Source organism: Styela clava, chromosome 8 (genome assembly GCF_964204865.1).
Source record: "Styela clava chromosome 8, kaStyClav1.hap1.2, whole genome shotgun sequence".
In the NCBI taxonomy this organism is placed as follows: domain Eukaryota; kingdom Metazoa; phylum Chordata; class Ascidiacea; order Stolidobranchia; family Styelidae; genus Styela; species Styela clava.
The window spans coordinates 16,677,798-16,821,976 of NC_135257.1; the positions used below are offsets into that span (position 1 = coordinate 16,677,798).

Sequence of the window (144,179 nt, forward strand, 5' to 3'; positions counted from 1 at the left end):
AATTTTTGGAGCAACTGTTGCAACAGCTCGTTAAATCAAGAAATTTAAATTTTCCCTAGAAAATTCGGCATTTCATCAGCTTCTGGAATGACTAATGTAAAACGCAGGCTTTAAACGTTCGACATGGTGTGACTCTGGACAGGTATCACAATACCAGTTCAAAAAATACCTGTTTTGAACGTATGCTTTAGGTTAATGACGTTTCACACTTGCGTGGGTAAGCGGTATGTGTTTTTCATAAGGAACGCAGAGCCGCTACGTTGCAACGTAATTGCGTAACGAAGTAATTAGGGAACGTCGCTGTTTAACTCAAGCTGGCGCAGCGGACATGTGACGAATTGGAGGACATTGAATAAAATAGCTTATGCTATTTTACTGGTGCACGATAAATTCAATCTAATAGTACCATTCGAAAGCTATCTTTAACCTCTACAAATGTGCCGATATCATATTAGGTTAAAACAAGAACACATCGAAGTTTTTGTTATTTAATTCAAAAGCTATTCAAAAAAATTTCACGCGTTTCAGTTTTGCTGATTTTTTTAGGATAATCGCGACATTTTATCTCCATCTCATAATTTTAATTAGTCTCCTAGATTGTCTCTCAAACAATATCATCATTGCACTCGGTATCTCCACTAGGTTTATATAAACTTTTTGATAGCACAGAGATATACGATATATTTCCAGTTCAGGGGTTTAGAGTCACTTTGGTCTTTGCTATGCTGTTCGTTGCCCATGGTTACCCCTCTCGTACTTGACGGTGCCCGGAGTCTCTTTTATGTAACAAATTTGGTTTTTAGATTTTAATATTTAATATAATAATTGATATATTGTTCGTCTTATTTCTATTAAACTTGTATCAAAGTTAGATTCTTATCACAGATGTCGCTGCTCGATAACCAACTTTGGTTTTTCGCGTCACCCTTCACCGTGAAATGTCATTTTCAGCTTTTTTAAAATTCATGTTCCCAGTAAGTGCATTTTCATTTTAGTGAAAAATAAACTACTAACTGACTGTTATTGAAACAGAAGGCTCAAGTGTTGGGCAAAATTATAATCTTGCACCGTGTCGGATTTAGTGGTCATTGGTGAGATCAATAGCGGTTTCAAAAAGATACGAGGGTACGATAGACTGGGCTTAAATTACTTGCCGGTGCTTTTAAATTGTAATACCGTATTTTGAAACAAAGTTGATTGTTTACATTGTAAACTTTACAACATGTACATCAGGTCATGAACGCCAAACCAGCACAAAATAACAAAAATAATCTTGTAATGGTGAAGGACGTTCCTGATTGGACTGTTCTGGATCATCTTCCGTGAGTCGTTAATCCACGCTACAGACAGACGGGGCGCACCCCATTTTAGAAGTGCGCCATCCAAGAATTACATGTCAAGTTTCGCCCAAATCGGCCCGCTAAGACGTAATGTTAATTTTTTTGACGCACAAAACGTAATCTTAAATATAAATAAGAATCGCATATTTCAGAAAGAAGGTTGTTTGGTTTAATGGTATATTTGTGGTAGAAACATTCATTCGCCAGCGTTTTGTTGAATTTGCCTTTTTTAAATTCATCCAAGTAGCTAGTTATTCATTTCAGTTTGGTTTGTTTGTCAGACATTTAAGCCTGTTGACTTATGGTTGGAAAATGTTCAACAAGACCTTAAAATAACAACAAAGATGGCAGGGGTTCTACTTTTGTTGATAAAAACAAACGAATTCCAAATAACTCCAACAATGATGTTTTTGCTCGAATTACTAACCGTAGTTCAGTTGTTGAGGTTATGAACTATTTTTCGGGTAATTTACTTGGAGACAGCAATAGTTCACACCAGTTAAATTCAAAGAGAATTAATAAAATGCTAATTTTATTACATTTAGACAATTTGTTTTTCAATTTCGCTTTAAATGTGTGAACTTTAGTTTCATTGGTTTCCGCTCAAAGTTAATGTAAAGGGTGCATAGACACGATTCCTGGTAAATAAAATAAAATTGTTCAACCTTGCACTTAAATTTTGCTTTTCTCGCCGAACTACTGCAAAACTAACAGCGAAAGGATGTCTAGCCAGATTCATATTCAAAATATTTCGAAGAAAGTTTTTATTTTGTGCAAATAAAAACGGTTGACGAACAGTTGGCAAGTGTGACATTGTGAACCAAAATACATAATGATTCGAGCTTTAATTTCTTGATTCTAAGTTTAATTCTTAATTTTTGTTTTGAATAAATTGCAATTATTGAAGACCCCTTACACTCCAGTAAAACTTGAGAATGATGCTGAAAATTGCAGAAAGTAACAGGTTTTGAATTTTTTCAACAACACGAAATTGCGACATGGAAGTAATATCAATACATGCATGTGGCAGCAAATTATTAGCAAAGGCTCAAGAATTTTATAATCAAATTTATTCCTTAATTTTAATAAGTACTGCTTGGAATATCGGTGACGTCAACGAAAATATAGTGGCATCGCATCCAAGACCATCGATTTTGCTAAATTTAAGGAGTTTTTTTTTTCATTTCAAAGTGATATCACCAACTATTTGATGCGATTTTACTACATCTATCCAAAATATATCATTAAATTTATTTTCAAATTACCATTAGCACAAACTTTGCATCAAGAGACAGGCTAGGATCATACGTTGAATAAGAAACATTTCAATAGTGGTAATACAACTAACTCATCAAGAACAGTTTTATAGAAAAAATACAGCATAATATATAACTCGAGCAAAATGAAAGATCATTTTTTAATGTGCACTAATTTTATTTGCTAGAGCAACTAAGCCCGGACTATCGACAGTGATGGGAAAACTCTTTTCAACATAATTGGCGTTGGCCGTTGCATTGATGTTTTAAATTGGACTATTTTATGGTTAGTACATATCTGTGTCTGGAAAACTCACCGCAGGAAATTTTGCGTAGGAAATCTCGCCGCATGACAATTAGCCGCATAAAAAATCGCCGAAGAGCATTTTGCTGTAAAAAAAGTATTTGTGATAGCATGGAAAATCGACGCAAGAGCGTTTTGCTGTAAAACAAGTGTTTGTGATAAAAACAGTTAGGTTCATAGGGTTAGGGTATATGCTCTTAAATAACGAATCTTTTTTGAATAAAAAGGTGCTTCGAAAACCTAACTGTTTTTATCACAAATACTTGTCTTTATCCCAAAATGCTTCTACGACGAAATTTTCCTAGAACCGTACATATCAAATGTCGTGTAAACTTACTAGCAAAGATTTACAGAACGAACAGCAGTTAATTTAATAGTTTTTAATTATTTTCTAATAAAGATCACGATCATCATAATCATGTCAACAACAGTTCTTTATTTGCGTTTTGGTAAGACTCATGTGAAGAGGAGAGGGTATCGTCATACTTCAAAACCAAAAACATCTAATTTTTCGAATTTTATTTTTTATTTTTACTGATTACAAACGGTCGGCCACAAGAATTTATTAAGATAAACAACTGAGCGATTCTAAAATCTGCGTTATTTAAACAGAGCCGAAAACACATTTAAACTGCTTGAATTTTTAATATTGACTCAACCTTTTTTAAAGATTGTGAGACAGACGAGAATTGCGCCATATTGGGTTCCGTATGCCATATAGGTGCTTGTTTGTGGACTTCTCATGATTGAGGCCACTGGTAAGTCGAACTGAGTTTTTTTTCCAGCCAGTAAAAAAAAATTGATCCTACACAAACACGCAAAAAAAGATCTCTTCTTGACGAGAAGAAAACTTCGTTTGGACTCATAATTATGGGACATTATGCTAACTTTTAATCGGATTCATTTCTCCGCGTACAGTTAAAATCAGATCTCTACAGGACTACAATGTTTAACAACTAGGTTACAAGGGAGTTGGATTTGAAATGAAACCATTCGAGAGAAACTCAGTCAGACCGATTTCTAGGATATAAATAACCTAAACATTACTACTATCCTAAACAGTTTGCAAGGTGTAGAAACCTTGATGCTTGCTAACCAAATGACACAAGACTCGATTTGACACGCGACTATTAACATTTTCAATCATTTGGCAAGGGTGCTACGTTAGCCACATTAGGTGGCGCTAATTCAATTTCATCACAATTGCATAAAAATACCTTTTTGTTCTGGCTGCCGACAGGATTTGATCACGCGGCCAACGCATGGAACTATCACTTCGTACCGTAGCTTGGGCTTTTCTTAGAAAGATTTTTAAAATGAAAAAAAAAGATTCATTTTTTCTTCGAGTTTGGAGCATAAATACAGCATTTACATGGCTTGTCTTCACTTTACTGTCGGACACTCTTCGAAGTAAAATCGATCGTCTTGCTGAACAAGATATCTCGGAAATTTGGATGAAAATGGCGAAGCATTCACTTTATGCATGTGCCGTGGTGTCTTCTGTTCTACTTGTTTCGGTGTCGGCCTTCGGTAAGATGAGATTTTGTAATATTTTCTAGCTATAAAAACTTATGCCGAAAAAATATATGAGGATTAGAGGCAATTTATGAGCTTTGGTAAAATACTGAAGTGAAAGGAAAAAGGGTTCAATTGCGATATTGATAATGGAAATTTAAATTATATGTGCAATAAGGAACATAAAAGATATATTTTAATATGTAAAAAGATCTGGAAAAAAGTATCATAGATATTACCAACGCTTTCCGCGTTGCTAGTGTATTAATCTTTTACTAGGCAGTAGAAAACACAAATATTCTATAAAAATGCTGACGTACGTGTTGATAATATTACTCGTCGCGTGATATCGTATTTCTTTCCTATTTTGTTGATTAGAGAAAATTGTTGTATATTCAGCTTGTTACAATTTATATGCAATACGAATATTGTTTAATTTATTTTATATTTCGACTTCACACATCTGATTATATTGTTTTAGATCCCTCTTTACACGTGCCTGAAATCATATTCGGTGCATCCGCACTCGTGGAACATGGATTTCTGAGGGAAGCCAAATCTCTCGTTGGTCATGAGATTGATTCATTGAGTCAGCCTCAATTTCCATCATTCGAAGCCTCAATCCAAAGGTTCATCGTCAGCAGCCGCTCCCCTGAGCACAAGATTGTTGGTCTATACATGATGTACCAATTAGCTCCGAAAAAATATCCACCGCCGATTGAAAATCACATTATTGCGAATGAAATAAATAAAGTGGCTTATATTAGTCGGAATAATTGGAAATCGTTTATAGCTCCACCTTACTTTTATTAATGAAGTCGAAATCAGAAGCTTGTTTTCCTAAAATTTTTATCTTTTTATTATTCAACAATATAAATTCATGACACTCATTTTAAATACGCTTTGATTTTATTTTTGATTTAACGTATATTTTCTCAAATTATGGATATTTGTTTAAAATATGAGGCATGAGATTGTTATTAAAATCGAATTGTTTAATATCGCGCCCCAGTTATAAAATAAACGATCGACTAAATCAGTGCTTTCTACCTGGGTTACGCGGCACTCTCCGCACTATAGTCCAGGGGCACCGAAAGCTTACTTTCAAATCCGAGAGTCTATAATCAAATACCTGTTACGTTTGGAACTTTTATTAAACTTGTTACACTTTAACGATCATTTTGTTTTGCCAGTATTGGATACAAATGTATAGTCAATAGAATATTATTACAAGCGTACAAGTTTGCACAGACTTCCTCGATCCTCCGCAATGTTTAAATTGGATTCATCTCCACCAAAAACGCTAAAACCAATGGATCAGATACTAACATGAAAGCTGTAAATATTTCGAACAAGATTTGTCGTTTTATATTCAACTTTTGCTTTTTATTTCAGATTCGACTTTTCCAATTTCATCTAAGTTTTAAATTTTAGGAAAACTTGCTTCGTGATTCAATAAGTTCTGCTGCATTGTCTTGCTGGTTATTCTCGCTTCGCGAATTTTAAATGGAGTTAGGATTTGAAAAAGAAAACATTGCTTCCAGATGCGTAACCGCATATTTCTTCAAACCTGTTTCCCAAATATCACCTTTTTTGAGCTCATTTTATGTCATTATTACGACAGATTTGAGTGACCTGTTATTTACATCAGTTTTCGTATTTTACAACTAAATGAATGAAAATAACGATGCAAAATGAGCTGAAATACATTTATTCTAATAGTGCAGAAACGGAAATATATGCATGATGCAGCTATAATTTTGTGTTTATTTGTAGTCAGATGTAATTTTATCAGGTTTTTACTTGAAGCCTAAACTTATCATCGACAGAGCTATTCTGACTTGACATTACAATGTTTGAACCAATATATATGAAACATCTCTAGTGAGTTCAGTATGTATGTTTTATGAATTCGCTGTCTCGAAAACTGTTAAATTAAGTCAGTTCGATCCTCCAGATAGATTGGATAATTATGACATGATCCTGGAATTGTCTACAAGTTGAACGTGTTGAACCGATTGCCGTTAACTCTTTGAACTCTGACGGCTCTGAGCGAAGTTACTCGCTCACCCTGAAGGTTCGCGGCGCCGTATTCGTAGAACAATAAAATAAGTCTAAATACTGGCTATTTGGCACGCTTGTAACTTTTTACCAATTATAGGTAGCACGTTGTGAGACATTTCAATCGAAAGGAAATTTTATCGTGCATTCAGAATGTATTTTCCATTTTGAAATACATTTTGTCAAAATTAATAAAATTGACCCTAATCTAACAGTCATTTTTCTGCATGTATGTGAGTTTTGGCTTGAAATTTTGTTAGTTTGGTACAAAATATACTGCCAATATTTGATGTTCATAAAGAGTTTTTTATAAGCTTTTTGTTGATATTCGAATTACTATTGTGGCTGCCATATAACCAATTTTATATTTAAATATTTAATTGTGTATCATTGTGTCGGGTGAACAACATCGATAAGCGGCCATGACGCACTGATTACGCAGCTACGCAAAAGCCGATCACGTGACTACCGTCATGAAGATGTTGATAAGTACGTTCGAAACGTATTGCGTGGCAAAATGCGCAAGATAACTTTCACGACGACGTTCTCAGCGGAACATCGGTCGCCGAGTTTCGATATGATATTAACCCTGTATGGATTGAAGTACCGACGTCGAGTAATGCGTGCAGTAATAGCGAAGTGAAGTTAATATCGTCATATAAAATTTCACGTGGAAAATGTTTTATTCGCCCATGAGTATTTGTTCAAATATCAACCAAAATAAGTTCTTGCCTGCTCTGCAGATCAAAATATCTGATTTTACGAATGTTAGGCGAAGCAAGTGGATGGAATAATATCTGAGAGCACTAATAATGCAGAAAGAGCAACTCTTATTCCAACAAGATCATATGCGTCGCCAGAACTAGATACCCTACCGCAAAACGCCAGTTCTAATAATAGATGCGTCGTATGCAGCAAAATTTACATTATTGCCAAAAAACCAATCCAGCTGCTAAAGACAAAGCGTTGCTGAAACGATGCGAGACAGTATTTAGTACAAATACTGTAATGAGTACCTATGTATAGGTAACGAAACCAACAACCATTGGTATAACTGGCACAACAAAGTGCAATATTGGATTTAGTCTGCCTAATATTTTCATGTTCTTCATTGTTCCGGGCACAACGAAGCGCAATATTCAATTTAAATTTTTTAGCAAGCAGTCTTTTATGTACATACATTTTTCATGGTCTTTATTGTCCCGTTATCCGCTAATAAAATCACAATCTTGTTCATATTGCGTATACGTAACCACAACTTAATGGGGCTTGAGCGGGCAGTCAAAGTCAAATCGTAGTGCGAATTTTGAATGCGTAGCATCGGGTTAATTAATTACTTCCTGCGGACATTTAAATAATAACATCTCGGCGTAACGTTATTGCGGATATTGTCACGTTTGGTTGCATTTGCGTAATATGCGTAAAGTTGTGCGTGACGAGACGTTGCCTCTCTTCAATGAGAACATCAATTTGACGCAGCGTCGCTGTTAAATCTACAGATAATCTAATATATTTGGTCATAAAATTTGAATGGCTCATCGTAAAATCGTTTTGGATACGTATATAAAAAGCTATTCAAATTCTCCACATATATTGCCGATTGAATATGTGGCTATTTAGGCAAAAAGTCGAAATTCTTTATATTAAATATTTGTTATCATACAATAATTTCATACGCACTTTCAAATTGCCAATTTTACTGAAACATCGTATATTAGAGCACCGATCATCACAATATAATTAGTCCCAATAACAAGCTTTCATGCAATATAAAATTTATTTAAATACTCATTGTGGTTCTTGAGATACGAGATCATAAAGTTGATTCCCTCCGACACGAAAAACAAGCCGGTAAACCGGCTTGCCGGGGCACAGAGCGTACTCAAACAAGCCGGTAAACCGGCTTGCCGGGTTCAAGCGGTTAACAGATTGCTACATGGTGGATTGTCTTTTCACGTCCACGCTGTGAACAAGGCTGTAGACCAGTGGTTCTCGAACTTTTTTAGTCCCAGAGCCGAATTTAAAACCTCAAAGTTGTGAAGAGCCCCACACAAACAACGCGAGTTGAAAAAGCAACAAAACTTAAGCACGTATTTAAAATACCAAGCCATCGTAACAACAACACATGTAACAACTAGGGCTGAGCAAAATGTTCGAATAACGAATCGAATAAAAAAATATTTGAATGGCATTTTATTATTCGATTATCCGGTACCACGTGACCCGCGCCGCTTAGCTTGGACACCGAACTCGTGCGTCTCAAACTCAATCGTGCATCGCGCGAGATTTCCCCGCTAGCTACCGGAAAAAAAGCAACAACTTTGAAAAGTCGTTGTCTTTGCGTTTTGGTGTTATATGCTTTTTTGCACTTAACGTATCGTTTCATGTCTTTGCGTTCTGGTGTTATATGCTTTTCTTTGCACTTTACTTATTGTTTCAATTCTATATTTTGCAAAAACGTACCGACCGTTACGTAAATTTAGAAACGTCAAACCAGATTAAATATATAAAAATATAAAATTTCCCAGATTTTAAACTCCATGTCATTAGCCATTTCTTGCATGATCCGAACATAAATTTGATTAAAATCAAATGTTAAAATGAGTTTTGGCGTTTCATTGTGAAAAGGGCGATTCTAGGTCGTCAGAAAATTTGATTTATATAAACAGCATGGATTTAAAAATGACCAGTCAAAGTTTTTCCAAAAGCCGGTATGAGTTACTTGTATGAAGAACACTCAGTAAGTTGTAACCAGATAAGAAATTTCATGTAAAATCAATCGTGAATTTCGTTGTAACAATGCACACTGACTCGTTTTATAATTGTTGCGCCTATTATCATCGCAAATGATTACAATTGTTAAATTTTGAAGCAATTAGATTAATAATTGCATCTCGGTTACCGTTCACTCTACAGGCACGGTTAATTTACAAGCTGTGATAAGTAAGGCAAAGGATAAAACTCAGAATAAAATCCATTTGGTTTTGAAATCAGTCCTTAATGTCTTCAACAGCTGTCGATGATGTGAACGCACGGGTATACAAGAAATAGGAAACTTCGTAATTCGGCTACCCCTTATACTTCCAAAAAACGAGAAAGGGCGGGAATATAGATCACCAACTTTAGAATATCGCCGCCGAAACAATCGCGGTGACAAAGGCAATCAGCGATTATGATGAAATTATAATTACCCAGTAAAATAACGCTTTATTGCCGACTTTTCAACGTTTTTATCAATTTCCAAAGGGGGTATCGACCTCCGACGTTCTGGATCCCTGTTGTATATAAAAATATTTAGTATTCGACCATTCGGTATTCGTTAAAAATATTCGGCGGTCCGAAAGTATGTGCACCAAGATGGCGCATAGCCTGAACCCTAACCTGGTGCACATACTTTGTTCAGGTTGTCTCTTAAAGGCTGTATAAATAAATCAATAAACTCATTTTACCATCCTGTGGTGTTTACTTTCTGTTACGTAGTCCTTTCCTTTAGATATATACACTACTTTCTGCAATTTCGCGAGCTGCAGTTTATTTATCTGTTGAACCGAGTTTAGTGAACATGAGTGATTTTTTCACGAACAAAAAGTTGGGGGAACCGATGGTATACAGCACTGTCGTCCAACCCGTGGCCGGCAGAAGAGTTCCGAGTGGCCCGCGCAGTATTTTTCGAAATTAAATAAACTTAACCCAATGTCGTCCTTAAATTTGAGCCACAATTGACACCTCCCATAAAAAATTAAGTAAATCATTATTAAAAAAATTATACCTCGTCGTTTAAACGCGCGAGAGAAACGACTAAATGATTTTTTTCGAGACGGCTGCAGTGAGCACTGATATGGACGATTTGTCTATTTCAACATGTTGTATTCAACATTCCTTTAGTTTACAACGAGCCGTGAATTTTATGTAGGGCGTGATTTTGGTTTGTTTGTTCCAGCCATGTACATCCCAATATCGATTCTCCTTATCACACGTGTACCAAATCTTGCGCTCTGGCCGACATCGATGTTTTTTTATTTCTCGAAGGACCACGCATTTTGCTCAGCAAAATCGAAAGCTATTATTCGATCATTGGCCGAGAAAAATTATAGGAATAAATTTGCAACTCAGTTTCCAAATTTAATTCATTATGTTATTATCTTTAATGTAGACTTTAATCTTCCGTATCGCCACCGTAAAGTAAAGAGTGTACTACTGTACAATATCTTATCTTTGCTACTGGCTTTTTGACTTTTTTTGCGTTAAATAAAACTCCTGAAATTTAGCGACTGCGTAAAAATGCATGCATATTGTGTTCAGAAATTCGCAATAGCTCTGTGCAATCCAAGCGTTTTTTTCAGCGGCGCGCAAATTCTATCGTAAATCGGAACTTGTATATATATATATATATTTAAGTTTGTGGCCCGCGGCACTGAAAAGGTTGGACATGCCTGGTATACAGCCTTGATCGCAGCGTGGACGTGAAAAGACAACCCACCATGTAGCAATCTGTTAACGGCAATTGGTTCAACAGTTTGAACTTGTAGACAATTCCAGGATCATGTCATATTTATCCAATCTATCTGGAGGATGGAACTGGTCAAGACTTTTCGAGACAGCGAATTCATAACACAGGCATACTGAACTCACTAGAGATTTTTCATATTGGTTCAAACATTGTAATGTCAAGTCAAGATTGCTCTAGCGATGATAAGTTCAATCTTTCAATAAAAACCTGATTAAACTTCATCTGGCTAAAAATAAACACAAAACTATAGCTGCATCAAGCATATATTTCCGTTTCTGCACTATTAGAATAAATGTATTTCAGCTCAATTTGCATCCTTATTTTCATTCATTTAGTTGTGAAATACGAAAACTGAGATGTAAATAACAGGTCACGAGCTGAAAAAGGGGTGACATTTGGGAAACAGGTTTGAAGAAATAAGCGGTTACGCATCTGGAACCAATGTTTTCTTTTTCAAATCCTAACTCCATTTAAATTTCGCAAAGCGAGAATAACCAGCAATACAATGCAGCAGAACTTGTTGAATCACGAAGCAAGTTTTCCTAAAATTTAAAACTTAGATAAAATTCGAAGTCGAATCTGAAAAAAAAAGCAAAAGTTAAATATAAAACGACAAATCTGGTTCGAAATATTTACAGCTTTCATTTTAGTGGTTTTCATTGTTCTTGGCGGAGAGGAACCGCTATGAAACATTTTGAAGGATCGAAGAAGGCTGTGCAAACTTGTACGCCTGTAATAGTATTCTATTGACTATACATTTGTACAAAACTAAACCCAATACTGGCAAAACAAAATGATCGTTAAAGTGTAACAAATTTAATAAAAGTTCCAAACGTAACAGGTATTTGATTATAGACTATCGGTTTGAAAGCTTTCGGTCCCCCTGGACTATAGTGCGGAAAGTGCCGCGTAACCCAGGTAGAAAGCACTGATTTAGTCGATCGTTTATTTTATAACTGGGGCGCGATATTAAGAAATTCAATTTTAAACACAATCTCATGCCTCATATTTTAAACAAACATCAATAATTTGAGAAAATATACGTTAAATCAAAGCGTATTTAAAATGAGTGTCATGAATTTATATTGTTGAATAATAAAAAGATGAAAAAATTCAGGAAAACAAGCTTCTGATTTCGACTTCATTAATAAATGTAAGAAAGTAAGGTAGAGCTATAAACGATTTCCAATTATTCCGATTAAAATAAGCCACTTTATTCATTTCATTTGCAATAATGTGAATTTCAATAGGCGGCGGATATTGTTTTGGAGCCGATGGGTACATCACGTATACTTGTGCATCACCAACAATCTTGTGCTCAGGGGCTGCTGACGATGAAACTATGGATTGAGGCTTCGAATGATGGAAATTGAGACTGACTCAATGAATCAGTTTGATCATGGCCAATGAGTGATTTGGCTTCCCTCAGAAATCCATGTTCCACGAGTGCGGAGGCACTTAATTAGAACCTCGTTCATTTTTACCCGGAACGAATGACTGTCGAGCTTACATTCCTCACTCCAACGCTGAATTTTCGACAATCCGCCGGCGGTCTCGATAACAGTTGCCAGATTTGCCTTCTGTACGCGTCGCGATATAGTCAGGAAATAATAGGCTAAATTTTAACTGGCTGAAAAAACGAACAACAGTTTGATTGCTCGATTACTTGGCGATGGGTATTCGTTATCATCTAAAATTGGGATAAGTAATTCTTTTTTAATCTGGAATTTAAAGTAGAATCGCCATTTTAATCAAGCCTTTTCTTTTTCATTGGGTTCATCATATTAATCCCTCCGCAGTTGATCGACGCCTCAAACGAAATGAATTTGCATTACAATGACAAAATTGTCGATAACTTGGCAACAGGCTCAAAACTACTGGGTCTGAAAAAGACCTCTGCGACCCATGCTTTTTTGCGCGTCTCGTGGCCACCTGTGGGGTCGCAACATGTTCATATCTTACTGGAATATTATACTGTTCTTGACTGTTTTCAGGTTTAAACAAGGAGATATGCATTACGTTTCATATGGATGGTCATATTAATCAGGAAAAGCACGCAGAACAGAAAAAGCACGCGTGCCGATTTTTAGGCTTCTTAATTTTGCGAGATTTGATGGAGCGCATTCGCGATGAATCGGAGCCGAAAAAGCGAGAAGTGTAAATGATCGGCGCCAAGATGTCGCGAAAGACGTCGCAATATTTCGGAGGAAGAGAATTGCGTAATTAGCCAACCAACGTTGTCTACGGTAAAGCGATTGAGATGGCATAAAAACAACAAAACATCGAAATTTATCGCGAACCGGCAAAAAAGCTTCGCGGACCGGCACCGGTCCGCGGACCGGCGGTTAGGAACCACTGGGCTAAAACAGTGGTTCTCAATCTTTTTCAGTTCGCGGACCTGTAAAATTTCAAACCAAAATTTGCGGACCGGTGGACCTTTAAAATTAACCAAAAATATCATGAACACAATACATAATCAAAAGAATGCAAGTACGTCAAAAGTAGGCGGTGCAAAAGAGGACAATCCAAGATAATGAGAAATTTGCTGCAACTTTTTAATATTATACGTGTTAAACGCGGTTCTAATGAAGTTTCTGCAAAGCAAAGTAGAACGTGGTTTCCCACACGATTTTCTTGTTGGTTTTAATGAGAGTTAACGTTGAAAAGCTTTTCTCACAAAGATAAGTTGTACAAAAAACCAGCAGTAATTTAATGGGTCTGTCACCGAGCTCGGGATATTCGTTTGCAAGAGAAATTTTAGTGTTTAGTGACATAATCATCAAATGATTCATCTAGTCTCTGGTCGCATGTATAAAAAACATGTCTTTCATATGCAACATTTCTAGTAGTTTCGAAGTGTTTATCTAAAGCGCCCAATATAGATTTGACACTTTATCTATCTTCTTCAGAAATGTCAAGATGTTGGTATATTCTGTAGCAATCTTTACCCATTACCCCAAGTAATGTGGCGACACGAATTCTATCAGACTTTTCTTCTAAGCCAGTTGCTATTTCATAATTCTCCCATGGCGATCGGGAGAAAGACCAATTGGCTGCTGCATTTTTGTCTATTTCCACAGCCAAGGGTGCGGGGATACTATTTGTGGCCATTGAACAGGAAATATGAACGTAACCTTGTCGAAGTAAGACTTACTAGTACACTTCATTCCATATGTGTCACAGCTTCTTAATCGAGTCCAGCGCTTATTGTTGATCCGTCACCGCTTCTGACACCATGATTCGTTCTCCTTCTAGCGTTACGGGTTCTCAACACATGACTCGACGTTATCAGCTTATATTAACAGGAAACATAGAAAACACCGCATAGTAGAACAGTTAAAATTGAGACTGACACGTTTTACAAGGATAACCAAGGACATGTAACATGGGTGGCGCTTTAGGGTATATTTCGTCATTTCGTATCAAGTTTCCCGGTGGAGAACGCAGTGTGTGGTCAGTATATCTTTGTTTGCCGCTTCTCTAATTTCCGTAGTTACACCCCAGATAGCACAACTACGTTGGGCCAACGTTATAATCCGCCGGCAACCGTTGTACGCGGTTTTACAACCATTTACCATGGTAAGGCCATGATTGGCCTTCAACGAAACACGCCATTATGCGAACAAATGGGCGCGCGATTCGAATATAGCACATGAGGTCGCCATTCATTTTGGCGGTACTCGTAATCGATAGCCTGTTACGAGGTTTTTGCCGTGTATGGCATAGGTTCTCAAAGTGCTCCATACGGAGCCCCAGGGCTCCGCGAGAGAAACCCAGGGGCTCCGCGAGCTATTCGATTACTTTTCAAATACTGACTCAAAATTTTGTAACTGTTCAAAGAAGCGATAACAGCTCAGATAAAATCTGACAACAATATAGCCCCGAAATATGGTAAAGAGGCGAAATTAAATAAATGACATTATTTATAATCAGGAGTGTAGCCAGGATTTTTAAGAGGGAAATGGTTCAAAATTGGAATCGGAAATTTCCGCGCAACATTCTTTGCGATTAAAAAAACGGATAACGAGATTTCTGTAGCGTAAAATATTCAATTCATGACCGATGCGAGCATTTAACGTGTCTCGTCGTTATAATGTAATTGTGCTCATCGTTACTCACACTGTCGGTGCAAAACACGAACAATTGAAATTTATTTTATTGCATTCGGCTCTGTCGCTAGTTTCAGATTGAAAAAAGGTACATCGCGGATCACGTGCACAATTGACTGCGTGCGGCTCCGTCGGTAGTTTCAGAATGGGAAAAAAGGTACATCGCGCGCACAATTGACTGTGTTTCGATTTCGCAGTTACTACGATGAAAACCTAACATAACACCAAATTTTGTAATTTACAATGTCTATAAAAACGTTTTCTATCTGAGATGAGTCTGCTGAAAACCAAACTTGTGATCTTCTCTTCTAAGTTTCAGTTTTAATATTTTAGAATGCCGTTTTTCAATCAAGAAATTTGAGTTGCGGATTTACCTCTTTATTAATTATTATTTTTAGCATTTCATCGCCGATGGCTATAATATGGTAACATAATTTTCACATTGAACTCATAATTCCCCACGAGAACAAAAAAGCAATTAACGTCGTCAATGTGTAACAATACATGTATATATATGCCGAGGGAAATTTTTGATTCACGGAGAATAAACACCGGCGGTAAAGATGTTTAAAGGTTCAAAGATACGCCATGCTGACGAAAAAAAAAGGCAATCGAACAAAATGCAATCGCGCACGTTATTAGCGGCCTTTTAGGTCTTCCAAAAATGTCAATTTATTAATGTTTGTCAAGTGTGAAATTTACAGCTTCAGTATATATATAATTTATGTTTGAAATTTAAATTTATGTATGACTTGTATTAACCCTAAGGTTCAGCATTTAAATTAAGTAAAGTACTTTTAACTTGCTCAGGAATATTAATCTGAAAGTAACAATTTTAACATTTATTTTTTGGGGCTCCGTGAATAATAGTAAACCTTTTCAAGGGCTCCGCAACACCAAAAGTTTGAGAACCCCTGCTCTAGACGACTACCTTGTTGGTTCGGATTTCGGCGGAGTTGACAGACGGCTTAGAATGCTTCCCGCTTCCTCCCATTTCGACCAGTTGCTTATTTCCTTCAGGTCATTTGATTCGGTGGAGGAGGAAAACTCGTGTATATCCGAGACGAAGTTATTCCCCAACGTTTCCTAGTACCATGACGTTTTATTGCAACTTTGAACAAGTTATTACCAAATATAACTACAATTTTATGAATCATGCAGATTGGACACAGCGATTCCTTGCGCCTGTGCGCAACAACACGTCTGCAGAAACTACCATAATTTCTTTAAAAACGTGCTGAGGCGCTACTTTATATACGTAGTAGGTTGCAAAGCAATTTACGGTGCAATTGATTCGAGTGCTTTAAACTGTTTGCATGGATTCCAATGACACATCAAACGCGGCAAGTGCATTTGAATATATTAAATATCAATTTCTTATATTCTGGAAGATCATCTGTTCATCAACCGGAAATAATGATTTGTCAGTCCATTACAATCAAGATGATAACTAAATATTATCGGAATATCAGTATATATCAGAAAATCGGCTTTTTGAAAACCGGCGTGTCGTTATCGGATTAGTATTGGACAAGTGTGACACGACATTTTAGAGACACCCGACGATTTGGGAATTTTATTTTTTACGGATCAGAATTTTCCCAGTCTCGGATCAGTGTCTGAAAGACACGTCGTTTCCGAGTCATATCGGTACTAACGCATCGTAGTCATGTCGCGGGGTGAGCAACAGTTATACATACTTGCGGCTTTCGTATTTGCTATGCATTGGAAGACAGAGGCTTCGTTCCCGAGCATGCGTGCATGCTATGTGCCAAATAGCATGACGTCTGCCCAGGGCTTCCGCCAATGCCATGCATAGCTCAACTTCAACCACCCCGGCTTCCGTACCCACTGTGTGAATACGTGTAAACACGCACACAGCATGACATCCACTGCAAAGCTTCCGATTCATCATTTTCGTGTGGGTTTGAAGATGGTATTATCTGGTTTATGCTCCCTTTTATGGGGAATGAGAGCGAAGCTTCATTTATAAATGGTTGATAAAGGTATTTGCAAGGGTCTTGTCACGTTTTTGAAAATCCGCTGAGAATGGTTTTCCAGTTTTGCGGTAGGCCGAGAAATTGTAGATTTGTAAATTTTTGTTTCAAGGTTACTACAAATTCTGCAAATAGTTCAATTGTTTTGTGTATTATATTGTCATCGATGTGGGCCAAATATTTATTTTGAATGTCGAGTTTGATTTTTATTTCGATTATGTTCTTTTTCAGGATGACAAAACATTTAGTAACTAGTACTTGGTGCGGCCCGTCATAGCTGTAATAAAAAATCTGCTCTCTTGTGATGTTTATAGGGGATTGGAGTACGTTGCTGAGCAGATTCACAGATTCCGTAATGTAGGTCTCAGTTTTGTTATAGTCTAGAGACTCTAGAACAAGATGTTTCGTATTGTCTGACGGGGCTTTACAGAATTTGCAGTTCAGGATTTTTGTTCGCCATGTTCTTTAGCTCCAGATAGAGGTCTTTATGCCTTGCTGTTGTCCATGCGTCATGGAAGAAGTTGATTTTGCGGTAGAGATCCAGCATATACCTCCATGTTGTGGGAGTTGATAAACTGTGTGGCATTGAATTACTGTACAGGTTTGAGTTAATTTCTCTGATTTTTGACCCGAGTGCGTATAGGCTTTCAAAATGCCAGAATTGGTTGAGGTTTTCATCTCTCACCAAGGATTTTATTCTTTCAACCTGGCAGGCCTCTACTTTTGATCTGACATCTATCATTGCGATGCCTCCGTTTTTCTACCAATCGCCTCTATTTTTGAGGGATACCATAGAAATTTATATATTAGGCTTTCGATTTGTTTAATCGTATTCAGAGCCAAAGTTTTGGTACGTGCATGAAACGTAATGATGGACATTATCAGAGAGTTTATGACGGTCAGTTTTTCATACCAGGTTAAGTATCTTGGTTTTATTGAATTCAGGGTCCGAGCTAGCAAACTTATGATGTCGTCCTACATTTTATGCAAGGGTTTCTGTCCAAAATGTAAACCTAGTATTGTGACATCTGACTTTCTGACCTCTGACTTAATGTATTGCTTATAAGAGGAATTGAAGATCGAATTATATGCGGTTTTATTTATACAGAGAATTTGAGTTTTATCTTCATTAATTTTTTGTCCGGCTGCCTGTTGAAAATTGTCCAGTTCTCGAAAAATTTCTCTAATTGATATTTGGTCCTTAGCGGCAAAGGTAATATCATCCGCATATTGGTCGATCTTATAATGATATGCGCCTATTTTTATACCTCGTATGTCCGAGTTTGCCTTGATGGATCTCGCAAGGGGTTCAACGGTTATACTGTACAACAACATACTTACGGGACACCCCTGTCGTATGCCGCGTCTAAGAGCGATTGAGTTTGTTAACCTCCCATTAACATCTATTCTGCTCTTAATGTCAAGGTACATATGTCTTATCACTTTTAGAGTCTTGCAACCCAGTCCTATGTGATGCAAGACATTAAAAAATAAATCGTGGCTCACGTTATCAAAAACTTTAAGATTGTCAATCAATATTAAGGATCCCGGTATGCTGTTCATTCTACAGTGCCTTATTATAGCGTCGATGTTGTTTGTAATGGATGTCGGCCATATTTCTTTGATCGAGAGAGAACTTTTCCGAGGGACTTATGATATTATTCATGACCGGTACGAGGCGATTTACAATAATTTTTGACAGAATTTTATAGTCCATATTGATGGTTGTTATAGGGCGCCAGTTCTTTAGATTGGATTCGTCATTCTTATTGTACAGTAATTTGACCTTAGCTATGGATGAAGACCTTTGTAGCGGACCGAAAAAATAGATATATATTATTTAATAATTGTGTGAACTGAATTTTAATACAGACAGGTCCCAAAAAGTCAAGTAGAATTCTTTACTTAGCCCATCCAATCCAGGTGATTTGTTATTGTGCAGCTGTTTTATGGCATTGAGGATTTCTTCGCTTTTATGTAATGCCCCATGTCAAGATTTTCCTGTTCCGATGTTTGCGTCGCGCTCATCAATGACAGGTAGCGCTGTTGGCAAAAGTTGTTTGTATCATGCTCTTTCCCCCATAGATTACTGTAGAAGTCTTCGACTAGTGACATGATCTCTTCTTCATTGGTGGTGATGCCATTGTATCGAGTCTCTAGACTAGTGATTGTGGTTTGCTTGGCTCGTTTTTTTGTAGGTTTTTCATTTCCTTCTAGATGTTGCATATTTGCCATGAGAATATCAAGTTCGTTGCGCTTGTCCTGTAAAGTTTTCAGCTGCAGTTTCATGTTTTGGATTTGAAATATGCTCTTTTTGCCCCCTCGATTTATGAGTTGATCCAGCTTCCCTCGTAGTTGTGATATATTGGTTCCTTTTCTTTTTGCGATGTTTTTTGAGTATGCCACAGTGTCCTTCTTTATTCTCCGTTTCATGCTGTCCCACCAGTTTTGTATTGACTCGAAGTATTCTAATTCAACGAGGGCGGATTTGTACGTGTTTTTAATTACTTCGATATATCTCGGATCGCTATACAGTGATAGGTTATTGCGCCATGTTCCCTTATCCCAACGTATCTTCTTAGTTTTTGCAAGTTCGAGAACAGGACACAACAGATGGTCGGAAACCGAATTTATCGTGAAGGCAATCGTTTTGATCAGGTGGTCTAGATTTTTAGAATTATAGATGTTATCTATTCTACGCCCATGCAAGCCGGAGTAAAACGTGAAAACTTGCCTATTTGGATATTTTTTCTCTGAAGGTGTCCAAAATATTGTTATCCTGTATAAATTTATTGAATATTTTTTCTGGGGGACGCATTTTAAAACTATGGGGGTTTGAAGTGTCTAAGTGATCCAGAATCAGAATGAAATCGCCTACTATTAAAAATTCGTGGGTGTCACAATATATCGCCAGTAGCTTTGTTAGAGTTTTGAAGAACTCCGTCTTTGCAGGCCCGTTTATTGATGGGGCGTGGACGTTAAAAATTTTGACAATGTGTTCATCAACTCGGATTTCTATACTGTCGAGTCGGTCCTTAATATGGATCATATACGTTGACGGTGTTATTGCGTTCTCGATTTTAACTAATATAACGGTTCCTTGCTTGAAGTTTGTATAGTACCTTTCCGATTTATCCAGAGTGTTATAGTACACGTTAAACCCCAAATTGTTTGCCCAGCGAGTTACTAAGTTTTTGTCTACTCTATGTGCTTCTTGCACACATAGGATGTTCGGATCGACACATTCAATAAAAGTTTTAAGTTCTCGTTGACGGTGCTGAAAGCCATTGGCGTTCAGAGACACCATTTTCATTCTATCCATTTTTCAATAAGTAGAAGTTGGGAAAAGCTTACGTTTGTGGTACCCAGAGAAGATTACAATATTATGGTTTAAAAAGTTATACGTCAGGAGACGTAATATGAGGCGATTTAAAATCAGTGTAAGGTCTCACTCACGTTTTTTCTTTTTACCTGTCACTTTCTCTTCTGAGGTTGAAAAAGATGAGTCAGATGACGTAGTTTTTCTGTTTCTTTTGCTATTGTAATCCGAATTGTCCATGTTTGAGTTAGTTAGATCCACAATGGTAGCTGTATTATTTTCCAGATTTGCAGGCGCTGACAAGACGTGTTGAAGAGAATCACTGAACAACGACGGTGTTGAGTCGTGTTTTTCGTAGTTGTGAACAAGAACTTTCACGTATGCAATTCCCTTCGAAGGTGGTCGAAAAGGAGTATTTTCAATTGTTGAGCTTTGTTTCAGTTTTCTGGATTGGTCTTGTTGTTTTGGTGTTCTCTTAGGTTGTGCGTCATTTTTCATTCGCTCTGATTGTGCGTCTTTTTGTGGTCTCTCGGGTTGTGCGTCATTTTGTGTCCGATCAGGTTGTGCGTCGTTTGAGGCACAGTCTGGTTGTGCATCCTTCTTTGGTGTCATTAGTGGGCTTTTGGCGCTAGCGCCATCCTCACACTCAGACCAGTCGCTAATCTCTCTTAGTTCCGAAGCTGACGAAGAGAATTCGCAGACTGTATTTTCGTTGGTTTCATCTGCAGTTTGCACGTCAACTTTTTCAGCCAGTTGTTGTGTTCTCTCTGGAACTTCAGTCCGATTTTGAACTGTGGTTTCTGTTTTGGGCACGGACCATGTGTTGGTCATGCTTCTCAATGTGGGAAACTCCTTTTCCCTCTGCTCGCAGCTTCTTTGAAGGTGGCCAGTTTGCTTGCAGTGCCTGCAGACTGCCTCATTCACGCATTCTGCGTAAATGTGGCCAGATTGTAAGCATTTGTTGCATTTTGGAACAAATAGTTCCCGAGGCAGTCCTTCGATGTTAATGTAATTCGGCAATAGTTCTTCCTTAAAATCCTCTATAAAGAATGCAGTATATCCATTATAGATTTGGGTCCCTTTATAGTAATTCCAATATGCATTTTTGATAATTCCGCATCCTGTGCCGTTGATTTTAGCCGCAGCTTTTGAGAATGGTGTTTCATAGAGGATTCCACAAATAGATATGCGAGTCGGTGGCTTGTTTGGCAGGGTCACTTCTATTGTGACGACTCCTGCTCTGATTTCTTCACCGGTGCTCTTGAGGAACTCTTTTTTGCAGCATTTACCACTGCTGTAAGCGGCAAAAGAGATTATCCCGTTGTTTCGGCCAATTTCGTACAACCCTCTTATTTGGCCGCAAAAATCTCGTGTTGTGGTGTTGTCGCTTAATATTTCCATGAGTCCGGCGAAGTCCATATCTCGGTTGGCCTTCAGGTAGAGCGAGAGCGGCTGCCTTGTTGTCTGCGAGGTTTCCGTGGCCGTTTGAGGTGTTGCAGTGGCAGGTTCTCCAGTAGCAGGTCTTCTTGATGCGGCAGCGGCGGCTTAGTCCATCGTTTTCCTCTCCGTCGTCATGGAGTTTGTCTTGTGGCTGGTTTGATCTAGCGCTGGCGGATGAATTGGGACAAAAACGATGTTGCGAAAACAGATCATCGCACATATCGTAGGCCGCGTCAGTGATTATGAAGAGCTCTAATCATGACGGACAATAGCACACAACGGTATAGGCAATATTCCTACATTAAAACAAAATTTGTGCATTTCAGGTGCTCTTCTATAATGCATTTATATTGAGTAGGCGGGTAGATGCAAAGAGTTAAAACATGATAATGCAGGTTGATTATGAAGTAACAAATTACTGCTTACGTTCTGGAAGCACCGCCCAGAACATCAATCAACGTACGAGACAAAGCTAAAATAAATAGAAGAAAGGGAGAAAAGAGTGCTGGTTTCAAGTGTTTTAATATTTTTAAATTAAATATCAACCGTTAAAATGTATTTATTGATCCAATACGCTTCGCTTCTCTTTTTCAATGAATTTATGAGGTACATACCTAGATTTAATTGTTTGGAGGTTCTGCATCAAAAATTCAATTTCTTAATGTTTCGTTTGATCAAAGTCGGTTGCATTGAATAATTTACTTCATAATATTTGCCAGAAACCAAAAACTTTACATTACATACTTTTGTCTAGGAAGTGATGTCACGTCGGGGAATGCAATATGTTATGCTGTCGGATTCGAACAAAATGAAAACAGCTTGGGACGCAACAGACTTCCTGAAATGAGACGCCGGTCTACCAACGAAAGTTTGAATAAACGCATATATTCGTTTTTTCATAATATTTGAGCCACACACTACTTGTTTATTTTTAAAGCAGTCTCAAGCAGAGATACTACAGCTAGAATAAATTGGGTTGAGAGTTCGTTAATGAAAATCAAGTGAAACTAGAAAAGTTACCGGGAATATATATTCCTGTCACAAGTGACGATGGCAATACAGTTGATAATTGTCTTAAAATGGAACATTTTTGTTTTAAAATGTGTGCTGTTTTTACAAAAATCTAAATCTTATTTGATTCCAACGTTCGGTCGGGATTCTAGTTTAGCCATGACAAAGTTGAAATGAACGATATACTACGCCATATAATACCATGCAGAGTAGGAGTGTTTTCCTGGGCCAGGGTACTCATAGCTAACGACATGAGTTCTATCAACGATTCCAATTTAATTTCAGATACAGTACAGACAAATTGATAGATTTGCATTTATTCGAAAACTGTGTTGTCGGGTATTATTATTGTTTTTCCATACCTCCCTGATTTCCTTATCGAATTAGCGTGCTCACACAATTATGCAAAAACGTTCTCTAATCACGGCCAGATATACAAATCGCAATTGTACAATAGTGGACTTTCTGTTCTTTGATTAAGATTCCATATCGTCTGAATTACTCAGTAATTAATTATTGATTCGCAACAAGCATTAAGGCGATATCACAAGGCTTTGAATAGGTATGTGGAAAAGTAAGAAGAGGATGTAGCTGCTATACATTGTAGCATGTTACCGACAGTCTTGAATATAATTGAGGTGACTATGTGTCAAGCAGGTCAAATTATATTAAACACAGTTTTGTGTATTGCATTCACAATAGTATTCAAGTTTATTTCCGAAACCACAGAGAAAAGATAGATTAAGATTTGTCAAAAAATGGAAATTGAAACGTGCTGATTATATCAGAATCGGTTTGCTAAATATTTGCATTGTATCATCACGATGAAAACAGGAAGTTGGTAATGATAGTGTATGTGTAATCACAGAAAACGGAAATCAAAGTTGAACTTTGAAAACGCTGTGAACATTATTAAAGCAAGGTAGACCGTAGAGGGGGAGTGATAAAATACAAGAGCAAGACAAACGTCTAACCGGGAAGATGTATTAAACTAGTATATCATCAAAGTCAACCAAGGAGCAAAGGCTCTGCATACAGAATTTGAATTGAGCGCCTAGTTAGGGACCGAGTAGGAAACCTAGTATCGAGTATTTTGAATTCAATAACCTCATCCATGAGGGTCGCAAATTTTACCAAAAATTATTAACAAACTATGCTGTGACTCAAATAGAGTTAAAGATTCGTGTGGTCTTGATTATAGTTCGATCTACTTTAGCCCAATCTATATGCCGATGTTTAGTAAAAAGAGTTTATGTTATATAACAATTAAATGAGGCTTGTTAGGTATCATTGAATACATAGGTGGTAGATAGGGAAACAGGATAATTGCAGAACGGATGCAGCACAATATGTTCATTTACATACTTGAATTCGAGGACTTCTTTTCGTTCAATCTTTGCTTTGCTAATGTGGCATAATTTACTATATTTTGTCGTCATTTGTAATACTTTTAGTGTATATATATATACATATATATATTTATAGTATTTCAACCGTTGGAAATATTGTCTGCAGTTTATACAATGGACGTTCAAGAAAAAGCAAAATTTAAAACTGACCATGCAGAACAAAGCAGGAAGTCATCCAGGTACAGTAGAAAAACACAATATTAAGTTTGTATGTTTTATAATTTGAGCTCTTAATTTTGGAATATCTCAATGGCGAAAACCGATATACCCTTGATTTTTGAACATTCGAACAAAATATGTTTCCTTCGACGCAATTAGTCCACCATTTCCACGCACAACGTTCAAAAACTCATTGAAAATAAAAAGCAGAATAAAATTATCAAAAAAGAGCTGAAAAATCAAATTATAACGATATAAAATATATCAAAACGGTTGACAACGCTAAACTTGCATATAAATATATAATAGTTAGTATAAGCGTCCAGGAAATAACCGCCGCTTGATACAGCCCATCGGTTTGAATTCCTAAGATAACAAATGTGTGAAATAATTGTTAAAACTTGTCAATCATTATGACTGCTTTTGCCAACCAAATCGTCTGTGCATCTGAAATTACTACTTTGTCATTTATCGGCGCTCCCGAAGTATGCGAACCAAGATGGCGGACATCGGAACGTAACATGGGTAACAGGTTAGGGTTAGGCGATAATTTTTTTTCCAATTTTCCCTATTTTAGTCCTATTATCAGTTCGAAGACTAGCCAAGAGCCTCCCGTAGTATTTATACCTAAAATTATGGCCTAACCCTAACTTAGTACACATATTACATTCCGATGTCCGCCATCTTGGTTCGCATACTTCGGGAGCCCCCATTTATCTGCAATCACTATGAGTTCACCTCCTAGAGATTAAAATGAAAATCTCTCTACTGCCCTCATTTTACGGCATTTCAAACAGGCTTTTGCCTAATCTAAATAACTAAATTGGACTACTGTTATTTTTGGTGTTTATCGAACATTGGTAATTGGAGACGAGATTGGGGCTAGCCCAAAAAATATTTTCCAATGTTTGTTCCGAGCGTAATGGAATATAACAAATAGCATCACCCTTTTTTATTTTAAAGGGCTCATCCTGACAGCCCATCCTAGTCGATGTTTTTTTTTATTCTTGTTTTCATTTGTTGAGAAAATGAAAATGGAAAAAAAAACCAAAATATATAAATAAAATGAAAGGTGTCGCTGTCGTGTAAAGGTGTCGTAGACTGGATGACTCTTTGAGTCTTCCGCGACGCGACGCCGCGTCTACTGAAACATGCCGATATCCGTTTTTGTAATTTTTTATATGCCTTTTATTCATTTTTTCATATCGTTTATAAATTGGTTTTGCATGACGAAAATAAATATCTGTATCTGAAACAATGAAGCCAGCCAAAAAAGTCAAAAAAATTTCAATAAATAATTCTTACATAAATACAATATATATTAAAAAATCAAACGTTCTGTTGAAATTGAAAAAAATGAGTCGCGGACTTTTTTTTGTAATTTCCATATGTTGTAGCAAACCGTGAAATATTGCAACCGTTAATGGATATGTGTGGAATGTATATTGTGGTATAGATATGTTGTTAACTCTATATTTTGATTTTTCCAGAATAACCTGGAACAACAAATTTGAATTTTTATTCAACGTCGTAGGCTTTAATGTTGGATTAGGAAATATTTGGAGATTTACATATTTGTGTTTCAAGAATGGCGGGGGTGAGAACTGTTTTTGGTGATATGTTTTGGATATGACTTGATTGATATTTAATATCGATAGGAACGCGAAAACAGTATTTAGTTTTAGTGTATTTTTGAACCTCCACGGAATATATAAAAATAAGATAAATCTCCAAATAATAAATATACTGTCTTATTTCATCAATCCGAGTTATATTATATGTGGACAAACCCAAAGCAACGTCAAAGCATATGCAGATTTCTAAATCAATTCATTATCGTGCTTTTTGCTGAAAATGCTAAAGCAATTTTGTCATTGATTTTAAGCTAAAACTTTTACACGCAGGCGGCATTTTCCCATGAACAGCACAGTTAGACAGGTGAATAAAACCTTCTATTATCTATAGTATACCATGACTCCAAGGTATTTATAATGTTATAGACATACAGAAATTGTATAATATTCAGGTGCATTTCTTATTCCCTATTTAATTGTTGCTGTATTTTGCGGAGTACCGTTGATGTTTATGGAAGTTGCAATTGGACAAATGACAAAACGAGGCTGCGTTGCCGGAATGGACAATTTGGTACCATTGATGAGGGTAAATATTTTAATGCAATCCCATACTTCTAAATACGGTGGGGGAACAGAACCCATAAATTTTTTCATTAATTCATAAAAATAAAATTATTTAACACTTAAACTTCTTGTGTATGATTGTCAGCTTGCCTATTCAGCAGTTTTTCATAAAGTATTCGGAACTAATCGTCATAGACAAATCATGAGTTTTAAATTTTTTTTTCTCAGGGCGTCGGATATTCATCGATACTATTGACAAGCTATTATCTTGTTTATATTGCATTGGTTATTGCCTGGTGTTTCATATATTTGTTCGGATCATTTACTTTGGGAATATTACCGTGGGCAACATGTGGTAAGCAGACAATATATACCAATTACGAATGTTAGATTAAAAATGCAGAATTTACGGTACTCCCGTAGTATATGTACCAGGTTAAGGTTAGGCCATAATTTTATTCCGATTTTCATTATTTCAGTTCTATTACAATTTCGGGGACTGTCAGTGTTAGCCAAGTGAATATACCCCCTGCCCATAGGTTTCATTCCCTTTAACAACTTGATGTAGAGTCGGCGAACAAAATTATATACCTCCATGCCGAATTTACAAATAAAAAAGATAGCCAATACAAAAATATTATACTGAAGCACCATTGTCAATACTTCGGTTTTGATTATCTAAATCTTATTCTTTTGGAGTACGCAGTCGTAAAATTGCTTGTTGGCATATTACCAAACTTTCTCAATATGCATAAATGATATTACTAAACATTAGGAAATAGTTTGGGCCAAACTGAACTAAGGAAATACTCTTATTATCGTCCTACTTTTATTAAAATAATTATTCAAATAGTTTATTTAAAACGTAAAATTGGGAGGAACAAATAAAGCTGTTTGTGTTGAGCAAAGCATTTACTTAATTGGTTCGAAAACAAACGGTATAGATTCTTCTAAAACAAAATCTTCCAAATATCATATATAATAAATACATTTTTGAGAAAAAATAATAATGCTTTACAGATAACCAATGGAACACAGAAGCATGCATTCCCGTTATTGATGAATACGGCAATAAAAGCCATTTTTTATTTTCAAACTCTTCCCACGACATCGTCAATACTACAAATACAGCAGAACCCATATTATCTACAGTTGAATTTTTCAAGTAATTGATGTTTTTCATATATTTGTATAAAATAATTTTCATCAATTTACCATCGCATTTCGCATCGCATTTCATTACATCATGTAATTTTGAGACTCAGACCTAAAAATAAAAAAAATTGCAATTTGTGCGGTCACTCAGGCACTTCTTTCTCTCGGGCAGATATTCAAAAATGGTTGAAAACATTGCTTCGTTTCTGTGATTTTGTGTGTTATTTGTCAATTTTTCGTTGTGTGTTTCAAAAATAGTTGTAAATCAAATACCTTAATTGTCATTACGTCTCCCAAGCACCTTTAGTGTAGTTGCAATAATCAAAAATTTGTCCTACATACACTGTGCTAGACTAGCGTAAAATTACACGTTTCACGTGGTTTGAATGTTTTCATCATTGATATTAAAATGATAGTTTCGGATCGGCACGTGTTTTATTGTTTTTATTAAAAATAATAGTTTTGAATAGGTAAGCCGGTCCCACGTGCCAACTCTCCGAAACACTACTAATTGAGCGTTAAAATTTTTTGTAATGGTAAAATATGAAACATCCATACCAAAGAATGTGCATGTGCATATTAAATTTGGTACTCCTGAAGTATGTGAACCAAGATGGCGGACACCGGAACGTATAGTATGTGTACGAGGTTAGGGTTAGGCCATAATTTTATTCCAATTTTTCTCATTTTAGTTTTATTACGAGTTCCGGGACTAGCTAAGTGACTCCCGTAGTGTTTGTACCTGAAATTATGGCCTAACCCTAACCTGGTACACATACTACGTTCCGGTGTCCGTCATCTTGGTTCACATACTTCGGGAGTAACCTACCTTAAATTTTATGCCCATGACATTGGTTGGCAATTTCTAGTGAAAATTTTTATACTGAGTTATTTGTGAATCGTGACCAAAACTTTTTTAGTAATTACGTCTTACAACGAAGCAGTGGAATAACGGACATGGGAAGTTTTTCAAACTGGAAAATATTTGGATGCTTTGTTGCTGGTTGGATATTAATATTCATTTGTATTGTCAAAGGGATAAGAACTACAGGAAAGGTATTCTGTAATACATCGCATACAATTTTGACGCCTAATGAAGCCGGGGTGAAAGCTATATGGCGATGCATGTTATGTTTAGGAATCAAGCTTCGATAAAAATCTGAGAGGATTTAAATGCTTGATCCATGAAAAATTGAACAGCAAGCTACTTTCGATTTCCCATTTTATGACGTAATAATATCATCGAAGTAGAGATAAAATTGATGATCCTGGCTAAGGCTTTATAGAGGGAGCAATAAAATACTGTACTCGGTTTGACTCTGCGCCAAGCCCAAGAGCTTACGGCTTCCGCTCCCTAAATGGTAGGTTGCTGTTTGCAAGTCCAAATGTTTGGTCAGGGGTGTTGTTTGCTTTATATATATAAAATTAAAGCACTAGTACTATGTAATGAAAATGTATCGAAAGTTCTAAAATTCTAAAGTTTTCTACATAACGTTAGGGCCACAAATATATATACATTAATGAATTTAAACTTATCGAGTTTCATTTCACCATTGTTATAAGAATAAGAATAACCGATTACATTTTCGACTTTAAGGCAATAAAAAGGGTGTTGCAGTTCTATGCAACATTTTCATGTACCCGGGTTTGGTTTTCATAAAAAAAAAAATTCAATTCTAAACAGCTGTTGTCAAGATTTTAATTGGTTTTCGGTACATACGCCGACAGGTAACATCGTCAATTAAAAAATGATCATTCTACTCTTCTCACTTTATGAATTGTTACTACAAACTCATGTAAACTTGTCTCATTTTCCATGAAAACCGATGTTTAAAAATTGGTGTTTACTATACAATACAATTTCTCACAGGTCGCATATGTAACTGTTTGTTTACCATATATTGGAATGTTTGCGCTTCTGATCAGAGGAATAACATTAGAGGGTGCCAGCAATGGAATTTTATATTACGTCACACCAAATATTACAAAGCTAGCTGATCCGCAGGTAATTTTTACTCCCGCAACTGAATCAACAGTCTTTCGATATGACTACGTATTCGATGTTCCTTGGTGATATCCCTGATCCAGTTGCAACGCCTATTTCGTGAAATATTTCGAGAATATTCGATTCGATTCCAAAATCATCAGGTATTTGTCCTGCTCGTGACATTAGCACTAGTAAGCAAAGGTACTAAACGAACTTCCATCGGCATAAGTGCGGAATGTTTTATTCAGAAAGCTAATTCGACTGGTATTTGGACTATAATTATAGATTCAAAGTACAATACTGGACAAAAATTAATATGCCTATTGTTTATAACGTATTGTCTGTTTCGGTAATACATTTTTTCAGTTTTCAAGCATATACAAATTATGGACCGCCTGAAGTATGTGAACCAAGATGGCGCACAACCTGAACATAATATGTGTACCAGTTTGGGGTTCAGGTTATGCGACATCTTGGTGCACATACTTCAGGAGCACCCAAATTATTATAGGTCTGGTTAGATGCAGGAAGTCAAGTGATATTTTCTCTTGGACTTGGTTATGGAGCTGTCATTGGATTAGGAAGCTACAACAAATCCAACTTTGATTGCTACAAGTAATACTCGTTATGTTTCTCTCAGTGCTACTTCGAAGTTACTGACTTTAAATTTTTGATATATTGAGCAAAATATAAAATCCAGAGTTTGCAAGCGTTGTCTTGTTTGTCCTATGGCCTCATTTAATTTTATAACTTATAGCAGGAATATATTCAATTTGGTGGAGTTATTTAACTATGGTTCAGTCTTGCTTTCGCTGCCTTGATGAAAAATATTCCCTTTTATCCTAATCCATGGTCTTTTTTTTATACATTAATCAGTTTAATCGTATTTTATTTCTGTAGAAGTTCTTTCTTTTTCGTTCTCACCTGTTGCGGAAGTTCTTTGTTGTTTGGATTTGTCGTTTTCAGCTTTCTTGGTCATATGGCGTTAGAACAAGGATTACATGTACAGGACGTGGTAGAAGGGGGTTTGTATTTTGTTCACCGTATTTTACAGACCACACAGCGCACTTAAAATCTTATCTTTCCAAAAAACCGATTAGATTATGCTTTATTGCCCACACTCAAAACCAGTACCCCTTCCCCGACCTTTGACCCCCGAAAAATTTCTTCCTATACTTTACCATTGCAAAATTTTCGGGGCTCATTTAAGAGTGGTTTCGCGAGTTGGCGCCTGTAAAATGGGGTATGTGTTTCACAGCATCATTATGATTCATCGCATACACCAATCTGTTTTTTAAAAGTATCGGTAAAGAATTTTAGCCCAGTCTATCACAGCTATTTCTACATTAATTTTTTACTACTGCAATTAAATTAAAACCACTAAGAAGACAAAGTGATCATTGAATTATTTGATTTATATTTAAATTTCCGAAACACAACTGAAAACTAACGAATAAAGTTCAAAAACGCGAAAACGAGGTAATGTTTACGACCACGCCTGTAAATCTGTCTCGGTGAGCAAAGTGTCTGAGAACTTTTCGCATATTGCTGATTGGCCAATGTCACGAAGTAAACAAGGAAGTCGTTGCTCGGGGAATAGTCCACTGCTTTAACACCGTTGCATCTTATAGTCCGATGCGTCTTATGTGTGAATAAAAACAATTCAAGCAATTTATTGACAGTTCTCCTTATGGTACGTAGAATGCGGTTTATGTGTGTGTTTTTGATTTTAAATATTCTATGCTAGCTAATATTAATGTTGAGTGCGGCACAATGTTTTGAAAAGCTGAATAAAATATAATTATAATAGAAAGACGCATCACTGACTCAGCTAATCCATGTTGTTATTTTTGATTACTAGCCAACTTTCTAAACGTTTCAGGGCCAGGGCTCGTCTTTCAGGTTTTACCAGCAGAATTCGCACTGTTACCAGGATCGCAAATCTGGTCTGCAATATTCTTCACAGCATTACTCGGACTAGCTATTGATGGCTCGGTAAGACTAGGAACTCAAACACATTTGACGCTTACTGACTCTGTACAATCATGATTTAAGTATAGAACAGACTTATCGTAAAGTCTAGTTTTTTTTGCAACATGCAAAAATTTTAAGTTGTGTTTCCCTAGTTTGAGCAAATTATTGGTTATTATTGTAAGAGGGGGAATAAATTGGATCAAAATGGTTACGAAAATTTCTGCCATTTGCGTTCTATTACTGGTGATGGGATTTTGTTTCGGTTATAGTTGTCAGATAAGAACGACCATGGCTTGCTGTAACATGACTATCACAAATATTTGTAAATGAAAACGTCGTCGGATTCGAATGTCGAACTAAAATATTGTTATGTTCTAGTATTAGTATAGAATATATTGAACTGTGATAAGGAGCTTTAGTGATGATAATGAGAATACCTTTATTCATTTTTTTTAGTATGAACCTTTGGAAGGAATAATCACCGCATTAGCAGATTATTATCCTTCGTATTTTGGGCATCGAGGATCTCATTATTGGAGCCTCGGATTGTGTTTGTTACTCTTGATTCTTGGATTACCTCAATTATTCGATGTGAGTATCAATGGAAACGTGGTCATGCTGCTAAATGCCAAGGCGACCATTCTGTCTTTTTGTTTAAAAAAGGTTCCTCCATTGGCAAGGCACACTGGCAAAACATACAAATCAGTTGACATTGTATTTAGTCTATTGATGATTGTTGCTGCGGGCATGCGACTCCCACTTTTGTTTTTAAATGAATTACTCGAATGAATTACTCGACGGGCCGGATTTGGCCCACGGGCCATAGTTTGCCCATGTCAGTGATACTGCGTCCCAATTTTAACGCAGTTAGTAGTCGTGTTCTGAAAAATTAAATGACATGAAGAAATGCAGTATGCAGGAAATAACAATCATATAAAGCAGGGCTACTCAACTATTTTTATCGAAGGTCCGCAAACAAAACTTAAAAATTATTTGGGTCCGGTCTTTTCAGAAATGATATTTCGGCATACTTAAACAAGCACTTCCTCGACCGACTAATGATTAGTAGCAAATTAAAATTGTTCATTATGGTGTTATAGTTCTTTTCGTATATATTCAAAACTATGAAAGTCATTTTATAATAGGAAATTCAAAAAGTGGGGCTAATGATCCAAAAAAAAAAAATTAGGTGCGGTCCAAATCCAATACTCGAAAGGTCCGGATTCGGACCGCGGTCCGCCAGTTGAGTAGCCCTGATATAGAGGACAGGATCGAGTCCAGGAACTTATTGGAAAACATAACGCTATGAATTGTGTTCCAACTGAAGAAATAATCATACTGCAGTAACTAATATTGAATACAGTGCTTCTTTGCCAGAAAATTACATGAAGGCAGTACAAGAAGTATTTAAATGGAAACATTACAATAAATTAATTATCATTCAAAATTTGAATTATTTCTACATTAGACAATGTTAAACTATCTATGTATATGGAACAACATCAACTCACTGAATTCATGTCGCAAACAATAAAAACAGGAAGTGACATATATTATGGAATTTTCTTCATAAACCCAACTATGACGTCATAGAATCTTACGCTGTCACGTTCTAATTCAATTTGAAAACACTGCTTCCAATCGTTTCAGTGACAATAATATCTTTTAATGAATCACTGATTTTACAGGGAGGAATTTACGTATTTGAGGTAATTAATATATATGGTGGAAGTGGCATCTGCATTTTATGGGTAGCATGTGCCGAAACGATTACAATAAGCTGGATTTATGGAATTGATAGATTTTTCGATGACGTCACAATTATGATTGGATATCGACCATCAATTTTAATTAGACATTGCTTGAAATACGTGACCCCGACGATATGTATAGTAAGTAGCCTATAGTCATATATACTTTTAATTTTCAATAACAGTATAAATAAAAATAGTTTTCTATATTGAGTCCATCAAACTTATGTGCTACAGATCATATTCATTGCAATCTGTTCAATGTATAAACCGCTCGAGATGGGAAGTTACACCTACCCATGGTGGGCTGATATGATCGGATGGGTGATATCAATATCGGTCGTTGCAAGCATACCTATCATTGCTATAAAGACATTTTTAGAAGCTAAAGGCACATGGAAACAGGTTCGTAAAAATTTAGTTGAATTGACGGTAGAGGGGGTCGCAAGCTCTCTTTCTCCACAGCTTCCGACTGTCAAAAGGTCGCGATTGCCTATCTATCGATGTTTCCCCGACCTTTGAACCCATAAAAATTCCTCTTATGCTTTGCCATTGTAAAATTTCTGATGCTTATTTTGAGACTGTGTTTGAACATTGTGCTTACAGCTTGGTAGCTTAGGGACTGATTTTTGATTACTGTTAATAAACTAAAACTCTCCAGAAAACACAAAGATTATTTTAATTTATAGGTAATTAATCGATACCACAGTTATTTAATTGATACCTAAATTTTGGATATATAACTGAAAACTGACAAATAACCAACGAAACGAGTAATGCCCATCACCATACCTGAAAATTTGTCCGAGTGAAATAATTGCCTGAATGGCTTCTGGAATTTAAATTGATACGTCATCATGGCCATGTTGTTGCTTAGCCGATGTTACGGAAATAAACAAGCAAGTCGATGCTCGGGGAAACATCAAACATAGCTTAGAAAGTCGCTGTCTGGTGAAGTGGCTGAAACGAGTTTTTTCGTCCCAGCGTATTGGTAATTACAGTCACGTGTGCTCCAGCGTTCCCACACGTCGCGCAGAGCAGTGCTCTTCAACCGGGTATACCGGAATATCAGCTGGGTATACAACCGATAAATGGTATACGAAGGGTGTACAGCCTAAGTCAGGAATTATAAACTCTAATCACTAATATAATGAACGAGAATATCGGTCGGAGACCGAAGACTTATCGATCGAAAGTTATGGGATCCCCAAAACAGAAACTGCGGTTTCGATCCATCCGCTCTTATTCCGTGTAGCAACACCGTGTATCTCATCACTCATTAATTAATAACTCGCTAATTATACAATATAATTCATCCAATATCAATCGGTTTCTGGCCATAGGATGAATGCACATGCAAAATTTGGAGCAGATTCAACCTCGCTTTCGTGAGATATCGCCTGTATCTAACAGACAAATACCTATCATCATACTTACCGATCGAGATCGATAAGTAATAAGATATTCAAGCGGAGACAACAGTGCAAACGCGGCGCACATGAAATATAAAATGTCATTAACGCAAAGAACCGACGCAAAGACATTGTTACATCACAAATTATATAGATAATGCAGCCACATGTCTGGGTTGGTGATTTCGGCTGCCATGCGTTTCGTTTGGTTCACGTTGAACATTATTCCCGTCGACGCTGAGGCCGTCAGTCAAATTTATAACTTGCGGACACTAGCCTATTGGATTGCATGATGATATTGCAGTACAATATGTGGTTAAAATATAATGTTTATTTAAGTAAAAGGTATACCATGATGAAAAGGTTGAAGAACACTGGCGTAGAGCTTTGGCGTTTGCGTCCTGTCGACTACGTTTAAACAGTGCAAGTTAGGTAAATTAGTTGGACCTCCTGAAGTATGCGCACCAAGATGGCGCAGGTTAGGGTTCAGGTTATGCGACATCTTGGTGCGCATTGGTTGTTAGTGAAATACTGAAATATATGCTATTGATTCAAACAGCTTAAAGGACCTTTGTTTGGTCATTTGTGGGTAATTTATGTTTGCCAAAATTGCAAATGAGAAAATCAACCCCATTTTGGACTACGTCCTTGCTAGTTAGCAGAACTTATCTAACTAGGAACCTATCAAGACATTGAGACTCTCATTCAATTTGAGTGTATGGAAGCAGATGTCACGTAACCAACCGAGTTAAAGTGTAGCTAGCCTTCGACTCACGTTACAAACAAATTGTAAAAACGCTACAGCTCGCTCTGTCATGGCAATCACGTTGCGCGTCCAAATGAACCGGGTCGAAAATTGAATTAAGCTTCGCAAGGCAGGCCTACTCCAGCCAAACGCACTGCACGACTACAGTAGTTGCTTGTCCGTGTAATCGAAAATTAAACGAAACTTTGTAGATTGATCAATGTTGCTATATTTTTTCAGAAATGGGATATTTGCATCACTCCTAGACATGAAACAATCTCGAGGATCAACAATAAATTCGAAATGGACAAGTTTATCAACGCAGTTTAAATCAGATCTAACAACTGAACAACTCACATATGATATCGATAGGATTCTCCCCACGCCCCGGAGAAATGCAGATTTTTATCTTGATTTTCCTTCAAACTAGTTTTCAACCCTTTTGGTGGAGCACCACCCCAATAAAAGAGTCTTGAGGAATCCCTGCGCGATCGTTTAATTGTTTTTGATCAAATACGCATATATGTAAGCAAACCTAATAAGGGCAAAATAAAACAAAGGTAACCCAGTTGAAGCGGTGAGGGAAGGACGTGCCGACGCCTCTGAGATGGCGCCAACTCTAACAATTCGGTTAGTGGAATTGAAACAAATGGAACATAAAAGTTAGGAATAGTTTATACCTGAAATGATGGGCAACAAAAGAATAGGATTCGGACAATGTGGACCACGTAGGCTACCCGCCACTCCAATTTTACATACCCGCATCTCAAGGAACTAGGGAAGAAGAGTAATAAAATACGTTGTACCTCTCACACTACATCACTCACGTCGGATTTTATTCATAATGAAGAATTTCATGAAAAGACATTTAGATTTTAATATTATTCTTGCTAACATTGTTGTCACATAACACACTACTTCGCAGTTATTTACCTCAATCAAATTATTGGTTTGCTTTAAAGGCGACTAGTAGTAATAACAAGCCTAACCATGTTCGCTTTGACGTAAACAGTTTTATATTGGAACACACCTTTTTGCAGTGTGTTTATATTATACAAGTTGGATGCCCGAACGATACAATTGTTTTTTTCTTTGTTTGTGTAATATGGGTAAACTGACACGTATATTTCCACGTGTTTTAAACAGTTTTAGGGATTTTGCTTGTTTTCCCAATCAATCAATAAATGATTGATTGATTCTGTGTGATCATTGTTCGGTGTATTTTTTATGTATATTGTGTATCGGGGAAATCAAATTAAACTCATACTTATCATACTTCGGCTTACCATACAGTCACCAGTGCGTACAGTCCCGGCTTTGAAACGCTGTCCTGGCTGGTAGACTTGAACCAATTTATAGTTAATTTTATTCCCGGTATCTACTCCCAAAGGTGTATGATGAAGTTTGTCTGATTCGCACTATCCCGGTTTTGTGTTCCAAATATATGGTAAGTCTAATTATACTTACACCGCGAGTTTACGAAATAGAGACAAATCCAATATGAATTTGATTATATTCAAACAAAATACTTACAATAATATGGATTTGAATGTACACTGACGGACCCCTGGTTAAAAAACACTGACACTGATCTGTCTCATTGACGCATTTCCTTCATTTGTCGGATATATTGAAGATACATTTGCAATTCTGAATAATTTTTCTGCACTCCATGAAATTCACATATAAATCTATGTTTCATATAATTCTTCTAATCGTTCACATTTCAATTTTTTCATTGAACAAGAAACAATACCAGGAGAATATGCTGTGAATCACAGTTGGATCAATTACAGTAATCCAGTTCAATTACAATTACTCCCTTAAATATTTCAATTACCCCGTGCAAAAAATATCAAATTATAATTACATTACAACAGAGCAATGCTCAAATATATGGTCACGTTACACAGAGCGAAGCAGTCTTTACCCTTGACGCTACCGCTACCCTCAAAAAAATTCCGATTTTCGCGTAGCAAGAATCTACAGAATCCAACCAGACAGCCAGTGTTTCCATGAATTTAGCCTATTTTATCACAACTATTTCTAGACTAATTTTATATTATAACTATTAACGCTACAACACCTAAGGATACAAATGATGATTTACTTATTTGATTGATACTTAAATATTCCGAAACACAACTAAAAACTAACGAATAGCATTCGAAATCGCAAAATGAGGTATTGTTCACAACCACGACTGAAAATCTGTCAGAGTGTCTTAACAGATGCGAAAAGGCATAATGATACGCCACTTTTTGCCTCTTGCTGATTGGCTAATGTCACGAAGTAAACAAGGAAGTCGATGCTTGGGGGGAAAAGTCCATTTAACTTGGGAGCACTTATTTAGCATATTAAATATTATGGAGAACATCGAACACTTTACCGGGCGAGATTATGAATTTAAAAACATAGATAGGATAGGCCTAGTGCCATGTTTGCGATGAAATGAGCGAGTAAGTGCGAATATTAAAAGAAAGCAGTCACTTTATTTTTGACAGTAAAAGCAATTATCGTACCGTACGGTATTCGTCGCAATATTTCGTAAAAATGACGTCACTGCAATTCGCCTTACCAAACAAAAACAAAGCAGAGAATGAACCTTGTACAGAACCAGATCACTGGAATGTCTGAATGTAGACTGTAAAGCACTGTAGTTTGAGACTTGTACCGATACCAGTTCCCAAAAAAGCGGAAGGGATGGGACTGAAAAAGGTCGGCCTTAATTATGGCAGGACAGTGCTTTAAGTTCTGAAATTATCGCCTAGTCCACAAAACAGCAAAATGACACTGTCACGAGACCAGCAGTAAGCCTGAAATTTTTTTAACGAAATCTGGAAATCCTTTGTTTGATTCATTTGATTGCTGCATTGCGAGGATTAAAAGACTTCCAGTTATCCAGAAGTAGTGGTATTTCAGTACCGGTACAGGTATTCACTGAATTATTTGGTTCAGTCAGTTAGTTTTGTAGTTATAGCTGTATAGCCTAGTTCAGTCCGTCACCGTCAGTAATGTCAGAATTCCGATTCCTGTATTCTGGTACTTTGAACAATTTTCCCTGAATTCAGCGATTGTTTACAAAGTCAGAAAGTGGAATATCACCCTTATATTTTGTGTAATAGGGTACCGGTATCCTACTGAAAATACAGTAATAGGATAAACAGAAAAACCTTTTACAGCTAGGCTATATGCTGATATGTACCGTAACGGTGTAATTTTCACTCTCCATCTGACAGTCTGATATGCCTATAAAGTGCTCAAAAATCTTCTAATATATGACTGTATGAACTGTTGTGCCATCATAACTTGAGTTATGGCGACTAATGAAGAAAAACCCAGGTGAGCTACTACTACTGTACTAAGCACTAAATTTCGTAACTTATGCTTTTTACATTAAGCAATGTATTTTTAAAATTTTTGCGGTATTTTATTTAGTGAAAATCCATTGGCCCCTGAAGAAAATGAGGAAGCTGCAAGCATGTCTACATGGTTTTCTGGATGGTACGATACTGCAAAGAAAAAGGTATAAATGAGCCCTAACTGATCAACACATATGAAAATCTATCTTATTTTAATTTGCCATATCTGCGATGATCTCTAATAATTTGATGTCTTATAGTGTATTTCCATCCTAGACTAGTTTTAATGTAATAACAAATGAACAATAAATTTGATTGTATGTCCCATCTGGTTAAATTCACAAATAACCAAAGGATAAACCGTTTATCATAAACGGAGATTTTAGTAACCAAAATTATTCTTATTACTACTAATATATTAGTACTGTTTTCTTATATAATTTAATCTCATCGTCAATATACTCCAGTATGCTCAATCAGCAACTCGGCTCGACGATTGGCACATCGTACTAAGCATTGGGAACATGCTTGCCATTGCACCTCTGATTACTCTGCTAATTATGACAATCATGTAAAAGAGTTTAAATATGAAAATCCCTAATAATAAGTATTTTTGAAGTTATTTTCTCTGCTGGTCAAATAACTTTATATTTTTAATTTTAGCTGGCAGAAACTAATGAATTCATGAAGCATGATTTGCAAGAATTTTCACAAGCAGTTCAGACTGATGCATCTAGAATTGTTGCAGCAACAGCGACAACAATGAAAGAAAAGTTGAATATTAATGTATGATAACTCTTAATATTTATCATAAAATTCATTTTCATTAAACATTGGGACGAGAGATGTGAATTTGAAAATATACCAAGGCTGTGGAATTGGGGAAATTCACACCATACCCTAAACAACCTATGCTCAGGTTAAACAAAAATTCATATTCAGGGAAAATTTTGATCCTGGCTCGAGCTCCAAACTCACATATTTTGATATTGAACATGTTGGGAGTGTGTAACCTTCTTTAATTGTTCTTGTCTTAATAGACTTAATTATCTATTGATATTGCTTAGTTGGAAATATCACTCCAATACCAACAAAATCATACCAAACTTCGATTTAGACTTTACACTCCGGCTCAACAACCCTTTGCCTAATGATCATTATTTTACAGAAGGATTTATTTTTTTGCGTTATCTCAGGGTTTTTAATTAGTTACGGTACCTATCAATAATTATTCCTCAATATTATTTTAAGGTTGACTTGGAAGAGGCCTCTGCAGCAACTCGTGTGGTGAAAGATTCTTTGTCTAACTTTCTTGGAAACATTGCAAACAAAGTTGGTCCTATTCGTCCTGATGATGATGGTGAATATAGTTGAAATTATCAGATCAATTCAAAAATTGAGTTGAGAGCAGAATAACCATAATAATATAATAAGATGAGATCATATTATTTTAAATGTTGATGGGAGACTAGAAATAATTCAGGTCAATGAAATTATGAAAATAGCAAAACATATTAATATAACATAAACAGATGATTTTGACTATAATTGTCACTATTTTTTAATCCAATGAAATATGCCAAACCCCGACTTTACAGTCCTGATGTTATGCTATTCTTAAGTGATAAATTTTTGGTACCTTGACTTTTTGGGTTACACCATTCACTGATCTGACTGATACAATTTATTCAAAATTTTGCTCTTGTATTTCAGAAAATTTAGGAGAGTCTGCAATTATTGGAACTGGTTCTGGAACTAAAGTACTATCTCCTTCAGAGGTATATATTTGAATTTTGAAATATATTCATATAAACTGCGTACACATATCATACATATTGTGGGCATTGTTAAGGAGGTAAAGCTTCTCACAAATTCTCATCTAATTGCTACATATGTTTGATTGTGATCAAAAGCATTTATTGTATGTCATGAACACTGGAGTAATTACAAAAATTTGGGAAGATATTTAAAATTTTATTTGCTGCGTTGAATGAGGATTCTCAAGCAAGTTTTGTTGGAACTAAGCCCTGAACAAAACTGAAAAGAAATTCAGAAAAGATCTAAATTATTAAAAACTGCAATAAATAAATACTATTCAGTATTCATATACCGGTAATATAATAAGCGAGAAAATCCAACTTTTTTGTGATTCAGCATTGAAGTGTTGGTATAACTCAAAACTGTACCAGTGATCTAATTTGTGTAATAAGTGCTTACATAATACTGCTGATTCAGCTTAATATGACTAATAAAACAAGACAACTCTTTATTTTATTTTACCAACTCAGGCACGAATATATGCTATTCGTACAGACCCTGCGACATTCTGCAATGAGCCAGACAGTAAGTACTTAAGATTGAGAGTGTTTAGATTGCATTGAATTGAACAATGTTGTGAATGTGAAAACTGACTTATTACTACCAGTGAAATAGCAATTGTGAATGACTGTTATCCCTAATCATTGCACTTAATTAAAATTCACAATCAGTGGTGCCTCTTTTCATCTTGACCTAATTAATGCATAATGTTATACAGGGATGTATAAAATGAAGCAAATTTTTTAATCTCTACATTAAAATATGCAGTCCAATAATACTTTATCTCAATCTGAACAACGAGAACATTTAAAACTCATTCACTAATAAATATGAAAAGTCAGCCAAAACAAATTTGAATTTTATATTTACTTATGAAATTACTGTTTGGGATATATATTGATTTTGTGAATGTTGCCCTTATTAAGTGGCTTCAAATATTCTTGATGTCTCAGATTCAAGTATATTTTTCAGGATGTATAACAGATTAATCAGTTTTGCTCAACCCTGATTTAAAGTAATCATTTAGTATGCCACTAATCAGAGATTGGGGCAGCAACACTTTCCACGATAACTCGAGCCAGGCATTGGTTACCTGTCATAAACCCAGTAATTGGTCACATCAACATCAACATAAACAACAGCTAATCCTATCTGAGGGTGATCATAATGCATCGATTTCTAAATGGTTATATTCCGTTCGGAAATTTTTTTTTTTATTTTAAAAATAATTTGTAATATTTTACTTGTCTTTAAAACTAATTTGACATCTGACATTTAAAAATTTGCGAATGAAACAATAATTTACATTGATAAATATGTATTCGGAATAGCACCCTAAGTTATTTGGTTTTGGCTATCTCTTATCGCACTGTTAAAGAAGACCAGTATGGCATTGCAGACTAATTTACAATTGTGCAAGTTCTTTGCCGAAAATCTATGTGTTTCATATGAAATTGTGATGAGTGAATAAATTTTTTGTAGATGAAAATGAGTATCATTCCTGGTCTCCTAACTTTAACCTTGAAGACAAAAAGACTGAAATATCATCTTTGATGCTGGATTGTTCACAGGTATATGACAGGATATTTTTTTTTGAAGTTGTGTTTATCCCAATATTATCGGGTAATTTGTCTACTCGAAAAATTTGAAATCTATGTACTTAGCATATTCTATCAATGATGATCTTTAATAGGGAAATCTTCTATCTGGGAAGATAATTGTTTAATACAATAAAAATTTATTATGAAATTTTCTATAGTAATTACTAATTTTTGAGGATTAAATAAATTTGCTGGGAAGCTGGTTAGAAATTCTAATGGCTTTGTCTCCAGAATCTCAGTATATCCAAACTTGCTAAACTTTATTCAGTCATTGATGTTTTGGGCATGATCACCGACTTGAAACATGAGCCCAAATGCAGTTATGTGAAAGTGGAACTCAAAAGCATGATATAAGGGACTAAATATTGAAAATCAAATTTAAATTAACTTCCAAATTCAAAGATTGGAAAGCATTATACATGTGAAAAAGTAATTAGATTGTTATGAGCTGGAGATACTAGAATTTCCTGCAGCTCTGGCTCCAGCTCCAACAAAATGTCATGATCCTAGCTTCCCAGTTTCTCATAACTTGACTTTTGCGTGTGAATAATCATATTTTTGTTTCAAACAGATACGATCTCTCTATACAAAACTGGTACCGACAGCTGTCTCTCATTGCGATTTTTGGGCAAGGTATTACTTTAAACTACATCAACATGAAAAGGTAAGAAATGATCTTTGTATCCAATAAAGCAGCTTTCGTTCTTGTATTGCTAATCAAAATTAATTTGAAACAGACCTAAAAAAATTGGCCATATCAAAATTACACTAACACTGCTCAAATTTACTCCTTTTCGAACATTTTCGCCAACTTTCTCCCTTTTTAGATGCCAAAGAAATATATGTTTGTTGAATAGGAAGGCTCTCCTGGCTGTAATTGATCTATTTGTCATAAACTTTCCTCTCAATATTTAATTTTTATATCAGAAGTTGGGAATATATTCACCTAAAACAGAGGTTTTCCACTTCCAATCAATCTTTGTGCTACTTTCTTTACACAGGCCGAAGAAAGGCGTGCTCTGTTAGTTGAACGAGCTCAGAAAACTCATGATGATATAGAGTGGGATGATGAAGGTATTTGATAATTTCACCATATTTGAAAAATGGTTTTGTTTTCAAAGAAATTGAATTACTGAAAGAGTAATTTGATTAAATTTGGGCCCTCCAGAAGTGTGTGCACCAATATCATGGAGGTAACTAATTTTGTTCACCTACTTTAAATCAAGTTGTGTAAAAGGGACTGAACCCTATGGGCAGGGGGATATTCACTTGGCTAAAATAGACATTCCCTGAACCAAAATAAGAAAAATCTGACTATGGGATTACCTGGATTTGTTTTTAATCAGTGCTGAGTAGAAGTCACTGTCAGTTAGTTGTTGTTAAGTCAGAGTCATCCTATTAAAACGACTTGAATCACTTTTGAGACTATGATAAATCCTAATCCTGACTCAGGTTGAGCCAATGACTTGAGGCTCCCCAACATTGGTATTGATTAAGCCATAAATCTGTTGCACCAATATTTCAAATTATTAAATTAAGAATACCCTGTTTATTTTTAAGTTTGTAATCTGTCCTAATTCCACACAGATGACTGGATTCAACCAAAGTCTGGCGCAGTGGAGTCGTCTCTAAAACCTGTTGCAATCCCAACTGAAAAATCAGAAACAGAAGATGATCAGCTAAAGAAACGCTTGGAAATTCCTCCTGAACTAATAAAAAATGAATCATCAGAAATTAAGAACTCACTTGCCAAAGAGTCTCAAAGCATAGAATCGATCATCACCAGTAAAAGCGGTGACATGACAGCCCATGAATCAGAAACGAAAGATTTTGAAACTGTTCCACAGCGAAGTGCAGACAATGGTGATGATAAACTGAATGACAGAGATTCAACAGCAACCGAACAAATTAGTGAGGATTTATCGATAGAAAAGTCTGCTTCTTCCGCTAAAAAAACAGATCCTAAAGAGATTAAAGTTGCTCATGATGATAAAACGTTGGATAGCAAAAGTAAAGATACCACTAGTGATGAAACAGCTAAACCAACTGAGACAGGAAAAGGTATGTTGCAGTTAATGGTACCAGGTTTGATGGTGGTTTATACTTAATTCTTAAGCTAAAAGGAGATTGGTATAAAATCCGATTCCAATAATAGTTTTATATAGAGTATGCATCCCTTAAAATGAGTTATTGGGCCACATTGCCTTGGTGTGCCTTTACGATTTAATATACGGAGCATTCATAATAACTCATTTTATGGGTTGCATTTGTACTTGCATCTTGTATTGTAAGTATCTTGATCCGTATTGTATTATTGGCAGTGCCATCCAGTGGTGAAAGTTCGGATGATTGGGAAAAGGATTTTGATTTGGACATGACAGAAGATGAAATACAACAAGCACTTAAAGAATCTGACGCAATTGATGTTGGTGTAAGTTTGTCAAAAAAGTAATATCACAAATATACAAACTACAAGCAAACTAATATCTTAAATACGGTCCAGATTTGACACTCTGTCAAAGCTGTTTAAAAAGGACTCAAGACTTGACTCAAGCCCTAAACAATAGAGTTTGGCTTGTGTAAGCATACTGCTAAGAATGTTTTGACTGCGGATGTACTATCAATTTTGTAATAATTTATATTTCAGGATATTGGTGAAGATTGGGAAAACTGGGAATGATCCATCTGCAATCAGTATAATAATTCTAATTGATCTTACTTCTCTTTAACATCTTACATTATTTTATCGCTGTATCATACATAATCCTTGTTGATATGTCTATATATGAATTCATGGAAACTACTAAGTGTCGACTTCATATGATGGTGTGATTCTACTTATGACATTACTCATATGTGAATAAGAAATTATTTTTCACTGTCAGTGTCACATGTGCAGCTGCTAAGATACCAACCCATGTTGCTGAGTTGGCACAACAGAAGTCCTCTTCCTGCTATGACGTAAAAAAAAACCTTTTCACTTGTAAATATGCCTTTGCCAGAAAAGATGGGGAAAAAGTATTAACTAGGTTTGTGGGGAATATGGAAGTATGCCGCAATTTGGGAGAAGTTTATGCATATTCCTTGAATCATTGGGGCAGTGAATTTACAATATTTTCACTGATTTACACACCAATTTCAACCACTGATATTGGCAGATCGCTACTTAGCTTTACACTCATTTCACTCATTATTGAATGACAGATATTATAGACTTCTTTTGCTTGTTGCTTGAAAACGTTTTATTCGTGTTGTGAATTCTTGAGTTTAATCTATAAATACATTCTATTCTATTTCAAAACATCAACTGTTGGTGTGACCATGCGTCGCGAAATGATTATCCAGAAGCAAGGGGGTGATTCTCCAAACTCTATAAAGTTTTTATTGAGCAACATACATTTATTGTGCAATATTTCAAATTAAACAAGTTGTACAAGGCGTAATGAAATCGCAAATAGGCAAAACAAAGCTGGTCATTCAGGCCAATTAGTCTCATGAAATTGGGCAAAGCATTCTCATAGTTCGACAGCACTAAGTGAGGTCAGAGAACAATAGAATATCATACCATTTGGACTTTTTTAAAAATTCAAACGTCCTGAAATCAACATCAGTAATTTATACTCTGATATCTTCCGTCCTATGAAGGGATCTCAAATACAAGAATGACATGACTGATCGTCGAGGAGAATAATTTAAAAAATTCAGTTGAAATGAAACTAAGATGATCAATGTAATATAGAAATTTACCAGCATAATATATAAATACCTCGGATAGATTGTTGAAGCAGAAGTGAATATTGTCAATACACCTAGTTTTTGCTTTTGTCAATACGACACATATTTATCCATTAATTCGCTGGTATTTATGAAATTTACTATGAATCAAATGGATTCAAGATGCAGTTATAAAATGGGTATTTTAGGCAATGAGGAATGGAAATTTAATTCAGAGGAACTTACAGATAACTTCTGTTGAAGAAAATTTAGTCAAGTTTTTTTTTGCTCTTTCGATCAGAGCCTGCATATTATAGTCAAGTACCAAATTACATGTCAAGACAGGCAAGTCTAGCTTGGCAAAACAAGTTCAACATAAGAAATTATTCTACAGGAAACTTTGGCATCGTCTTAGTAGTAATATTTGTTCAACAGCAGCATCAAGAATAAACAACAAATAGAAGAAAAAATTGATAATAAATCAGTAATAGATATACAACTAATGGAATTAGCATCCAGGCCCCGGTCAATTATTACAAATAAAGGGCATGCGAATGCTTCGTTAAGCAGGCAATATATCTTCGCAGTTTAACCAAATTAGGTATGTCACATTTTAAAGTTTTGAGGAAATAGCATTTTTGTAATAGTTTGGAACTAACAGCGAAACCCAAAAATGGATATAAGGCATTACCCAAAATCGAAACTGGCTGCTCGACTGTGTGACACATCATGATGAAGATGACCATCCATTTCTAAAAAATGTGACATAAGCTATTTTGATTTTACTACAGCGATAAATGGAACTGTGACAGAAATACACAAGTAAAACAAATAACAGATACACAAAGACATAATGTACAGGCAATATATGCAGATGCAATATTTGATGATGCAATAGTAGGTCATAAAAAAGAGAAGTGTAGGTTTGAATTAGAGTCTTATAGATATAACATCGTAATACTGAAGGTTTCTATATATGTATGTGAAATAAATCACAAAATGCAATAACATTTAAAGGTAAATTACCAAAGATAATTACAAATTGTGGAACAGTGAGTTATGCAATATTAATAAAATAATTGAATGTCATGTCCTGCATCCAGCAAAATATTTGTCAAAACAAATGAAAATTCATGTCATTTCTTCAAGCTAGAATACACAATTTTAGTACAACCGCCTAAAAATATTTTTCAGTAATGCAAAATATCCCTTGGCTCTTTAGAGCATGCTTTTTTCACACTCGGCGGTCAGCAATATATACTTTTTGATAGAAATTTTGTACACATACTTTCGCACAAAACAGTTCTGTAAATTCAAATAAAAAAAAAGGAAATCAACGACCATAAAAGGAATTTTTTTCGCACATGAATGCACACCCTTCGTCTGCTGGATTTAATGAAGATCAAATAGCTTGTTGTGTACTATAAACAAACCCTATTTACAGTCGGTTTGTTTCATAATATGACGGAGATAAGGTTAACCATGCATTTGCTGTGGCTAATACTTCAAAAATTACCGGAAAGACGTGCATGATCTCAAGTTCATTAACATAGCAAATATACCACAAAGGTGATTCATGATCATGAACCCTTCAAAAGGGATTATGATGCTTTGGTTCGATTTCATAGGATATATGATTAAAGAGGGTAATATTTTAACAGTGGTTCTCTTTTTCCAGCTTGTGGTTCATTAAGTAGGACTTGCAGACAACGCTGGACAACTTGTTTTTGATCCCATGACGCTGAAGCAATAAATCATTGTATATGCTCTCATACTTTTGGCTGTTTCTGTTTGATTAAACATGTTCTTTTGCACTAAGTACATTGGTAGAACATAGAGCGGCAGAAAATATTTCTTGAAGGTTTAGATGTGCTAAATGTAATGAGACTGAACACAATATTTTTCATGTTAATTTGGAAAACTATGGCAACTTCAGAAACCATCATGTCAAACAAGTGCTCTGCGACTACAGTTTTCGAACCATTGCTTCAAGCAGTCTTCCATTATTAATTGTCTTTACTACACGTTTGCTCTTCGTCCAAATCTTTGCTTTCTTCAATTGTTGATGTGGGTAGGACATACTTAACGGAAAAGACAGAACATTTTCGAATAATGATGGCCATAATTACACCATACAAAATTTGAAAAAATGAATTCAATAATGGAAACAAACGAATTTTTTCATAAATTGCAATATTGCTTGCGTATGAAATGACAAGAACAGATTGTGATATTTGGCAATTCTGCATTCCAGTTTCAATAGCGATTGTTCGTCGACTTGGCTCCGTTAACCTCAAGAATGGTAGAAGAGCAACCAAGTAGCCAAGGACCATTCCAAGTATAGGTGTTAAGAAGCAGATCTAAAAGAAAGAAATAGAAGTTAACAAAACATCATTTATTCCTAGATACAAGTTGGTGCTACAGAAGTATGTGTACCAATATGGGGGGAACTTTTTTTTGCTTACCCTATATCAATTTGTGTAAAATAACTGAAACCGATGGGCAGGAGGTATATTCACTTGGCTAACACAGACATTCCCCAAACTCGTAATAGAACTAAAATAAGAAAAACGAATAAAATCATGGCCTAACCTAGTACACACACTATGGGAGTACCTACAAGTACGCACAAGAAGCACTCACCAACCACTGCCTCCAAGACAAATAGAAAGACAGTTCGCTGACAATCCCACTAACAATCAGTGTTACAACGATAGCAATTGTTCCAAATATTGTAAAAACCTACAATACAAAAGAATAACAATATGGGGGATAGCTTAACAGAATATTGATCATGAAATAATTAGGAAGTAGGGTTGTGAGGCCAGAAAATTGACAGATGACTCATTTCAAAACTGCACCTGGTTGAAAAACATTGACTCAAGCATAAACAAGTCTTTCCCTGTAGAGAATGCTTAGTCAACTAGCTATTCAAGCGGAAATTGGTTTCTCCCTATTTAGATAGTGAATTCTGACTCATGATTTCAAAGAATTCAGAATTGTGACTCCTAGGGATATCCAAAACGAATCGAATATATTCGAAATTTATTATATCTGATATAGTGAAATTTGGAATTTAGGAATGATTTAAAATATTTTTATTTAAAAATTAGGGATATTAAGCCATCTGACAAGAAAATCTTAATGTATGAAAATCAGATGACAACACAGAAAAAGCAATCACCCTCATTTTAGATAAATTTACGCACATGATTGTGCCACCAGCCCACCACTTCAGAATAATATGCAGCCAATATTCGAAAATATTTTCTCAGAGTGTATTCAAATAGTAAACTCGGTTCGGATTCCCATCTACACGGCCCCATAAACGTACTCATTGCAAAGTGAAATGATCAATTTGACTCTTACAAAGAATCTAGTATAATGCGCCAATACAGGCAGCTATACAATGCACAAGGAATTTCTGATCATTAATAATAAACAAAATCATCAACAGACAACAAAACAAATATTGAAAAAATGCAACTCCTCAATATTTAAATTTACCTTGGTTATTATTTCTGCTTCTTTCGGTTTATACCTTCGTAACAATGCACCAAATATTACAGGAAGAACCATTATTGCTAGAGCAATACCTTAAAATCAGTGATATATATTAATTTATAGTGTATTCAAATACAATTATACTGGTATGATGTTGTATTTGAAATTTGAATACATCGAGGTTTCAATAAAATTTGAAAAGCCTTCTCAAAAATTTAAAATTTTTGTTTCACAATAATGACCAACTTATGAAATAAAGTTAAGATTTAATTTACCATGAAAACCATAATTCTGGTACATAATAGGTAGGATTGCATAACAATCCAACCATTCAAATCTAAATAGAGTGATACCTCATACAATGTTGTAATTAAAATTCAAAAAAAATTTGTAGAGCCTTCCCGAAAATCTTTATTTTTACGATTTTAACGACTATGATTTTATCAGCTCATGAAGTAAAGTTACAATTCAATTATAATCCTGACTAACATATATGCCACAATGCTGATGTATAAAAGATCAATCCAAATTAAAAGATTTTGAAAAAGAATTCAAAATATTCATCTAAAATAAACAAACCAACTGATATATTAAAAATTTTGGTACTCCTGAAGTATGCGCACCAAGATGTCACACAACCTGAACTCTAACCTGGTACACAACCTGAGATCAGGTTGTGCGCCATCTTGGTGCGCATACTTCAGGAGGTCCGAAACATTTTTATATTTGACATACAGAGTGACTTAAAAATATACTGTATAAGTATAAACAATGCATACAGATAGATCCCTTTCATAGATTACAATTTATGTATTATCGTTAGAGATAAGTGGATTCATGTGCAAGGCCTTGTTCTGAGCAAAAAAGCCCGCGCAAAGTGATAATTTCAGTTTACATCTTATTTTTCAATAAATAAATCAATATAATTTAAAAAAATTGAACTAAAAAAAGTAATGAATTAAAGTATTACCTAATGAATTGAATGGTATCTGTAAACTTTCCTCAATTTGTAGAATGAGTGTGAAGATGAATAACCAAAGTGGCATCGAACCCAATGCGATCACTGTGCTCACTGCAGTCATGGAAATACTAAAAACAATATTAGAACTTCAAATTGGGTGCTCCAGAAGTGTGTGTACTGTGTACCAATATGGAGGTAACTAATTGCGTTCGCCTACTTTACATCAAGTTGTGTAAAGGGACTGAAACCTATGGGCAGGAGCCAGGAGGATATCCACTTGGCTAACACAGACAGTCCCCGAACTCGTAAGTCGTAATAGAACTAAAATAAGGAAAATCAGAATAAAAATATGGCCTAAGCCTAACCTGGTACACATAATACGGGAGTACCTTAAATTCTACAAAAATGACATTTAAATATGTTTGTTTTTCTTTGAAATATATACTTCCTTTATATTTTAGTGCTATTATCCACCTCACTCACTGCAAATAAATGATAAATCTCTTCCTCATTCAAAATAAGCGCATCAGCCATTAGCAGACAGGAAGTATCACCCATTAGCAGACAGGAAGTAGACGACCAAAAACATTGAATTTCGGAATACTCCTCTAAATTTCAGTTGGAATTGTAATTAACAATAACCAAATTTTTCAATTTCCGTGTAGAATGTTCATATCGAATATGGTAAACATTACTAATTAGGGTAGTTATAAACAATTGCCCATTCAAATACTTATCCTTTGCAGATGTGAGTAGCATATGAGCGATGTCTTTCTGAAGACCTCATTTATCTCTTAGACCAGGGGTGGACAAGGTTTTAGAATCAGGGGCCAAAAATTTTGCCCATCTATACTGGCGGGCGGGCCATGTAAGTGTGACATAAAAGTTACATTTTATGCACAATATTTACAGTGTTACAAATACAAAAGTGCAAAACAATAAGCCTCGTTCCCAAACTAGGTAAATTTAATCGCAATCTCAACAATTTCCTTGAGCTATTTTTTAGCTAAAACATCAAAATTTAGTTTTAGTTTGGTTGTGGCAGCATCAGGCGGGCCAGATTGAATTACCCAACGGGTTGGATTTGGCCCGCGGGCCATAGTTTGCTCATCCCTGTCTTAGACCGAAGATTCCAAAAATTTCTAAAACTCATCATAACTCATTCACTTTATGTAAGACAAATCATGACGAATTGAAAAGATAATTTAACTTGGTTAACTTTAAATTACAATAAGGTAGATTTTTACAACATATGCACATTTGTTTGTTGTGATATCTATTTTGGAGCATGTGAACGATCGTGATCAAATTACTTTTATGATTTTTATCATATCATGCCAAGTTTTTGGTTCAGGAAGATGGGTACTCCCATAGTATGTGTACAAGATTGGGCTTATAGTTTAATTCAGATTTTCTTTTTCACACTTTTCCCACCTTAAATTTATGTCTCCATGAATCCAATATGTGATAATATTACTCATCATTCCACCAGGGGCTGTCCCTTGTATTAAGACAGCCATTGCTTCATCCTGTGGTATCTGAGTAACAGAAACGAACGCCAAAGCCAATACTGAAAATACAAAAAATAAGAATGATCAAAAATGAATTATTATCTCAATTTTCCTCTTATATTTAAATACAGAGTTCATTAAAAGAATTGTAGGGTGGTTGTTATCAACTTTCCTCTCCCCCGGGATAAATATGTAAATCTTATCCTATCCTAAATTGCGAATGCAAAACATGATTAATATTCCACAATATAATTTTTCACAAGAAGTGTCATAACATGCCTGATATCTGATGCTATATCAAATGCTTAGTCACGCCGATAGCTATAGCCATACCAATATATGCCAAGTATCAAATACAACGCCATTTTAAAAACCAAAACAACACTCATGAAAGGTGAATTATTGTAAATTGATCTCTTTGACAAATATATTTGACTGTATGCTTATTTTATTAATTGTTTAAAATCTACACAGTCATTTTTTTTTATGATAAATTATCTTCTCAAATTATAAGACATCAGTCATATGCCTAAATATAATTTTTGTCACTAAAATTTATTACAATGTAAAGTTACCCATCAATCAAGTGAAATACAAATGAAGAAAACAGTCTTGTAGTCTAATTATAGGCTTTTCCCTCAGCATCTTACATAGACATTTTACAACAAACATTTGCCTATCAATAAACAATAGACAATTATATAAAATACAGGTAATATTGATTTTTTTATTACCGTGTTTTCCTGAAAGTAAGACCTACCCTGAAAACAAGACCTAGTCAATACCGTGAAATTATTTTTGACCTAGTGATAACAAGACATCTCTCCTACATGTTTTAAATGATTGAATAATCTATGTTTTGCAGTTGTTTATAAGTAAATGGATATCGGTTTTCATATTTTGTATATTTGAAAATCTTGTAATTCTCTACTTTGCAATTTTGTTTTTGGTAAATGAAAATATAAGATACCCCCCGTAAATAAGCCCCAGTGTTATTTTTCAAAAAAAAAAAAAATTTTATGGGCTTGAATCTGGGACGGTCACATAGTTAGGTCTACTGAAATAACAATTGGGCCATAATTTAAGATAAGAAATAGAATAAAATAAATTCCATCTTTTAAAAATCGAAAAATGAGTTGATCCTTACCCTACAAATGATTGCTAAATATGTACGAACGGCTTCAATTTCATTTGCATTAATAGAACAGAAACTGAAAATATAATCAATAATAGTGAAAAATTGGGTTGTTTCCATAAAGCATCAATATGCAAATGTCAAAATATTGATCAGTGTCTTCCTTATGGTTATGTGTGTAGATTATTTGTTTCAACCAATATTAATTTAATGATTATGAAAATAATAAATCAGATTGTATCTGACATAATATGTCAATGATATTTCTTACACAACATTGGCTATGGCCTAACCTGTTTTCAAATGTTTCCGTTACTTAAAGTTAGTGTATTTATGTCTGTTAAGTGCATTTAAAAAAGGCATGTTGGTTTTGTAATATTTTCTCAATTTTCACAAATGTAGTAAATTATAATATATAATTTTTTCATTTAATCTGAACATAAAAATAGGAATATGTATATTCATGTTGATTAACCTAAAAACGTAGGTATATTATTTATTGAGTCAGTTCTACTATTGTTATTTTCCTAGAACCAAGTGATAAAAAAAAACTACAGTATACAAAGTATGTCCCTCTGGCGGGTAATGACGTCAAAATTTATCATAAACTATTATTTTCATTTCCAAATTTTCCCCCAATAAAATTGACTATTGAAAGTAACATAACCGGTTCTAAAATATTATGACAATGACAAAACGACATTTTTTTAATCCATTTTCACTTGCGTCAATGAAAGGTTATCAGTTATCACCCTCGAATAAATACTTTGCAATCCATTAATAATGTAGTTAAAAATTTAATACCCGCTTTATCTCAAAAACAAAAATTGGCAAAACAAACTGTTACCAGGTGGGTTATATACTACTGTCAAGAGATAATTTAATTTTTCAAACATTTACACCTGAACATTAAAAGCATTTACTTGCTACCACAACTCATAGTAAATTTTAGTATTCTACATATATTATTCTATAACTTTGCTATTAGGGATGCGACGAATCCAAAAAGGTTCGGCTCGGCCGAATCCCGAGTATTTGTGCTGGACTCGTGTCCGAGTCCCGAGTCCAATACTTTTACATAGCTACGAAACAAATACATAAAGTGATGCTGTTGTTCTCGTATATTGGCCGTAAATTAAACATTCTGTATGAAAAGACTATGTAATTTAAAAACGTTGCACATAAACACAATTGCTTTCGAGACAATCATTCTCTGAGCGACTAGTTTAAATTAGAATAAATAGGTCATATTTCCCGTCGAAAGAATACTTTGTTACGTAACTCTGATCGACCGCCGCGTCGACTGCTGAAGACGCCGCGCTCGTGTCCTGTCACGATAAATACGGGCCATAACCCACACGTTTGGAACAAATTTTTTATGGGAAATTTTTACTCATATGTTATCTTTTTTAGTCGGCGCTGATACAGACGCCCATCTCCGTGATAATTGAGATACTAATAAAGAATTGCCAACTGTGGAAGCATCGAATAAATGTATCTTATAAATATATCGTAACAAAATAGCTAGCTATTATTCGTTTGAAAACCAACAATAGCGATTGTCGAATCCGCGGAATACAAGAATGTGTAATTGTTGATTTTGATTCAATAAGAGAGACGCAAAAGGCGAAATGTGTTATATGCTAAGTTACGGCTGTATGACACAATCATTTCCATTAATACAAATAACGGCGCTTTGAAAAGCAAAATCAAATTTATTAACATTAATCTAGAAGTGAGAGTTACGAGTAAGAATTCACATACGACTCTCGCTAACAGACAGAAACGATAAATGTGAGAATTATTATGGTTTTCTTTCTGCGCCTATCGTTATCTTAACAATTCCCAATTTTGCACAAGCGCGCCAACACCTTTTCACATATAGAAACGTCAAACCAGATTAAGTGGGGCAGGTAAATTATATATTATATGGAAATATTGTTTCGACTAGGTAAAAATGCCATAACTCGAAACAGCACGCAATGGTAAATTTCCGGAGTTTTCATTTATTATCTAATATTAAAATAACACAGCCACGATAGGTATTGTAAAATGGGGACCGTAATTTACAAACTGTGATATGGAAGATCAAGTCCAGAAGATGAGGCCAGAATAAAATTAATATATTTATGAATTCACTAATTAATAGTGAATCTTGGCCGATTTGTACTCGCACTTCTGCCTGAAATATAAAAACGAAACTTCGATGTCCGGCGTTGCGTGAGAACTGATAGTGAAAAAGGGTGCTTTAAAAATATAGTTTACCAACCATAATTAGGATGTCGGTCACCGAAACGACCGCGGTGACAAAAAAAACAATTCACGATTGTGATAAAATTAGGGATAAGAAGTAAAGACGCCGCGTTGTTATCGAGTCTCCAGTCTTCTAGTAATTTTCTACTATCGGTAAATTAAAAGAAATACGGTACTCACTGTAGTCGAATTATTCGATCAGGAAAAATTCAATTTTGCCCGTCACTAATCGCGGTGTATGTAAATAATTATTGAATAGAAATAAAAAGTCGGCCCGATTAACATTCAATTACCACGAGTAATAGTTTCCAAATTTATGCACATTTAATCGATGCGACTTGCGAGATTGTTTTTGTACATATATACGATTGTAACGCCACTGACATCTGCGAGTTGTACTTTTCTCTTAAAAGAACCGTAATTTTCACTATTTTATCGTTTTATTTCTAACATTTGTTTCTCTCCGGAAATAGCTAGATCATTTATGGAACGATAAAAGGCGAACAGCGCGACATGGTTACCGCTGATCACGGATTAATCACTGTTAGAGGATTAGCAAGTATATGCTTGAAATAGGACATTCACTAAACGACTTCTGGCACTGGAAGGCAAGCTACACGCGAAACACTGGAATTTATTCAGCTGACTTTCGCTGACATTTTTTTGTTCTTACGGCGTCGTGAATTTGTAGTTTTGCCGCCTAGTTTTAATTTCACGTAGAGAAAATAGACTGGACAGTCTCGTGGCAAAACAGAACGAAAAAGTTGAATTTCTCGTCGAATCCACCACCAGTCTGCGCTTGACTATCGCGTGACGTATGATATCCCGGACTCGGGTAAAATCATCAAAGACTGGGGCCGAATCCGAGTATCAAATTACGAGAGATTCGGCCACGAATCCGAGCACGAGTCCGAATCTTGTCGCATCCCTATTTGCTATTAGGCATTGATAAATGTACTTTATTTTATGCATTCTCAGTATGAGGCTTCTCTTATGGCTTCAAAACACATAACAATTTGAAATCGGTTTTGTTCTTTGATTCATGAATCATTTGAATTATGTTCTTAAAGAAATTTACAGCATTTGGCATTTGATAATGGTCTTGATAAAAGTTAAGACTCAAATTAACCACTGGCAGTAGCTAAAAATGGGAATTGAAAAAAATTTATCCCATGTACGTATGTTTTGTGCATGAATAGAGCAGAGAGAATGGATATCCACTACATTCAACTTTCAAGAATTTTCAATTTTTCTTTTAATTATGAACCAAATCAGAATATCCCTGACACATGAAATGACTATCCTCAGTAATTTGTACAAATTCCAATTCATTATTCACACTAGAATTAAAAATCAAATTCTCACCCATTCAACAACTATTTAAAGGTTAAGTATACCGTATTTGAAATAAAGCTTTGATTTGTGTGAAAATGCATATGTCAGAAAACGACTGATTGCTAGTCATACTCTTCGATTGCTAAGTTTGAGTCATTAGGTCAATCAGATATATAAACTTAACAAACTCAATACACTTGATTTCAATATATTCATACATGGAAACATATATTGTGAAGCAGGTATTTGGGTCAGCTACTTTTTATCGATTCTAAGACATAAGATAAGCTAAATTTGCCAGAAAAAAATATCACAATTGCTTCAAGTATAGCCTTAGACTTCTTTCATTATCCTACTTTGAGTGGATTTTTTACAGAAAAGACGAAAGTACTTATATACGGTGTCCATAAAGTATCTTTACAATTCAAAAATCATTGCGATATCTCATCATTTCACTTTGTAATATTTTTTGTCAAATTCTAAAGAGACTTTATGAAATCTATAAGTAATTTCGTCTTTTCGATAATACATTTACATACTGTAATTAAGCTATAAAAAAACAACTATATGATCAAACTTGACTTTCATATTATTGAACTTTTATTTATTAATTTGTCAACTAAAACAATCAGAAATGAAAGCAAAAATATAGTAACAGACACATTTTTTTTTGGTGTCGACCGGAAGGCGATACAACCATCAAAGTCAGCTCGTCTCAATATTCACTGCTATGTATAGGATTCACAGTTATTAGATGACTCTATATAAATATTAGCGAAATATTTAAAACTAACCTGGCATGATTATAAATTGATTGAAAATTCCTGTGCAAATTCCTGCTGGATGTTTAAAATGAGAAATAACTTTGGCAAAATCTCCTGCACATCCGACACCAAACATAACAATGCACAAAATGATACTGAAATATAAGGTAATTTTACTGATTATTAAATATGTCAATAAAACTAGCACAAGTGGAAAAATGAAAAATATTATCTATAGATAAGATACGAAGAGAGAGAATAATATATTGATTCATCAAACAAAAAAACATAATATACAAATCTGAGATAATAATAAAATAATTTAAGGTTGCAGTGAATGAACATTACAGCTATTACTGCATTAAATAGATCAATGTACAATACAGCAGTACAATGTAGCGCATGCAGTATGACTCACTGACTTAGATAGATAGATAGATAGATAGTTTATTTCGAAAACTCCATAACAAACATAAATTAAAAATGAAGAATTCTGGAGGGCAAGCAAAACCTATAAAAAAGTTTAAAACATGAGAAGTATCTCATGTGCCTGCCCACCAGCACGCACACAAAAACACAAGCCCAATTAAATGAGGCTTGGGCCAAACTTAACAAACAAAATACACGATAGTAATAAACTTTCGGGCTGTTGTACTCTCTTTCAACAATTACGTTGATAATGACCAATACCTACAACCTCATGCAAAGATAATGTGGGGAGTGGAATGTAATAAATTTGCGACGATAGTCATACTCATGAAGCCATGAAAGCTCTAAGAAAAACCAAGCCATGAAAAACTACACTGATTGCTAGATTGGGCATTGCGGAAAAGGTGATTTAAAGGTGGTTTAATATACAAACAAACGCAAAACCATGGCGGCAAATTCGGTGTGCGGACACTCATAAAAGCAATTATTAGGAAAAACACTAATCACACGTGAGCAGGTCTGTAGCCTAATTGATACATTGACTTGGCCAACATTGTTAAAACAGTACCGGTATACACACAGAGAGAACAAATCAAAAATATGCCACTAAATGAATGTTTAAAAATGTTACACTGTAAGTTACACTGCAAACTATTTACACATATATAGGCTAGTTGAATACTCAGTATTCACTTATCAGTTCATGTAAATCACACCCTTATAAAAAATTAACCCAGTAAACTCGCCTTAGATACGTATCGCTAATCATCTGATATTTATAATTAATTTACTCAATGAAACTCACCTGAAGCAGACCTGTACAATTGTGGAAATGTCTCGAGGTGGATTTGTTGTTGTGCCATTTGTAACATTGCTAACAAACACTGTTGTAGGATACGTTGACAAAGTACTATTATCCATTATTCTTGTGAAGGGGTACCAGTATGCCAGTGCAGAATGAAGTCAAATGCTCAAGTGTCAGATTATTCAATCAGTCACAATGGAGATCAACAAGCTCTCAACAAGCGCCAGCATACACCATTTAGATACAGCACGCACCACTCTGAAAGTAATAGGAAATCGCACTGTCTTCTTTGTGATACAGAGCACAAGTTAGCAAATAACAAGTATCGAATCGAAACATCATCCTTTTTATTTAAAAATTCCTTTCCTTGTTATTAAAGAAAAATCCTGATAGTCAAAACCACCACTGTGAAGTGACTCTCACGGTGACCTTTGTGTGCAACCAAGCGAAAAGTTCAAATATCATATCAGAATCGGAGGCGGGACTAAATTTCCATACGCAATTAGGATGCGAATGAATATAAAAATACAAAAATAAAGTTATATACGTTATTTCTGTAAATTGGAACAATAAGTGCGTGCCAGAAAAATGTAAAGTGCGAATCATCAAACAAAAGCTTATAAATATGAGTTTTGAACAAAAAAAATGCAGCACGAGTAATTACTTTAAAAGTAAATATCGTAAAACATACACTTTTCAAACATTACTCACATGTCTTTCCGCCCAAGAGGGGCGAGATTTTATTGATTGATATAAAAAAGATTCATACACTCTACACAATACAATTTGAGTCGATGGGTACAAAATTTTAAAATTATGTGTAATCCATTGCTGAAAAAAGCCTATTTCGCCTATATCGTCATAGGTGAAAAATCGTAAATTTATGCACTTTTCAAACATTACTCACATGTCTTTCCGCCCAAGAGGGGCGAGATTTTATTGATTGACATAAAAAAGATTCATACACTCTACACAATACAATTTGAGTCGATGGGTACAAAATTTTAAAATTATGTGTAATCCATTGCTGAAAAAAGCCTATTTCGCCTATATCGTCATAGGTGAAAAATCGTAAATTTATGCACTTTTCAAACAATACTCACATGTCTTTCCGCCCAAGAGGGGCGAGATTTTATTGATTGATATAAAAAAGATTCATACACTCTACACAATACAATTTGAGTCGATGGGTACAAAATTTTAAAATTATGTGTAATCCATTGCTGAAAAAAGCCTATTTCGCCTATATCGTCATAGGTGAAAAATCGTAAATTTATGCACTTTTCAAACATTACTCACATGTCTTTCCGCCCAAGAGGGGCGAGATTTTATTGATTGATATAAAAAAGATTCATACACTCTGCACAATACAATTTGAGTCGATGGGTACAAAATTTTAAAATTATGTGTAATCCATTGCTGAAAAAAGCCTATTTCGCCTATATCGTCATAGGTGAAAAATCGTAAATTTATGCACTTTTCAAACATTACTCACATGTCTTTCCGCCCAAGAGGGGCGAGATTTTATTGATTGATATAAAAAAGATTCATACACTCTACACAATACAATTTGAGTCGATGGGTACAAAATTTTAAAATTATGTGTAATCCATTGCTGAAAAAAGCCTATTTCGCCTATATCGTCATAGGTGAAAAATCGAAAATTCATGCACTTTTCAAACATTACTCACATGTCTTTCCGCCCAAGAGGGGCGAGATTTTATTGATTGATATAAAAAAGATTCATACACTCTGCACAATACAATTTGAGTCGATGGGTACAAAATTTTAAAAGTATGTGTAATCCATTGCTGAAAAAAGCCTATTTCGCCTATATCGTCATAGGTGAAAAATCGTAAATTTATGCACTTTTCAAACATTACTCACATGTCTTTCCGCCCAAGAGGGGCGAGATTTTATTGATTGATATAAAAAAGATTCATACACTCTACACAATACAATTTGAGTCGATGGGTACAAAATTTTAAAATTATGTGTAATCCATTGCTGAAAAAGGCCTATTTCGCCTATATCGTCATAGGTGAAAAATCGTAAATTTATGCACTTTTCAAACATTACTCACATGTCTTTCCGCCCAAGAGGGGCGAGATTTTATTGATAGATATAGAAAAGATTTATACACTCTACACAATACAATTTGAGTCGATGGGTACAAAATTTTAAAATTATGTGTAATCCATTGCTGAAAAAAGCCTATTTCGCCTATATCGTCATAGGTGAAAAATCGTAAATTTATGCACTTTTCAAACAATACTCACATGTCTTTCCGCCCAAGAGGGGCGAGATTTTATTGATTGATATAAAAAAGATTCATACACTCTACACAATACAATTTGAGTCGATGGGTACAAAAGTTTAAAATTATGTGTAATCCATTGCTGAAAAAAGCCTATTTCGCCTATATCGTCATAGGTGAAAAATCGTAAATTTATGCACTTTTCAAACATTACTCACATGTCTTTCCGCCCAAGAGGGGCGAGATTTTATTGATTGATATAAAAAAGATTCATACACTCTGCACAATACAATTTGAGTCGATGGGTACAAAATTTTAAAATTATGTGTAATCCATTGCTGAAAAAAGCCTATTTCGCCTATATCGTCATAGGTGAAAAATCGTAAATTTATGCACTTTTCAAACATTACTCACATGTCTTTCCGCCCAAGAGGGGCGAGATTTTATTGATTGATATAAAAAAGGTTCATACACTCTACACAATACAATTTGAGTCGATGGGTACAAAATTTTAAAATTATGTGTAATCCATTGCTGAAAAAAGCCTATTTCGCCTATATCGTCATAGGTGAAAAATCGTAAATTTATGCACTTTTCAAACATTACTCACATGTCTTTCCGCCCAAGAGGGGCGAGATTTTATTGATAGATATAAAAAAGATTTATACACTCTACACAATACAATTTGAGTCGATGGGTACAAAATTTTAAAATTATGTGTAATCCATTGCTGAAAAAAGCCTATTTCGCCTATATCGTCATAGGTGAAAAATCGTAAATTTATGCACTTTTCAAACATTACTCACATGTCTTTCCGCCCAAGAGGGGCGAGATTTTATTGATTGATATAAAAAAAATTCATACACTCTACACAATACGATTTGAGTCGATGGGTACAAAATTTTAAAATTATGTGTAATCCATTGCTGAAAAAAGCCTATTTCGCCTATATCGTCATAGGTGAAAAATCGTAAATTTATGCACTTTTCAAACATTACTCACATGTCTTTCCGCCCAAGAGGGGCGAGATTTTATTGATTGATATAAAAAAGGTTCATACACTCTACACAATACAATTTGAGTCGATGGGTACAAAATTTTAAAATTATGTGTAATCCATTGCTGAAAAAAGCCTATTTCGCCTATATCGTCATAGGTGAAAAATCGTAAATTTATGCACTTTTCAAACATTACTCACATGTCTTTCCGCCCAAGAGGGGCGAGATTTTATTGATAGATATAAAAAAGATTTATACACTCTACACAATACAATTTGAGTCGATGGGTACAAAATTTTAAAATTATGTGTAATCCATTGCTGAAAAAAGCCTATTTCGCCTATATCGTCATAGGTGAAAAATCGTAAATTTATGCACTTTTCAAACATTACTCACATGTCTTTCCGCCCAAGAGGGGCGAGATTTTATTGATTGATATAAAAAAAATTCATACACTCTACACAATACGATTTGAGTCGATGGGTACAAAATTTTAAAATTATGTGTAATCCATTGCTGAAAAAAGCCTATTTCGCCTATATCGTCATAGGTGAAAAATCGTAAATTTATGCACTTTTCAAACATTACTCACATGTCTTTCCGCCCAAGAGGGGCGAGATTTTGTTGATTGATATAAAAAAGATTCATACACTCTACACAATACAATTTGAGTCGATGGGTACAAAATTTTAAAATTATGTGTAATCCATTGCTGAAAAAAGCCTATTTCGCCTATATCGTCATAGGTGAAAAATCGTAAATTTATGCACTTTTCAAACATTACTCACATGTCTTTCCGCCCAAGAGGGGCGAGATTTTATTGATTGATATAAAAAAAGATTCATACACTCTACACAATACAATTTGAGTCGATGGGTACAAAATTTTAAAATTATGTGTAATCCATTGCTGAAAAAAGCCTATTTCGCCTATATCGTCATAGGTGAAAAATCGTAAATTTATGCACTTTTCAAACATTACTCACATGTCTTTCCGCCCAAGAGGGGCGAGATTTTATTGATTGACATAAAAAAGATTCATACACTCTACACAATACAATTTGAGTCGATGGGTACAAAATTTTAAAATTATGTGTAATCCATTGCTGAAAAAAGCCTATTTCGCCTATATCGTCATAGGTGAAAAATCGTAAATTTATGCACTTTTCAAACATTACTCACATGTCTTTCCGCCCGAGAGGGGCGAGATTTTATTGATTGACATAAAAAAGATTCATACACTCTACACAATACAATTTGAGTCGATGGGTACAAAATTTTAAAATTATGTGTAATCCATTGCTGAAAAAAGCCTATTTCGCCTATATCGTCATAGGTGAAAAATCGTAAATTTATGCACTTTTCAAACAATACTCACATGTCTTTCCGCCCAAGAGGGGCGAGATTTTATTGATTGATATAAAAAAGATTCATACACTCTGCACAATACAATTTGAGTCGATGGGTACAAAATTTTAAAATTATGTGTAATCCATTGCTGAAAAAAGCCTATTTCGCCTATATCGTCATAGGTGAAAAATCGTAAATTTATGCACTTTTCAAACATTACTCACATGTCTTTCCGCCCAAGAGGGGCGAGATTTTATTGATTGATATAAAAAAGATTCATACACTCTACACAATACAATTTGAGTCGATGGGTACAAAATTTTAAAATTATGTGTAATCCATTGCTGAAAAAAGCCTATTTCGCCTATATCGTCATAGGTGAAAAATCGTAAATTTATGCACTTTTCAAACATTACTCACATGTCTTTCCGCCCAAGAGGGGCGAGATTTTATTGATTGACATAAAAAAGATTCATACACTCTACACAATACAATTTGAGTCGATGGGTACAAAATTTTAAAATTATGTGTAATCCATTGCTGAAAAATGCCTATTTCGCCTATATCGTCATAGGTGAAATATCGTAAATTTATGCACTTTTCAAACATTACTCACATGTCTTTCCGCCCAAGAGGGGCGAGATTTTATTGATTGACATAAAAAAGATTCATACACTCTACACAATACAATTTGAGTCGATGGGTACAAAATTTTAAAATTATGTGTAATCCATTGCTGAAAAAAGCCTATTTCGCCTATATCGTCATAGGTGAAAAATCGTAAATTTATGCACTTTTCAAACATTACTCACATGTCTTTCCGCCCAAGAGGGGCGAGATTTTATTGATTGATATAAAAAAGATTCATACACTCTACACAATACAATTTGAGTCGATGGGTACAAAATTTGAAAATTATGTGTAATCCATTGCTGAAAAAAGCCTATTTCGCCTATATCGTCATAGGTGAAAAATCGTAAATTTATGCACTTTTCAAACATTACTCACATGTCTTTCCGCCCAAGAGGGGCGAGATTTTATTGATTGATATAAAAAAGATTCATACACTCTACACAATACAATTTGAGTCGATGGGTACAAAATTTTAAAATTATGTGTAATCCATTGCTGAAAAAAGCCTATTTCGCCTATATCGTCATAGGTGAAAAATCGTAAATTTATGCACTTTTCAAACATTACTCACATGTCTTTCCGCCCAAGAGGGGCGAGATTTTATTGATTGATATAAAAAAGATTCATACACTCTACACCATAGGTTCTCAAAGTGCTCCGTACGGAGCCCCAGGGCTCCGCGAGAAAAACCCAGGGGCTCCGCGAGCTATTCGATTACTTTTCAAAATACTGACTAATTTTGTAATTGTTCAAAGAAGCAATAACAGCTTTGATAAAATCTAACAACAAAATAGCCTCGAAATATGGCAAAGAGACGGAATTAAAAAATGACAGTATCTATAAGCAGGAGCGCAGCCAGGATTCTTAAGAGGGAGGTGGTTCAATTTCCGCGCAACATTCGCGATTAAAAAACGGATGACGAGATTTCTGTTGCGTAAAATATTTAATCCATGACCGATGCGAGCATCTAAAGTGTCTCATTGTTATAATGTAATTGTGCTCATCTTTATCCACCTTTGATTCGAGATTACTATTAGGATTACTAAAAGGAAAGAATACTATTCTAATAACATAAAATATGTGATAAACTGCCAACTATAAATAAATTGGAGTCGTATATTTGCGATCTTGGGATTTGTCAAACTTGATTTGTTCTTCCGTACTTGAGATTATTATTAAGCAAGATATCGCCGTTTAAAAAATCACAATGTCTGGGCAAAATACGAACAATTGAAATTTATTTTATTGCATTCGGCTACGTTGGTAGTTTCAGAATGAAAAAAGGTACATCGCGGATTGCGCGCACAATTGATTGCGTGCGGCTCCGTCGGCAGTTTTAAAATGGGTAAAAAAGGTACATCGCACGCACAATTGACGCACGCACAATTGACGATTTCGCAGTTACTACGATGAAAATCTAACATAACAGCAAATTTTGTGATTTACTATGTCTATAAAAGCGTTTTCAATCTGAGGTGAGTCTGCTGAAACCAAACGTGTGAACTTTCATTTTAAGTTTTGATATTTTGGAATGCCGCTTTTCAATCGAGAAATTTGAGTTGCGGATCTACCTCTTCATTAATTATTATTTTCAGCAGTTCGTCGCCGATGACTATAAAATAGTAACATATTTTTCACATTGAACTCATAATTCCCCACGAGAACAAAAAAGCAATTAACGTCGTCATTGTGTAACGATACATGCATATATATATATATATATATATATATATATATATATGTCGAGGGCAATTTTTGATTTAGGGAGAATAAACACCGGCTTAAAGATTGTAGGTTCAAATACACGCCGCCATGGTGAGGAAAAAATCGGCGATTGTAACAAAATGCAATCACGCACATTATTAGCGGCCTTTTAAGTCTTCCAAAAATGTCAAAAGGGAAAAGATTCGAACCCAAATTTATTAGTATGTTTGTCAAGTGTCAAATTTACAGCTTTATTATATATAATTTATGTTTGAAATTTAAATACATTTATGACTTGTATTAACTCTATTAAAAAAAGTTCAGCATTTAAATTGAGTAAAGTACTTTTAACTTGCTCAAGAATATTAATCTGAAAGTTACAATTTTAACATTTATTTTGGGGCTCCGTGAATAATAGTCAATAATACGTAGACATAACGATTATTAATGGGACGTTATTGCAGAGGATGGCAAATTACGGCAGCTGCACGAATAAAGTTTATAGAAAAAGAAGTTTGCAAGTGTTTTGGATAGTTGACACGTACAAACTGATTTACATCTCACCGAAAGACATAGTGACAATTTAAACAGTTCATTTACAACTAATTTATTGAAACACAACTAAAAATCGACAAATTCACGCAAAATCGCTAAAACTAGGCAATGTTTACATCTATGCTCGAATATCTTTAATTGTTAGCTACCTCATCGTAAACTTTTTGCTGATTGGTCATTGTTACGGATATAACCAGGGGGAAACATCCATACGTAGGGATTACGGTATTTACTTTAGCCGAAGATCAGTAATCGATATTTTCAATGAAATGTCATTTTAAATCATCGATACTTTCAACGGAAATTTATATTCATAAAAACCATAGTCTTGATGTCGGCACAAGTGGGCCGGATGAAACACTCGGGTGGGCCGGATCCGGCCCGCGGGCCGTAATTTGCCCACCCCTGCATTAGGTGAATACTGGGCTGGGGACGACGTCAATCTTTCCGATATGGGGCTGCAGGCGTTCGTCGTAATCCTGCAACAAAATGTTGATGCAATTTTTAAAAAAGGTTTGTTTGTCATAATTATTGACCTACATTTTATGATGTTTTTGTGCTCATATTGGCATACTTGAATAGTTGTTTGGAATATTTGGTAGGATTGTATGCTAGTAGATATTCATATTTATCTCGAGGCAGATGCAGAAAACTGCATAGCGGGATACGGTCTCCATATCAGATATGGGATTAGCAATTAGATAGGTCAAATATCTCATGGTTTGGTGTTGGGGATCATAGGTTGACTTCTTTCTTCAGTAGCATGAGCGCAACCGTTTTTAATATAAAATGACTTTTTCGCCGTTCAGAAGTTGCAAGAAATAGATTTTTAGTTCACGCGATGTTATTGATGCATGGGCTTTCTTATCAGTCAAAGGTGACAAACGAGTACACGAGAAATTATGAAACGGCTTATAGGTTTTGGTTCTTTTAATTTTCTCGACCATATAATCCGATCACCACATTCAAATACATGTCACAATTTCGAAACCTTTTTTTAAAAACTTGTTTACATACTCGCTGAAATTATGGATTTTGTGCGATGTTGACGTTGGATGGTTGGATATGATGGGTGACGTAAGGTGACTAAGAGTTATGAACGACTTTTCATCTCACCGCGGATGTGATTCCTTTTTCTGCACCTCTTCAACTTGGAGAGAATGGGAATATTGATGACATTATAGCATCCGCACACCATAACAACGGACAATGTCTTGTTACAAAACGGTTGGTGCTTCGGTTTTTGCATGGTGCAAACGTTTTAAATTAGTTTACCACCGCATCTCCGAATGCGATGGGCAGGTTCAAAGATTCAAATCCTTTGGGATAATCATATGCAAGAGGACTGCTGGTCTCTAGAAAGTGGTTCATGTAATGCCCGGTCGATTACAACTTCCTCCGACGTCAAGTCCGTGCACCGGAATTAAATACCTGGTTGGCTATTTTTATGGACTCGTAACCCTGTCCTAAGGCCGTGTCGCGCCGTATGAATAAACCATTCTATCGGCCTTCCCTCTCCCCGTAATAAATAGGACAATTCTATCCAATATGACATAATTCGAATCTTTGCATCAAAATGGTTTATTGAACTCTATATTGAAATGTGTCTCGTCAAGAAAAAAAAAGGCTCTAATTGATCAAGTGCAGTATCACCATATTCTGTACCGGTATTTTCCTTATCACTTTGTTGACTATATATTTGTTTTCGGCCTATGACACGGTGCCATAATACAAGACTAATTTCCTTTTGATGCTTTTTCACGTACCCCAATAACGATGAGTGTTATCAGATTATTCCACCAACCACGTTCAACTGATGTAAGTTGAAGATGTCAAGTTTGTTCAATTAGGGAAAGATTTTTAAACCTGAAAACTAAATTTCTGGTATATGTGTTAAGTTGTTCTGATGTCTTACTAATTATCAATGTAAAACTTGTATTTACTGCTTCGTTGATGTATAAGATTAATGTTTTCAGAAAAAGAGGTAAAAATTGATACTAAACCAGAAGTGTTTAAATTCAGAACAGTAAAATGCGCAGCCAATCTTTCAAAGGGATAACGGGCAAACCACGAACATGCTGACAATCAAACCACGGGCATACTGTCCACATTTTATTGGTCTCGAGTCCGTGTAGAATTATATTAAATATTAATTAGTTAGCATATCACATATTTTTTTCAGAAGTTTAGTCAACACGAAGGATGGATGATGGCTCGTGGCCTTACTGTTGCCTGTTGGTGCCAGTAGAGAATGGAGCCTTAAGGCAGCTACATCGCTCCACTAGTCTGGGGGCTCACCCAGAAGTAACAGCACCCCCTTACTGGCGTAACAGGTAAGTTTTGTTCAGATAATTTTATCAATTTCTTTTTTAATCGGACATTTTGGATTTTCATTAGTGTAAATGCATCAAATGTCTTTTATTCATTATTAGACCATTAAACATGCTAAACGACATGCTCAGATATAAAATTATCAGTTACTGATTACATATATATATACGCAATGTATGTTTTTGAGATGTATGTATAGTGTATGTACCTTATTAATTAAATATAGCTCATTTGTATAAAATGATAAAATCTCACCCTGTTTGCGTGGATACATGGACTTCTGAATTTTTTGCATCTTAAATATGTGTATTTTAATTGCACCTTAGGCAAAACATTTTGAATTCGAAAGACTTATAACATGTATATATTGTATGTATTTTTGTATGTTTTATATTCAATAATTAAACCGGGCTTTTTCTAGTTTAATTCTCTACGATTTGGCTTCCAAATTTTGTCTGTATAATATTAGGTCTGTTTATTATGTATCAAATATGCATTTGGGACTTTGAATAAATCTCAAACTTTAAGAATATTTTGTTTCCTTTGTGTACGTCGATCGAATGATATATGATAAACGATTTTTCAACCATGCCGATATATGCGAAACAGGCTTTTTCAGCAATGGATTACACATAATTTTAAAATTTTGTACCCATCGACTCAAATTGTATTGTGTAGAGTGTATGAATCTTTTTATATCAATCAATAAAATCTCGCCCCTCTTGGGCGGAAAGACATGTGAGTAATGTTTGAAAAGTGCATAAATTTACGATTTTTCACCTATGACGATATAGGCGAAACAGGCTTTTTCAGCAATGGATTACGCATACTTTTAAAATTTTGTACCCATCGACTCAAATTGTATTGTGTAGAGTGTATGAATCTTTTTTATATCAATCAATAAAATCTCGCCCCTCTTGGGCGGAAAGACATGTGAGTAATGTTTGAAAAGTGCATAAATTTACGATTTTTCACCTATGACGATATAGGCGAAATAGGCGTTTTTCAGCAATGGATTACACATAATTTTAAAATTTTGTACCCATCGACTCAAATTGTATTGTGTAGAGTGTATGAATCTTTTTTATATCAATCAATAAAATCTCGCCCCTCTTGGGCGGAAAGACATGTGAGTAATGTTTGAAAAGTGCATAAATTTACGATTTTTCACCTATGACGATATAGGCGAAATAGGCTTTTTTCAGCAATGGATTACACATAATTTTAAAATTTTGTACCCATTGACTCAAATTGTATTGTGTAGAGTGTATGAATCTTTTTTATATCAATCAATAAAATCTCGCCCCTCTTGGGCGGAAAGACATGTGAGTAATGTTTGAAAAGTGCATAAATTTACGATTTTTCACCTATGACGATATAGGCGAAATAGGCTTTTTTCAGCAATGGATTACACATAATTTTAAAATTTTGTACCCATCGACTCAAATTGTATTGTGTAGAGTGTATGAATCTTTTTTATATCAATCAATAAAATCTCGCCCCTCTTGGGCGGAAAGACATGTGAGTAATATTTGAAAAGTGCATAAATTTACGATTTTTCACCTATGATGATATAGGCGAAATAAGCTTTTATCAGCAATGGATTACACATAATTTTAAAATTTTGTACCCATCGACTCAAACTGTATTGTGTAGAGTGTATGAATCTTTTTATATCAATCAATAAAATCTCGCCCCTCTTGGGCGGAAAGACATGTGAGTAATGTTTGAAAAGTGCATAAATTTACGATTTTTCACCTATGGCGATATAGGCGAAATAGGCTTTTTTCAGCAATGGATTACACATAAATTTGAAATTTTGTACCCATCGACTCAAATTGTATTGTGTAGAGTGTATGAATCTTTTTTATATCAATCAATAAAATCTCGCCCCTCTTGGGCGGAAAGACATGTGAGTAATGTTTGAAAAGTGCATAAATTTTCGATTTTTCACCTATGACGATATAGGCGAAATAGGCTTTTTTCAGCAATGGATTACACATAATTTTAAAATTTTGTACCCATCGACTCAAATTGTATTGTGTAGAGTGTATGAATCTTTTTTATATCAATCAATAAAATCTCGCCCTCCTTGGGCGGAAAGACATGTGAGTAATGTTTGAAAAGTGCATAAATTTACGATTTTTCACCTATGACGATATAGGCGAAATAGGCTTTTTTCAGCAATGGATTACACATAATTTTAAAATTTTGTACCCATCGACTCAAATTGTATTGTGTAGAGTGTATGAATCTTTTTTATATCAATCAATAAAATCTCGCCCCTCTTGGGCGGAAAGACATGTGAGTAATGTTTGAAAAGTGCATAAATTTACGATTTTTCACCTATGACGATATATGCGAAATAGGCTTTTTTCAGCAATGGATTACACATAATTTTAAAATTTTGTACCCATCGACTCAAATTGTATTGTGTAGAGTGTATGAATCTTTTTTATATCAATCAATAAAATCTCGCCCCTCTTGGGCGGAAAGACATGTGAGTAATGTTTGAAAAGTGCATAAATTTACGATTTTTCACCTATGACGATATAGGCGAAATAGGCTTTTTTCAGCAATGGATTACACATAATTTTAAAATTTTGTACCCATCGACTCAAATTGTATTGTGTAGAGTGTATGAATCTTTTTTATATCAATCAATAAAATCTCGCCCCTCTTGGGCGGAAAGACATGTGAGTAATGTTTGAAAAGTGCATAAATTTACGATTTTTCACCTATGACGATATAGGCGAAATAGGCTTTTTTCAGCAATGGATTACACATAATTTTAAAATTTTGTACCCATCGACTCAAATTGTATTGTGTAGAGTGTATGAATCTTTTTTATATCAATCAATAAAATCTCGCCCCTCTTGGGCGGAAAGACATGTGAGTAATATTTGAAAAGTGCATAAATTTACGATTTTTCACCTATGACGATATAGGCGAAATAGGCTTTTTTCAGCAATGGATTACACATAATTTCAAAATTTTGTACCCATCGACTCAAATTGTATTGTGTAGAGTGTATGAATCTTTTTTATATCAATCAATAAAATCTCGCCCCTCTTGGGCGGAAAGACATGTGAGTAATGTTTGAAAAGTGCATAAATTTACGATTTTTCACCTATGACGATATAGGCGAAATAGGCTTTTTTCAGCAATGGATTACACATAATTTTAAAATTTTGTACCCATCGACTCATATTGTATTGTGTAGAGTGTATGAATCTTTTTTATATCAATCAATAAAATCTCGCCCCTCTTGGGCGGAAAGACATGTGAGTAATGTTTGAAAAGTGCATGAATTTACGATTTTTCACCTATGACGATATAGGCGAAATAGGCTTTTTTCAGCAATGGATTACACATAATTTTAAAATTTTGTACCCATCGACTCAAATTGTATTGTGTAGAGTGTATGAATCTTTTTTATATCAATCAATAAAATCTCGCCCCTCTTGGGCGGAAAGACATGTGAGTAATGTTTGAAAAGTGCATAAATTTACGATTTTTCACCTATGACGATATAGGCGAAATAAGCTTTTTTCAGCAATGGATTACACATAATTTTAAAATTTTGTACCCATCGACTCAAACTGTATTGTGTAGAGTGTATGAATCTTTTTTATATCAATCAATAAAATCTCGCCCCTCTTGGGCGGAAAGACATGTGAGTAATGTTTGAAAAGTGCATAAATTTACGATTTTTCACCTATGGCGATATAGGCGAAATAGGCTTTTTTCAGCAATGGATTACACATAATTTTAAAATTTTGTACCCATCGACTCAAATTGTATTGTGTAGAGTGTATGAATCTTTTTTATATCAATCAATAAAATCTCGCCCCTCTTGGGCGGAAAGACATGTGAGTAATGTTTGAAAAGTGCATAAATTTACGATTTTTCACCTATGACGATATAGGCGAAATAGGCGTTTTTCAGCAATGGATTACACATAATTTTAAAATTTTGTACCCATCGACTCAAATTGTATTGTGTAGAGTGTATGAATCTTTTTTATATCAATCAATAAAATCTCGCCCCTCTTGGGCGGAAAGACATGTGAGTAATGTTTGAAAAGTGCATAAATTTACGATTTTTCACCTATGACGATATAGGCGAAATAGGCGTTTTTCAGCAATGGATTACACATAATTTTAAAATTTTGTACCCATCGACTCAAATTGTATTGTGTAGAGTGTATGAATCTTTTTTATATCAATCAATAAAATCTCGCCCCTCTTGGGCGGAAAGACATGTGAGTAATGTTTGAAAAGTGCATGAATTTTCGATTTTTCACCTATGACGATATAGGCGAAATAGGCTTTTTTCAGCAATGGATTACACATAATTTTAAAATTTTGTACCCATCGACTCAAATTGTATTGTGTAGAGTGTATGAATCTTTTTTATATCAATCAATAAAATCTCGCCCCTCTTGGGCGGAAAGACATGTGAGTAATGTTTGAAAAGTGCATAAATTTACGATTTTTCACCTATGGCGATATAGGCGAAATAGGCTTTTTTCAGCAATGGATTACACATAATTTTAAAATTTTGTACCCATCGACTCAAATTGTATTGTGTAGAGTGTATGAATCTTTTTTATATCAATCAATAAAATCTCGCCCCTCTTGGGCGGAAAGACATGTGAGTAATGTTTGAAAAGTGCATAAATTTACGATTTTTCACCTATGACGATATAGGCGAAATAGGCTTTTTTCAGCAATGGATTACACATAATTTTAAAATTTTGTACCCATCGACTCAAATTGTATTGTGTAGAGTGTATGAATCTTTTTTATATCAATCAATAAAATCTTGCCCCTCTTGGGCGGAAAGACATGTGAGTAATGTTTGAAAAGTGCATAAATTTACGATTTTTCACCTATGACGATATAGGCGAAATAGGCGTTTTTCAGCAATGGATTACACATAATTTTAAAATTTTGTACCCATCGACTCAAATTGTATTGTGTAGAGTGTATGAATCTTTTTTATATCAATCAATAAAATCTCGCCCCTCTTGGGCGGAAAGACATGTGAGTAATGTTTGAAAAGTGCATGAATTTTCGATTTTTCACCTTTGACGATATAGGCGAAATAGGCTTTTTTCAGCAATGGATTACACATAATTTTAAAATTTTGTACCCATCGACTCAAATTGTATTGTGTAGAGTGTATGAATCTTTTTTATATCAATCAATAAAATCTCGCCCCTCTTGGGCGGAAAGACATGTGAGTAATGTTTGAAAAGTGCATAAATTTACGATTTTTCACCTATGGCGATATAGGCGAAATAGGCTTTTTTCAGCAATGGATTACACATAATTTTAAAATTTTGTACCCATCGACTCAAATTGTATTGTGTAGAGTGTATGAATCTTTTTTATATCAATCAATAAAATCTCGCCCCTCTTGGGCGGAAAGACATGTGAGTAATGTTTGAAAAGTGCATAAATTTACGATTTTTCACCTATGACGATATAGGCGAAATAGGCTTTTTTCAGCAATGGATTACACATAATTTTAAAATTTTGTACCCATCGACTCAAATTGTATTGTGTAGAGTGTATGAATCTTTTTTATATCAATCAATAAAATCCTCTTTTGACATGTGTCCTTATTTCTGTTTTATTTCAAGGGTAGAGGTTCTTATTCCGGGCGCTCGGGTTGGGCAGTTGAAATGATTGATTTGACAGAAATTATATTAGAATCTTATTGATTGCTAGGCGCATTAGTGGCAACAACAACAGCTAATTATTGCCACAATTGAATCTTATTCGATTACGAATCTTATTAACTGACTTGCTCAGATCTTATTTTGTTAGTCGGGTGAATACTTTTTTGATAAGATATTGTGAAAATACAGTATATTCCTTGAAATTCTTATCCCTAAGTTACCGTAAAATGTACTTGAATTTACCGCTTATCGCAGTGGTTCTTAAAGTATTGGTCGCGACAAGGTCGTCAATGCAAGGGCAATCTAAGAGGAGAAGGACGAATTTTCAGCTTTCCCAATGATTCAATTTAGCTTCTAAACTCTGGTATTTAAAAATAAGGAAATATAAAGTTTCATTCACGGAAAGAACTGTCTTGAGCTCATTGTTACATCACAATTCTGATATGCCACTCACGTGTATTATTTTATGGCATCGGTAACCATGCACGTCGCTTGTCGTTGTGTTGACCTCGAGGAATGTCGTCTTAGTGGATTAAAATAACCAAAAATGGGTGTCTTTTTGGTAATGTAAATTGTAATAGACGATGCAATGAAAAATCTCGCTTCTCAACATTAAATTATTCAATATCTAGAGAGAAATGTGACTTCATCTCGAGGCACCATTTACCGCGAACGAATCAGTGTGTGCACATTTGATGAGTAAAAAGTTGTATATTGCGAGAGATACTTAAGTCCAGCTAGAATGTCGTGTTTGCGACAGACAGTGGACGAGGTTTCTGCTACAATTCGCGACAAGGCACCTGTGCGAGCGAGGATATTTGGCACTGAATGATATTAAAACTAAGCTCGCAATCGCCTCGATTCCCATGACAACTTGCGTATTGCGCTCAGTAAAATAAAGCTGTGTATTGAAGATATAATGAAAAGGAAATTTCAGTTTCATCAATCTCACTGAGTCAATGGACTGTTTCTAATAAATAGTTGTCTGTATTTGTACGAACATTAAAAATTGCGTTATTTAGAATTGGGTCGCGAGTATTCATAAAATTCAGATTTGGGTCGCGCTCGAAAAAGTTTAAGAACCACTGTATCGAGATGTATTTAGTTCATATCCCAAATTCGAGAGAATTTTCTCCGTGTTGAATTTAGGACTCGCCCATGTTTCACACCACCACCCTTCACTGAACACAGACGAGAGATTCATCGCACCACTTCACAGGAATAGAAGAAGGCATGTGAGTCACTTCACAGTGGTGTCAAAACCCGCAATGACCCAAGCGTAGTCAGGTATATAAGGACTTTGAGCGTAGTAACCCACGAGTGCCCTCTGCTGCCAAATAATAACATAACACCCTTCCATTTTAATGAACCTATCCCCGAGCATCGACTTCCCTGTTTACTTCGTGACATTAGCCAATCAGCAAGATGCAAAAGGTGACGTAACAATGCTCCCTTTTCGCATCCGTTCAGACATTTTTTCTCACTCAGGCAGATTTTCGAGCGTGATCCTAAACATTACCTCGTTTTCGCGTTTATGAACTCTATTCGTTAGTTTTCAGTTGTGTTTCGGAAACTTAAATATAAATCAGATAATCCAAAGATCACTCTGTCTTCCTAGGAGTTTTAATTTAATTGATAAAAATTAATGTAGAATTAGCTGTGATAGACTAGGCTAAAATTCTTTACCGGTACTTTTAAAAAACCTATTGTTGTATGCGATAAATCATAATGATGGTTTGAAACACATACCCCATTTTACAGGCGCCAACTCGCAAAAGCACTCTTAAAATAGCCCCGAAAATTTCGCAATGGTAAAGTATAGGAAGGATTTTCCGGGGCTCAAGGTCGGGGAAAGGTCTATAGTAGCCAATCGTGGCGTTGGCCTCCATGACAATATTTTCTTCTCCGAAGAATGCATTTGGAGAAAAAAGAACGATCCAGTTCATACGACCAATACGTTTCCCATATCATAATCTATAGCAGTGGTTCTCAACTTTTTACTGACCGCGTACCACTTTACTGTTTTTTACTATGGCCGCGTACCACCGACAAAGCTCCTTTTTGGCGTGGGAAAAAAGACACAAGAAACATGCTATGTGTGTATTTTATAATGTGGCACTACATCCTTTGTGGCGTAACACGCAAAACGAACAAAAACATGCCCATATCGCTTCCTTTAAGGTGGGCAATGGCGATCTCTAAAGACAAGGACCGATAGCGCACCAGCGCTATGGACGTTACCCCGACTATTAACCCCGGAAAAATTACTCTTATACTTTACTATTGCAAACTTTATGCTTATTCTGAGAGTGTTTTGGTGTGTTGGCGCATATAAACTGGTTTACGTGTTTGAAACCATAATTTTTATTAAAATTAATCAATAATGTGTCGTTTGCAGGTACTGATATAGCTAAGTTTGGCCGCATTTGCAAGATTCAATTTCGATCACTGCAATCAAAGTAAAGCTCCGCGCAAGACATAATGCCAATTAAGCTAATTAATTCACTATTATTTTCTTGAAACACAACTGAAAACTGACAAATATCACTCAAAACTACAAAAATGAGGCAATGTTTGCAACCATCCTTGAATATCTGTTTGAGCGACAGAAGTGTCTGAGCGGCTGAGTGCAGAAATTGTAATTGTTACGTGTTGCGTCATTATTGACTTATTGCTGATTGGTTATAGTTACGAAAAAACAAACAAGGAAACTGATGCTTGGGGAAACATCTATAAACGCTGTTCAGAGAATACATACAGTAAGTAAGATAAAGCGTTGCCGCCATATTTTAGCTAACTGAAAGGTTAATCGTTGCAATAATTCAAATCTGCTCGCGTACCACTCGAAAAGCTCCCGCGTACCAATAGTGGTACGCGTACCACAGGTTGAGAACCACTGATCTATAGTCATATAAAAGCAAAATGCATTCTCATGCCATGGCAACACGTTGTAGCAAAAGCCAATTGTGTGCGAGCATGATTGAATACTAGAGAGTACTTGAATACTGGAGAGTATCAAAAGATAGAAAACACCAAATACGATATCTATCAATCATGTGGCAATACACGGCCCCCCCTCTGGTTCAGTCGGGTATAGGAATAGTTAACCAATTATTTCATTTTAAGACGCAAGAATTAATTCTATATCTTTACGATTCTACGATGTGTATTGTACAATAATAATAATAATAATAATCAGAAAAGAGAATAACGGCAGATAAATAATATACAGATGCGACATTCCCACGTGAATTATCGGCGACGCTGCAGTTCACCGTACAAAAACTTAATGAGGTTGATTTTCGAATCAGGATTCGGTATGGAAAGAGTGTTCGCCAATTAGCATTCTACCATTTGGACGCGCGAGTGCCGTTGAGCATAAAATAATTAATTATGGTTACTTGTTGTATAATTGGCTTGTATCGAGCCTCTCTAAATAACTAAATGTATACAGTGTTAAAATATGTTGGATATTACATCCTATATTTTTACACTATGCCGAAGCTTTAAAGTTACCATGCCGACCAAATAGCTCTTTACCATCAACCCATGGACATAGGAATTAAATTTAATGATACTATCATTGTAAAGCACCTATAATTACAAATGGAATGTGTGATACGTTTCCCATATCATAATCTATAGTCATATAAAAGCAAAATGCATTCTCATGCCATGGCAACACGTTGTAGCAAAAGCCAATTGTGTGCGAGCATGATTGAATACTAGAGAGTACTTGAATACTTGAGAGTATCAAATGATAGAAAACAACAAATACGATATCTATCGATCATGTGGCAATCCACGCATTCTACCGCCTCTCCTCTGGTTCAGTCGGGTATAGGAATAGTTAACCAATTATTTCATTTTAAGACGCAAGAATTAACTCTATATCTTTACGATTCTACGATGTGTATTGTACAATACTAAAAATAATAATCAGAAAAAAGAATAACGGCAGATAAATAATATACGGATGCGACATTCCCACATGAATTATCGGCGACGCTGCAGTTCACCGTACAAAAATTTAATGAGGTTGATTTTCGAATCAGGATTCGGTATGGAAAGAGTGTTCGCCAATTAGCATTCCCCCATTTGGACGCGCGAGTGCCCGTTGAGCATAAAATAATTAATTATGGTTACTTGTTGTATAATTGGCCTATATCGAGCCTCTCTAAATAACTAAATGAACACAGTGTTAAAATATGTTGGATATTACATCCTATATTTTTTACACTATGCCAAAGCTCTATGCCGACCAAATAGCTCTTTACCATCAACCCATGGACATAGGAATAAAATTTAATGATATTATCATTGTAAACAGCTATAATTACAAATGGTATGTGTGATAATTATTGAGATTAGCGGTTTTCTTACTTCTAAGAAAAGACACATAATAAACATACAGATTCACACCTATGTATTTTGGCAAGTACAGAAAAAGAGCAACTATTCGCCAGTGAAATGTTGTAAATTCTACAGTAAGATCAAAGTTCTTAACAGCAAAAACACTGTTGACACGGTTCATTTTTGTTACAAATGCTGACTGTATATCGTCGCGTGAGTGTTATTTAGAATTAGATTTTAGTCCATCGACATCGCTATGCTAAATTCCACCACAATGATCGCTCTATACAAGAATTATTAGTTATGCTAGCACGGGCTTTCAATTTTATTTTGCTCCACCATTCGTTAATTCAAAAAAAAAAACTCAAATTTTTTTACGCGGTCATCGTCATAACCAAATGAGGAAACCCGATTCCCAAATTTCCATCAGCCAATGACTAAGAATTAGGACCGAAAATCGTGTTTCATTTTTCGAGTTGGCGCTGATTAAGTCAGTTGTTACGCTTTTATTTGTACATAAATTAATACCGCCAACTTAATGTTAACGATATTATCATCAACGACGCCGGGATAACGAAAAATCCGCCATACTATAATATTTGAGAGCTACTTTAGACGCTATAAATTGCAAAAAATTTCCCATTCGCCATTATGTTAGGTCACTATCGAAACTGAGAATAAAAACAATTAATTCCGATTCAATTTGCTTTTATATTTATTGTCGTGGGCGCACAAACCATCTCGACTGAGAAATATACGATATTAATTGTAAAATATTTTCAATCCAAAACATTCTCGACGTGTTATAAGCACTTCCTGTCGGTGCTAATTGAAATACTTTCATGTCGAGTGTAATTTATTGTCGCAAGCACAAGTCTGTCTTTGATTTCGATAAAAAAGTAATTGTAAATTGTTTTCAATCAAAACGTGGACGGTAGCGCTAGAACGCGTGCGCGATATTCGGTATTCTCACGAACAAGAAAAACGATATTCGAATTGGCCATCCCTGAGTGGGATATTCATTTTAATACCGAGATTAGAAAAATCGATAAGAGACCTTAAACATACAGCAAAAATGAATGTTTTTTCCGCAACCATATCCCCGAAAATTTTCCTCTACACTATTGTGAACTAATTTTTGATTATTATTTTGTAAGTATTTTTGAAGTTCGCGCGGTTAGAACTTTAAATCGGCACTTTGTCCCAAATGTTCAAATTGCTGCATTAAAAAGTGCAGACAGCTGATTTTAATAGCTTCTTTTATCATGTTTTTGATCATTGAAATCAAACTTATGATGATGAGTCGGAACTATCACTTATGTTCGAATGACGCGGTGAACAGAATACCGAGAATTTTAGCGAACTTGAAAATCAAAGTCAGTTTAATATGAACGAGAGGATCGCTGGACTCCTCGCCGCCACGGTAACGGCTGGTCGGTTATGGCTCCCTTTACCATTAATTCCATGCATCTGAAAACAAATAACTGGCTAACTAATCCCATACCGACATAGGCTGGTAACCGGACGAAAGGCCATAGTTAGCCACATTATTAAGCCGTCTCAACGGCTTTCCTTTCTCTTCCGGGATAATTATATAAATCCCACTTTATCCTTTGAACGCAAAATACTATCGGCCAGTCCTTCTATAGCGTTAAAGATTTTACACCTTTATCGTCAAAAAAACACGTGTTTTCCCGAAAATAAGACCTAGCCATCAAGTCCATGCTTCCGAAAACAAATAACTGGCTAAATAATCCCATACCTGACGTGGACTGGTAACCAGACGAGAGGCCGTGGTTCGCCATATGATTGAGCCATCTTATCGGCTTTACTCTCTCCCGGGATAAATATGTAAATCCTATCATATCCTGAAAATAAGACCTAGCCTGGATTTTGAAATGATATCGATATAAGCCCTCCCTTGAAGTAAGACCTAGTCAAACTTCTTTTTTTTTTACTTTTATTTTGTATATTGAAAAAATCGTAATTATCTACTTTGTAATTTTGTTTTTGATAAAATAAAATAAAAAGACATCCCCAGAAAATAAGCCCCAGTGTTGTTTTTCAAAGGAGAATTTAAATCGTTGAGTGGAGTCCTATTTGCACCCGCATCCGTCTTGAAGAATTATGCGCAATCTCCCAGTTTAAGTAAGACCCAGTCTTATTTTCTCCAGTACCCTCTTCGGGGAAGCACGGTAACTATTTAACTAACCCCATGCCTGCCATAGACTGGTAACTAGACGAGAGGCCATGGTTCGCCATGTGGCAAGACCAATGAGCATATATACAATGAGTGGAAACTTCCAAATATTTGCTCATTAATCCATTGTATCCTGCATTTTTTACGTCGTCCAGCTAAATGGTTCGTTGCATGTGGAGAAAGCATATCGCTAGCTGCAAAAGTCCCTTGCTTCGGCCGCGCCGGTTGCGAAATTGGCCGTATTGAGGCTTTTAATTTTTCGATTCGTGTTCGGTTTTGGGTTTCGAAGTATGGTACGTTGAAAGCATACTAACTATAAGCATATGCTTATTGGGAATGCATATCTATTAGCTATAGCACAGAATATGAAGTCAAGTGCGGTTATTTCTGATTATAGCATGGGATTTAGGTACATATTTATCCATGGGAAAGGAAAGGGATAAGAAGTCCTAAATATATGGCGAACCACAGCTTCTCGCAATCATAGTTTAGAAGGCGCGCCGTACGAAGCCCCAGGGCTCTCCGATTTCAAATAACTCTGGCAGTCTGGGATATCTTGACAATAAAAACGAAGACAAAAATTAGAAGAATAGCAGAGAATCGGCTTTCTTCTCCACATGAGTAAATATGTTAACCCCACCCTATATCAATGAAGACAAAGCCCCACGTCCCCCTTTACATGGGTCGTAACTCATAACGAGTGGTGGGATTCAAATTTTTTGTCAGCTGGTTCCATCACAAAAGTTCTTGTTTTTTTGATAATGCTGACCGGTTCGCTGATCCCATTAAATTCCGTGAGACGGTTTTATAGAACGGGCTAAATCCCACCATTGGTCTTAACCCCCCCCCCCCCCTTGGTTTGAGAAAAAAATTTCATGCGAAACTTCTTCCACAAAAAAGCAGCACCGTCGTTTGACGGTCGCGCATTATGGTTTTGTCAAAACGATATTATTCTGCGTATTATCACCGCAGCGCAATTAACACCGCCTTACTTTTTTTTATCTTTACGATATGTTATTTTTTTAGTTGGCGCTGATAATGACAAATAAGAATGCGTGATTGTTGATTGTTATTCAGTAACGCGTATGTAACCGCCGTTATGGCCGTTCGAAATGAAAGAAGGGTTATGAGCTAATTTCAGGACATTCTCTTCCCGATTTCTTCAAAGCAGGGCGCATTGAAAAGCAAAATAGAATTTATTAACATAAATTTACAACGAGTTACGTGAAATTTACCGACGGCTATCGCCAACAGACAGAAACGATGAATGAGAGAATTTTTTATTTTGTGTCATTTTTGCGCCATCATATGTTTCAATTTCTAATTTTGCGTAAATCGCGTCAACATCGTTTTGTAAACTTAGAAAAAGTTGAATCAGATAAGCAAGGCATGTGAATAATGTATTCTATGCAAATTTCCCGAGATATTGCGGATTATTCGCTATTTGATTAAGGTTTGCAGATATAGCTTTATGAACTTATATTAATAGAGTACCTACTATAGTCTATAATATCTTCTCTGCAATGAATAATTGAAACGTCTGAGTAAACCTACCAACTTGAACTCAAAACATCAGTTACGACCGGTGGTTTAGGATCTGGAAAGATGTCAACTTCAAAATCTTGTGATGTTCCTCCAGACCCTCCAAAACGCAAAAGCCCCACCGATCGAGAAGCTGGTAGTACTTTTACAGTGCCAAAATTGTCGAAGAGTAAAATCTCTGATTTGGTTACAGTGCTTGAAAGCACAATATTAAAAACATTGCGTTTAGAAATACCAGCAATCATTGAACAACATCTGGAAAGACTTGCTCAAGATGTCTCTTTAACCACTCCCACCAGCACTGGCATCCAGCAGTCCTTGTCATCACTGGAAGAATCACTGAAGGAAGTGAAAACCCAGCTGTCTTCCTTCAGTATAATAAAAGATGAAGTGGGAGAGATTAAAAGAAGCCAGGACTTCATTTCAAAAAAATTTGATGACCTTAGTGCAAACTATAAGGATCTGAACAACACAACAGCAAAAAATAACAAAAAAATTCGCGAACTCGAACTTATCGTCGAAGATCTTGAAGAAGAAATAGATATCTTGACCGAACGCCAGCAAGATCAAGAGCGCAGATCTAGACTAGATAATCTAGAGTTTCACAACATCCCATACTCCACAGATGAAGACTGCGAAGACATAATCATGAAAGTAGCAGCTCGAATCAATGTATCACTTCAACCATTCGACATATCGAACTGCCACAGGATGTCGAAAAACAACAAGAAGAAACCATCACCGATCATTGTAAAGTTTGTCAACCGAAAAACCAGACATAATATTTTAAAAAATCGTCGTCAGCTAAGAACAGCCAACTTTCGTACCGATTTTCCACAATTACCATCATCCACCAAAATTTTTGTTGTGGAAAATTTAACCGACACTAATAAAGACTTATTTTATAAAGCCAAAGATCTCAAAGTTATTTGTGGATATAAATTTTTATGGACGCACAATGGGAGGGTACTCATTAAAAAGAACTCAATGACCAAAACCATCCCTATTGTCACTGAAGATGACCTTTCATTTATCAAGTAGGTTTTTTGATTTTATGTCTGGTCGTAATAATAATTCAGTTGTATGTCTATACAATTATTGATAGTTATATATGTATGACTTTCCTAGATTCTGTATTTTCCTTACAATTTTTTTTTCTCACCCTTTTAAATGGCTTGTGGTAGTGTTATTAATAGTGATTTCCAATTAGATCATCTTGATAATTCTGTCACATGCAACAATGTGGAAGTTGCAAATTTATATTCGATTCAAACCCTGCCAAACTTAAGTATTTTTCATGTGAATATCAGATCCCTCATGAAAAATTTAGACGAATTGACCACGCTTCTATCCAATTTTCCTTCACCTCCACACATAATTGCAATAAGTGAAACAAAATTATCTGATAACCATGATCCTAATATACCTATTGATGGGTACAGCTTCATACATGCGCCATCTGTCACTAAAGCAGGTGGTGTTGGTGCATTTATAAGAGATGATATCACCTACTCTGAAATTACAGAGCTTGACCTTAATAATTATTCTAACTGCGAAAATCTGTGGTTCGAAGTCAGTTTGGTGAACACTTGCAATAACCTAGTAATCGGCGTTATATATAAACATCCTCGCAATGATACTTTAAATTTTACTGATGCATTTGAAACATCTTTATCCAAAATGGCACATAAACACTTTTTGATTGTAGGGGATTTTAATATTAATTTATTTTCAACATCTACTAATACCCAAGTTGCCAATTATGTTAACATGCTTATGTCGCATAATGCCACTTCCCTGATAACAAAGCCCACTAGAACAAGAGAGCTATGCTCAAATATATGGACACGTAGAGTCACATAATTTTGATGACGTCATATCGAAAAAAGAAGTAATAGCCTTCTGGAGAAAATTTTTATCTTTAACCACTAAAAATTTCAAAGCAATTGGTCCAGTATTCGAAGAGAAAAGCGACTTTTTAAAAACGTGTCAAGCGGTACTGAGTTAGCAGTCAGGCAGCATCTTACCTGTACACTGTAGGCCATATACGGTAATTGATCACAGAACAGTTGTTCCCTTGCAAATTTTATGTTGTTTACACTTTAGGACAGATAATTGATCACAGAACAATTCTTCCCTTTCAAATTTTATGTTGTTTCCAGTAGACTCTCATCAAAATAAACAAATATAGTAGGCTACAAGTGCTACAACGCTTGCATTACTGCAGTGGTAGGACCGTGAAAGAATAAGTTACGGTAATTTCATTGTGGTAAGACACCGGTACCGGCACCAGTACCAGTATCGTACTTACGTACTGAGCTACCAGTACCGGTTAGCAGTCAGCCAGCATCTTACCTGTACACTGTAGGCCATATACGGTAATTGATCACAGAACAGTTGTTCCCTTGCAAATTTTATGTTATTTACACTTTAGGACAGATAATTGATCACAGAACAATTCTTCCCTTTCAAATTTTATGTTGTTTCCAGTAGACTCTCATCAAAATAAACAAATATAGTAGGCTACAAGTGCTACAACGCTTGCATTACTGCACTGGTAGGACCGGGAAAGAATAAGTTTTTTTTTTTTTTTTTTTTTTTTTTTTCTATTTTTCGGATCAGATTATAATATACGGGATCGGGGATAAACCGTCATTTCCTGTATCCCATTCGGAGCTTGGTCAGGTATAGACCGTATCACATAATGGCAATAGATGACTATTGCCGTTCTCATTGATAGGCTCCTATTTCGTCATTTCCGTTTTAGATGGTTTTTCAATTTTGAGCATAAAATCAGTAAATTAATTATTTTTTTTTTTTTTTTTTTTTAATTAGTTTGTAGCAACACTTTTTTGGGCCAACCAATTTTCAATTTTCTCTATCTGTTTTATTTCTTCGCTGAGTGATTCTATGTTTTTTACTCTCCAGCCCATTTTATTAAAAGTTTTCGAAACTATGCCATCTTCTATCCTTTTACTTTCTTCGGGATTCATTTTTGTGTTTGTCATGTCCTTCATTGATTTGACCTTGTATATTTGAGTTTTTACTATATTCACTGTTATTAATATTATTTTTCGGTTTTCTTTTAAGTAGATATTATGCCAAAAGTAGTTCATTTAAAAAGGGGTGATGTGTTTGCAGAGCCTGATTCAGAGATTTTTGTATTTTATACAAAATCCGCCACGTGAAAGGACATTCTTTAATAAGGTGTTCCGTGTTGTCCTCCGATTTCGAGCAGAATTTACACTCCGTGATAGCCATTTTTCCGCTTACTGTATGATATAAATTGATTCTTTTTCTTTGTGTTCCATTTAGTATTGCATTGTACGCCAGCCTGTATGATATCACCCTTTCCTTGTTTGTTATTATATTTTTTATGTCTTTTTCTTTACTTAGAATCTCTTTCCAATTGGTGCATGTTTGTGTTTCTACCTGTTTTCTTCTTCCCGATCGGTTTGATTTCAAGATCGCCTGGTAAATTTGTTTGAAAGAAATGTCTGTCCATTTTTCTTCTTTTATGCCTATTTTTTCGGTTAACTGAATGCAATCTTTCCAGTGCTTTGGGGTTTCGAGGGCATGGGGCATCTGGTTGGTGTAAAGTTTGGGATTTATTCTCTTTATCTTCGTGCCAATGTCATAAAGGGCTATTGCGTGCCATATCTCTTTAGGTTCTGTTATTGCTTTCAATGTTTTTATTTTTTCCAGAAGACATGCCTGTATTTTTGTTTTTATGCATGGGGCATTTAATCCTCCATTGTAGTAATCGGCTGTTAATTTATTTTGTGCCAATAGCTGAAAGCTTTCTGGGTGCCAGATGAAGTCAAAGAAAAGTGTGTTCAGTTTCCGTATGTAGATTGGTGGTACATTCACTACTCTAGCGTGGTATATTACCTGCGATATACACAAGGCATTTAAAATTTGGAATTTACCTATCCACGTCAATTGTCTCTGCTTATTAACTTCCAGGGTGTTCCTAAGTCTTTTGAGGATTTCATCCCAAGTTTTTTCCGTCTGTTGGGGTCCTATAATTTGGCCTAAAACTTTTATATTTGGTTTCATGAATTTGTTGCACGGCGAGGTTTTAAGTTTTTGCATTGCGATTTGGTTAGTACATAATATTTCAGTTTTTTTCTCATTTATTTTTTGTCCCGTTATTAATTCGTAAGTCTTAAATTCGTTGAAGGTGTGTTCTATCGATTCAATGTCTCGCGCGTATGTTGTATTGTCGTCTGCAAATTGATCAATTACGGTTTTGTATTTTCCGATGCTGAATCCTTTTATCTTTTGGTTCGCGATGATTTTTCTTGCCAATGGGTCAGCGGCTAAGGTGTACATTGCCATGCTCAATGGACAGCCTTGTCTGATTCCTCTTGTCAGAAAGATTTTATTGGTTTTAGCTCCGTTAATTTGTATTCTGCTGTATATCCGATTGTACATTTCTTTGATTAAGTTAATGATATTTTTGTTGAAGTTTAGTTTGGTCATGGTTTTGAATAAAAAACGTTGGTTAACCATATCAAAAGCTTTTTCCTGATCGAAACTGATTATATATAAAGGTAGGTTCCATTTTGTTGTATAATTCCATATTCCTTGAACGTTTCGTAAATTATCAAATATAGATCGTTTAGGAATTGCGCTTTTCTGTGTTGGCATTATATATTTATCCAAGATAGGTTTCAATCGGTTAGCTAATATTTTTGATATCAGTTTAAAATCTACATTTAGGTTAGATATGGGCCGGTAGTTAGAAAGGTGATTTGAATTTCCTTTTTTATAGATAAGGGTGACTATCGATTCTTTGCTACTGGTGGGTAAGGTGCCGAAAGCGATAGCATTGTTTACTAGCTGGTGCAAGTCATTCTTCAAAATTTCCCAAAATTCAACGTAAAATTCCTTTGATAGTCCGTCTGGTCCCGGTGTTTTATAGTTATCCATTTGTTTTAAAGTCACGAGAAGTTCTTCTTTTGAAGCTAAGGTCCCCATTTGTTCCTTTTCTTCAGTGCTAAGCTTAGTTTCCCCATATATGTTGAGGTATTCTTCCATTCTATTTTCCTCACCTGGTGTTGTTTGTGTCCATAGTGTTTTATAGAATGTTTGCGCTTCTTCCAAAATTTCGTTTTTTGTTTTTAAATAATTTCCTTCTTTGTTTTGTAGACCGTCTATAGTGGTTTTACGTCTTCTAGTTTTCAATTTGTCAAAGAAATATTTTGTTGGTCTTTCGTTTTGTTCTAATGCTTTGATTTTTGCTGTATTTTGTTTAAACATCACTTTTTCTTTTTCCATTTGTTTTAGGTTTTTAATGAGCATATATATTGCTTGGTTTGATGGTGACTTGTTCATGCTATTTAGAATTTCATTTTTCCACCTGCTTTCATTTTGTTTCTTTACCTTTGCTTCATTAATTCCGTGTTGGAGGAGACTTTTTTTAATTTTAGTTTTCAAGTTGTCCCACCAGTCGGCAAGTATTTCATATTCGTGTTTTCTTTGTTCTTCTTTTTTGTATATCTCATTTATCAAAAACCTGACTTTTTCATGCCTAAAATGAGCTGTATTGTTTTTCCAGGTTCCCCGTCCCCAGTTAACTTGTTTAATATTTTTGAAAGTGATGTGTGATGCAAAGTGGTGGTCTGAAACGGTGTTTACTAAATATTCTGTATTTTTCAATTCATGACTAATGTTGTACGGAATATATATTCGATCTATTCGTCGGGATTGTCTTCTCCTGGTAATTGTATATAATCTTTTATCGGGCCAGTGATATCTATACGTGTCTATGTAGTTGTAAGCTTGTATAAAGTTTTTCCATTGCATTTCTGTGTTCCCTAGTGTAAATGAGTTTTGGTTGCTGACGTCTATTTTCTGATGAACCATGTTAAAGTCACCGCAAATTATTTGAATATGCTTGATCTCTCTCACTAAGTTTATCAGCTTTTCGTAGAACATTCTAGTTTTTCTGTCGCCTCTTCTGGGAGGTGCATAAACATTTACTAGCGATAGCTTGTCTTTTGTTTGTAAGTTCGTCATTGTTGTCGAACACGCTCTACAAGGTATGAATGTAACATATTCAAAGCTGTGCGTTGCACATAAGTTTTCTCTTACTGCAGTGGCGGTGCCTTGGAAGAATCTTTGGTCATCCCTCTTATCGAAGTCGGTCAGTGAGTTAATAAATAATCTGTACCCCATGTTATGTAGTCGGTTCTCGGAAACGTCTCTTTTAACTCTGTGGACTTCTTGTAAAGCAATAATGTCTGGGTTGTGATAAGTTATGAAGATTTTAAGTTTGTTCCAATTTTTTTCCAGTCCGTTTACGTTCAGTGAGATTATTTTTAATTGTGATAGATTTTCAGTCATATATTGGGTCTTGTAGATGATTTTTATTTTATACTTTCTATGTTTTATTGTCTTTCCCCTTTTTTGGCGATGGTGATATATTCGACGTTGTCGACGAGGAAGTATTTTTTCTTCCCCGTTTGCCAATCTGTTTTTGGGTTTTGTTCATAGTAGGCTCAAGTCTGGGTGTTTGTGATGGGTCTGTTTCATACGTGCTATCTGGGTTCTCTAGGTATGCCGGTGCCGAGTTACTTTGAAGTATGTCTGAGAATACTGATGATGACGTGCTGTCTCTAATCTCGAAGTCGTTAATTACCATGTTTACATACGATTTGCCAATTACTGGAGGTCTAATTGGAGTGTTCCCTATTGTGGATGTAGGTTTTAATTTAGGCTTCGGGACTGTTTTGCGAGGTGGAGTGCGCTTTTTGGGTGTTGTTATAGTATTGTCTTCTGATAGAGACCAATCTTTTACTTCTTCGTATAACAAATCCGTATCAGATATTGTGTCGGATTTTGAAGTTGGGAACACTGCCTCTGGAATTTGGTTTACTCCTATTTCTGGTGTGGTGGTATTGTTTAATATTGCATCTTCTTTTTCTCCTACATGTGATACTATTCCTTAAACCAGGATTCCATGTTATTCGGTCTTACATTGGATTTTAGGGGGCAATTTGCCTGAACGTGACCTTCACTTTTGCACGACCTACATTTCGTTTTATTTCGGCAATTTCTTGCATTATGACCAGTATCAAGGCAGTTCATGCATGTTGGATTGTACAACTCGGTGGGTACGTAGGTTTTGCACCTAGCTTTGTCAATGACAAGAAAGGGGGGCAGTTTTTCCTGTTTAAAATCATCTATCCATACGGCTATATATCCGTTGAATAGTTGAGTGTTTCGGTAGTATAGTTTGGTCATGCTTTTAATTTTTCCGCATCCAGCCTTATTCAGAGCTTCGAAAACGACTTGTGGTCGTGATTCGTCTGGGATATCGCGAATGCTAATCCTTGTTGGAGGTTTTGTGGGTGGAAAAAAGCGTACTATTACACCATCGACTTTAATGCCATTTTGCGTTTCTACAATAAATTTGTCTCTAACTGAATCATTTGGATTTGTTGGCTTCAACTGTTTGAAAGATATCAACCAAATTTTCGGTCTAGTTTCAAAAATTCCTGACAGGTGTTCGACATATCCTTTTGTTATAGGGTTTTCTCCCAAGATGTAGAGAAATCGGTTTATATCAATAGAATCACTCACCTCTGCCACAACCGATCGAGGGCGATTACCTGTAATCCCTATTGATCCTGTAAGAGCTGCGGAGTAATCCATTTTTAGTATCCAAGAACGAATATCCAAAATAGCTTACAATCCAAAGTATTCCAATTGATGATAACAATAGCAGATGTCCATTTTATTCAAACAGCTAGCTCGATAAACCTCATTGGTTACGATACTGCCACTGCGCAAAGATATAAGAATAAGTTACGGTAATTTCATTGTGGTAAGACACCGGTACCGGCACCAGTACCAGTATCGTACTTACGTACTGAGCTACCAGTTAGGGTTAGTTCGTATACCTATAATTTTCACTATCCGGATAACGGATATATCCGGGTATTCCGTATTTTAAATATACGGTTAACCGGATAGTTACTGCTGATTTTAGAGAACCGATTTCGCAGGATTTTCGCGGTGAATTGAACGAATACCACCACACAGTTCTGTTGTAAATACTCACATATGTATTATTTTTCTTGAATATGAATTATTGTGCATTTTAATATTGCATGTGTCAATAAATAATAATTTAAGCTCAGTAGTCGTACCGATGTACAGCGGAATAATAAAATGAAACATTTTTTGAAAATATTGTGTCCTAATTTTTTTTCCCCCAACTGCTAAGTTATTTTCCCTATTTAAATAATATGTAAAGATTTATATTATTTCTACTTTATTGTAAAGTTTTTTAAAAGTTTCTTTTTGTGTCTAGAGCCTCTTTTCTTTAAATTTTGACTCGTACTAAATTTTAGTGTCGCAGACTCACAATGATCATTTCTGATCATCCGCACCTTCCTATCAATTGCAATGAAATTTAATATTGTCATGTAAAGTATTTTGTTTTCTATAATATTTGGTGATTTCTTGCACTACGAAATAAACTTTGTTAATATATACCACAAGAGCATACATATAAATGAAATCATGAACACAAAAAATCGTGCATTTCGAACATTTTATTTCGGTGAGAGAAGTATCCAAAAAATAGAATATAGGGGGAACAAATTCCGTGAAGTGTATAGGAAAATATACGTCATTTGAACAAAAATTTTAATAACAAAGCAAATTGATGATTATGAAAAAACCGAAGTGGTCAGAAATTTCTTCTAATTTGAAAACTTCACTTATTTAAAATGTCACTGTAAATATTCTCACGTTTGTACTAATTAGGCCACAACTTTAAATCTATTTCCATTCGAATACCTTTTAAACTAAATTAACAGAGCCAAAACAATACTGCGCCAGTTTTTGAACAACTTTACTTACCACCCTAAATGAGTAAACGAAAAACATGACACGATACAAAGTCTGTCACATTAAACTTTTCTAAAATATTATAGACCATTTTGCAAACAAATTTGTTTGTGAAAGTTCCATGAAAACCATAAATGTAATAACAGCCTTTCCTCCTCATTTTGAAATTTTCGAAAACGTCACTAATAAAGGCGGTCGAATTTTACAGGCTAATTGTATTATCATCGCCGATCGTTTTCTTCCGCATCGCGTTATTATTTGGGGAATAAACATCGGCATTATGCCAGTTTTAATTTGAAAAGAAGTTACATCCCGTGAAAAGTTACCCTTGTTGTAAATTCAGTAAATACGATTATTACGAAATTTTGGCGATTCAACAGCGCCTAAAATAGAGTCTTGTTTTATCTATCACTGGCTCATAAATCAAGAGTCGTGGTATTTTCGTTAGCATTCAATTCCTTATTGTCAGTCAAAAATGTGTGTTTCAGATCTACTCTCTTAACGATAGATAGATACGACGATAGATAACATACTGCGGCCATTTCAGTTCCGGGCGAAATAAAACAATTATCGGCGTTATATACCGACGAAACTGAACCCGACTTTTCTCCCGAAAATGTTGATATATAACTATAAGCTAATTAATATCTGCATTTATTGTACTAAATAAATTATACTCATTGGAATTGCAATAATAGCTCAAATTTGATGAATTTTCAAGATAGCAAAAATAGGAAATATGATTTGTTCGTGCAGCTTACCATTTATTTTCATATCTAGAGGAGAAATGCTTTTATTTTAAGGTAAGTCGGGCTCTTCTATACCGCAAATACGCAATAATCACATTTTTCTGCGTGTTTTGTGATGTAATACTATAGTCAAGTTCACGCCAGCATTACACGGATGACTAAAATATGCAGAGTGGTGTGGATATAAGTGAATATTATATGCTCTGAGAGATGTCATTGGCCACTCAACAAAAAATATAAAAATCACTAATGCGCATATGCATTATTTATACTGCTCTATTATCCGGTTAACCGTTACAATAATATCCGGTTATCAGATAGCAAAATACCTCTTGGTTAATCGGTTATCCGGTTAACCGCTATCCGGATAATCCAACCCTACTACCAGTACCGGTACCGAACCTGTAGGTCTGATATTCCGTTCCGCATACGATAGGCTATAAAACTTGCATTGCAGCATTAGTAATACCGCAGAAGGAATAAGTCAATTTCACTGCGTTACGGCACCGGTATGGCAACTTACCAGTACCGACCTACAGTAGCTGTAGTACTGAGCAAGACAATCGATCGCGAAACCGCTTGAAATAAGTGTAAAACAGTGTTCCCATGAGTAAAAATAAATACCGCGAAATTTTGTATGAAATATCATATCTCATAGGATTCATATAAAATTTAAGAATAAACAAAAGTAATAGCCTTCTAGCGAAAAAATTAATCTTCAACCACTGAAAATTTCAAAGCAATTGGTCCAGTATTCGAAGAGAAAAGCGACTTTTTAAAAACGTGTCAAAGAACAAGAACAAGAACAACAAGAACAAGAACAACAACAACATAATATTGAAACGATCGTTATGTCCACTACGTGTCCAATAAGTCGTACTTCAGCAACGTTAATTGACCACATCTACACTAATATGAGCAATTCGCAAATCAATTCTTATGTCATTCTGTCTGATATCACAGACCATTTTCCGATTATGTGTTGCCTGAATGGCATAAAACCAACATCTTCTAATAATTGTGTATTGTCAAGGGACATGTCGACATTCTCTCTGGACACTTTTCGTTCAGATATAATAGGCATTCTTAACAACCAATTCACCACACTTCAATTAAATTCACAAAACTTTGACAGTGTCTTTGACGAATTTGTACAATCATTTGTTTCTTTGATTGATCGACATGCCCCTTTACAACCACTTTCACGTCGTCAGAAAAGGATAAGACTAAAACCCTGGCTAACTAAAGGATTGATTACTTGTATTCGACGCAAAAACAAATTATTCAAATCTCATTTTTTGAGGGGTAACAGCTCTCAATGCTCGTACTTAAAAAATTATCGGAATGTTCTGACAAGAACTGTAGATAGAGCAAAGCAAATTTATTACCAAAACCTTATTGCCCAAAACAGAGGCAACCCGAGATCGACATGGCAAATATTTAACCAAATTACGCACACGCATAATAAATCAAGACAAAAAGTTAAGGAACTTTATCTGAAAAATGGCAGTATCACCAAAGATGACTTTTCGATATCAACTGAATTTAATGAGTACTTCTCAACCATAGGATCCAGCCTCTCAGAAAAGTTTTCTAATGATTCGGGTAACTTCAAACAACTTCTTCATAATCCTCTGAGCCAGTCTATATTTATGAGTCCGACTACTTCTAATGAATTGTTGGTAGAAATTCAAAATTTGAAAGATAGGAAGGCAGTTGGGCCAGATAATATTCCAGCTCGCTTTCTTAAATTAGTTGCTGACCTCATCGCTCCATGTCTGACAGAGTTCTTCAATTGCTCACTCTCTCTCGGCATATTTCCTTCTTCTCTCAAAATTGCAAGAGTAATTCCTCTTCTAAAATCTGGAAATAAAAAACTCGTGTCAAATTATAGACCGATATCAATCCTTTCAACGATTGATAAAATTTTTGAACGCCTGATTCATAAGAGGCTTACTAGTTTTTTCAATAAATATGATGTCATAAATAAATCTCAATTCGGTTTTCAAAACAGTCATTCCACATCGCATGCTATTTTAGACACTACATCATTTATCTATGATAGACTAGAAAAGAAAGAGTATGTTAGTGCAACTTTTTTAGACTTAAAAAAAGCTTTCGATACTGTAAATCATGACATCCTGATTTACAAGTTGAAACATTATGGTATTAGGGGTATAGCAAATAAACTCATTTCTAGTTACTTAAGCGGTCGATCACAGTATGTTCAAGTAGGTTCTTATTGTTCTCCTCCCTTACCAGTGACTCATGGAGTTCCACAAGGTAGCTGTTTGGGTCCATTGTTATTTTTAGTATATGTTAATGACATAACTCATTGTTCTTCATTATTCTCGAAATTATTTGCAGATGATACCAATCTCCTTGACAGTGACATATCCTGTGCAGCCCTTGAATTAAGGGTGAACACTGAAATTGCTAAAGTAGCAAACTGGATGCGATCAAACAAATTAACAATAAACATAAATAAATCTAAAACTATGTTAATATCACCTAAAAGTAAAGCACAAAATGGTTTAGTAGTCCAAATTGATGACACAGAACTTGAAAATGTAAATTTTTATAAATATCTGGGTATTCATATTGATAACAAAATGAAGTGGGACATTCAAATATCCAAACTGGCTGTTAAACTATCCAAGTCAGTTGGGATACTATATAGACTTCGGCGATTTGCTTCACTCACAACTTTACGTATGGTCTACCACTCCTTATTTCAGTCACACATTCAATATGGCATTGTTGCATGGGGCTTGGCTGATAAAAATTTATTACGTAATATTGAAATTATGCAGAATCGAGCAATTCGCGCTATCTCCAATGTCGGTTATCGCACTCATCTGACTCCTATTTACCACAGTATTCGCATAATTAAAATGGTGGATATGCATAAATTCGAAGTGCTAAAAATAATGCACCAACATCACAACAAAAAACTCCCTCCTGCATTCACTAATTATTTTATGAAGCAGAGTGATGTTCACTCATATGGAACAAGGTCCTCGACCAATTGCTCATATTTTTTGAATCGTTTTTCTACCAAACTAACCCAACGCTCAATCAAGTTCATTGGAGTAAAGTTATGGAATTTGCTTCCTGAAACAATTCGTACAAGTAACTATAATTCTTTTAAATGTAAATTGAAAACTTTATACCTTGAAGCTTATAGGTGCTAGCAGTCTAACTTGTTCCGTTATAAGTAAGTTTCCTGTACCCATCCATGTTCCTCTACTGAACAGCTGTATCCAGTATTTTTTTTTATGACAGCTGAATGCTGTACCTCTTTTGCTGGCTGTTTCAGGTTTTACTATGTCATTTTTGCCAACTTCTCATGTGCAATTTATATAGTGCAAACCGGTACTTCACTTTACTGTGCCGGTAACTCGTCGTCGTCTACTTTCCACATATAATAGCTATCAAATGGCAACCCAGTTGCTTGGGACGCTACTTCAGTCCTTTTTAGTGCTGGGTCGTATGACTCAGCATTATTTTATGTTTTGAATTCATCGATGCGCATCTTAAACACCAGATGTCGCTAATGAGCCTTCTTCTGAATGAATCGTACTGGCGGTTCTTGTAGTGTGGTTATTTACAATTAAATTTATTTCGCATCTATTGTTGTCTTTCCATGATTTGTGTATTTTATTTCGGATCTATGGTTGTCTTTCCATGATTTTTGAATATAATTTTTCCTTTTTTATTGTCGAATCTACTGTTGTCTTTCCATGATTTGTGTATTTTATTTCGAATCTATTGTTGTATTTCAATGATTTGTGTATTTCTGAAGATAAATTTTCGTTTTTTTTTTGCTGTTCTGTATGCTTCATTGCTATATTTGCTGCTTTAATACAGCACCAAGGTGTCGCTGACTAGATGACTCATTGAGTCTATTCGCGACCCCGCGTCAATTGCAATGAATCAATGTTTTTCGTTTTTTCAGTTTACTGTGTTTTCTTTTGCCTCATATTGATTCTTGCATGACGAAATAAAATATCTGAATCTGAAAATATCTGAGAAATAATATTTTGACCACGTAGAAATGCCATTATTGGTGATTTATTCACGTGTTAAGTATCAGTGTTTTAAACCAAAGCTGAGTTACGTGAATACTCAACACTGAGTATTCTAGAGATTACCAATTTGCGCAGTTTTTTAATCATTATTTAATATGAAAGTAACACGGAAACGATATAAAATTAAAACATAAAAATGTCAACTATCAGCTTCACAAATATCGCATCCCGGGGTCAGTAATGATAATATTGTTTGCTCAAAATTGAAACCGTAACTGTGATACAAATCCAACACAGAAGATAAAAATCAGAGTAAAATTAATTTTTGTTGTGAATACATTCCTTAATAGTTGTCTTTAACATCTTCGCCGATGTTCGTTAAAATATTCGAATAATTTTATATAAAAAAATACGGTTTGCCCACCACTAATCACGGCGCGAGCGTGTTTTTGTATATATTCACCAAACACCGTCAAGAAAACAGAGGCAAGCTACACGTGACTGTGGAATTTCGCCGTGAACGACGCATTGTTATTAATTTATCAAACGCCTCACGCTGTCGTGAATTGGACTTTTGGCGCACTGTTTTAATTTCACCGTATGCCCCCCACCCAGTTGGAAAAATCCTGGCGACTCTTGTTTAAATTCTATATCTCACTATTGATTACAAAAGTATAATTGCATCCAAATCAACACTAACAGTATCTATATATATGACTATATGAAGGATCGTTAAAATTGAATAATATACATGCAAAAATCATAATTGATAACAAAATGTACTCCAAATAATAAAATAAAAAACAAACTTTTTTGTGTAAATTCACAAGACATGAAAATGGCAAATTTTAAATTTCAATGGCAAGATATCCCAGAGTAATTAATAGTTAAAATCAGTATTTTTAATAAGTATACGAATAGCTCACAAAGTCCAGGCAGCCTGGGGGTTCATATGGAGCACAGAGCTTTCCCGTTCCTCTTATCGACTTTCCTCTCCCCCTGGATAAATATGTAAGTCCCATGTTATATCAATGAATAAATACAGCAATAACCGCACCCCACGTGGCGACTGATTTATATTCTGTTCTGTAGCTACGTTTTCTGCCTAATAGATATGTATTCCCAATATGTATATGCTTATAGTTAGTATGCTTTCAACGTACCATACTTCGAAACCGAACACGAATCGAAAAATTAAAAGCTCCAACACGGCCAATTTTGCACTCGACCCAGCTGAAACAAGGGATTTTTGCAGCGAACGATGTGCTTTCTTCATATGGAACGAACCATTTAGCTGAACGACGTAAAAATGCAGGGCGAAATGGATTAATGAGCAAATATTTGGAAGTTTCCACTCATTGTATATATGCTCATTGGGCAAGACGTATTATCGTTTCTCCCCTCCCCGGGATAAATATGAAAACCTTTTTCTTCGTCAAATATCTCGGACTCTGCCATGCGTAACGTAGGCAAACCACTGTGAAGCTAGCAGCGAAGTGTTGCCAGATATGTACATGTTATATGTCGGCGAAATTGGACAACTGGTCATATTTTTTATATTTTCCTATGATTATCTATTTAAGAAATAAAAAAAGTTACATAAAATTACACCAAACTATATTATGTATTTTCTCATTCATAAGAGCCCTAAATAGCTTGTCTGTTATACCGACATTGCGTTATTGGCGCCGGCACAGTTGTGGCAACGGCATCGTGAGCAGCGATAGGTCTTTTCAAACGTGTCGCCGAAGCGAGTGCACTGCACTATGAGGTATGCTTTTTTATATCCATTGTGATCTTTATTTAGCGGTGAATTTAACCTATTTCTGACTTGTCATAATTTTTATTACGTCTGTGGTCAATACCTAATGATGCATCAGATTATTATAAAGTATTTTAAAACATGATGTTGTCCGTTCAGCCGTAAGAAGCCCCGATTTGTTAGGCTATCATACGCAGAAAAAGCAGTACAACTCACGAATTGCCATGTCAAGAATGAAATTACAGAACGTCTCAACATTATAATATCAGGGTCTCGTGAAGCAAACTCCGTAACTGCTTAAATACCCCCAAACACAAATATAGTGTGAAAATGAATGCTGCGAGTGATTAAATAACACCAAACAAAAATGTAATGTGAAAATACAACCCAAATATCAATTTTTTTTAAACGAAAGCCCGTCTTGGCGAGCACAATAAGCTAAACGCATGGGACAAACGGGAGGCGGACAACTCGACTCGCAAGAGGGCAGATGAGTCGTCCACCTTTTCGCATTTTTCACGCCGATGTTTAAACTAACTTTAAATACTGTATCACAAAGCAGGGGCACTGAAACATTTAGGTTAAAAAGATTAATCTTCTCTCACGCTAACAGAAACAATCTGGCTTGGCCGAATGTTCTTCAGTATGCAATCCAATAAACTGTTTGGACTTGTAACATTGTGCAAATATTTAAAAATTTGTATTGTAAATTTGTATATATATTTTGCATTCCAGAGTTTTAGCAAAAAACAGCAATTTTGGTCACATGACTGCCGTAGCGCATCGTGATTGATTCAAATTCTTAATGAGACAAGCATGGCAGTGCGGCACACTGTCCAAATTCCGTCTCACGAACGAGGAGCGTCTGGCAACTTGTGTCAGATGTTTCATATCGCAACATGCTTGTCTCAATAATAATCTGAATTAATCAGGGTCGTCGCGTGACCAAAATTGTCGTTTTTTTGCTAAAACTCTCGAATAGGCCTACCAAGGTAAAATTTTTTCCTTTGGTAAATCAAATTATTTTTTGGGTTGCGCTTTTTTGTAGTATTTTGCGCAACTTCATCATACTGTATTATTACCAATATTGAGGGACAACAATGTCCAGATGTCTCCCAAAGGAGGGGTGTCTAATCATTGATAAGTTGGGTTTCTGTCGCTCGATCTGTATAGTGTGCCGTACTGCATGGCGTGATCTGCCACTGTGCCAGACGCCCTCATTCCAGAGACAAATAATAGTGTTTGTTTTATTGAACATGTCTGGGCACCTTGGAATCAGAGATCTGTGCCCTACTGTATTGGTCATGATTCTGAACCTGTGAGCGTTGCTGTGTGGTGTTTTTTAACAAGGATATGTAGTTACATAAGCAATATATTCTCTTTACAGTAAGGTTTCAAGAGATACACTTTATGAGTCTGTGGAGGCAATCCTCACTCAGTCGAAAGACAAACCGCGCAAGTTTCTGGAAACGGTTGAGCTTCAAATTTCACTGAAGAATTATGATCCTCAGAAAGACAAACGTTTCTCTGGCACTGTGAAGTATGTGTGACTGAGTATTTTTGCTACAACCAGTGCATAACTTAATTTGTTATGGCATTGGTAGTTCTGTTCAAATATGAGCAGAACGGACCCCAACCCAGGGTCTTTAATATTGGGGAGGCATGATTGTCCAATAAAAGTGACTTCATGCTGATATTAGTCTTCAAGGTATTTTACTACAAGTTTTCGTTTTACTACAAGTTGCCATACAGCTGGTGCTACTATGTATTGCGATTCAGCCAGTTACAGTCTTAGTTATTGTCGGTCATTAATCTCACTCTCTTAATTACTAGTGAAAGTACAGTGAAGTAAATTAGATCATGAACTCGTTCAATTTTATCAAGAACTGGACTTACGGCATAGAAGCCAGTGAAAAGGCAAATCGTAAACAGACTTTTTCTCTAATTGCTAAAAACAAAAGAGATTTTAGTTGCTTCATTATTATTTTTAAAACACCGTTAAGTAAAACAAAACATACAGTCCAAACTCTTCAGATTTTCATTCACTGGTCATCATCACAAAGCTTTTCAATTTGAGGTCATGAGCTTCCTCTTTTCTGTGCTGCAGTAGCGAGATTTGCTCAATGATGGTTTTGCATGTATTATCCTAATCACTTTTGTGGATGGTTTTCCACTGAGAGCAAGCAGTGTGTGCGCAAAAAAATTAAAGGGCTTTTCGCCTTCAACAATGATACTATTTTCTAATGTTTTTTAAGGCTGCCACATGTGCCAAGAGAAAAGTATCGTGTCTGTGTTCTGGGTGACGCTGCACATTGTGACGAGGCAAAAGCTAATGATTTGCCATGTATGGATGTCGATGCTCTCAAGAAATTGAACAAGGATAAAAAGCTTGTGAAAAAACTAGGTGAGTTGTAGGAATATTTTGATATACAGTATTTTATGACCTGTGTTCTTAAATTAATATATCAGTTTACTTTTTTTCCAGCCAAAAAATACAATGCCTTCCTTGCTTCTGAGTCCTTGATCAAACAGATTCCCAGACTTCTTGGACCAGGTCTCAACAAAGCTGGAAAATTCCCAACTCTTGTGACGCATAATGATGCTCTGACAAGCAAGGTATATTGTTAAATTATTTTTGAAGCTAATCAATCAGAATTTTGTCCTAATTTTTCAATCTTTGCCACAGGTTAATGAAATCAAAAGTACCATCAAGTTTCAGATGAAAAAGGTTTTATGTTTGTCTGTTGCCGTTGGAAACGTTGGAATGTCTGATGATCAACTGGTCCAGAATATCAACTTGGCAATCAATTTCTTGGTAAAATTTTGGTCTTGTAATTTGGTAAGGGCGCACGCTAGAACCTGGCAAATGATGTTTTGCGGCAGGCGCAGACAGTGCGCCAGATCAAATGCAAATTTTTTATGACACCAGTAGATTTTTCGATGACTGGAGTCAGATAGCTATTTGTATACAATTATATAGTGTTGTATATATCGTGCAGTTTATGCCAGCTATCATGTGGGACAGATATTTCTAGGTCGTATAAGTGTAGCGTTTTTTTGTCCAAGCTATTCACAGGCATCAATGAATGTATAGCACAGCACATTAGTTGAAAAAAAATAATCTACTTGGTGGAATTGAATAATATGGTGGGGTGAAAGTATTCTTTTTTTTGCACATTCAAGGATGGTTTATGGTCCCTTGTCTTCCTGTCAGTATACATTGATAATGATAGTTTTGTATATGAAGTTAATTTGGTAATTCTCTCACAGGTTTCACTGCTGAAAAAGAATTGGCAGAATGTGCGTGCACTCTATGTGAAGAGTACCATGGGAAGACCACAAAGATTGTATTGATTATATCTCAATAAATTCTATTATGCCAAGATATAGAATGTAATGTTTTGTATGAATCTAGGGGAGTTAGGCCATCTTACCATTTATATTTATTCAGCTAAGAAATTTTATATTCGAAAGTTGATACTTGACCGCCCTGAAAATGGATAACCTAACCGTTTTGCCAGGTCCTTAGCAAATGTATTTTGCAATAATCAAGAGACTTCAAGAATCGCTTATGTGACCTGCGGTTCGTTATCCGTCCACCATGCATTTTTAAGAGGTTATCGCGAGCACCCTTGTTTTCGTCTCTAAAAGATCTAAGCGGAAACCAGTTTTTTTTTCCCACAGACGTTATGTGGTTGCTGCAGCTGACTAAAGTTCCCGAAGGTACCGAACAATTTTTGGACACGTATTGGACATAACGATCGTTTCAATATTATGTTCTTGTTGTTTGACACAGAATAACACACCTTTTTGTTGTTTAAACCAAATTCTAATTTGTTTTGATGACTCAACCCATGCATCTGATTACATTGCACTAGTGTGTGTAGAATAGAACTCTACCCATATTCGCTTGTTCAAAATCCCACTTGTTATGTTTAACTTAAATTCATTCAATAAAACAAGTTACCCAAATAAGGGGTAGCTTGTCTGACCTGCTTTCCCACTTTTTTTCGTTTTGATCATTTTATATTTTGCAATAAAATTTCAATTTGTGCAAAATCCTATTATTTAAAAGAATGCTTCCATAATTAAGAATAGTAAATTCATGTAAATATTGTACATAGTATAAATCGTGAGAGACATTGAAATATTGACACGAACCTGTTATTTTTATGCTTATTTAATATAATTGGGTGGCAACTGACTCTGATGACCCCCAAAGGTCGTATCGTTGCCCCCCAGTCATATACCGAAAACTATTTTTTTTTGATATTTGTTTATGTGTGCATAAATTGTTTTCTTGGTTTGACAAAATGAAATAAACTCTCTCTCTCTAGTGGAAATATTAAAAAAACGCTTTTCTCTTCGAATACTGGACCAATTGATTTGAAATTTTCAGTGGTTGAAGATAATTTTTTTCCCCAGAAGGCTATTACTTTTATTCATTTTAAATATTTCTGTGAGATTTGTTTTTGTTTGCTATGACGTCATTAAACGTTCTGCGGACATCGGACGCCATTTTGTGTCCTGTACTGCTTCGCTTCGTGTGAATATATTTGTAGACTGTTCTGACGGTACGGTAAACCGTATTGTACTGCGAACAGACGTGTCCATATATTTGGGCGTAGCTCTCTTGTATTTACTCCTTTCGGGAACGTAGCTTGCAGCCAGGCCATTCACCCGAATAAACCTGAAAAGTTCGTTGCTCGGTCGAACGTAATTGAAAGTTTGGATGTTGATAACTTTCGTGAGCAAAACTTGCATCTTGTACATTTCTGTATGTATATATAAAATCTGAGAGCGACAAAGGAATAATAGCAAGTTCCATCGAAGTGGAATCGTTCGCCTAACTTGGGAAGTGATATGACGTCAGATAAATCTTTAGACGGTGTTTTTGAGGTGGGACTAAGCTTTTTGTTCACTACATTGCCTCACTCCTGCTTCCAATCAAATATGTCAGTGGTAGTCGGCAATACTTGAGGAATCGTTAGGCGACGATTAATATCACCTAGTTAGCTGTTGGTTGACAGTAAACACAGTGAAGTTGAAGTTGGCGTACCGGTATCTCCAATGAGGTGGAGTCAAATAATTTTCGACACTGGTCATATCAAGCTTAACCCAAAATAACAAATACGAAACTTGTAGATCTGCGGGATTGGGGGTACGAGCTAATTCTGCACATGACAGGATATTCTTTCATAAAAAGTAGATGCTTAGTATGCTATTATAGCACGCGGCCTCACATTTTTAACCTACTGAACTCCGAACGTTATAAACCGTATCGTGTAATAGCGAACGAGTCTACAGACAGAAGTTGTTGCTGTGAAAGAAAATTTCTGACAAAGAGACAAATCTTTGAGACATTATTATATATATGTAAGTTCGAAAGGTTTATCCCGCTACCCAGATTGGTGAATATTCAATTTTTTGCTGCTAAGTTTGAGCAGTAACTGGTTCCGTGGCAGTAAAATGTATTACAGAATGCGCCCTTTCGGCCTTAAAAGAAAATTCTAAAGTCCCAGCTCATTTTCAATGCGCATGTACGAGCATATCTTCTAAATATCTGATCTTCCTATCATTTCCAAACATTCTCAGCCATTGATATATTTGAAGCAGAACATTCTGGTTTATAATACCTCAATCTTTCTTCTTTTATCATATCTCCAACCAAGTCCGTTTAATTAACCATTTCAAAGCACGTCATGAAACATATTAGAGTTCAACTATAAGCAATGGGCCAGTTTGCGCTTCTAACTGTTGTCTCTATAATGAATGTTTATCAAAGGGTTGGTTGGTTGTTTATTTCCGTAACATTAACTAATTATTAAGATGTCAAAGGTGACGTAACAATTTAAATTTTATCAGCTTCTCAGAAACTTTTGCGCCCAGACATATTTTCTAGCATGGTTTTAAACATAACCTCGTTTGCCGTGGTTTTGCTATGTCTTTGTCAGTTTTTAATAGTGTTTATAAAACATATAATTCAATAGTCATCTTATCTCCCTGTATAGCTTCAGTTGCAGTAATTAAAATTAGTTTTTAAAAACAGACTGAAATGAGAAGTAGCCTATTGAATGACAAATGGTTGAATATTTTGAATCAAATCGATGATAGAGCAAGTAAAACATTTATAAACGCAAACTCGCGATAACACTATAAAAAGAATCTCCACTGTATGATTTATAACAGGGGTCGGCAACCTTTTGTCGCTTGCGGGCCAAAATTGGGGGGTTGCAAGTCTTGGCGGGGTGCATATATATTTAAAGAGTTAAAAACCGAACGAATGGCCGATAAATCACAATGCTTTTTTACACAGATCAGAAATTAAAACTTTAGATTTTAAACAGCGCGCGGAGACTACGACAACTCATCGTCTTATTTAAAGGAAAAAAATTACAAATGACATTTAATGTGCCACTTGTTGCTGCATCACGCGTGATACGTTTTTGACATCAGGCGACACACTGAATGAAGCCAAGATTAAAACATTTTCTAAATGGGAATACCTGATTCGAGTTTTCAGCTTGCTCTTTGTAATGTTCATTTTCAATTTTTTTTATAAACAATCAAGTAGTGATGTATCTCCCGAATAGAATATAGAATTAAATCCTCATTGTATTGCATTTCGAAAAATTCTATTTGGATTTTTGTCTGCGCCATTGAACCCTTCGCACTTAGCATACTTTTCTGCGTTTTGTTGCCATTTGTCTAATTATATTTAAATTGTAGGCTCATTAAACGAGTAATTGTGAATTATATACTTGTTAGGTTATAACATAGTTCAGGCTACACGTGTCTCACAATAAATTTGTTACGTGAAGATTTACACAATAGTATTATTTCTCCCCGATTCTGGGAGCAATGCTTTATTGATGCAGTTAGAACTCAAGTGAGCACAAACGTTAAATGCATGTATATATATACCTATATTCCCTATTGACCGCGTAGGTATATTATATACTTTCAGTTGTATTTTAGCTATATGCTGAAACCTTATATTCAAGCATCAATACATAATCAAATAATCAGCAACATCTTAACACTTCCATACATCCGTGAATTGACTAGTTTTAGATCTCCAACTGGGGAATCAGTTCTCAGTCCTCGGTAATTCTATAATAACTTATGTATTATCCTTTGGTCATTACGTAAATGATGTTGTTACCCTAATCTTTAAAATAGACCCTGGAATTGATATTGCTAAAAAAAAAATAATGAAAGTCATGCCCCTCTGTATTACTCGTGGATCAGGGATGCAGAGCGGGAGAAAATTTGCAATCGACACGGAGTCCAACCTTCGTAAATTAATTTTGGTCACAGCTACGAACTTCGAAAAAATCAAATATTCTCAGTAAAATTATTGATTTTTGAGTTTTATTATAGGAAGTGTTGACTTATTTTATCAACTTGGAAACTCTGCGTTTCTGACAGAGAATTCAGAATTTCGACTCTGAAGAATTTGAAAATACGATCCAGGCTCCAGTAAAGACTTGCTAGACTCCGACTACACAGCATATAGCATGTGACTGATGGTTGTTCTTGAGAAAATTTATTAAAGTTATACATATGATAGGTTCAGAGCTAGTTTTAGACAACTCTTTACCATAGGTGAATTGAAGCCATACTCAAATTATTTTACTTGCTTTGTGACAGACTTTATTTTGTCTGGTCATAATCATTTAATCCCGGGATAAATAAAATTAAACACAGGCACACAAAATATTATAAGCAGCCGTGTTTATTTCTTATAAAACTGACTCAAAAACACGAGAGCATCGAGAATGTCATCATTAAGACGATATCTGATTATCTTGGTAAAAAACCCAAGACCGGAAAATGCACGTTCAGCCTCAACTGACTTAAGCTTGATTGTTTTTAGTGCGTCATACAACATTTCCATGTTTCTGGCCTCTTCCTGCTTGGGTCATATATCAGCATTTTTTTCTCAGCCACCATCAATCGACATCCATGAACCCTCGTTTCTCTTCGTTTTCATCGCGTGCAACGAAAGCATGAAGCTCCTGCACCAACATCATTTGAGTGTCTTCGTTGTGCCTGCTATCTTTTTTGATCAAATATTCAGCCTTTTTAATGGTGTTTTGATCGAATCATTTGAGTGTCTTCGTTGTGCCTGCTATCTTTTTTGATCAAATATTCAGCCTTTTTAATGGTGTTTTGATCGAATTCTTCAGTACAGAAGGGTATTTGTCGCCATGTCACCAATTTTTGACGACTCATAATACGTCCAAACTGTTCGATATCCTGATTAATATACTAAATGTACAGTAAACCCGTTTTAGAATACCGCTATGTCACATATTAAATCCCAGGAATATATTCAAAATCACCCCGGAATCGGGTGTGGAAAAAAGCCGAAAATGCCGGGATCGCAACACTAGTGCCCACTCTCGTTTTCTCATAAGACGTTTTTTGACCATTCAACTAAAATAGCCATGAGTTATAATCAATAAAACTGTTTGTGGTGTCGTTGGTGGAATTGTGTCAACTCACTATAAATAACTAATTTTGACCGCGGTATTTTACAATGAAATTGAAATGATTTGCATTTAGAAAACAGAGAGCAATGCTCAAATATATATATGGACACGAAAGCCAAAACGAAGTAGTTTAAAATCTTTTATAGTATCGCACTAGTAGTCTGGCAATCAGATCACTGAGGGGTGATCACGGAACCACGGCACGCAATTTTTAATTTTGAAGATGTCATCACATAAAACTTCGAAGTGAAAAACGAATGCCCTAGATCCCACAGATATTTCCGAAATAAATGAAAGTAAAACTCTCTAGCGACAACAACAAGCTTTAACCACTGAAAATTTCAATGTAATTATTTCAGTAGTTGGTCCGGCGACTTTGTTTACAACAACAACATAAAAACAAAATGACCCATAGGTCCATTTCCAAAAAAAATTATTTTAAGTATAATCTCCAGTGTTTTATTAATCACGAGTCTGATTAAATTCTCAGTAACGAGTCTCATCACTTCTGAGTCACAAGATAATTGGAGCCGCTGTCCTTTTGAGCCCAAAAGTCGATTCTGAGTCATAGTGTATTTATTAAACAATAATGAAATAGATAAACTATCAATAGAGGTATGCGAGACTAATTCCTAATTGCTTCGATACTTTAGTGAATAAGGTTATATGCTATTAAATATGACTGACAAGAAAATACGAAAAATAAACCACTTATCAACGGTAATATATTGCGTGTGCACTCCGTTGTTTATTATGTTTTTTTTTCAAATAAGAAGTGTCTTTATTTATTTATTTGTTTCGAAAGATTTATTTCGATTTATTTAATGTTGTTTAATGTCAATCAGATGTCCATTCAAAACAAAAGAAATTATCTATTAGTCTCTCATTATCCAAAAATATGTTATAAACGTACGAATAACGATTCAATTTTTTTGGTAAAAAACTGAATACGACGATACGACCGTTGGGGTTTCCACACAAATACAAAATACGCCAAGGAGGCGAGTTCCGTATTTTTAACTCTCGTTATATAAGAAAAAACCTATACAGGCAACATTTTTAATTATAAATTACAAATTGAAGTGTAATTAAATGAGAACTAGCAGCACACTTTATTATACCTAATATAATTTGAAACATTATTTTTTAGACTGAAATGTAGTGAAGAAAAAATAAGTGTTTTTCGTATTAGTTCACTTATATATATAAATAATGATATAATATTTCGATCCCAATTCAGTCTATGTGACCCGATATCGAATAATATACAAAGTATACAACAAAAACCAAAAACGTGTTCGTGTCGGAAATGTACAAAATAAACATCGTCGGTGAATGTGTTCACTCCATCCATTTTTAATGTAGTTGTGATCACTGGTGACTTCTGTTTATCCACAAAATAAACACGGAAACAGCGGTCATGTCATGAGATGTATTTTATTGTCTCACTATAATATTTTTGGCGGATATATTCGTGTGATATGATAACTACATAGTTAAGATGAAGAGCAGTAAGCCGCCAGCTGCCTCATCAATGATCTCGAGTCACAAACCCAGGATGCTCGAATAGCATGTTACATAAACTAATCGATAAGTTTTTATACCTGACGAATATTCATTGGGGAGAATTATTCATTCTCGCCAGTAATGCGTTGATCGGATTCGTAATGAACTGATCCGATACATTATATTCACAAGCACAGGTCAGAATATTGAAGACGCATTTGGAATTTAATAAGGTGGGTTCGAGGCGAGCAAACTACCTGCCATCAGCACGTTCTCGTTCTTAATTAAAAATGAATAATATTCAAACCCCATTGAACCGAGAATCAGATATAGTACGCTGATTTTGAGGTTGCCATAATAGCAATATTATTTCAAAATGCCATTTCGCCAGTTAATCAGCTCTGCTGGATTCAATTATTCAAAATTATTTACTGATTTCACCTTATATTCCGTTGCTGAAACTTTATTTCAAAGTTCAATTTCCCCCCATTTTTGTTGTTAAAATATTATATTTATTTCGCGCAAGCGTTTATACAAAACATTGCCACCGATGTATGAGTGGGATTCATTTAACACAGCCCCACCTCAAAAAGAACTAGCTAACAATATGCTACAAATAACAGATAGTAAGGCGAAAATATGTTTTATTCAAAAAAACACGTTGAAGATACATAGATAATGGAATAATTAAAAAGTTTTGAAATGTAAATATTCAAAATAAGGCGGGTAAGATCATATTCAACATATCTACTAATTTTTATTAGCTTCACGCCCCCTAAAAAAATTGTATACGCCCCCTCTCGTGGGGCGCGCCCCAAAGTTTGTGAACCACTGTTCTGGACGCTTTATAAGTTATCACGAAAAAGCTTTGAGGACTTATTTTTTCAAGCTTGAACTCCTGACCCCATATCCATCGATCGAACAAGAATAAACGTTTTCATTTGCAACAGTTTTCATTTTATATTAAAACGAGCTACAATGATAATAGGCTGGGAAAGAAACTAAAGTGTGCTATTGTCCTTCTAGACAGATTATTAACTTTTGCAATAGACATTTACGCGGTTCAGCAATCAGACGAGAGGACCATGTAACCATAATAAGTTGTTTATTTATCCAACGGTTCGTAAGGTGTCATGTCCAGATAAACAGTAAACATCGATCAAAGCGTCTTTGCCGACGTATTATAGAACTTTTGGTTTGATGTCGTTATTTTCTATTAGGAGCATAGAAAGTGGTCATTTGTATAAGTAAATTTTGCAAGAGTTGTCATAACTGATGTCATTTGTTATTTTACTGAACAATACCGCAGTCGACAATTTTACGTCATTTTTGCGAACGGTGAACATCTGAACAAAAGTTAACAATTCAGGACAGATGACCTCATGAACTTTCAAGTGTTTATATTGGTATTTGTAGGAAGCCGTGACGATAATGTCCATAATTTACACTTCAAACAACTCAACTTTTATCTCGAGAGCCGTCAATCCTCATATTTCAAAGCTGCGCTTGTCACGCTAAATGCTATCATCTTCAGTGATACTTGTAAACAGCGCAGCTTTGTTAGACTTGTCCATTACGACTTGACGAATCGACCACACCATGCAATGTTTTACGTGGACGCGGGATTAAATAAAACGGCAAAAAGAACTGTTGATGGATAGATAGTCAATAAATCATCTGTTTAAACAAAATCAAACTGTTTTGCAAGATTGCAACGCATTGTTTTTTACTTTCTAATATGACGAACAACTATATTTAAAAAAAAATAATGGTTGCGACTGATTAAAACAGTAAGCTGTGCCACAGACACAAAATATAAGTTGAGCCTGCTAAAAAAAATTCAACCATAAATATTAAAATAAATAAATCATTTTTCTTTTTGAAATTCGTTCGTCACATCTTCTACTAAAAAGGTAATCGATTACAGTTCAATTTGTCCTCCATAACATACAAATTATACACGACTCAATCATTTAAACTATATTTCAATAGCAAGTAAACCGCCGATTTAAGTTTTGTGCGACAAAAACACTTAATTAGTTGGAAAATTTATCAAACACAGACCTTAGCAACGAGCTTGTAATTACATACAAATATACTCCAACGAAGATTAAACGTAGATACTTTTAATCATTGTAGACTGATTTACTCTTGCCATTAGCGTATAACGACATGATAAATTTTCCGGGTTGAAGCTGTGAAGATGTAGAAATTCTGACAAATATTGTATTGAAATCAATGTATACATGCCTGAGTATGGAAATCGCACGCATAGCTAATGCTTTGCGTTTTGGGAATAAAACTGTTTAACCATCTGTATGAAGACTGCATTAGTGCTCTTGGGCGAGGGACCAACGACATGAGTGATTATTCGCATTACGCATTCTACACGTTATATTACTTTTAGATTTTCACGTCGAGCATTAAAAAAAACTTTCTGACAACTTGAATATGTTTAATAATTAATGAGTATAAGAAACTTAGTATTTTATTTGGGTATCACTTTTTCGCAAACTATAATTAAGAAGTACAATTATTTTATTACAATTTAAATGTATTGCATATAGAGGGAAGAGGGAAAAAGCATGCTACTGTATTAGTGGATTTTTTCTACATCTTCCATTTTAATGAATTTAAATTCAAAACACAATGTCAACCAACGGACATTTAAATGTTAAAATAATTTTCTCATTAGGTATTGAATTTCTAATGAAAATTCTAAGACTACGATTTTCTACGACAATAATAACAATACATTCAACTGAGGTAATAAGGCAGATGACGACTGACCAGAATTAATGACGTATTATGCGTTATCATTGAGGAGGTAAAAGGGAATTGTGCTTCGTTCAAATTTAGAGCACATTACAACAAAGCAGACTTTCTTTTCGTATAATTATTAGTCGTTTTAATATATTTTGGTGAATTGTAATATTTTCGCCTCAATTTATTTTATAAATCAATATGTATTTTTGCGGAAGAAATTAGAAAAACAGGTGTAAATGTTTTGGGAGAAACAATGGAAACTGCGCGTATAAATAATGGTTTTCCAAATGAATTTAACATAAGCAGAATGAGATATACTCTGGTACCGCAGGTCGAAATTTGAAATAAAATTCCTCATTTCAACCAGGTTTTCTATAATATTGCATTGTGAGGAAAGATTGTCAGTAGAATTGTCGTTTTTTGCGTAAAATATTTCAATTAAATATTTAGTTTATTATTCATTCATCGAAGTGAAGATAGTTTTCGGTATTCATTAACTAATCAGATTTGGAAGTCGACAACTTTAAATTCGACAAACTTGTATATTACTGCCTGAATATTTATTCCGCTAAGGGAATATTCCTAAATATTGTTGCAAGATTTGTCATTAGTTCGTTTCGTCTTCGTGTATAACTTGTACTCCATCTTTTGATTAGGGCGTTGTGCAAGCAAATAATTCAGAAATCGACTCTTTAGTCTGCGATACTACATTTATTTCGTGAAACAGCAATTCTAAAAATGTCGTTAGATTTAATTGGATATTTGTCAACGTAGCGAAACGTGAAAATAAGCGATAGATAAGTTGACGTAATAATCTCTGATCGGCACATGGTTAAAAATCGGGTGCAATTTGAAAAATAGAATTAACCTGGGTTTGATTTCTTACCTGCTTTTTGTTGGTTTTTGTGAGTAATCCGGTATTTAAGATTAATTTTCGATTGGAAAAGAATCTCGTACAGACGTAATGTGGTGGGCTAAAATCCCAAATGTTACAATTGGTGGAGTGGTGACGATCGCGCTTGAAAGCTTTTACCCACTTAGTTTTCGCCCCTCAAAAACCTTTTTGTCTGCTTTTAGTTGGCCGAAAACGACTCTTGGCTACTAATCCGAATTAAATTTGACCCTACTCTGTGGTAATTTTTAGAAAAACATATTTACCTGAGAAACCAACAATGAGCTACTGTATTCATTGAACAAAAATATTCATGTTATCATAATTTAAAATTTCGTGACGAAATTTCGAATGACGCCCATAGCCGAATATAGGGCTGCGTAAGAAAAAATGACTCATGAACCCAACATATAGTCCAATTGTTCTCATATCATTACTTTCGATAAATCGTTTGAGAACCATTCGTGCTCGAATAACACAAAGGAGCGAATTGTGAATTGGTCATGTCCTAAGACGACAGGCATTAAAATTTGATTGTGTTTGGCTGAAACAACACACCTAGCCATTGGTTATACCTGCTGTACTCGTGTCAATGGTCGCTTTTATTCACAAAATACCGGCTTGATTATTCTGCCATTGGAGGTTTTTCTGTATGAATAAATCATTTGGTTTTCAAATAATTCTTGGTGGGGATGGTTTTATGCGTCAACTAGTTTTAGTCAATATGACATTGCGCCTTCGTTAATAAAATGCTAATTTGCACTTGCGTTGAAAAGAATGGAAATATAAATGGCATCTTGTGATTACAGCCTAATATGCTTGCATCTTATGCAATAGGTTAATGTTTTTTTCAACAAATTTATCAGGATCCGAAACAAGAAACACGCTTATAACAAAACGTTCTTGATGCTTATTAGATCAACGAAAGCTCGAATTCGTGTTTTCGGTTTAAACCATAATCAGATCGTTTTTTCGTTGGTATTAGCTAATGCTGTTATTTATTATAAAAAAAAATCGAATTGTGACGTGAAAACGAAAAAGGCGTTCGCTTTTAGCGTTAGTCGATAAAACAGACAGATGTTTCTACTCCCGTGCAGATTGCGGAATAAGTTGGGGGGATCCAGGATGTGAAAACAGTACAACATTATGTCGAATATCTTTTGGGTATTTTAAACGTAACGCTTTCTCCTTTGCATGTAAAAACGTTACAAGCAGTAAGAATTTTGTCAGCGTGAAGTAATTTCGACATTTCTATATACGTTCAGTTATTTAGTTAACAAGAAAGATTAATTATTTCACAATGTGGTCGAGTAATATATTTTTTATTGATATATTTTAATAGTAATTTATTTTTTTTCGTGGTCTTTCCATATAAAAATTTAAAACAGAGTTATAACATTTGTATCATTTACAACGTTTATGCGCAAACAAAAGCCAAAAATAGAGTGAATACTTCTGTTTTTGTTGTTGAGCCACGTCTCATTCCATCGCCATCTCATTATTGCGAGTCAATAATGAGGAAACTGGTATTTTTGTTTTATAGAATTAAACTTAGAAATTTAACTTTGTCCTAACAACTGACAATAACTATGAGGATGATCTTATTATTCTGCGTTTTCTCTTTGTCATTTTTGTCGGCTTTGTCTTTACCCTTACGAGAGGAGAATGAAAACATCAACACAGATATGTCAAGAATAATCAACAGTGAAAACGCAATCAGGTAATAATATGCACAATTGGGCATTTTGCTTTTGATATCTTCCCCAATCGGCCCCACCTTTTTTGTTTAGTAAGTAATTCTCACGAGAAAGATGAAGTGACGAAAGGGGAGCAATAACAATCAACGTATAAGATTAACAGAAATATAAAATTATTAAATACAGAATATCCTAGCCACACTAAGGATAAACAATGACCGTGAATGTAATATTTTAAATAAAAATGATAGTAACCACCAAGGTAAACAAGTTCTTTATAAGAATTCGGTTTGGTCGAAGTCACTTTTTTTAAAATTATATGGCCGGATCATCTCCAAGTTTTTTGGCCGAGTATCATTTTATACAATATTAATTTAGTTATATTGGACTCGAAACAATATCATTTTACTCAAGTCATTTAAACTAAGTTTGACTTTGACTGGCGCATACTATAAAACAGGCATTGATATTTCTGGCGTTAGTTTTTTAGGTGTAACTTGTTTTCCGCCTATTCAATAAGTTTACAAAGTTCTTGTGTATTCGCTTTCTATATATTTGGCAAGGTGGAAATGAAAATCAACCTTAAAAGAATTAGGCGTCTACAAAATGATTACAAATACCCGTAACGACAAATTATTAAGATAATAATACTATTTCAATGCGAGATAGTGAATATATTTCTATACATATATTTGTATACATTTAGGAAGCGATCCACTAATGCTGACATTGGTTTGAATGGATCGCGAAGTTCCAGAATGCAACAACTCTTGCGACGTTATATGCTTCTCACCATCTTAGAAAACGTGAAAGGTAAAAGATCGTGGAAAGTAAAGACGATTCCGACCCATAGTGATGGATCTCTGGACTATGGCAGTATTGCCGGTGTGTTGAAATAATATAAACAATTAGATATGCTAATTCGGATTACTTCATGGGCAAGTGGGCAAAAATGTTGTTACAATTTAAAACAAATTTGGGTACTCCCGTTATATGTGTACCAAGTTAGGGTTAGGCCATAATTTTATTTCGATTTTCCTTATTTTAGTTCTTTTACGAGTTCGGGACTGTCTGTGTTAGTCAAGTGAATATAGCCCCTGTCCATAGGTTTCAATCCTCTTACACAACTTGATGTAAAATAGGCGAACAAAATTAATTACCTACACACTTCTGGAGCGCCAAAATATAACTGAGAAATGAGATACAATCACACAGAATGTCTGTCCGTATACCAAAACATACCCAACTATTTCAGAGTTTATTATAAAGTTTTATTACATTTGTTATTACTTATTTTTAGAAGTGTATTATTATATTTGTATACAAAATATATTTTAGGAGTCGTTCTGCGAAATGAACCTCATAGTACACCGTGGCATCTGGTTGACATGAAGCGAGATATTCACTCGAACACTGAAGGTATTAAAATGCATTTTAATTACTTCGGAAGTCCATTCCAAATATCGAATCATATTTCCATACCAACCTCGCATAATATGTATGTATATGATTTTTAAAAGAGTTTAAGTTATTGTTTTCAAAAATTTCGTTCGCTTATATTTTAGTATAAGTAAAATACAAATTGAAATAATTTTTTTTTCAGGCATTCCAGAATTATACGATGCCGAAGGCTTGTCATTGCGTCAAACATCAGACCCCGAAAAGGATATACTTCACGAACTACCACGAACCGACGAAAAAGTTTCGGCAGAAAACCTTCCTTTGCTACTCATGCAAGCGGTCAATGATCAAGCGAAATCCCGAAGTGTTTCGGACCCACGGTTCGACGAACTAGTATCGGACGAAATGGAGGGCAACACGGAATCTAAGATAATCGATCTTCTCAAACTTGTATAATTTTGTGTATAGTTTTCGTTCATTTCGGTAATACTGTTTGCTGTATTTGATGCATCCTTATTATGTTGCACTGTGTTTATTGACCGTATGTTCTGTATCATTATGATTATTCAGTATTATTTTATGAAATGAATTATTTGTTAAATATGCCGGGAAAGATTGAGAATTAAATATGGACGGTGTTCAGTATTTTCTTGCTGGTTTGAGAGACTGCTGACAAAACGGAACATTTTGCTATCGATGATATATAATTGTACAACTTTCACCAAACCAGTAAAAATGGAGGGGTTGTTTATCATAACAACAAACGATAAGAGTTGATAGAAACAATATGGCAAAACATATTCATGATCGTCTTCATTCGTTTCTTCGGTGTTATAATTCTGGATTAAACGATGAACTACCCCAATTTATTCGATTAATCGTTCTGTATTTGATTTTACTATCTTGATTTACTTTTACTTATGTTTGTATGTCTATGATAAATGATGCAAGCATTTATCCAATAAATTAAGCATTTAAAATCGACCAAAAATATCGTAAATCTCTGTGGGAAAACTGTCAGGCTTATCATTGTGAATATTATGTTCTTACGATGAATGTTATGGATATGTGGGCGAACTTGTTAGACAACAAATAGGACGGACTATAGACATTGATTTTCTTGAGATAACCATTTAAAGTAATTACAACATTAGGAAATGTCTTCCGGGTATTCCGTATATATTTGTGATATTGGATTTGTAATATTGGAAGTGTAAGTGAAACCGCACAAAAAAAATGAAATGCTCAACGGTCGATATGTCAGTCATTCATTAATATTTCAACGGTATAAAGGTTTCAGGGCTTTTGGCACAAAATCTGGCGCACTGCCACCGAAAGAAAGCTAATTGTGAAATTCAACTTTATCGCACTTGAATGCACGACATTTTCCATGTTATGTAATTAAACTAAATATCCTTTGCCTTATAAAATACCACCGAGTACCGGTTAATGTTATGGAATTGTTCCTATAGAAAAGGCAATTTAAATTGTAAACTGATTAATAAGAAGACTTTTTTTTCCCGAATTAACATATATATATATATATATAGATACTGCAAAACGAAACTTGTCAGTTCATAACACTGAATTACAGCTGAAACCTCCTATTTTCATTATATACGTATATATATATTCGTTAAGGTAGACTAAATAATTTATTGTGAATTTATTGTAAAAATGACAACACACAATATAATTTGTAAAATATTTACAGGATTTTTTTTACAGTGTTTGCCTTTACGGGCATAATACATATTACATACACACTGTATAGGTATCGCGGTGGCTATTCCGAAAGAAAAGTTCCATTTTCTTGAAGTTGATAAATAATTTCACAATTATCACATGCACGAAAACCGCCTACTGTGGTGCTAGGGTGCGAATAGCAACAGAAATTCCTAATTTATAGAGCGTCAATTTACGCAAAATTGCTTTGCAAAATATAACGCTACGGCCTATGTGTATTGTCTTTACGTTTAAAATAAGTTATATATTGCCTACATATAATCATGGACGGTGGTTTATCTGCCTAAAATGTCGCGCATGGCAAAGTTTGAAAATGCGCCCCCGAATCGTTTATTGACAATTTTTAACGACTTTTCTGGAATTGAGTTACTTATTAGACACGAAAGAACCTTTCTTTTTGACTATTGGACCAATTGCGTTGACATTTCCAGTGATTAAAGATTGTTGTCTGTATATGGATTCTATGAAATCTGATATTTCGTCATGATTTCTCTGATATATATATATTTATTCGCGGGGACACGGTTTTTATTCCGTCAAGCGTCTGTCTCGCGCAAGATTTTGCGATACGAAACCTCGATTTATAAATTTGAATTTACAGTAGGCTACGTTGTATAGTGGTATAGTAATTGTGATAGTGAAACGTCATTAATCCTTAATATATAACACTTCTTTGAATAAATCGTTTGCTGAAGCTTTTCAATTTATTCAGTGTTGGAGGTACACAATATCTAGGCTTACCATACGTCCCGGTTTAGTCGGGACAGTCCCGATTTTAGCATGTTTTTCCGCCGTCCCGGCGATAGACTTAAACGTCCTGGTTTTGCAGCATGACAGTCATTTTTTTCTATTTGATACTAATACAATTTTTTTTTTAACGGAGGCTGCCGATTTATCACTGATTCCGTTTCACTTCACTAGTTCAGATAGAGTGAAAAATTGTTATGTCATAGTTATGATATGAAGTAGCCTATGAACCATGCGGTAATTCAACACCCACTTGTTGAATCACCAAAATGCCAGAAACAAAGTGCAAGTTTTCCAATAAGTTGAATGATTTCCTTTATTTGAAGTAAAGACGAATAGAGGATATTTTACTAGGATTTACAGCTATTTTTAATGCCTATAATCTTCCCCCACAATGGTATTGAAAGCGTTTAAACTATTACTAAGCCCCTGGAATCGAACGAAGGTTGGATTGTCCAATCTGCGCCGTCACGTTTTTTGTATAAATTTGTAACAAACTCCTTGTGCATATAACATTGCAAAGTTATAAAAACGAATTTTAGACTGACGCATTAATTCCAAAAACATGTGTCCATACACTGTTTACGCTATGGAAATTTATAAAGAAGTCAGAGAAACATCCGTTGAGCGAGGATCAACGCATCGGTGGGAATGGGAATCACCCATTCGCCCGGGGATTCCCCACTTTTTAGCTTGTGGTTGTGAGTCCTGTCCAACTGTCACCACTAGCTACTTTGGATTGGTAATTATTCAAGAGTTGCGGAGATGACGGGTCAAGTTTACTATGTTGGAGTGGATGTGGGCACTTCAAGTGTACGGGCTGCAATGTTTGATGAAGTAGGAAATGCTGTAAAAACTAAAATAAAAGACCTGAACATCTACAATCTTCTTCCTAATCACTATGAACAGTCTTCTGCAGAAATTTGGGAGTGCGTTTGTGATATGATCAAGGTATATTATTTATTGTAATAGAGTACAAAAATATTTTGTAATATGTTGTGCAGCGGATATTCGGTTGCATAAGATATTTTGTGACTTGGAGTGCATTTTGCATTTAGATAAGGATAAAATTCACAAATTTAACCCAAGAGAAGGAGGTGTCTCGTGTAGTTTCGTACCTAACGTACTTGTAGTTAGCATAACAATTTTTTGACATGCCAATCCTAACCATCGCCACGACGACTGACTGCAAAACTTACGCCACTACGACGTCACAATCACGTCATAGAGCTTGCCAAATTCTCGTACGATCGCCCGAAATGGCATCGGCGCCGACGATAAAGAACTGACTAACATCAGCGATCTCTCTCCTATCGGGATCGTTGCGACGAGGAAACGAGAGAAATGGCTGTTCGATTGCAGGTTCTCGTCTGCGCGTCTTGGATGACAGTTCGCATAGTTTGAAGGACTCTATTACGTCACTGTGACGTCGTAGTGACATAATTTTTGGATGGTGTGGTCAGGTGGGGATTAGGATTGACACGCGAAAAAATTGTTATGCTACGCCCACTAGAAATATGTTAGGTACGAAACTACATGAGACCCGAGAAGGAGGCCGATAAGACTGCTTTATCATATGGCAAACTGCATATTCTTGTTGGTTACCAGTCCATGTCGGTATGGGCATAGTTAGCCAGTTACTTCTTTTCAGATGCATGCACTTGGTTGTGGAGGAAGCCGTAACCAACCAGCGGTTATGTGAACCATCCTACGTTGGCAAGAGTCCAGCATTTCTCAGACACATAAACGATCCTCTCACAAATAAACGATTGGTTATTTGATTGGCATCAGAGGTGTGGTGGCATATTCCTAATTCTTAGCACGGTGCGTCACTCCGCCGATTTGTAAAAGAGCACATAAAACCTAAAACTTTGTCAAAATATATTTTCCAGCTGTGAGTGTAGATCACAACTAGGTACTCTGTACACTGTTTATCATACATTTTTAGAATGTTACAAAAGATGTTCCACCTGATAAAATCAAAGGAATAGGATTCGATGCAACATGTTCACTAGTTGTGCTCGATGAAAATTTTAATCCTCTGTCAGTCAATGATGAAGGTATGTTTGTGAGTACTAGAAAGTTGAAATCCTGGAACAATCAATGAGCTGACCTGATATTGTCCCACCACTAATGTATCAATCTATTTTTTAGGTTAGGTTAGGTGTTAATAATAAAAATATTCACACCTAACATAAATAGAGTCAGAGAAAACAGGTCAAAAAATTGGTGCCAGTCACAGAATAGTGCTGATCGACGTCTAATTTGGTTCATATTCCAAGTTTATAGTAAGATTAACCAGTTGTATACAATGACTCACATCCAGTCTCATTTAATAAATAATTGCATTGAGTATTAATGTTTATTTCTCCATTGTTGTTGCACTTTGTAATATAAAGGATAACTACCGGTATCATTTTTATCCCGAGGAGATGAAGTCCGATAAGATAGCGTACTCCTCTGCTGTCCAACAACCTATTGTCCAGTCAACAAGTCCATGTTGGATATAGGATTAGTTAGTTATTTGTTTTAGATGCATAGACTTGATGGTGGAGGAAGCAAATCTGCGAACCCACGAGGGTAATCAGACGTGCACTGGGCAAGCATAATCCTAATGCTCATCATGATGTGCCGCCCGTCGTGCCATGTGACTGACACTGGCTATCAATTGATTTATTTTGAAGCAATCTTACTTTCAATTACTGTAAATAATGAATTCCGTTTTGTGTTTTACGACTTTTATTTTGAAGGTGATATGGGAAGAAATGTGATTATGTGGATGGATCATCGTGCTGGAAATCAAGCAGATTTTATTAATAGTACAAATCATGAAGTTCTGAAGTATGTTGGTGGAAAAATATCACTCGAAATGCAGCCACCTAAATTATTGTGGTTAAAGCAAGTAAGATGAAATTAAATTCTGTTTATATTTGTAAAAAATATTATTGGACACAAAGTGGACCTGTGTTTTTATTTATATTTGGTAAATAAATGTCTAACTCAAATATCTACCGGTACATTTAAATGAAAGTTTGTTGAATGCTTTGAATTAATATGATGGTTTGAAACATATACCCGGTTTATAGGCGCCGACTTGAAAAACCACTCTTGAAAAAAGTACCGACAATTTTGCACAGGTATAGTAAATTTTCCAGGGATCAAATTTGGGGAAACATTCATAACGTAGTTGTTTGCATTGTTATTATCCTACTACATAGTCAATTGTATTGTTTGTAGCAATGCAAGGTTAGCGGTAGCTGTGTGGAATTGCTTGATGAGACAGATAATGAGATTTTATGTGCTAAGTTTATTAAAATTTTGTGCAAGAAAATTGATAGTGTCAATGATAGTCTTAAAATCGATGACTAATTACATGCTTACCAAATGCTTGGGTCGTGCGAAATTAGAAAAATTTTTTTGGGGGTCAAAAAGTAGTTACGGACCCGATGTAGACTATCAGCACTGGAAATGACCCCATGTCCATATATTCAAGCTTCGCATTTTTGTTTTTATCAGAATCTTCCAGATAATTGTTGGAAGAAAGCAGCTCATTTCTTTGATCTTCCAGACTTTTTAACTTGGAAAGCTACTGGTGTTTGCAGTAGATCAATTTGTTCAGTTGTATGCAAATGGACATTTTCTAATACCAAAGGATGGAGTGAGAGTTTCTGGTCACAAATTGGACTGTCAGAATTGAAAGAAGACAATTTCAGAAAAATTGGTATGATAAATTTTGTGTAGGGACTTAGGAAGTTTACTCGCCTATTTATGAGAACATACATTTTATAATATTATGAGAATTTACAGTAATCCTCTAAGAACGACATCGCAATAGAATTCTCATTGCGTGGATTACAAAATATGACTTCAGAAATTTTCACTTTATAAATTCCCCCTCAATGAAATCCTGCATATACAACATTGTTCGCTCATAGTAGTAAAAATACTATTCTCAAAATAGGACCGTATTGATTTAGGATTTTTTGATTTAGGCTCTGATGTTCGACAATTAGGACAGTCTGTCGGAAATGGGATTTCTGAGGAAGCAGCAAAAGACACTAATCTGAATATTGGCACCCCTGTTGGTGTATCCGTCATTGATGCACATTGTGGTTTGTAAAATATTCACTGCCTTTTGCTTGAACATCTGTTTTATATTAAAGGGTGGGTTTTCCACATTTGTTCTGTGGGAAGGATGATAGGATGGCTCAATCATATGATGAACCACATCCTCTCGATGCCACATCCAGTTCATGTTAGGTTATTAGTCACCGGTAGTTAATTATTAGCCAGCAGCTGTTAGTTTCAGATACATGACCTTGATGTTGGAGAAAGTCACAACAGACCAGGGAGCCCAGCAATCGGCGCGGCGGTGTGGCCCAACGGGCTAAGCGTTAGGAATACGCTCGCCACCGCACCTCTAATTACTCTGCGTGGGTTCGCAGGTTCGAATCCCATGCAGGGATGGTTATGTGCGAGAGGATTGCTGGACTCCTCGCCGTCGTTGGGTGGTTCACGTAACCGCTGGTCGGTTACCGCCTCCACCACCAATATAACTAATCCCATACCCGACTTGGAATGGTAACCCGACGAGAGGCCGTGGTTCGCCATATTGATAAGCCGTCTTATCGGCTTTCCTCTCCCCCGGGATAAATATGTACTATATGAGTACTATATTATGCCATGATAACCTTATATACAGCATTTACAAAAGGGTCGGGAGCCTAGATGACCTTAATCGGTCCTGCACACCGACCCGCACAAAACAATAATCAATCGCTGTTTATTACTGATGAAATATTTTCTTCATTATATTATTATCCATTATTGTTTTATTAGTGTTGATTTTGTTTTTGTGGCAATAAATCTCACTCTCTCTCTCATCGTGACATAAAATTGGGCCGTAAACGCCTTTATGTTTGTGTTATTTTCTCTGAAACGCCTATTTTCCACAAATTTGTTCCACGATAACGATGACAATGATTTTATTTTTGTACTCGCACGGGATTGTAAATCCGGTGAATACGTTTGGCGAGTATCTGAAGACAACGCAAATTTTTTGATGGAAAAGCGGCAATTTAAAATACTGAAAATAAAACCGTAAACAATATTATAGGTTTTATTGAGGCCCGCGACAGTTTAAAAACACGCTTTTCTAGAAAGTGAAAATCGCAAAATTTCGTGGGCCTCCCCCACACATTATGTTTGTTCCGCGTTTAGGAACATATCGTCACTAATTGAGGGCGGGATTTGCCTGATTTTCCATTACTTCAAATTGCTGTCGAAAATTTTCGTGCTAACGTTATACAAGGTTTGAAACGCGATTTTTTTCCCGGGTTGTGAGGATGTATATAATATAATTAATCTAAATTATATTCGATCAATTTTTATTGTGCTGAAATAAATTTTACTGGAAGGTTTTACAGCAGATTTATGGATTTTTCGACGGATTTTGTCGACGCAACCGCAGGTTAAATTGAAAACAATTAAATTAATAATAAAGCAAGACATTTTAAATATGCCCGTATGCGTCGGGAATTCATCACTTTGCACAGCAGAAAAATATATATTCGTTGTTATAGTCGGCTCTTTTAACAGGTGGCGTAATCGCGGCGATGAATATGTGTTTTTAGTTTACTGCTAACATTTATATGTATATTATGTAGTATATTCATTGTATCAAATGAAGTTGTACTCTAGTCTACAGGATTTATATCAGTTATTGAGATTTTTCTAACGGCGATAACGAGTTGGCAACATTGCAAAAATATGTATTAAAATTAAATACATCAGGCAGTTTATCTCGTACTCTTAGGCCACATATTGCGGTGGTATTTTGACGTAATAAGAAGCAACCGCGAGTTACGTTGGACACATTAAATTAATATATAAATATATTTTCGAATCTCGTAGTTGTCATGATTGAATATTCTACTGACAGGATAATCATTATACGCAGTAAAGACGGCTCTTCTAACGAGCGCGGAATCGCGGTGGCTGTTACAGGCGGCCATGGGAATTTTCGATTTTGAAAATCCTGGCTACGCCCTGGCAGTGGTGTTCATCTATCCTCTAACTTATTGCTAATTCCAGACTTAACAATATGCTAAACATAATAGCTATAAACTATCAATTAGTTTGTGTACATATACTGTTGGTTTGTGGCTTTATTCTGATATTTCTATTGAAGGTTATTTCCTATTTTACTGGGTTTTTATAAACTAAAACAAAAATGTGTTATTTTCGATTTTAGAATGTATTCGGTATTCCAGATCCGAAAACAATATTTTAGAATGTATTCGGAATAGTTTAGCATTCGGAAATGGCGATTCCTGATGGCAACCACCAAGCCAATTATTATAAAGAATATATTATATGATAAACAATGAACAACAATATTGGATGTTACAACTTTTGAATCCTAACATAGGTAGACAGTCAACGCATTTTGATTTGACTTCGGAATTTCTCTTGCATATAACATGTATGCAAAGTATTGCAAACCTTTATATATACTTTTCAAATAACCCGGAAGCTTCTTCAGTTATTTATAGTTCAAAGAAATCATTTTTTAGATTGAAATCAAAATTTTCTGTTACTTCATCACACTCTATTGGCCATTTGCATATATATGCAGACCTGAGCACCATTTGAAATTGTTTTTTTAAAGGAGGAATAGGAACAATTGGGTGCAGCTTAAGAGACAGTGATTTACAATTCGATACAACTAAGATCACTAACAGAATAGCACTGATATCTGGAACATCCTCTTGCCATATGGCAGTAAGTCATTTTTTAAATTTTTAATATTGCTTTATTGAGAATAAGATTTTGGACCTTCAGAAGTATGCGCATCAAGATGGCGTGGCGCACACGCGCACACCTTAAAGGGAACACTGCTAGAGAGTATGGAAATAGTTATTTGTTTCAGATGCGTGGACTTGATGATGGAAAAAGTCGTAACTATCCAGCAGTTATATGGGCGCTCTGGAAGTATTGGTACAAAGATGACGTACAACCTGAACCAATCCTAACCTAGTACACATACTGTATTCAGGTTATGCGCCATTTTGGTACGAATATATGAGCACGGTTATATGAACCACCCTGTGATTGTGAGAAGTCTTGTAAATATCTTGCACATAATGATCACTCACTGGTGTTGAACCTGCGAAATCCGAGATGTGATGGCAAGCGTGATCCTAACGCTTCATTAGCCAATGAGCAATTAAATTAAAACAAATTTTTTTTTTTTCTGATTTCAGCTTTCAGAAAAACCATTGTTTTTACCTGGAATTTGGGGACCGTATGGCTCAGTAATGATTCCTGAATATTGGCTGAATGAAGCAGGACAAAGTGCAGTAGCAAGTTTGGTAAGTTACCTTTCTATTAAAATACTGTTATAGGAATAAATTATTACACTGTGAGCAAAACTAGCCCAATATTGTTCATCCTGGCAACACTGCCTGATGGTTTGTCCTAATATCTAAAGCCAGGTGGTCCAAACCCAGGCTTGAAGGTTCATTATCTGTGGCCCGCATTGCATTTGCTCTGGTGTAATTAGAAAATCGCATTTAATGTGCTTGAAAAGTAAGCTGACCAATTCAAACAGATTTTTAATTGGATATGGTAGGAAATATACCACAATGATTGCTTGATATGTGGGCAAGTTGTTTCAGTGACAAAAGAATATATTCTAAAGCGGCATTTGAGAATCTCACTTCGACTCTTATCGATGTTCGGAAGCACTTACATTTGCAGAAGCACTTGAAATCTTACATCAAATGTAGACTGTTGCATGTTTCAGTCAGTGTGATCCAAAGAAATAGAGTTATTGGCACTTGATTGAATTTTTGGTGAACATAGACATTTACATATTGTTACCGGGCGATCTACAGTGTTGAGTGGAAGCCGCTGGACCTTGAGTGACAAGTCATTTCAAATCTTCGATAAATGGTTTCAAACCAATGACTCGTGCCTCCCAACACTGGGCATCTAGTACTAGTTATGGGCTTATTCTCTGGTATATGAACTCATCTGCCTGTTCAAAAATGTAAGTGCATAATGAAACCTTTATATATGGAAGTTCCGAACTGTGTTTTCAAGCCCTTTTATAATCATGCTTGTATAAGTTTGATAGGAATTAACTATACCATATTTGTATCGAGTTTTCACTCGGATATCTTCATATTTTAGTTAGACCAAGTTGTGCAATCACACCCTGCATATGCAGAACTGAAAAAAATCTCAATTGAGAAGTAAGATTTTTACCATATGTAGATTGCCTTAAATGATTGAATAATTACTCATGCTCAGTTTTGTAAAGCATCATTACTTCTAGCATGACTAAAATTGAATAACAAAAACTTAAGCCTTAAGTTGTGATTGCTCAATTACATATAGTGAAACATAAAATGTGTTTGAATATTCAAATAATTAACAAATCTGTCTTGGGTCTTTTTAATCATATCTAATGACAAACGGGTGATTCATGGTAATTCTCACGTTTTACTCTCCAGAAATCCATATTTTTAATTTGTGTGTATTATGGAGTTTTCAACATGAACCATGGTATCTACGGTATCTATAGCAGACTTTTGCCACTGATTATTCTCATCTATCTATGTCTCTGTGCAACTTTATTGAAAGGTAAATTTGCCTTCAAACATGCCTGACATATTTGATTGCAACCAGGGCTGAGTGCTGAAGCCATGACATTTTGACAGAGCTGGAGCCTAGTTAGCATAACGGATGGACTTACCGAAAATTTTAGTGGCTCCAGCTCCTAATCATCTACCGTAATTATTTTTTCACATTTATATTTTCCCAACACCTTATACATATGATAAAATCTATTTAATGTTCCAGGCTTGAATTTTTTTCAAATAAGTTTCTAATATTAATTTAAAGTTTCAAGATTTGTATATAAACTTCAAAGATCAATTTTAAAATTTGGGCTGATCTTTCATGGGTCATACAAAATAAACATCAATGGTTGAAAAACCGTAGCCCATTTCTGAAGCGCAAAGCAATTAAGATCTGGGGCAGGTTGATATGCTTGGCTCCTTGTGGAGCCATTGTGATTTCTAACCAGCTCTTGTTTGCATCACATTACATTTATATAGAAATAATCAACTTGTATATGTTTTGATGTGTTATTGCCTTTTCGTCATCAATTATTTGGCCTGGTGGCTGGCTTCGGATGCGTCACCATCCACATCTCCAGTATGGCATGTTTTTACTTGAGTCAAAGTCACTACAGGGGTGGTGACTCCTCAATGGCCCATGGGCATTGGCCACATGCCGCGGCCCATGTGTCGTAATTTTTTGATGACGCTGCCAGGTGGGGGTTAGGAATGACGTATACAAAAATTGAGCCAGGCCAACTAGAGGTACATGTGGTACGGTAATGAACTATACCAGACCCAAATTTTACTTGTACTCAATTGAAGTATTTTCACATAGTACAGTATTATAAATTGTCGTAATGGACTTGAAATCTATGGCCCATCGCCAATGAGCATTGGCCCATTTAGATGGGCCCCGGCCCATAGAGGAGTCACCACTCCCACTCCAAAGTCATATTGGCGCGGCAGTGTGGCTAATTGTCCTAAGCGTTAGGAATACACTCGCCACAGCACCCCTGGTTACTCTGTGTGGGTCGCAGGCTAGAATCCCATACCCGACATGGAATGGTAACCAGACGAGAGGCTGTGGTTTGCCATATGGTTATGCCATCTTATTCCCTTTCCTCTCTCCCGGGATAAATACGTAAATCCTATCCTATTTTCAAATTTCCCGGAGAATGAACTTCAGTCTTCCAACGTTGATAAAGCAAGTCAAAATTTTTGAGGATTACTAATTGATCTAACAGTCTATTAGAAGCATGCACCAAAGTTGTTAACAAAATTTGCTAGCAAAAAAGTCTATGCCAAAATCTACCTAATTTTCATTATTTAATTTTCTTTTTCATTTCCGGTTGTCAAATTAATAAACTCTTTTAATAAAAACAAAAAATTTAGAAATCGTCACATGAACAGCATATTGAACGATGTTCTCCATGACATGGCATCCAAAGAGGGTCACGACTCCATAGATATAAGGACAAGGAATATTCATGTTTGGCCAGATTTTCATGGTAATCGATCTCCTCTCGCTGATCCAACTATGACAGGAATGATTTGTGGTCTAACATTGGATAAGAGCATTAATGGATTAGCATTACTTTACCTGGCTACTCTACAAGCTTTGGCAGTGAGTTCTTCTCATTTCACTTTTATTGAGCCTGGGGAATTCTATGTTACTATGTGATTGATTTTTTAAATACACCCAGACATTAGTATTTTCCAGAGATATTATTCACATGGACTCGATCGTAACTGGCTAGATATTATTTTAACTACCCCATGACGTCAGAGCCCGGCAATCCTGTTGTACATACAATTTCCCCATGGAATTAGAACCTGTCACCATCAATGACACCATTGAGAGCAGGCTATAGGTTTAATCATAAACTGAACTGATGGGGAATATTACCTAGTTGAAACTGCCATACAGATTATTTATCTTTAGTAGCTAGCATACATTGTCCATTATGTGTGGCTGGCTGTATAGAAATGCCCTGTCCTGGGAATATTCTCTTTGTTTTACAGCTTGGAACTGTTCACATACTCAATACAATGAGAGATGGAGGTCACTCTTTCAATATTATTTTTCTTTCTGGAGGATTGCAAAAAAATTCTCTATTCACACAGATCCATTCCAATGCAACAGGTACATTTATAATAATTACAACACAGCCATTTTTCCTTTCCCTATCGAGCCAAATTCTTTTTGACAGGTCTTCCCATTGCTTTGAGCAGAGAGACTGATACTGTGCTGCTTGGGGCTGCGATTCTAGGTGCATGTGCTTCAGGAAATCATAGTTTGAAGGTAATCATACAATCATACTTTTTGTTCACCACTAGTACGTACAATTTATTAATAAAGTGCATTATATACACAGGAAACGATGAATAAAATGTCACACCTTGGCAAGATAATAAAACCTCAACAAGAACTGCAAACTTTTTACAAAAAGAAATATGAAGTGTTTCTGCGAATGGCAGAATTTCAAAAAGAAAACAAACAAATAATGATGATAAAATAGGCTTCATGTGATCAAAGCAGTTAAAAATCTTCAATGAAATCTCAGATGGAAATACATCATAATCTATGCTTTGGGATTTATCTAAAATTAGCTAGTACATGGATTATATTAAAATAAAAACAGTGAAATAAACCATTTTAACAAACTGATGCAGTATTTATAGAGGTATGTTTACCATATTTTTAGCATATAAAAATATTGATCTATATTCAGTTACCCACCATTTATTCAAAACAAATGGAAGTGATAATCTACGCCAAAGCATTTGACTTTTGATTTGTTTCCAACTTAATTACTTTGATGGTGTTATTAAAAATTGTGCAATAAAATTGGCCAGGCCTAAAACAATGATAATAGAATGTAAAATAATTGAAATTGGTGTCAAATTGTTTCTCTTGTGCATCGCGAACATGTGTACAGATACGGGCAATATGAATACATAGACTAAGCCGCATAGAGATCCACTATATCTGAAGAAAAAGATATTTTTATTTAGTGAATCAGTCCATTCAGTTCGTTTTTTACTTTCAACAAGAGAAGTGGATTGCTAGACTCCTCGTCGTCATAGGGTGGTTCAGGTAACTGCTGATCCTTTACAGCTTCCTCTAATAAAGGCATGCATTTGAAGCAAGTAACTGGCTAACTAATCCCATACCGGGCATGGACTGGTGACCGGACGAGAGGCCATGATACGTCATATAATTAAATCAGCTTTCCCCTCCCCGGGTATGTAAGTCCTAATTAGATGTCTGGCTTAGGTATATATTGTTATCTAGATACTAACCTTATAATATCTCCAATATGAGGATAAAACATCGCTATCAAAACACAGAAGGTCACAAATATTGCATTTAGGACAAGTACGTGCTGCCAACTGAAAAAGAATTATTACAACATATAGGATGACAGGAAGCTTAGTTTACATTAAATAATACAACAATTCTTAAACAGGCTGTTTGAAAATTTTAAGAGTTTGGGAATCGTCCCTTCAATTACCTGACAACTGAAATGACACATTCACAGATGGAAAATGCAAGCATTTTCATATTTTTAAACACCGTTGATTTATTCACATTAAAAAAGAAATTGTATTGACATAAATGCACGAGGTTAAACTGACACACGCCAATGGTGTGTGGTCTCTTGCTACAAGTTTCTCACCCAGGCCATGTGTTCCCAAACAAGGTATGGAGTATTTGCAATCTAAAGATGTAAGCAAGTAGAGGAAACACAGTGATCATTTGAAATAATAGCAATGCTCTCGCTCCAACTGCTAATGGATCTTCAGAAGCAAGGTTATCCAGCAGATTCTAAAAGCAAAATAGAAAACAATGATTTTAATTCTAGTTTGCTATACAAGATCTTTTGCATGAAAGTACCAGGAGTAATTCCCAGGGCTTTGAACTCAGTCATGACATAGTGACATGCAAAAACGTCCCAGACACTTGGTTAGCAAAGAACTGTGATTCATTTCTGGCACCACAAAAACTTTATATTTGTACTTGAAATTGCTTTGGTTAATTTCATTATAACCAATTCCAACTGCTTGAAGTTTGAAAATATGACTCCATAGACCTGGTGATACCCGTCTTATAATGGTTTTATGGCCCAAAGGGATGGTAAACTACGAATGCGAATCAGCATGCTTTTTCAGTAACTCATCAATATTGCAAAAGAAAGTGCAATATTTTCCGTGATAAAAAATTAGTAATAATGCCAGATTGCCAGCTCTAATCTAACAGTTAGTGCCGCATATGGAAATCTCAAAACATATCTAATGCCAATTATTAGATTTGCAAAAAAATCCAACAGCAAGTTGTTCATTGATGCAGACATTGATTACATTACATTCTACTTTTATAAGAGATAGATACATTGAGATAGTTAGCAATGCGTGTAAAGCAGTGGCCATCAAATGGCGGCCTGAGGTCCAAATGCGGCCCACAAACAAATTTTTTTGGCCCTAGAACTTCTATTAAATCATGAAAACAGAAATTAATGTAGGACCTTTGTTTCATAGTTATTAACGTAAGCGATGGCACATGTCAGTTGTAAATCGATTACTTGACGAACGGTTTTATCATTAGTTGTACGCATCATAATTTTAAATTGATCTGACAATCTTCTACAGCCTGTGCGTTACGGTCAATGTTCAAACTTAGCCCAGTAGTACATAAAGTTTGCTGATCACCGATATTATGATAGCGTGACCAAAATTAATTCCCCCCGCTCCACAAATTTTATAACTCACCGATGAAATACAATGCTTCGGAAGAGGAAACGTGGAGTAGAATATGGTCCCAACAAACATATATGTGACCATAACAAGCAAATATCCAATGGACAAGTCTCTAACGTTATTCTCTTGCTGTTTGTTGTTTCGTAGTATTGTTATTACTGCACTGAAAGAAAAAGCAACTGATGTCATTATCAGGCATTGAGTGTAGGCTACTATGGATCAGATGGATTGTTAAATTCTTGTTATTGGTAAAAATCTCTTTTCTCTGAAATTACTGGACCAATCGCTAGAAGGCCATTCTTTTCTTCGTCTTTCAAATATTCCGTGGGGTCCAAAATTTAGCTATTTCTAGAAATATTATACATACTTGTGTAGAAAGAAGGCAAGTGATAACATCCCAGTAAGTGCAGGAAAAGTGAAACGAAATCCTGTTGAGGATGGGGCGACTCCATCAAATGACATGTTGAATCCCCAACGGGATGCCTTGATTATGATTAAAACCCAAAGATAAAGTACTGAGATGGTTCCTGAAAAAAGAAAAAATAAGTGTGTGTGTACCAATATGGAGGTAACGAAAACCTATGGGCAGAGGGTATATTAACTTGGCTAACACAGACAGTCCCCGAACTAAAGAAAAACCGGAATGAAATTATGGCCTAACTCTAACCAGGTACACACACTACGAGAGTACCGAATAAAAATGGTTCCAAAGAAACGTGAAGTATTTTATGCCAGGTTCATTTCACAGTTAAATCTTAATATAAAAATTGACAAATCATACAGTGATTAGATATTTTATACCAAATACTAATATTATTTGATATAATTTTGAAAAATCAAGAGTAGTAGTACAACATGGCTTATGTTTTCCATGGCAAGATGGTTCAGCAGTTAATAAGAGTTGGACTTAACTGTGTTGGCATCGCAGGTCTTATATTCTGTAGAGCAGTGGTTCTCAAACTTATTATTAGAGTTGGGACCCACTATTTATTACCACAGCTTATGGTGACCCATCAAAAAAGCCACATGGTCATTCCTTGTGTAGCAAATTTTTGTTCCTTTGAGAAGATCAGAAAAAGGAAACTTTCACAGATTAGAATTTGAATTAAATTTAATTTTTTTTGTTTTTTTTTGAAGATTTACGTATTCGAGTCGCCACCGATCCTAATAACCAGTATAATTAATCAAAGCTTTCTAAATCTTTTCACGACCCACCAAGATTCCTTTTGCGACCCACCAGTGGGTCGCGACCCATAGTTCGACCCCAAGTCCATAAAGGCATTAGGACTCTGAAACAGACTAATATTTGTATTGAAAACAATTTACTGTAAATTACAACTTACCTAAACAATTAAATTTTGTAAAAAATGTCGGCGATTTGAAGTTCAGTAACGGAAAAATGATCAGTATAAGATACAATGGAGCAGTTTTCTTTACATCCCAGTATTTTTCAAAGGTTGTTTCAGTATGATTAGATGGATCTGCGTCATAAACATCAGACAGCATGAATCCACTGGTATTAGGATGAACAGGTGGAGCATTGACACACAAAACATCAGTATTGGTTGAGGAGTTGTCATGTATTGCTTTATCTAAAAAAAAATTGTTCTATGAATGCATCACATTCACATGTCAATACTTGATCTGAATATTACGGAATAATCAACTCTGTCATTTCAAAATCAATTTCAAATTATTTTATGGTTCCCAATTTTTCTACCCCCGCGGACTAGTAACATCAAAGAAAATGACCTTGAGGACTGGCAATATAATATTAAAGTAAATGTACAAAAAATAATGACATAAATTCATCTACACTGGCAGTAAAAAAACAAAATTTCTCACAGATCGGAAGACAAGTATTACAATATTCACAAAATTTATACTATATTTACAGTTATATCAACGTACTATTTGCATTTTTTAAATAGAATAAGTGCCCAATAGGGTTTACCCCTGCAACTAAGGCTGCAGGCTCAAGCAAAGGCTGCAAGCAAATTTCCACCAGACTCGATATATATCGACTCTGGCTATTTGGTGAAAATTTGTCTTTAACTCTTGCCAAGAAAAAAAATCGCTTCATATAACCAGTACTCACCATGTATAAAAACTCCGGTCATGTAAAGAAAATTTGTCATCAAAACCCAATAAACCATCATTCCACCGAGAAATGCAAGTAAGCCAAACAATACAGCAGTCCATTCTCCTATCGTTCCGAAGTAATATTTTGTAACATCGCTGAACTCAAACACATGAATATCTAAACAAATAAGATTATTTTATTTCAGAATCAAAAATCGTCATGTCATGAGTGCCAGCTATACTACACAAATAGATGCATCAAATAGTGTGCACTTTGAACTACTGGCCTTGAGTCCAGATACGAAAGAACAAAATTGAACAAAGAATTTCTTTTGGATTTGTACAAATGACATAAATAGAACATTCTCATTATACATATTTTAGCGAGTTAAATAAAGCTATTGGGGTAAACGGTAGACCTAGAAGATAGAACAGTATTTTGGTTTCAATATGTACAAATAAAACATGTTCTTTTAAGAAGTCCTACTTCATGTTGGCCAAAACACTAATTTTCAACTTTTGCATTTCTTTTTGAAGACCACTCACCAACATAATCTTTTGACTTGACAACTCGATAAGCAGTGTAAAAAGCTAGCAGACCCGTAAACGCAATTATCAAGATGCCAAGTATGAAGCCAGATTGTCCAATACCCCATGGCATTGATAATAATGATGTCCCCATCATCGTATTCCATATAGCAAATCTGAAATGAAAATAAATTTACATTTTAAAAATTTGCAGTAATGACTGGACGTATTTATGTGTTTTTGGTTCTTAAGTGTTGAATGGATCTCTTGGATGGTTAATACTCGTAAGAAACTAGAACCTAAAATCTTCCTCAACCACGGGTGCTCTTGCAAAGATTACGTTAAATCGGTTTCCCGATTTTGTCTATTTTCACAGCTCATTAGATTGGGATCAAAGTTTATTTTGTTTCTATCTTAAAATCATCATTAACACTTATTTGTGAGTTGTATTGTTTTTGTGATGAATATTATATATATTGTTAAAATTGCTATTCAAAACGCTTTGGGAGTTTGAATAAAGTGCTTTGCATAAGCCTGTAATAGTGAAACTATGCAATCAATGCCAATTACTGAATTGATAATTGAATTAAAAAATAATCACATGGTAACAATGCTGCTCTGGCTTGCTTCTGGTTTAGCAGGAATCAAGAGAAACATGGAGGATGGCAAGATGTGATCTGGCATTCTCTGAAAAAGTAGATAATTGAAGAAAATTTTATCAGAGAAAAAACTTAGGCTCTCGGCTATGATAACAATTTGAGACCATACTTTAGAGATGAGATTATGAGGATATTCAAATTCACATCTGGGTATATTCAGGCTGAAAAAGGGGCTAATTTGCCTCTTCTGTCCTTTAGTTATTCTGTATTTCATCCATTGTGTTCCAAAGTGTCACTGATAGGAAAATATTCTAATAACGACACTCAAGTAAGATGAGATAGACACATTTTGGAGTCATTTTGAAACTCTCACAAGCATATAATTCCCTTTGGAGAGTATGAATTAAGATTAAATTGTCAAGGAGGTAATCAGAAACATATTCTAGAGAAAACATAACTTTTGTAGCTTTTGGGGTATGATCAAACACAAACAGAATTTCAAGCGCAAGCAAACTTTTTATATATATATAGAAGTAATATTTTTGAGAAGAAATTTATTAAGGCTTCTATTTTTTCCTTGGATCACCCTGTACGTGAACAACTAGTTGGCACTAGGCACTGACAGAGATTACTACGGGGCATTCAGTATGCTTACCATCCTATCATCAGTAGGATCTGTCAATCTACTATAGTACTTATTGCGCATGAATGCTGCACTTCTGTTGAAGGATTCATTTTTTGTGTGGCATTGTTCATTGTTAGTTTGTACAGCAATGCCACACTGCTCACATGTTTCATCACAACCAGAACCTGTGTAAGGATAAATAGTGTTTTGAGTCAACATGTAAAATATCGGCCATGGTTGGTTAAATTCATTAAGAATTTAACGAACAATTTAAGATTGTGCTAACATATAGGGATAAATAAGAAAGGCTATGGTACATGCTGATAAAAATGAGAGCTAGAAATCATGTTCTCTTTCCTGTAGGTATGCATCGTCATGTATGATTTTGACACAAAGTCTTTAATAAAAATATATAAAATCTGGAAAACTATAAGCTGAAAATGACCAAATAGGGCTATGCATAACTGAACGACAAAGCAAAAAATATTAAATTGCAAATATCAAATAGGACAGAATAGGACTATACAGGAATCATTTGGACTGTATAGAACAGGGGTTGGCAAACTGCTGCCCGTAAACAAATTTTGTAGTTCTCGAATGATTTTTAATGAATAATAATTTTTAATGAATAAACACAAAAACTGAGGGTGTTGTATGGCGACACTCTCGACAAGGGGATTAAAGATTTATATTTTAACTATATTTTTAAAGAGAAGATTTTAAATGCAATCAAACATCTCAGGTACCGGTATTTAAAATTCAAAGGAATGTTGATAAGAAAAAACTCAAGAATATTGAAGTATTCACATATGGGCGCATACTTTTAACACCAGAACACAGACCTGAGTCATTGTTTATGGAGCGGGCATACCATGTTGGATGCATCAAAGGTTTTCTTATTGTACTTCTGCGTCTACTATCATCACGTTCTGGTGAGTCTTGAGAAGTTGAGATACTGAAATGAAATTTACAGACCGGTAATCATCAGTAATCGTTGTTTAATTTTTTCACCATTCTAAGAATTCGCACTAGATAATAAATAAACTATTAAAAATCGTATTGCTGGCTGAAGCAGGGCGCAGCAAACTGGATATCTAGTAGTGGCACCCTTTATTAATATGTCAAATACAAGTTTATAATTAAAGTAAACAACACAAACAGACAGCGCATATGCTTAACATTTCATCTAGTAGGGATTGTCCTTTTTCAGCTGAATGAACAGTATTTATACTAGTGACCAGTGAAGCATGCAATGAAATAAAGACATGATGGTAATGATTACTGTTAACCAAAACAAGATTCATGAAAACTATTAAACCATAACCTTTAGCAGATAATGAGAAGGAAAAAACGTCAAACTATTGCTGATTGAAAAATATTAAGTACATCGAGGTGACCTCGTGACCTGGTATTTTCAGTAGGTGCACGTTTCAACAAATAACGACTCCGGGCATCGATAATCCAGGTAACCATAGAAATAGCAGTGATGAGGCACTAGCTGTGCCCGATTCAAACAATAGCCTTGCAACATTCAAAAAAATATACCCCACTATGAACAATTGACTAATGTACTTTTTTTATTGTTCACATAGTTTGTTTCAGTATTTCAAATCGAAATCGCCATCAATTCGAAGCAATTCTAAAAAAATGGCTTGCTTCTATTTAAAAAAAATATATATATCAAGATATCATGAGACGAGTGTGTGACGCAGTGGCGTTGTTTCAACATCGACTAAAAGCACCTCTTCATTTATTTTCCTTGCCTCATAGCCTATCCCTGGAAGTTTTGGGGTTGTTATATTTTATATGGTTCACAGTTTTGGAGAAACCAATGGTTTCTCTCAATTTTGTTCAAGTATTCAAAACCGTAATATGTTAGAAACCTTTAATTTGCCATTACATAAACGCTTGTTTGATGTACCAATATAATAATATAATTGCAATAATCCTTAGGAAAACATAGGTCTGTGAGATTTCCCTCATAACCATTGCTTCTTTTAAACCCGCGACACAAACTGTTCTGAACTACATTTAAATAGCATTTATCATTTGAATGAATTTTGAAGGTCAATTAAAGAAGAAACAAATTAGGCCTACATTACGTCCGGAAATAGATTAGATATTTCCATCCATGCATTTATTCATTCTTTAGATCATTAATATTATTTAATCACAATTTATCCTGTAGTTATTCAAGGCTTAAAAAAATAAACAATGATATGATATTTCACTAAATAGAATCTGATTCGGAAATATTCGAATCGGAACATTCTGATTTGAAAATAAAATATTCGAAACTTACATCCCTAATCATAGGTTTTCACAGCTAGATAACCTATTGAGGTTTTCTGTGACTCCCTCCACCTGTGAAAAACAATGTTTTGCTTCTTTTTTAAGAAGTAGACTATGTTTAATTTTCAGATGGTGACAAATAAATATTACTGCTATCGTCATTGTGTTCTGACAAAAGGTCGAAATAAAAATTGTATTGTATATTAATGACATAAAAATGAACGCTCACCGATTCAAACTCTGTTGTAGATCAGTTGGGGTCAGACCTACACAAGCTTTGCTACCTTGAAAGCTGAATGAGCCAGGCATGTGGTCAACATCAATATTTCCAAGATCCTCCTCCATTTTTCAAGTGTACAGGTACCATAGGTGTTGGATACGTATATGATATTTTAACCAGCCATTGACTTATCAGATCCAATTGTCTCCAGATCGCATAATCCCCTATTTCTATCCAGAAATTCGTTTGAAATATTTAAGCAATCAGTATATAATTATTTATATAAATTTAACCACGTAAACATGAAAAATACAAAGATGAAATTATATTTGAGTTAGCCCTCATGGCGTGTTAGCCTCCACCCTATTTGAGTACCGCACCGGCATCAATCAGCATAAAAAACCAAAGCAGTACCGTACCGGTACCATAAAGGCTGAAAGACAATACCGGTACCGGTACCAGTACGGTACGGTACCGGTACCGGAATACCGGTAGGCTATACCGTACAGGAACAATGAAAATGAAAGAAATGCATATTTGCCATTCGAGATTTACTTGAGCTGTTTTACTGGCTATTATAATTCCTCGGAACCAATAAAAAAACTATTACGTCCTTCTGTCCTTACAATCAAAGACCACCAGCAGCAATTCCTGAAAACTTTATCAGAAGCGGTCTTACAGAGCGCAAAGGGCACGAAACAGCGCAGAAGAGTGGGGAAACAGCGCAGAAGAGCGCGAAACAGCGCATAGGAGAGGGAAACGATTTTCGTTCATTATTTATTAGCGTGCGTGAAATTTTAAACAATTTAATGGGAAACGGTATAATATAGTAGTAGGGAATGATCACGAGTTAGCGTGCGTCATGAAGTATGTGCACCAAGATGGCGCACAACCTGAACACAGTATGTGTACCAGGTTAGGGTGCGTCATGTTGGGTTATTTAAAGATGTTGAAGATTACTGATATAAACTACCACTGTTTACCGGTTCCCATCAAATTGTTCGAAATTTCACGGACGCTAATGAATAATAAAAGAAAAATGATTCCATCTCTTCTGCGCTCTAATCAGTAAGTAGCAAGAGCCCGAGGCGAGGTTGCTTTGTTTATATAATTTATATGAAAAGATCGTGCCGATTTCCTGTGACGTCATTTTTGAGCAAGCGAAGCCTAGCAAGTTTACAACTTTCAACTCAAACTATTAATTTGATAAATCTCAAATTTAATTTATGAATTCCCGCTAGCGCTCATTTTGAGCTCCCAAATATCTATACAAATGCATAGGTTTTAGATTAATAATATCCCTTATATATGAAAGGGATCACCTAAGCCTAAGGTTTGCTCTCCTGATTCTATAAACAGTTTTCATTTATTTTAATCAATCATTTTATCGTCTGTTATGGAGTCAAATTAAACATACATACTTCTCAACTTTTATGTTATCGCTTAACGGCGGGCGGTATGGCGCATCATGCAAAGAGTGAGAAACACGCTTGCCATCACACCTCTGATTGTCCTTCGCGGAATCGCATCCCGTGGGGATAATCCTATGCGAGAGGACTGCTCGTCGTCGTAGGGCGGTACACATAACCACCGTGGAGGTCGGAGACGGCTTTTTCCATGATCGAGTTCATGCATCCGAAACAAATACATCGCCAACTAATCTCTGGTAACTGAACGAGAGAGTTCTATGCGTAGCAGGGAGGAATTCTGACGTCAAGATAGGCCCAGTGAGTAATGCGTCCAAAAGGCCACTGGTTTAATTCGATACGCCCTTGACCCAAAATTAAAAAGATTGAAATTGAGAACATGACTAAGCTACCCATTGACAAGATATTTGAAGACTGGCAACGACTCAATTCGCCAAACTTGCCAGAGAGGAAAGTTGGCACTAAATTATCTTTTTCTTGTAAGAGTTGGTTGGAACGCATGACAACAAGTCATTGCCATCTAAAGCCAATAGTCAGCGACCCGTTCTAGTCTATGACTCCCTTAGAAATGCTGGCAATCATATCTGCAGCGTAAAAAAAGAAATCAATACCATATACTGCCCAATAATTTGAAAGACGGACCTCCTGAAGTATGCGCATCAAGATGGCGCACAACCTGAACTCAGGTTGTGTACCAGGTTAGGGTTCAGGTTACGCTTATAGGTGGAAAATGTAATTCACATATTCCAAATCAACACAAAGAGGCAATTCAGCCGCTGCTTACAATAATTTTCAAAACTCGGCATGAACATGTATTTATCACATTTTTAATAAAAATGAACAGCGAAAATGAAGCAAACAACAACAGCACAGTTGCAAGGGATGTTTCTCGAGTCAGTCCTTCTGCACTGAATTGCATTCATTCTAACACTAATTACTAGGAGTGTTTTTTAATAATGCAACAGCTTGGCAGTAAAGAAAGCCCGGAGTCAACTGCGTTCCTGGTTCTTTTTTTACCCTCCAGCTTCTTCGTGAGGAAAGGTCATCATACTCAACATTCACAAGCATCCCATTCATATTGGCGCTGGAGTGGGGACTCCCAAAAGTGAAGGATCTTCCTTCGGGAGAGCTTTCTTCTCTGCCGCTACAGACTCGAGATCAGATATTTTCTTGTTAACTTTCGAAAGCAGATCTGCAACAACTTCAGAATGCTGCGAAAATATATAAAAAAAGGTGTTATGGCAGAACTAACAAAATCAGATGTAATGAAGAATGACTAATTTATATATTTCCAGTCTTCTATATTCTCGAAACACAAGCAATGCAAAACTACAGTAGTGAATTGTTCGTAGCCAAACATGATGAACTAGGAACAAATAATGAAATTCAAGAATCCATCACTGAATTCTGAAATAGCTTGATCAGCGTTACTAAGAAATGTAAAGAAACATACCGTAGTCTAGAATCATGGCCATGTATCTGACTCATCGTGAATCAATTGGACACCCTACTTATTTAAGTTAGGGGACTTTACTAACATGAAAGTTCGAATTTATGACTCCCTTCTATATCCTGCTCCACAGCCACCTTTCTTATATTTTTAGACCCGAAGTGGACCTATGGACCGTTTTGGTATGTTGTTGTTTTTCTTCTTCTTGTTAGTTGTCACCATATAAAAAAATCGCTTTCCTTTTTCACTACTAGACAAATTGCTTTGAAATTTTCAGTGATTGGAGATTGTTATTATCGCTGGGAGGCCATCTTGTTTATTCCTAAATTTCCTATGAGCTATGACATCTGATATTTCATTCAAAGTTCTGCTGGATTATTTTTTATTCGTTTAATTTGTATTCAAACCTAAAGAGTCCATACCTTTTTTCCTTTTGATTCTAACTTTGCAATCAGTGGTTTTGATCGAGATGCTGGAATTCTGTGATAAGTTGACAGGAGCAAACGAAGGGTTTGTTTCTGTGACACTTCCCTGGAGAAGGAAATAATTCAATTCAAAATTTTCCAGTGACTGATTTTTTGCCTTAATGCCCCCTGAAACAGTCGTCGCGATTACGTGCTCGTTAATAGAACAGACTTTACAACGTATAATGACTTTTTGTCACATATTATATTCAATCCTTAACAACTATGACCACTGATATCTAAAAATATGCCAGAAGCTATTTTTTTGAGAGGACCAAAATCTTTCCGATTTGACAATGCAATATCCACACAATTTATTACACCATGGGTGAGGTGATGGAAATGGGATTTAAACTGGTTACCCTGCATTTCCAAATACCAGCAAGCACGGTAAAGTCCAACATTTTAACTGATAGGGCTAGGCCATCGCATCCAGAAGAACTAAGGCAAAGGCAAATTTGTGAAATAAATATTATAACTACGTAAAAAAATAAATACTTGTGTTGTCGACCAGGCAACATAAATTTGAACAAAGTTTGGCAAAATTCTTCATCACTGAGAATGTCTTCTAATGCAACAGGTCCTGGTGCAACTGATAACTGGGCAACCAATGCATGAAGAAAGATTGGGTCTGTGCTGCTTTCTTTATGGTGTTTGCCTTATAAATAGAATTCCGATTGAGTTTATCATCAGGTAAAATGCCCGCAGGATAAAATTAGATTGACTCACCTAAAATGGATAGAATTTTTAATAGCAGTGTTTTCCTTCTATATTTCACTAAGTACAGTATATACCACATGCAGATCTGGCAAGAAAGTGGCTCCTGTTGCAGAAATCTTAAAAAAATGGTGATAAAAAATTAAAAAGCGCCTAAATATATTCAATTCATACTGTTTGTTCACTATTCATCTTAGACTTCCCAGTCAAGAAAACACATTGAATCTATTTAATTGTAATAAAATGACCATGAAAAATCCATGCTAAACTTTTAAAATTCATACAAACATGGGTTTGTAAATTTACATTTTTCTAATGCAGAGGGTACGACGCTATTGTGTACAGAACAGTGTATTGTGCAAGTTCTTTCTCCTGTTTACTTGAGGACCACAAGGATGCTTGAACGAGATAGTATTATAAAGATAATTAGGAATAGCATGATCTCTTTCCAACGAATATTCGCTGTTATTAAAAAGTAACGGCATATCTTGTTTTGTCTGAAGGAGTTAGACTACTATCTAACGAAAACTTACAAATATGCTTGCTTTTTGTGAAAAGAGAATATGCTATTCCTAATTAATTTTATAACACTTCAACAAAATAATAAAATCTATCTTTTTAAGCCTATAATTTTTTTTCAATATTTAATTTCTGATACTACTTCAATTGAACCAGAGCCATAGTAATTTTAAACTAGCTTTCCAGTCCTGTATATGATACATATTAGATGGCCTGCATATAAGTAAATTACTCCACATACGTGATTAGAACTTGCACAGACGTAGAATCATCAAAATTCTTTTTATCTTCAGTTTCCGATGTGCTTGAGTCTTGTTGTTGTTCATTGTGTTGCATTCCAGATTTTTTGAAGTCGTCAGTCTTTTTCACAATATTAGAGATCGTGTTGCAAACACCAATAGAGAGTAATGCAGGCATGAAACGTGTTACAACATCCAAGTCAATTCTCGGTTCTTTGAACACCTGGTAGGAAGAGCATCCTCGTATTTTTATTCATTTCTCTATACTTTAAAACACCTTATATGTTCACCCAAAGTAGCTCAAAGCACATCAAAGTTCTCACACCAAATTTACTACAGAACTTTATGAACACCAAACAAATACTTCCATAATAATCCATCAGAGGAAAAAATTGCGGGATTTTACCTGTTTATTGATTATTTCCCAAGCAGATTGTCCAAGAGCGAGCATCCGTATCAACAAAACTAACTCTGCACTGTCCTGGGTAACATATAAAAATAACAGAAAAATAACAATTAGAGAAAAAAAGCTAAGTATTTGTACTGTGATTAACACAAGATAGCAATGCTCAAATATATGGACGGTACTAGTAAGGCATGATGAAAGAACAGCATATGCTGAGAAGATCAGCTGAAAGCAACATGGAGGCTGCGTAATGTGGGATAAAGTTTTTCCCCATTAAATAAAATAAGACGGTAAATTTTTGCTGATCGGGTTGCATAGAACATTTAAAATAGCCTGCTTCCATAGTCAAGTATTGTAAATTTGAAACTGATTGGTCGATAAGCCGCAGAGAAAAGGGAATTTCTCATCAACAAAAATGATGATGAATATATTCAACCACAAAATATTTTGTTTGAAAAAATGACATATGTAAATAATTCTTACCCGAGGTAATGTTTCATGAGTTGTTAGATCCTGCAACACCTTCATGATACTCCATAACATCGTATTCACAGCAAATGGATCAAACAATATCATAGATAGATCCCTGAGAACAATTTGGGGAGGTGAAAATTTGCATGAACCATAGTATTAATTCATGCTCGAAAGCGATGTCATATTGGAAGATCCATCAAAGTTGTCAGTGGGACTTTGGGTACTTCCGAAGTGTGTGTACCAAGTTAGGGTTTGGCCATAATTTTATCCCGATTTTAGTTCTATTATGAGTTCAGGGACTGTCTGTGTTAGTCAAGTGAATATACCCCCTGGCCATAGGCTTCCATCCCTTCACACAACTTGATGTGAAGTAGGCGAACAAAATTAGTTACTTCCATATTGGTACACATACTTCTGGATCACCAGACTTTTAGTTGGAGTTGGTTTCGGTCAGAGCTCGGCATGTTATTATTGATATTCAATCAGAGCCGTTGTAAGAATTTGGAATTCTTATGGTGATAATTTGCGTGAAAAACTCAATAAGGATTAAGTTGACTAATTGTTATCAACAGACAAATAAAAAAGGCAGGTTATAAAAATTCGGTTTTCGGAGTTGAAGTATGAATCAAAAATTGGAGTCATGACCCGAGTCATTATTTAACGTTTTCTGAATCATTTTTAATTTTAGTGCTGGTGAAAATATTCAAGAATACAAATATTGTATATTTGGCCAATTCAAGGTAGGCATCAGTACAATATATCGTTGAAATTCAAGTATATTTAAATTAATTTTAACAACACAAAAATACACTTAGACTTAGTCAAACAAAAAGTAAAAAAAATTACCCCAAGACCTGCTCATGCCCCCTGCGAACACTGTCCAAAAAACCTTGTAGTTCTCTCGCTCTTTTGACATCAACATATTTTTCTCGAATGCATGCATCAAGACACCAAGTAAATTTATAACACGGATCAACAGAACATATATCTGAAATCTGAATGCAATAGAACAAATTGAGAGCCATAGAACTTATTGACTCATTTTTAAAGAAATCGAAAAACATATGATAAATGAGTATTTAGTACAATGAGTTTTGTTCATAGAAACCAGGAAAGTGGAGTTAATAATGTCTTTACTGAAGTAGAAGACAAGAGTCCATAAGTTGATTATCACACTGCCCGAAGTAGAAATAACCCAAAGTCAGAAGTTGGAATTTCCGACTTCATTGGCGATGAGAATTTTCTGAAGAAATTCAAGCATTTTGCAGCCAACATAAAAATTTTAAGATCAAAATTTTTTTTGAAATCAGAGTCAGAAATCAAGTGAAAGTTTTTCTCAAACACACAGGCAACATGATGGCATCAACATGAGCATGAAAAAACGGACCTCCTGAAGTATGCGCACCAAGATGGCGCACAACCTGAACTCAGGTTATGTACCAGGTTAGGGTTCAGGTTATGTGACATCTTGGTGCGCATACTTCACGAGCACCTAAAAAACAATTTCTTCAATTGAAACTAAAGATTGTAACCACCGTTATTTAATTTCATTTAACAGAACTCGAATCATTAACAATGAATGAAATGATACCTCAAGATCATGGAGAGCCATCAGAATCTCTGCTCTCAATGAGCAGTAATGTACATTTTTCGTCTTCATAAACAAAGTTCTCAGAAACTGAAGTACCATGTCA

At 35.3% G+C, this 144,179-nt stretch overlaps 9 protein-coding genes and 1 long non-coding RNA gene across 12 annotated transcripts in view; 6 read left to right on the plus strand and 4 right to left on the minus strand.

Annotated features, from left to right (window-relative positions):
- Nucleotides 1-4,216: 4,216 nt before the first annotated feature.
- On the plus strand, nt 4,217-6,267 carry LOC144425877 (uncharacterized). Its single transcript, XM_078115636.1, has 3 exons — nt 4,217-4,430; nt 4,897-5,044; nt 5,811-6,267. The coding sequence occupies exons 1-3, from the start codon at nt 4,217-4,219 to the stop codon at nt 5,833-5,835; spliced, it is 387 nt and encodes a 128-aa protein (XP_077971762.1). The 3' UTR covers nt 5,836-6,267.
- Nucleotides 6,268-24,317: 18,050 nt separating this feature from the next.
- LOC120345484 (sodium- and chloride-dependent creatine transporter 1-like) lies at nt 24,318-36,798 on the plus strand. Its single transcript, XM_039414944.2, has 14 exons — nt 24,318-24,450; nt 25,921-26,027; nt 26,457-26,590; nt 26,797-26,923; nt 27,589-27,733; nt 28,644-28,779; nt 29,594-29,728; nt 30,222-30,325; nt 30,611-30,735; nt 31,593-31,705; nt 32,141-32,275; nt 33,373-33,576; nt 33,673-33,840; nt 35,833-36,798. The coding sequence occupies exons 1-14, from the start codon at nt 24,386-24,388 to the stop codon at nt 35,920-35,922; spliced, it is 1,788 nt and encodes a 595-aa protein (XP_039270878.2). The 5' UTR covers nt 24,318-24,385; the 3' UTR covers nt 35,923-36,798.
- A 1,908-nt stretch (nt 36,799-38,706) lies between these two features.
- LOC120345486 (BSD domain-containing protein 1-like) lies at nt 38,707-45,680 on the plus strand. Its single transcript, XM_039414946.2, has 12 exons — nt 38,707-38,934; nt 39,031-39,118; nt 39,618-39,740; nt 40,206-40,314; nt 40,668-40,732; nt 41,243-41,297; nt 42,255-42,343; nt 42,945-43,037; nt 43,375-43,447; nt 43,961-44,434; nt 44,695-44,804; nt 45,021-45,680. Exons 1-12 carry the CDS (start codon nt 38,909-38,911, stop codon nt 45,051-45,053), a joined length of 1,338 nt encoding a protein of 445 aa, XP_039270880.2. The 5' UTR covers nt 38,707-38,908; the 3' UTR covers nt 45,054-45,680.
- A 41-nt stretch (nt 45,681-45,721) lies between these two features.
- On the minus strand, nt 45,722-59,199 carry LOC120345487 (ileal sodium/bile acid cotransporter-like). The gene is made up of 7 exons (XM_039414947.2): nt 58,785-59,199; nt 57,581-57,705; nt 51,987-52,122; nt 50,562-50,680; nt 49,595-49,683; nt 48,731-48,829; nt 45,722-48,447 (listed from the first exon to the last, which is right to left on the minus strand). Exons 1-7 carry the CDS (start codon nt 58,898-58,900, stop codon nt 48,094-48,096), a joined length of 1,038 nt encoding a protein of 345 aa, XP_039270881.2. The 5' UTR covers nt 58,901-59,199; the 3' UTR covers nt 45,722-48,093.
- A 34,326-nt stretch (nt 59,200-93,525) lies between these two features.
- On the minus strand, nt 93,526-96,025 carry LOC120328387 (uncharacterized). Of its 2 annotated transcripts, none has more exons than XR_005567644.2 (2): nt 94,269-96,025; nt 93,526-93,872 (listed from the first exon to the last, which is right to left on the minus strand). It is a non-coding gene; the product is annotated as an uncharacterized LOC120328387 (long non-coding RNA). The 2 variants fall into 2 exon arrangements; XR_013477664.1 differs by having other exon boundaries at nt 94,214-96,025.
- Nucleotides 96,026-97,654: 1,629 nt separating this feature from the next.
- On the plus strand, nt 97,655-101,187 carry LOC120346620 (large ribosomal subunit protein uL1-like). The gene is made up of 6 exons (XM_039416382.2): nt 97,655-97,811; nt 99,190-99,342; nt 100,058-100,206; nt 100,288-100,418; nt 100,489-100,617; nt 101,073-101,187. Exons 1-6 carry the CDS (start codon nt 97,807-97,809, stop codon nt 101,154-101,156), a joined length of 651 nt encoding a protein of 216 aa, XP_039272316.1. The 5' UTR covers nt 97,655-97,806; the 3' UTR covers nt 101,157-101,187.
- An 11,824-nt stretch (nt 101,188-113,011) lies between these two features.
- Nucleotides 113,012-115,553, plus strand: LOC120345977 (uncharacterized). Its single transcript, XM_039415598.2, has 4 exons — nt 113,012-113,184; nt 113,868-114,046; nt 114,500-114,580; nt 114,765-115,553. The coding sequence occupies exons 1-4, from the start codon at nt 113,054-113,056 to the stop codon at nt 115,016-115,018; spliced, it is 645 nt and encodes a 214-aa protein (XP_039271532.2). The 5' UTR covers nt 113,012-113,053; the 3' UTR covers nt 115,019-115,553.
- Nucleotides 115,554-117,344: 1,791 nt separating this feature from the next.
- LOC120346154 (FGGY carbohydrate kinase domain-containing protein-like) lies at nt 117,345-128,384 on the plus strand. The gene is made up of 12 exons (XM_039415822.2): nt 117,345-118,006; nt 119,004-119,115; nt 119,806-119,957; nt 120,572-120,776; nt 121,048-121,167; nt 123,726-123,838; nt 124,321-124,428; nt 125,252-125,313; nt 127,078-127,309; nt 127,708-127,828; nt 127,896-127,987; nt 128,061-128,384. The coding sequence occupies exons 1-12, from the start codon at nt 117,821-117,823 to the stop codon at nt 128,202-128,204; spliced, it is 1,647 nt and encodes a 548-aa protein (XP_039271756.2). The 5' UTR covers nt 117,345-117,820; the 3' UTR covers nt 128,205-128,384.
- On the minus strand, nt 128,006-137,061 carry LOC120345674 (neutral amino acid transporter 9-like). 2 transcript variants are annotated; one of them, XM_078115703.1, is made up of 12 exons: nt 136,799-137,061; nt 135,120-135,232; nt 134,308-134,462; nt 133,655-133,740; nt 133,072-133,229; nt 132,542-132,703; nt 131,787-132,035; nt 130,811-130,970; nt 130,456-130,606; nt 129,366-129,514; nt 128,989-129,078; nt 128,006-128,674 (listed from the first exon to the last, which is right to left on the minus strand). In XM_078115703.1, the coding sequence occupies exons 1-12, from the start codon at nt 136,912-136,914 to the stop codon at nt 128,497-128,499; spliced, it is 1,767 nt and encodes a 588-aa protein (XP_077971829.1). In that variant the 5' UTR covers nt 136,915-137,061; the 3' UTR covers nt 128,006-128,496. The 2 variants fall into 2 exon arrangements, with proteins under 2 accessions (XP_077971829.1, XP_077971830.1); XM_078115704.1 differs by lacking the exon at nt 136,799-137,061 and adding an exon at nt 136,580-136,599.
- Nucleotides 137,062-139,015: 1,954 nt separating this feature from the next.
- Nucleotides 139,016-144,179, minus strand: part of LOC120325996 (negative elongation factor B-like) — a 7,718-nt gene continuing 2,554 nt past the window's right edge. Inside the window, exons 5-13 of the mRNA XM_039392195.2 lie at nt 144,077-144,179; nt 143,332-143,480; nt 142,495-142,597; nt 142,012-142,086; nt 141,608-141,828; nt 140,860-140,966; nt 140,629-140,788; nt 140,089-140,197; nt 139,016-139,427 (exon numbers count right to left, since the gene is read on the minus strand). The exon at nt 144,077-144,179 is cut by the window's right edge and continues 19 nt beyond it. Of these exons, the coding sequence (XP_039248129.2) occupies nt 139,290-139,427; nt 140,089-140,197; nt 140,629-140,788; nt 140,860-140,966; nt 141,608-141,828; nt 142,012-142,086; nt 142,495-142,597; nt 143,332-143,480; nt 144,077-144,179 (1,165 nt within the window). The 3' untranslated portion in view covers nt 139,016-139,289. The remainder of the gene's footprint in view (nt 139,428-140,088; nt 140,198-140,628; nt 140,789-140,859; nt 140,967-141,607; nt 141,829-142,011; nt 142,087-142,494; nt 142,598-143,331; nt 143,481-144,076) is intronic.

What these genes read in the sequence shown, in the direction of transcription:
- LOC144425877 (XM_078115636.1), top strand. Translation starts at nt 4,217, where the DNA reads ATGAAAAAAAAAGATTCATTTTTTCTTCGAGTTTGGAGCATAAATACA. An exon ending in TGTTTCGGTGTCGGCCTTCG is followed by an intron (nt 4,431 to 4,896) that starts GTAAGATGAGAT and finishes ATATTGTTTTAG; the next exon opens with ATCCCTCTTTACACGTGCCT. An exon ending in TTCGAAGCCTCAATCCAAAG is followed by an intron (nt 5,045 to 5,810) that starts GTTCATCGTCAG and finishes TTTTTATTTCAG; the next exon opens with ATTCGACTTTTCCAATTTCA.
- LOC120345484 (XM_039414944.2), top strand. Translation starts at nt 24,386, where the DNA reads ATGGACGTTCAAGAAAAAGCAAAATTTAAAACTGACCATGCAGAACAA. An exon ending in GTGTTTCAAGAATGGCGGGG is followed by an intron (nt 26,028 to 26,456) that starts GTGAGAACTGTT and finishes TATAATATTCAG; the next exon opens with GTGCATTTCTTATTCCCTAT. An exon ending in ACAGGACGTGGTAGAAGGGG is followed by an intron (nt 30,736 to 31,592) that starts GTTTGTATTTTG and finishes TAAACGTTTCAG; the next exon opens with GGCCAGGGCTCGTCTTTCAG.
- LOC120345674 (XM_078115703.1), bottom strand. Translation starts at nt 136,914, where the DNA reads ATGGAGGAGGATCTTGGAAATATTGATGTTGACCACATGCCTGGCTCA. An exon ending in CGAAGCATTGTATTTCATCG is followed by an intron (nt 129,515 to 130,455) that starts GTGAGTTATAAA and finishes TTTTGCTTTTAG; the next exon opens with AATCTGCTGGATAACCTTGC. An exon ending in TTTGGGAACACATGGCCTGG is followed by an intron (nt 129,079 to 129,365) that starts GTGAGAAACTTG and finishes ATTCTTTTTCAG; the next exon opens with TTGGCAGCACGTACTTGTCC.
- LOC120346620 (XM_039416382.2), top strand. An exon ending in CGTTTCTCTGGCACTGTGAA is followed by an intron (nt 99,343 to 100,057) that starts GTATGTGTGACT and finishes ATGTTTTTTAAG; the next exon opens with GCTGCCACATGTGCCAAGAG. An exon ending in AAAGCTTGTGAAAAAACTAG is followed by an intron (nt 100,207 to 100,287) that starts GTGAGTTGTAGG and finishes CTTTTTTTCCAG; the next exon opens with CCAAAAAATACAATGCCTTC.
- LOC120345487 (XM_039414947.2), bottom strand. Translation starts at nt 58,900, where the DNA reads ATGGATAATAGTACTTTGTCAACGTATCCTACAACAGTGTTTGTTAGC. An exon ending in TCAATTTATAATCATGCCAG is followed by an intron (nt 52,123 to 57,580) that starts GTTAGTTTTAAA and finishes TTGTATTTTCAG; the next exon opens with TATTGGCTTTGGCGTTCGTT. An exon ending in GATACCATTCAATTCATTAG is followed by an intron (nt 49,684 to 50,561) that starts GTAATACTTTAA and finishes ACTGATTTTAAG; the next exon opens with GTATTGCTCTAGCAATAATG.
- LOC120345486 (XM_039414946.2), top strand. Translation starts at nt 38,909, where the DNA reads ATGGCGACTAATGAAGAAAAACCCAG. An exon ending in ACGATACTGCAAAGAAAAAG is followed by an intron (nt 39,119 to 39,617) that starts GTATAAATGAGC and finishes TTTTAATTTTAG; the next exon opens with CTGGCAGAAACTAATGAATT. An exon ending in CTGACGCAATTGATGTTGGT is followed by an intron (nt 44,805 to 45,020) that starts GTAAGTTTGTCA and finishes TTTATATTTCAG; the next exon opens with GATATTGGTGAAGATTGGGA.
- LOC120345977 (XM_039415598.2), top strand. Translation starts at nt 113,054, where the DNA reads ATGAGGATGATCTTATTATTCTGCGTTTTCTCTTTGTCATTTTTGTCG. An exon ending in GGACTATGGCAGTATTGCCG is followed by an intron (nt 114,047 to 114,499) that starts GTGTGTTGAAAT and finishes AATATATTTTAG; the next exon opens with GAGTCGTTCTGCGAAATGAA. An exon ending in TATTCACTCGAACACTGAAG is followed by an intron (nt 114,581 to 114,764) that starts GTATTAAAATGC and finishes TTTTTTTTTCAG; the next exon opens with GCATTCCAGAATTATACGAT.
- LOC120346154 (XM_039415822.2), top strand. Translation starts at nt 117,821, where the DNA reads ATGACGGGTCAAGTTTACTATGTTGGAGTGGATGTGGGCACTTCAAGT. An exon ending in TCTGTCAGTCAATGATGAAG is followed by an intron (nt 119,116 to 119,805) that starts GTATGTTTGTGA and finishes TTTATTTTGAAG; the next exon opens with GTGATATGGGAAGAAATGTG. An exon ending in CTACTCTACAAGCTTTGGCA is followed by an intron (nt 127,310 to 127,707) that starts GTGAGTTCTTCT and finishes TTTGTTTTACAG; the next exon opens with CTTGGAACTGTTCACATACT.